Genomic DNA, 144,179 nt, shown 5'->3' with positions numbered 1-144,179 from the left:
CATTTCACACACATACGTGTTCCGTCCCCACAAAAAAAAGGAAAATAAAATACTGGGGCAGCAAAATGACCTGTGCGATAATATTTAAAATAGACAAAACAGCAAGCAGCCCGGGTCTTGATGCATTGGTGAGCAAATAAACCAAATGGTTTCACGCAACACAATACCACTCGTCATTAAGAAGAAACAAGCTCCAGACCCAAGAAATGACATGCTTCAGTCTCAAAAACATGAAGCTCCTGAAAGAAGCCTTCTGCAATGGAATGCATGCGTTATGAAGTCAGAACCGCAGTGGTCTGTGCGGGAGCGTGGCTGGGAGCCGACCGGCAAGACGCATGAAGGAATCGTCCATGGTGATAGTAATGTTCTGTATCTTGGTAACCGTTTGCACTGAATAAGCACATGTATTTGTCAAATCCCCGTGAATTTCAGTGTATGTAAAGTCTGGCTCAAACATTTTTTTAAAATACTATAAGCGAATGCTACCCTCTAGTCAGCGATGAGGCAATGCTAAACTGCGTGGAGGAAGTGTGCCGACATCTTCCATTGACTTTGACACACACTGAAAAGTAGGATGAACTAGTGTACTAGATGGACAGAGGGACGTGACCACAGGGTGAGTAACAAGGCTACAAAATGTTCATGGTAGAATCCAGGTGGTGGGGAGATGGGCGTTCACTGTAAAATAATCTCGACACTGCCCAGGCTTGGAAATCTTTTTAATAAAATGTTCAGAACAGTGTAAAGAAATTCAAACAGTGATAAAGGAAGAGTAGACCCATGGCGTGCTTAAATTTATTTATGTTTCATATTAATCTAGACATAAATAGAAAATAAGACCAACAGAGCAGAGTAGAATATTTCTGTACAGAAAGAGAACCTCCAAAACATGAAGATTTAGTGCTGTCCAAGGGGTATAAAGTTTCAGTTACACATGATGGATAGGTTCAAGAGCTCTGTTGGAAAACACTGTGCCTATTGTTCACAACACTGCACTGCGCACTGAAAAATGTGTAAGAGGGGGAGTCTGGGTGGGTCCGTCGATGAAACATCTGCCTTTAGCTAAGGTCATGATCCTGGGGTCCTGGGATTGAGGCCTGTGTCCTGTCAGGCTCCCTGCTCAGCAGGAAGTCTGCTTCTCCCTCTCCCTCTCCCCCTCCCACTGCTTATCCTCTCTCTCTCTCTCTCACATAAATAAAATCTTTTTGAAAGTGTGTCCAGAGGGTAGATCTCATGTTAGGTGTTTTACACAATCAAAAAATCATGGAAATGTGGTATATGTTACAGGTGTCAACTCCAATCAGACAGGAACAGAGGGATTATTTAATAAACAGCATTGAGACAAATGGGTTGCCTTCTGGAATAATGTATTTGGATCTATGCCTCACACCTTGTGCCAGGATAACTTCCAAACAGATCAAATACTTAAATATATATAAAATGTAGAATGTAGTAATAAACTGAAAAAAAAATTCTTCTTTAACACCAGGGGGGAAGTCATTTCCAACCATGACCAAATCCCAAAAGTCATAACAATACTAACGAATTCAACTACATATAAGTCAGCACTCTCAGAGCAAAACTATAATAAACTCAAACACAAATGACAAACTGGGGAGAAATTGCAGTATTTCACACAGTTAATTTCTCCAATAAGTAAGCAGCTCATAGATATAATGTCAGCAACACAATAGGAAAAACAAACAAACAAACAAAAAAAACACAGGGAAATGGATATGAACAGAGAATTCATAGAAAAGGAAAGACAAATGGTGTTTAATCCTATGAAAATATCCTCAACTTCAAACACAGTAATTGAAAAAAATGTATCTTTGTGTAGCTTTAATTTGCATTTCTATCAGAAGTGGAAAAAAAAGAATGCTGTAGAGTGTATAATTCACTTTCAAAAGGAGAGAAGGAGCAGGCACACACACATATACATAACAACACATATAAAAATGTGTTTGTACATACTTTTTAAAGCTCTAGAAAGAAAACAAGGAATAATACCATGGATTGCTTGTTCAGAATGACAGGAAGATTTTTTTCACAGTATACTGTTGTATACTTTTTGATTTTTTAATCATGTTGTTAAACGACCTACTAAAGAATCAGACTTAAAACAGTAAAAAGAATTCCACTGCAAGCAGAGGTAGCAGAGTGGGAGATAGCCAGAGTTCCAGGCACACTCTGCTACTAATTAACAGTGTGAACTTGGGCCAGCCCCTTAGAATCCGTGATGTTTCTGGCTGCAGAGAAAGTCAGAAAGATTCTCATCCCTCCTCTTGTCCCACAGAATAGGAAACAGAAACATAAAATCAATTAAATGGCTCAGCAACATCACATGGGGTCCATTTACGGGCAGCGCCCCAAATGCTGCCGATGTGTCCATTTCTTCTTGTTTGGGATGGGAGTCCTCCCATCAAGACATGAAAAGACAAGCCATGGATTCGGGGGGACAGTGTCTGTCAATTCCACAAGTGAGGAGGACGTGGATGTGGAGCCCATGCAGAACTCTCCCATTGGACAACAAGAAAACAAGCCCCTGAAAAGATGCTCAGCGTCTTTAGCCATCAGGGAAGGGAAATGAAAAACCACACCAAGATACCTCTGAGCATCTTTAGAATGGCTACAACTTTGAAAAAAAAAAAATGAGAACACCAGATAGCGGAGAAAATATGGCACCATTTGCATCCTTATGCACTGTCGGTATACAAAATGCACAAGCGTGCAATCCTTCCGAAAAGTCTGGCCGGGGCCCCTGGGTGGCTCAGTCTACCAAGCACCGACTCTTGGTTTCAGCTCACGTCACGATTTCAGGGTCGTGAGACCGAACCGCATTTCAGGCTCCCCACTCAGCAGGCAGTCTGCTTGAGATCCTCTCTCCTCTCCCTCGGCCCCTCCCCCTCACTTTCTCTCTCTCTTTCTCTCTCTCTTTCTCTAAAATAGGTAAATAAATAAAATCTTTTTTTAAAACTTTGGCAGCTTCTTATAAAGTTAAACATTTACTTACTAGATAACTCAAAAACCTGTACACAAATGCGTACAGCAGTTTTTTTCAGAATCACCAAAAAGCTACGGAAACAAACCCAACTCCCTTCCAGCTGCCGCACGTCGCAACAACAGAACGCTGTGTGGGCCTACAGGGACAAGCCACTGATGCAACCAACGGTCTGGATGGACCTCAACGCGGGAATGTGGAGTGAGAGCTGCCAATCTCAAAAGGCTCCATAAGGCAGGATCCCATCCACGAGCCTTTCCGGGAAAGGCAAAATTGGAGGAATGGAGAAGATGTCAGTGGTTGCTAGGAGTTCTGGCAGGAGAGACTTGACAAAAAGGGGAGGCAGGAGGAAATCTGGGGTGCAGTAGGATTGCTCTGTTTCGTGACTGAAGTGGTAGCTGTCCAGCCCTATGCATCTGAACCCACAGAACTGTATACTACAAAGAGCAGATAGTACTCTGCACAAAGTAAACGTGAATTTTTTTAAATGGAGTCCTGATTCACCGGATCTCTATGGCTCCTTCCATCTCTAAAAATAAAAAGATTCTTTCGTTTTCAGAGGATAACAATTCACTCCCAAAGACTAGTAAGGATTTGTATTATACGTGACCAAAAAAAAATTTTTATCATTTTTCTTTTGAAAAAAAGAAAGAGAGAAAGAAAACTGTAATAACTCTGAAATTCAGAGAGCAATGACAATGTGGAGAAAAGCCTGAAAACGATGTCAAAATAACAGTTCAGAATTTCATTTTATCTCAAAGTGCTACACAAACAGAAAAGCAGACCCGGTCCCAAATTCCACTGTTTAAGGTTTTTTATGTAAAGGTGGAATCATGGGTTGGACAGAGTCTGGATCTCTCTGTACATGTCCTCTTGCCTCCTGAAACCATGTTCTTTTGACACTGGATTGTTTAGAGACACCCTCCTTCCATTCATTTCTTGGTTAGTTCTGCTTTTTTGTTCTATCAACATCACGTAAAAGACCTCTTATACGGTGTTTCATACCATTTTAGAGTTATGTACCCCTTGGAGATTTAAGCTCTGATTATATTTTCCAGAACTTTAAAAAACCAAATCCAGGGGCACCTGGTTGGCTCAATCAGTTAAGTGTCTGCCTATAGCTCAGGTCATGATCTCCAGTCCCATGTCAGGCCCCCCGCTCAGCTGGGAGCCTGCTTCTCCCTCTTCCTCTGTCTCTCCCCTTGCTTGTTCATTCTCTCTCTCTCTCTCTCTCAAATAAATAAATAAATAACTTTTAAAACAATCCACAAACACCCCTCCACACACAATTATGATTACAATGTCAGGGGCTAAAGGATTCTGTGTGTCCTGTGGACTCCACGATCCCAGGCATATGGAATACAGCCTCCTGTGGGGAATCCTGACTGTGTAATTAAGGAAGGCACATTCCCAAGAGGCTAGTAAGGCTGTGGCCACGGAGTGGCTACAAGGAGTGGCCTTCAGCCCCCCTCATGGTTCAACATCTCATCTCCATCACTCAGAGAGCTCTGGAAACCTCAGCCCATTGCATAAATGTAAGGTATCATTTTCATGGCATTACACTGTGTCCCTGCTACTCCTGGTGATAAGCCAAACCTTTTTATTGCTGAGAAATAAAAAAAAAAAAAATGCCAGGGAAAAATAGAAAGTCATTTATTTATATTATTGTAAGCTTTTAAAAATGATTTCCCCTGAATAGCCTATTTTCTTCTCTTCTGTCTGGCTATTACCATGTTTATCTCCTGGTTGTAAAATATATGTTTGCCATTTGTCTGAAGAACAACGTAACCGTCTCCAACCCATCACACAGCCCTACTCCCACCAACCCTCACGACTCCGCAGGAAAACAATTGCCTGATTAAACAAGCACATCCAGGATCTAGCATCCAGACGATGTGCAGGGAGCTCTCAGCCCCGAGTGCACCTCCCACGAAATGCACTAAGCTTCATCTGACACACAGGGCAGAGACCGAGATGAAACAGCAGTTTTCAAAGGAGAATCACCTACTTCATGACCAGCAGCTTTTGTGAATGTTATTTTCCAAACAATTACGTAAACGAATTTCTGGAAGATGATTTGATTCTTTCAGCTTGATGACTGGGTGAAATGAAGACCAGAAAGAGAGAGACACAGAGAGGAAAGGGGAATCATCAGGTGATTGCTCTCCTGCCCACAAGTCAGCCTACGTAATCTGCCAGCTCCACTGAAGCACTTATTGTGGGTGAAGTGCCCGCTGATCATTTATTTTAAAATATTCGTGGTCAGATCGGCAAAACTGCAGCCCACAGCTTCGCAAGTCCTGGGACCCAGATTGCAACACGAGAAGCGGAGTGGAGTTAAATCCTATCAGCTACAGAGAAAACATCCACAGCCTCGACACACTGACTTGAGTCACCCACCATCTCAAACTCAGTTTGTTCCTCTGTAAAGTGGGAAAACATAGAAACTGCCTTATCTGGTTTTTACTGTACATATAATATGTAATTAAAATACATATTTTTAGTTGTTTCAGAGAAAAGGTCAATATCAATTGCTAAAGCCATAATTACAGAGAACAAGAACATGGTAACCACTATTTCTTCACAGATGTTTGCTTCGTGATAAATTGTTGAACTAAATATTTGCTTTTATGTACTTTTCTGTATGTATTTGTTTTACAATAAGATGTTTTAAAATAGTTTTAAAAATACATATTTTTACTATATGTTATATATATTATACATACACACACATATATACACATACACATACTTAGATATACCTGAATGCACATGCAAGTATATAGACACACATATATAGAAAGATAGCAAAATAAACTTTTTAAACTCCTTTCTACTCATTCCTTAGCCATAGTGTGATTGCCCGGGCTTATAAGGCTTGATCTAATCACTACCCGCGGTTGCGCTGTTTGTGGATTTTAGGAGTTATGTCAGTTAGCTTCTAAGACACCACAACTGCCAAGTCCAGCTTTAATGATATCCAACGCTTGCTCCTCCAAGAGGCAGGGACGGCAGCTCTCATTGCATGGCTGAGTCTGTACCGCACTAGGGTCGGAAGTTTGGTGACTGAGCCCAGGTCCACACAACTCCAGAGTTGCTGAGCCGCCAGTCACACTTCAAGCAAAGTCCATATTCTTTCTGTCTGCTACACTTCCCCATCATCATGAACACGAAGCAAGAAGTTCCCGTGGATTCATCCAAGGAGAAGGTTTAAACCACCCCGACCTTGAAGACAGGTAGCATGCCCCTCAGGCTGTCTTGTTCCAATACTGCCTCACCCAGGCACTAGACAGAAACTAAACTGCAGCCAGGGTCAGGCACTTCAGCCTACTACTACTCACCCAAGACCGCACTCACTCAAACCAACACTGGAATGAACATCGCAAAGCCCATCCAGTGACCTTGGCCAACAGAGAAACCCTACCAGAGACCCAGAACAGGGTCCTGGGTGTTAGTGATTATTTCCAGAGCCAAAATTCCAAGCTGCCAATTCTCTGCACTGACCATCCACTCCCCCCCTGAACCCCTCCAATCTAAAGTCACCAAATTACCCCTCAAAAGAATCCTGTTGTTGTTCATTTTGTACAGAACCACTCACGGCTTTGTCATTAACTGACTTTCTCTCTCTCGTCTCAGCTTTTATGATCCTGTTCTATGCTTCTCTAGCATTCTCCTTCCCAGGTCTCTAAACTCTAGGACAGCAGTGTCTACAATTACTCCTAGCCCTTCTGAAAAGCCTTACTTTTCCCTCCACATTTACTTCTTGGAAAAACTGTCCTTTGTCATGACCAAATCTCCTCTTTGGTCTCTCAAATTTCTGCTTCAATACTTTCATGATCCCAAAAGCTCATGCCCACATATCCCAACTATCTCATTACCTCAAACTCAACATCTCAAAGCCAAACCTTCCACAGTCCTCCCAAAACGTTTTCTCAATACCCCCTTTTGTTAACAAGGACAAACTTCTTTCAACTTCAGAATTTTTAAGTTTCCCTGTCTTTTTCCCTCATATTTAATCAACTCTATGTTTCATCAATTGCTTTTTTGACATGTTTTTCCCCCTCATTCTGTCTTCTTCTGGAACTCTAAATTCGTTTATGATATTACCATTTTCACACGTCTTCCCTGTCCTTCCATCTATTTTCCATATATTTAAAGTCTAAGCTTCCCTGAGTGATTTCTGAAAGCTGTGCCTTCCAACTCACTCCTTCTCTTTTCAGCTATATCTAATCTAGCTACTCAACTTTTGATGTTTTTACTTTTAGTTGTTTTATTTCATTTCTAGTATATATACTTCATTACCTCTAATATCTGCAAAGGCAGTTAAGTTCATTGTCCCTTCTTACCAATTCCTTTTTCTACTGATTAAGTTCACTAAACTTATAGTCTGATTATTCCTATAGTAAAGACGTCCTGGGTCTGACTCTACCATTCAAGACTCTTGCTAACTCTCACTCAGGGCAGCTTACTATGAGTTTCTGTCCAGTGTCTTTAAACCCAAACAGTCTCCAGATATTGCCAAGTAACTACTGAGAGATAAAACAGCTTCTGATTGAGAACTTCTGTGTGAGACAAATGTGTACACACTTTGAAAAATCCCCTGGAAATGCCTCTACTCTGTCCTTGATAACCCTGACCCACATTTGTTTCTCCACCACTATGTAAATGACATGTAATATCATATTCTAATCTGAGAGGTCAAATTGTGCAAATTAGAACAGTGAAAATTACCATCCTATTCCACACTTAAGAAAACCACTTCCAAATTATTTCATTTTTCATCTTACCCAGTGTAGCACTGGGTACAGGCAGAAGCTCCAAAAACATTTCTCTGATGTGACCAAAGGGAAAATTTCAATTCAATGCTTTTAAAAATTTTGGTCAGGGTGCCTGGGTGGCTCAGTGGGTTAAGCCGCTGCCTTCGGCTCAGGTCATGATCTCAGGGTCCTGGGATCGAGTCCCGCATCGGGCTCTCTGCTCAGCAGGGAGACTGCTTCCTTCTCTCTCTCTCTGCCTGCCTCTCAGTGTACTTGTAATTTCTCTCTGTCAAGTAAATAAATAAAATCTTAAAAAAAAAAATAAATAAATAAATAAATAAATAAATAAATAAAGATTTTTGGTTAAAATGACCAGCGCATGTCCACTGACTGAGATGACTCAGCAAGTGGGGCTTGGGATATGAAAAAAATCAAGTTAGTTCTTTGCTTTGATTAAGTCTATTAAGTACATCATACAGTCAGCCTTAAATACCCAAATTTTAATAATTTCACTGATAATTCTACAAATGCGAATTAATATGATATTTGAGCTACTTAAATTTTATGTGTTATTTGGCCAGCCTTTAAACTTGAATCAAATTTTAAATAGCCTTCAAAAGTGTTAGGAATACTTTTTTCTTGCAAAGAAGACAAACTGCCTGATGAAAAATCAGTGGCTTTAGGTCACTCAGCAGTAATTAATCAAGAGATATTTGAATAGAAGTCATTAAATGGCTTATCACACCAGGCATGATTAAGACATAATGATAATCAGTGAGCATAAATGTGAATAAATCGTCTAAAAATGTCAGTGACATTCAGTTAAATTCTAGGAAAAACCCTCAGATACATTTCCCATCTGTATCTATATTTATACTGGCAATATAAATTTATATTTATATAGAAAACCATGCTGATATTTAAATAGAGAATTATGCTTATTTATATGCTTTCAGTTAAATCAGACTTTCCAAAGCATATTTGATCATGCTTCTCTTTCAACTTTTGTTACAGAGAAAATGGTTCCCTAACACTAGACTTGAAGTATTTGTGTTAGTCACAAACATTTCCAGTAGTTTTCAGTTTTTTCAGAATGTTATGTCCTCCGCTCTGAGTTCTCAAGTGTCAGCAGGTATTTGCAGTTTCTGAGTTGGAGGAGTTTACATTTTAGTACACATCCGTCATGGCTTAATTCTTTAGTCACATAACACCCAACCTTCTAATGATCATTTCCACATATCCATATGTTTGGTGTCATAGACAAAACAAGTCAAATGTTTGACTTGTTTTTTCTTTCTTTTCTCTGATGTTCCAGTATCATACTCACACAGCAAAGGAAAAGGATGGCATTGCAAGAGAGGGAAGAAAAATGAGGATCGTCTCTGTTGAAACATGTCATGGTTGCATTAGAACCAAAGGATAGGAGACATCCAAAATTGCATACAATTCTACCACCAACTAAAGAATTTAAGCTGAAATTTCCTTATTTGCATTCTGTGGCCATTTCATTCACAGACCACTCTTAAACTGGGTCACGACCATGCTCTGATAAATTGTCTGCACAGGGTTATGGCCTCTCTAGATTTGACATTCTCTGTCTCTCCGTGACTGTACTTGAGTCACTGTACTTGAGTTCTTGAACACTAATCAGCCCCATGCTGACTGGATCTATCCAGGCTGCCCTTCCTGAAGCGGAGAGTCAGGAGCATCTCCAGGCCTGTGTATGTCCTGATTCCCATAGACTGCCACTTCAGCTAGTGCACGAGAAGCAACACTGAGGTTAATGTTCTGTGAGCCCATCCATGTTAGTCTTATTTCACTTATCATATCTGCACTAGAAGACGACCCAGGAATCCTTTAGCTTGGTGGAGATGCCTGCATGTTTGCCCCCGCATGTCTATTTCCTACGCCTCACCTGCCTGCTTCAGTCAGACCGGATATGGGTTCATGATCATTCTTCTCCTTCCAAATTTTTGGGGAATTTCATAAATCTTACTACAGAAGCTCAAGAAAAGGCAAGTCAATTATACTGCTACCTTATCTTGAAAACTGTGACTCATTTGTAGAACGTGGTTTCTGCCATGTTCATTGGTTAAACCAAATCATAAATCCCAATGTCCTAGTTCATCCTTTTGTTCTCAGACATTATTTTAAATACCAGACACTATTTTAGTTCATATATTTGTCTACCATTTTCTCCAGGGGCTGCTGTCCAGTCTGAGCCAGGCAAGAACTGAGGACCACAATCTGTCCCTAAGCCCACCCCAACTGTGTTTCCTGCCAGCCAAGACTTTTCTCTCTCCCTATGTCTAGGAAACCTGGGTTTAGATCCTGGCTCTATCATTTTCTAGATTATCTGGCAATCTACTTAACTTCTTTTTTTTTAATTTTTTATTTTTTATAAACATATATTTTTATCCCCAGGGGTACAGGTTTGTGAATCGCCAGGTTTACACACTTCACAGCACTCACCAAAGCACATACCCTCCCCAATGTCTATAACCCCACCCCCCTTCTCCCAACCCCCTCCCCCCAGCAACCCTCAGTTTGTTTTGTGAGATTAAGAGTCATTTATGGCTTGTCTCCCTCCCAATCCCGTCTTGTTTCATTGATTCTTTTCCTACCCACTTAAGCCCCCATGTTGCATCACCACTTCCTCATATCAGGGAGATCATATGATAGTTGTCTTTCTCTGCTTGACTTATTTCGCTAAGCGTGATACGCTCTAGTTCCATCCATGTTGTCGCAAATGGCAAGATTTCATTTCTTTTGATGGCTGCATAGTATTCCATTGTGTATATATACCACATCTTCTTGATCCTTCATCTGTTGATGGACATCTAGGTTCTTTCCATAGTTTGGCTATTGTGGACATTGCTGCTATAAACATTCGGGTGCCCCTTTGGATCACCACGTTTGTATCTTTAGGGTAAATACCCAGTAGTGCAATTGCTGGGTCATAGGGCAGTTCTATTTTCAACATTTAATGCAATTCCTATCAAAGTACCATCCATCTTTTTCAAAGAAATGGAAAAAATAATTCTAAAATTTATATGGAACCAGAAAAGACCTCGAATAGCCAAAGGGATATTGAAAAAGAAAGCCAAAGTTGGTGGCATCACAATTCCGGACTTCAAGCTCTATTACAAAGCTGTCATCATCAAGACAGCATGGTACTGGCACAAAAACAGACACATAGATCAATGGAACAGAATAGAGAGCCCAGAAATAGACCCTCAACTCTATGGTCAACTAATTTTCAACAAAGCAGGAAAGAATGTCCAATGGAAAAAAGACAGCCTCTTCAATAAATGGTGTTGGGAAAATTGGACAGCCACATGCAGAAAAATGAAATTGGACCATTTCCTTACACCACACACGAAAATAGACTCAAAATGGATGAAGGACCTCAATGTGAGAAAGGAATCCATCAAAACCGTTGAGGAGAACACAGGCAGCAACCTCTTTGACCTCAGCCTCAGCAACATCTTCCTAGGAACATCGCCAAAGGCAAGGGAAGCAAGGGCAAAAATGAACTATTGGGATTTCATTAAGATCAAAAGCTTTTGCACAGCAAACGAAACAGTTAACAAAATCAAAAGACAACTGACAGAATGGGAGAAGATATTTGCAAACGACATATCAGATAAAGGACTAGTGTCCAAAATCTATAAAGAACTTAGCAAACTCAACACCCAAAGAACAAATAATCCAATCAAGAAATGGGCAGAGGACATGAACAGACATTTCTGCAAAGAAGACATCCAGATGGCCAACAGACACATGAAAAAGTGCTCCATATCACTCGGCATCAGGGAAATACAAATCAAAACTACAATGAGATATCACCTCATACCAGTCAGAAAGGCTAAAATCAACAAGTCAGGAAATGACAGATGCTGGCGAGGAAGCAGAGAAAGGGGAACCCTCCTACACTGTTAGTGGGAATGCAAGCTGGTGCAACCACTCTGGAATACAGCATGGAGGCTCCTCAAAATGTTGAAAATAGATCTACTTAACTTCTTGAATGCAGACTCCTCATATGTGTAATATTAATAACCATTCTGACAACATGGTCTTATTTCTAAAATCATATGTCAAATAACATATTTGAAATGCACAGTTCAAGACCTAGCACATCACTGGAGTTGAATAAATGGTATTTTTATATTCCTGGCTAAATGTACCTATATGAATATGAGAGCACTTTCTAAAGGACCAGTGTATACTCCTACTCAAGGTTTCTCAAACTTTAATGTGTGAAAGGACTGATTATGGAGCTTGTTAAATTGCAGGTTCCTGCCTGTAGTAGGAATTTCATCTGGTAATGCTACACAGAACCCAGGGACCTGCACTTTAGACCACCAGCTCCAGGTCCTTTCGATGTGTGTGGCCATAGTGTGGACTCAAGAGGTCTGAGTGGGGCAATTTCCTGCCTCACCAAGAAATGCGAGGGCCTAAAAAGGCAGTGATGTTCACAGATATTGGCAGTGGCTTTTATACGTTCACCCTTTCGGTACTTCCTCAAATCAACACCCTCCTCCCCACCCATACTCTTGTGCCGCGCTATGCTTATTGCTCTTAGCACTGAACACCTGGAACTGGCTGGAATCTCCCATTTCCTGCTGCATGACCCACATTTGTGGGACCCCGCTGCTTGCCCACCCCAGAGCACGGTCCTGCCTCATGGGCAGCTCCTGGTCCCTCCTGGCTCCTCACCTCCCAGAAGCAGGTCGCATGCCTGCACACCTCGTGCACATCTGGGCCACATTAATTGAATCCTTAGTGATGTGACCATATGTGCCTCTGTGAATTCACATTAGAGAAAACAGCTCAGGCGCACGTGTCCGGTATTTTATACAACTTCCAAGACAAGTTAAGTGGAGCCCTTGCCCATCTGCTCTATGCCACAAAAATCAATCGGTCTTATTGATGTGGGTTCCATTTATAGCTACCTCTTTTCTCTCACTGGGTTTGAATGGCTATTGAAACCTGTTACTGAGCTTCTTACCCATTCCTATGATGTCCTGTCCCTCTGTCAGATGCCAGCTCTGGGCACTCCTCAGCCAACATCGTCCTGTCCAGAGTCAGCCAATCTACATTCTCGCCAGAGCTCCAGTCCTTTTCATTTCTGTGACCTTGAAGAAACTCTTTACCTGCCCAGAAAGTGTGTGTTCTCATATATAAATAGAAATACTGTATCATCCACTTGTCATAAGGATTAAATAGAGACGTAAAGTAGTCACGGGTGCTTGGAATATAGTAAGTGCTTAATGAAAGCTCTTTCCTCCTTCCTCTCCACCGGGTAAGAACCAGACCATACACTGCCTTTATTTCCCTCCTTCCACACGTTCCGTATCCTCTCAGATTATCAAGGAAAGACATCTTCCCAATTAAAAGGAGAGCCAGAGTGCCTTGAAAAAGTAACTCAATCTGTCCGAGCTCTCCTGTTCCTGGGCACACTGGCAGGAAGAGCACCGCGGAGGGACTGCTGGGAAGCAGGTGGCCTCACAGGGCCTGTTGGGAAAATCCAGCTGATTAAGCTCTTGTGAAGAGCGTAACCAAGTATCAGGTCAAGTAGGTGTTCAATCCATCTTAACTCGTTCCCTGATCCCCTGAGACCAGAGCTCTAACTCTATCTACATTCCCACCATGATGTCCCAAGCTTCAGAATTACTCCCCTTCCCAACCAAGAAAATTAAGTTTCCCTTCTTTAACTGCAGCAGCTGAAGAAGGTATCAAAAGAAAAGCAATCTGGTGAAACAGATGTGTAGCTTGTTATCAGTCAAGTTCTTTTAACCTCCCAGGGGTGCAAGCGTTGTAAGAGACCAATTTGTTTGCCCAAAAAAAGCCACCATGGGAGACACTGCCAGGAACACACAGGAGGACTCTCTTGGCAGTTCCCTCCACACGTTCTCCTTCCTCCTCACCATCTCCCGCTTACATCGCGTGCTCCAGGGACAGGACTCGGCTCTGCTCTAGGCAAGCCCACTCTCAACCAAACTTTGTTCTAGTTTCCTCAGTTCTAACAAACAAAGCTACTCTCAATTTCTGCTCTCCTGGGCAGCTGCTGAATAAACAAAACAAAATAAATTTAAAAAAATAAAAACAAAAACAAAAAACCCCAAAACCTAGTAAGGTCAATTTCTTGCCTGAGGGTCAACGGAAAGCAGGGTGGGGCGTTACATCTCCGTGAGGCTGAAGTTTGAAAACACAGTACCCAACTCTCCCACTGATACTCCTCTGACTCACCAGATACTTATTACAGTTTATGAGAAAACCCTCGTGTACATGGTTCAGGCAAACATGAGTGCCTGCTCAGCTGTATGAGGAAAAGAACACGTGAGTGAACAGCTGATAAACATGTGTCGTCTGTTTCTGTGCAGCACAAGCAAGCCTATAGAGCTCGTACAAGGAAAACACCGTTAAGTGGACCTTTCTGCAGTTTGACTCAAATTGATTTTAATTTGAGAGAGAACACTAGAGTTCCTTGCAAGATTTCATCTATATATGGATAGATGATATGCAGATAGATCGGGGATATACACAGAGATAGAAACAGAGAGATCTGCAGAGACAGAGATAGAGAGAAATTGGCAGACTTCAGTCCAAACCACTGTGTTCCCCCTGATGTTGTTCAGCTTGCCGGAAATGCCCTCCCTCCTCACTCCCACATGCTCACTGCCTGGTTATCATTCGAATCCCGGAGGGACAAGTAGCGGAGATGAACTCTGTGCCAACTTGGAAATAAGATGATGTTTCAGCACTTCTTCTCAATTTCATAACTTCACTAATTAAATTCCTGCCTCTCCCTGCTCTATGTTAAGATGCCATCACTGCAAGCTCTCCATGACCCAGCCCACGGCACCACAGCCCGCCTTCCATCCCAGCCCCTCTTCCAGACTATCCTTCCCAGCAGGGGCAAGGATCTGATACCACACCTGCCACCCTCACCTGCACGGTGGTGGAGCCCACAAAGGTATCACTGGGTAGCCACGAGGGTAATGAAAGAACACAGTTCTGAAGTCATGGCAACGTAATTGTGGACACTGGCTTCTTTGTTTATAAGCTGAGGACCCTGGGACACATTATTTAATCTCCCTGAGTCTAAGGTTCCTTCAATGTAAAATATGGACAGAAACAATAACCCGTTATGAGACTTGAATGACATCATTTCCTTGAACACAGAGCTTAAAAGTATCCAAAACTGTGAAGGGTTTGAAATTTTACCTTCTTACAAGCAAACAGGTGTACCTGCCACAGGTTCAACGATGCTGGCATAAGATACAAAACTGCTGGGTCAGAGACCAAGGACTCGCTTACTCACCAGCAATGACAGCCAGAGTGACACTGATTGAGCCCATTCCCCATGCCCCAACTTGCACCAGATGATGCAAAGGGCTGAGGCTACCTGTCCACACAGTGAGCTGCATTACAGGAGGGGAACCCAGAGCTCAGGGAACCTGAATCTTTTTTAATGGGCAGAATCCCTCATGATCTTTGCCCTGGAGGGAGACATTAAGTTTGTAACAGTGGAGGGTAAGCTAACCTGTTTTCTGCCCCAGAAGGAGATGCTATTTCTGTCTTCCAAGCTGTTCCCTACACCAACACCCTTGAAAAGACAGAGTGTGTGGGATTACAAGAGCAACCCATGCCTCACTCGGAGGACGTGCAGAACTACAACTGACCCTGCACAGTTGCTTCCCAATGACACATACCTTGTCAATCCCCACTCACATCCCTTCCTGTTCTCTTGCTATTTGTCCTGCCTGGGATTTTCCTCTTCTCCCTTCCAGAGACCCAAAGATTTTGCTTCATCCAAAGCACAAGTTAAATAACTCCTTCCTTGAAGTGCTTTTGCCAAACACTCCAGCATTGTAAGTTCCTTCTCAGAATCCCTTCTTCCCTTTGTGGTCTGTCTCATAAAAGCAAGTGATTCTTTAGTTTTCTAATTGCTTCCATAAAATTCAATGCTCATACCACATATTTTTTTCTTAACTCCAACTTAAGGAATCGACCGTAGGGGGTTTCAGTGGATGCTGGTGGGGCCCCACGTGTAGACCCCTGAGCCTTCTGGGAACTATCAGCCTGGCTGCTCAGCTCCTGAGGATCCCCCCTAGTGACTGGAGTGTGCATCTGCAGGCCTGAAGTACGAGAGAGAATATTGTTGCACCCCCCGCAGCCCAGCACCAATCAGGAATGCAAGGTGGTGTATAAATATCCCAGTTCCCTTGCTCTTCAGGCGGGCTCATGTCTTACACTGCTTCCTGGAACTCCTATGGGGCATTAAGTTACCCTCTGTGCAACCTGGCTTAATGACATACCATTTTGTAGATGCGCCCCCCCCATCTTGCTTCTTCATGCCCTTCCAGTGTTTCCTAAGAGGACCAGCTCCCCAGTAGCCTACATGCACTAAATCTTCATCTCAGAGTCCTTTTCCAAAGGAACACAAACTAAAAGGGCACCGACGAATGTCCATAAGTCACACCTTGAAAATATTAAATATTCACTGACATAGAGTTTTCAGTCAAAACCACTGTCCTATTTATTATGAAGTATCAACTTCAAAAATATCATAAGTATTTTTAAAATCATCCTTATGTTTCTAAAGAGTAAAATAACCATGTCGCAATTATGGTATCAGTAGAGCGAAGTTTAGAACCACAGGAATCTATATGTGAAAGTGGCAAAAATGTCACTAGTCAAGGAGATGCATTTGGTCCCAGAGTATGTCTGAAATGCTTCCAAGTGTCTGGCAATGACTTAGAGATGCCCTTGCAGAAGCCCTCTGTGGAATGTGATGTGACTGGAGACACTTCAAAAATACTCTTCGGGGAAGTCAAGTGGCACAGGGCAGGTTCACAAGGTCACTTGGCTCCTTCCCAGGGACTTCTCTTGCTTCCTGTGTATCTTCACACACACCCTGGGCTTTCGATGACATCAAATTCAGACTGAGAAAATGTCCCCCATCCCCAACCATTATGGCATGAGGGGCTGACTTATTTCTCTGATGGTCAAAGTGTATGGGTGGCCGGCTTCTTACGATTAACAGGGCTGGGTTCAGTGGTTTGTGACTGTCTCCTAGTAGGGTTTGAGACAAGTTACGGTCCTTTGGGCATTTAGGACAGAGCGACTCTAGTGAATAGAGTCCAGCAGCCCTGGAGTGAAGGACAGCATGAAATATCTAAAAGCATGAGGATGAGGCAACAGAAGTACCTACCGTTACTCTAAGCACAGAGCTCTTTCCTTCGCCATCACACCTAGACTGGCACCAGTTCAAAAGGCTGTTTCCACCACCTAATGCCACATGGAGTTAATCTCCGGATAGGACGTGAATATAACGCATGGATCCTTCCCTCGTAGCTGGGACCTGCCAGGAGCTCGCGCCCCTTGACCTCATCACCTGCTGAAGAACAGCTATGGAAGGGACCTTGACCAAGAACCCAGGTATTCTACCCTGTTGACTGATGCCGCACACTAAAAACACTCTGGGTGTAATTAGTCCCAAAGGAAAAACGAAAGGGGAAGTCTTCCTTGCTAACCAGGACCCTAGAGATCAAGTAACAAGTGCCAGGTAATCCAGAAAGACACAGAAAGCAGGAGGAAAATAAACCAGTGCCCTGCACACTAGGGCTGTTACAGTATGGAAGTTACATTTAAGAACAGGTCCGTTGAAGTGTGACTCCATGAATCAGGGTTCACAGTGTGTGGAGCCAAAAATCCTTCCCACTGCGGGTACTGCTCCAGACCCACATGCATCCTGAGCACCACAAGAGAACCAGGGATAGTGAGTTCTGCAACCACATAGGACCTGTGGGAGCTACAAAGAAAGAGACCACGCTGGGTGTTAGGCTTGTTGGAGAAAATTATCAGTGCGTTTAACAGAATGTGGGTGTACTCTGCAAATAGTTCCTATTTTGAGGAATTTGAAAGGTAAAGGGTAATTAAGTCTCAGCGTGAATCTCACGTCTGAGCTCAACGAAGGGAAAAAAATCTCCCACAATCTCAGAGCAGGATTGTCTGTGAGTGGGTTACAAGCCCCAACTGCAGAAAAAATGTTCTCTGGGGCCAGCACCAGCCCCACGGGTGCAAGGGCCTCAGTCTGAGTTTGGAAGTCCTCATTTCCAACCTTGGGCCTCCTATGATGGCCGTGCCCTGGCCCTTCCGTCTCCTAAGGTGGGTGGGGGGAGGGGGTGACAGATGGAGGAGTTGTGGCCCAGGCAACACTACCCAACGCCTCCCAGATACCAGAAGAACGTTTTCGCTGGACTCCCCTCTGCCCACTGTGACCTTTACAGCTTCCATCATTTGCAGCTTCCATGCCAGCTTTAGGGCAGCTCAAACGATGCCTTTGGCCAACCCATCCACGTGTTCCCCTGCACTCTGAAGCTGTCACTGGTGAGTTCTTAGACTTGGTGATGTAGGAGAGTTCCTAGCAAGATGCTTCCACTGTGCCTCCCATGTGCATTTTTGGGGTCTCTGACTGCTTGTTCCCTAAAGCTATTCACTCTTCTCTCTGCAAGATACAGTCAGACTACATTTTCCAGCCTCTCTTACAGTTGCATGTGGCTAAGACAGAAGAACAACAGTCATACAAAAGAAGGGTCAGTGTGCATAGAGAAAAGTGGGTAGTTAGATGACTGCTAGCAACTACTTGATTTCACAGCAGACCTTCAACTTCCACTTCTCTCCCAAAATACATCCAGCTACATCACCTCGTGTTCTGATCAACTGCCCTGAAAGAGAAGAAAAGGAAGAAGCTGGCACCCCACTTAGGGACAGGAAAGCAGGGGCAGTAAAATCACCAACTGACCCAGAATTACGAAACAGCACAGGCAAAGCTGCTGCAGAAGTCAGCAACCCTGACAAGAGATTTTTCTTTCTTACTCCGTTCATTATGCTATATTCAGTGTCTGCCAGAAAGTGCTTGTTATTGGTCAGCTTTATTAAATTAGTTCTTAAATTGCAATAATGTGGGACACCGCATCTCATTTTATTCTAGCTGTAATTCCATAGAATGACACAAAGGAAAAGAAGGCTTATGCTCCCAAAAATACGTACCTAGGAGGTTTGGGGGGGAACCCAATTTTAATCCTTTTAGACAGAGCTTCCTTTATGAAAGAGCTCCAGATGGAGGCGCGGTGAGGGCTGTTTGAGCAGCGTGTGACTCAGGTCCCAGCCCACAGTGTCTTTTCACCTGCCAAGCCACTCGCCCCGTCACGGCGGTACACCAAAACAGACACTTGACTGGATCTCCCCTCCCACTCAGTCCCCTGTCTCGTAGGCTCAACCCAGGGCGTGCCTCAGGAGGCTCTGGGCGCCGAGCATGGGAAGCCCACAGAGCCGTCCTCTGCCGCTGCCGACGGGGGTGTGAAGAGATGCGGTGGCTGTGGAAGACAGTCTGGCAGCCCCTCAATCGACCTGGTGTCACCGTGCCCCCCCAGCTCTTCCATCCCTAGCTATGTCCCCGGGAGAAAGGAAAACACGTCCGCACCAGAGCCTGAGCGCAAACGTCCGTGGCTGCGACATGCACGGGAGCCACACAGTGGACACAACCTGAGCAGCCGTCCAGTGACGGATGCGTGAACCAAACGTGGTCTCTGCCTACGAAGGACGCCGTTCGTTCCCGAAGAGGAGGGAGGCACTGCCGGGCCACAACACGGGTGCACCTCGGAAACGTGACGCTGCATGAAGGAAGCCAGGACACCAAGGATCACATAGTCGAGGACTCCGGAGAAAGGAAATGTGCAGAGCAGGCAAAGCCACAGGGACAGAAGACAGTTTCGTGGTTGCCAGGGGCATGGAGGGGTGGGCCGGGGGGTGATGGTGAAGGGGTACAGGGTTCCTCTTAGGGATGATAAAATTGTTCTAAAACTCGATGACGGTGATGGCTGTACACCCCTATAAATAATGAACGTCACTTGCTTACAGTAATTCATGGCACATGATCGGTGTTATAAAGGTTATTAAAATAACAATGTTATCAAACCTGATAATACTTCAATAATTGCTACTCATACAATTAATATTATTATTATAAATACTACCATGAATAATCATGCCACAGCCTCCACGCATGCTTCCCTTTGGTGCAGATCCACGAAGTAGGGCCCACAGACCAAACACGACCAAGGGTGAGCACAACTTACTCTCCTGATCCAAGTGCACAGTCAGAGTTTAAGAAAAACTATGCTGCTTAAGAAGTGAGATTTGCCTCACAACACTATCTGTGGCTCTTTGATAATAACCCAGAACATGACTTTGACTACTCTGGAAATGAAATCGATGTAACACAGGGCTGCCCACACCCCAAGCACCAACCTACCTGACCACTGAGAAGCCCCATGGCAGCACCTCCTTCCAAAACAGGTTTTAATCCATCACACATCTTCTACCACGGGAGAACACTCTTAATCTACTAAAATAATATGGGAATTGACACCTGCATTTTTAAAGTGGACTGGGATGTTTTAATACCACCAAAAATAATAATAATAATAAATAAAGGCGGAGGGGTGGGGAGAGACAAAGGAGAGCAGGACGTAGGAAGGGATGGACAGAGAGAGACATCAAACCCGTGGAGAAAGAATTCTTATGGGGCCAATTTCTTTCACACATCTATTAATTCCCCTCACCCATGGGGCTCCCACCACCTTCAAAGTGAGCTTTCCCCACGCTGCGTGGAGGAGATCAGCATTAAGACAACTGCATGTAAACTTTCCAAAAGAAAAGAAAAACAGGCATAGAAGAACATAAGCCTTTTTTGCCTTTTCCAAGGAATCAAACGATGACTCAAAAACAGCGCATCCAAATCAAAGATGACAGCAGCTTCAAAGCTGTGCCAGAAGATCAAAGGCAGAGCAAGGGAAAAGAAGACAGAATCTGAGACAGTGCGGAGAAGGGTCCTCACAGCCAGTATGAAGCCATAATAACCATTATCTCCAATAAGTTAACTTGGCCTTTTAAAATCAGCTCTCGGATTCTTACGAGGATCTGTGTGGGAAAATATTTAACAGAAATAAAAATGAGGCATTTTCGCAAAAATACTAAATCCAATTCTCATGGCAGAAAGCTTCTAGAACATCACCTTGCCCTATCTCCCCAAAAGAACTGTCTTGCTGGACCTCACATATTTTAAACTGAATTTTAGTAGAGTGACCCAGAGCCCAGTAATCATTTTAGTTAGATCACACAGGAATTGTTTTCAGCTCAATGTATTTACCCTCGCGGCATTTCAAAATGTGACTTTCCTACAACCTCCCCCATGTGCTGGAAAGAAGCACAAATGCTAGCAAAATGCTTGTTAAGTTCTCGGAATCTGGTGACTGATCTCTGCATAAAGCGTCAGAAACCACTCTACCTCATTCTACTGCCATTATAAAACACTTCTGTGTTTAACACACGCTTTCCAGAATCGCGAGCTGTAGAACCCTGGAAGGTGGCAGTGGAGTGGATTTCCACGTAATTAGTCAGCCGTCACTGAGCATAAGGTCTGGTGATGGAGAAAGGTCCCTGGGCCTCTCACATGGGAACATCTCAAGAGCAATGCTGTGTTGTTCCCAATACTTGTGCAAAGCACTGCCTGTGGGAGTATCTCCTTTCTCGCTTTGGAAGCATCACCTCTAAGTACTATCTGAGGGAGTACTTCCTCTAACTACTTCCGCAGTTTTCTTCCCAGAATATTCTCCCGGCTCCTCAATTCTGAGGGGTTAGGAAGGAGCAGATCAACAGCAGTCAAGAATTTACTATTGTCCCTGCCACATAATAGGTGTCCAGGAAAAAGCAGTTTCACAATCGTTTTCAGAAAACTTGCTGACACTATTCTCTCAGAGAGAAAACGCAAGACACGCACACTTCTAATCTCACCGTGTCCTCACCTCCACCTTTCCTGAGTGTGAGCAGAGGTTTCCCACTGCCTTAGGGACAATCACATGTTTCTGGAAACAGCTCCAGGCACCCGAATGGCAGTTTCCACCTACACAGCAACCTTCATTACTAAGCTCCAGACCCAGAGTACGCAAGCCTAGAACAACACACACACACACACACGCACACGCGTGCGCACACTCAAGTCAACAAATACACAAATGGCAACCTTCCAAGTCTTCTACGTCACCGTACCTGAAAATCACCTGCGTGTATCTTTTGCCTTATTCAAAAAGGTTATACGGACCATCTGCAAATCTGTAAATGAGCAAAGGAGGGTATATTTACTTCACTGTGTGATTCCTACTTTATCTTGTGTTCTTACACTCAAGCTATTTCTGTCAAGTGCATCCAACTTTGCCAAACCTAAAGCATTAACTTCTCAGCTATGTTTTCCCTAAATGTTTTAGTCTCATATTTGTTCCTCTGAAACAGGTTAAAGAGTTTAAAAAAAAAAAAAAAAACTGGGTGATTCATAATGCAACCAGCTTTACAAAAACAGATGGTGTATGACCTGGTTAATTAGATAACACAGGGAGAATCTCATTCCCTAAATAAAACTGCCTTTTGAGTAAACCTTCCACATATCACTTAAACCAGCCATAAAAATGAGTCTGCCGGGAAGGGTTTTTCCCACTCACGTCATCCATCATGTCATTTCCCTTCTTTCTGTCTTCCCCCTTCTGCCCTCACGTCGTTTCTTCCCGTGTTTATCTACCTTGAGAAATACGAGCAAAGACAGAAGACTCAGAAGAGAGGCCATTACTCTTCCCTAAGCACAGGAACATCTGAACACTGAGAACTTTTCCAAATGAGTATTTTTCACTGCCACGCAAGTCCATGGGATATATTTGTGCCGAACGTTGTAGTCTTGTGTAGCCGGGAGAAGGGACCCTGAGCACGCATGCCGACCGATCACACGAGAGAATCTCGGCGTGCCTGGGTGGCTCAGTTGGTTACGTACCTGTCTGCCTTCCACTGAGGTCATGAGCCCAGGGTCCTGGGATCAAGTCCGCATAAGGCTCCCTGCTGAGCAGAGGGCTTCTCCCTCTCGCTCTACCTGCTGCTCCCCCTGCTTGTGCTCTCTCCCTCCCTCTCTTTCGGAAATCCACAGTCTCCCCATCACTGTGGGGCATGGCCAGGGCAACTTCTTTCCCCAGATCTTCCTGTGGAGAATTAATGGACCACAGTACCGAATGCCACCTCCCAAAATACACCCACCCATGAACACTAGCCTCGTCCATGTTCTGAAATGGGGTCTAAGCCAACAGTGAGAGGCAGAATCATTTCCGGTGGCTGTTCCGTAGATGACAGTGCTTAGCTCTTTCCTCCTCTGCCTCTCTGAGCTGCCTACCGATTACAAGTGTGGTCTACTTCTGAGCCACAAGTCCCTTAAACCCTCCCCCTTTAATCACACAAAGAGAAACACTGGAAAATCCAGCTCTAGTACGGATTTAATTAAATTCCTATCACAGGGCTCTGGGTCCTTTTCTTTCTTTTTTTTTTTTTTCCCCTGTTGTTTTTCTCTGTTTCAGTCTGGAGAAAAGGAATAAATAGTTCCTTCCATTGCTCAACAGTGATGAATCCTCCTGACCAAATTCTGTTCTCTCTTCAGACTGACAGAGCATAGAAGGCACAAACCTTAAGGCCTTCCTCCATTCCTCTCTGGCTTCCAGGACAGGGCTAAGCACAGAGTTTGTGCTGGTTTCTTTCTGTGAGTGTGGCGTTTGTTGGTCAGCCAAAGGCCCCCCATGCCTGACCTGTGCCCCTCTCTCCCACTCACTGACACAACCACTGAGATCACCGCCTGCTCTAGCTGTCCCTGCCTTGCCCGTGTTCAGGGCTTGACTTCACTAGACTGTAACAATGGATCACAACACCTGCCTGCGGACGCGCTCTGAACTCATTGTGGCAAGGCTCTACAATGGACTGTGTTTTATTAAATTCATGCACGGTCACCTCTTTAATAATCTCCCCATCAGATGTGAGGAAGCAGCAGCCACAGCAGTGGCATAATTACTGATTATCCGCAAATCTGTGCATAAAAGTAGACAGAACAACCAGATAGTAAAACCATGAATGCACACACCGAATTCACAACAAACTCCAGTGACACCATAGATCCATGCACCCCCAAACCAAAAGGCTTGAGAATCAGTGTCTCCATGGGGCCAAGGACAACATCAGGGATTCTGGTAAACTTATAAAAAAAAGAACTCCAAAAGAGCCAGTAGATTTTCACTAGCAAGCACAGTAGACCATTTGAGAAAAACAGCTGGAATTAGTAAGAGTTTTGTAGCTCAGTAGCAACTGACTGCAAGATTTCCATGCAAGTCCAAAGGGCCTGGGGCAGTGTGGCCTACACATACTCCTGCAACTGTCCCACCAGGATTCATTCCATTCAGGCCAGGGCCCCCACATGGGGAGTAGAATCCAAATTCAGCAGGACAGTGACAAGAGAGACAAGAAAGAAAGTGGCTAATGAACTCATAATTTTATTTAATTGACATGAAAACCACAGAACAGGGAGATCTATGAAGTTACAAAGCTATTCTGAACACAGCTATTTCTAAAAGTTGAGAAAGACTAATTTCATGAGAAAATGAATAATAAAAAAGATCATAATTAAATATGATTTAAATTTATTATAAGAAAAGAGAGAATAGGGACAGAATAACATTCCCACAGACAAACAAAGCATGAAAGAAAATACATCCATATAAATCACTGTAAAACTACAATTTGCTATTTCAAAAAGAGCTAGAAGACACTAATAAAAATGACACAAAACATGAAAGTACAACATAAATCAGAAACAAAAGCTCTCAAAAACAGAATTCAAGACAACTACAAATAAGAAAAATTTTTTCAGAATAAAAAACACAAGATAATAAACAAATAATGACTTGTGAGAAATGAAAGATAAAAAGGAAATTTTCAAACCCAAAATAATTGAAGAGATAAAAGGGTCAGACAAAATGTGACAAATATTAAAAAGCAAAGAAGATCCAACGTGTTGACAATAGGAATACCTGAAGAAGAAAACCAAAACAAGGCAACAAATACTAAAAATCATAATTCAAGGAAGTTTTTCACTATAAAGATTTGAAATGACACACTGAAACAGCAAGTAACACCCCAGAAAATATGGACTCTGAACATCCAACTCAAGATATTGTTCTAGAAAATGTTCTTTCACCATTCTGCAATCTTCAATGAACTAACAGACCCAGCAGTTAATAGCTGTTCTATCACAAAATACAAAAACAAAGCACCGAAGTCCGATATTACTGTGGCTCTGCAGGACAGAATTCAATAGCACATGCAGTCTTGCCAACAGCTTGAACATGGGTCTGATCAAGTCTGTATATCCAGCCACAGGAAATACAAAGAATGGACCACAAGTAAGCTACTGGCAATGTCCAGACTTCGGGAAACACAGCCAGTCCAACAATCTGGGTTCCTGGACAGATAAAGCATAAGGAACGACAGTGAAAAAAAGGAATGGAGGAGAAAATTGTAGATTACAAGTGATTTAAAAGACATCAAATTATAAAAGTACACAAAACCTATCATGCCTAGGGATGCATATCTGGGGACAGAACTCTACAGAAGTGGAAGGAAGTAATTACTAGAGAAGTCAGCAGAGTGCATACTTGGAGGTGGAGGGCAGAACGGGTGTGATTGGAAAGGACGCACACAATGGAGCTGTTGGTGTCCCATGATAATCTGTGATACGGGCTGTCTTTAGAAGGGTGCTTGTCACATAATCTCGTATGCACTTTTTGCCTGGTTTCTATACGTATACCTCATTTTACAGGGAAAGGCTTAGCTAAAAAGAATAAAAAATGATGATGATGTTTATAACACCCCAAATTATCAAGGAAAAGGAGCAACCGTATAAAAGTCAGAATCCAACAGAATTCCTGAAGATCTGGAGAAACGCAGATGCTGAAGACACGAAGCTCCTGCCTCCGGAAGCTAGGGGCTTATGAGTAGGGCTGTCCGGTCTAGTCGGAAACCCCAAACCCCGAGGCAGGCGTTCTGGGCTAAGAGGGAGCAGGCAGTACCCGCATGAGACGTAAGGGAAGACAGCCCCTAATTCAGCTCCCTGGGGACAGAGCCAGAGCTACAAATCACCAGCTGAAGGAAGACAACATGGAGAAAAATAACACAGCAGAAGGTCTGAAATATATGGCCCCAACCCATCCCTGCTGCACCAGGATTTATGTGATAGGGATAGGCCGTAAATATGAAAGCCATTTTAAAAAGAAACGAATTCTTCAGAAAATAAGGTATTTTTAAAAAGAACCATGATTGTTTTTCCCTGAAGTACATGTTTGCGAAAACCTTCCTGGAGGGATCCAAGATCAACATCGTTTATTACAGACCTGCCCTAACATATCTAATATCTTCTTCCCCTTCCTCTTCCTGACACAAATGCACGCCTGTGTATCGGCTCAGGTCCTCTTGGCCTCATCTGTCCTTGAGGCTGTCAACCATTTACTGGCTTAGGCACCGCTGTGGTGACCAGTATGAGGGTCGGGGGAGAGCCCTAGGGTCACTTCCTGTGAGCAAGGTTTGCCTTGCCTCATGCTGCATTCCTTAATTTCCCTTTACCACGAAAGACAAACATAGTCACAATTTCAGGACATCTTTGGGGAGGCCACTATTCTGCTCCCACATTCCACTTTCCGTTGTCTCTGGGGCCCTAGGATTTCTCTCCTAACAAACTATTTCTCCCAAGCTATTTGCTCCATCTCTGCTTCTGAGAGAATCTGGCCGATGATGTTTGGTACCCGAAGTGAGCCCAGAAAGCAGACCATCGGGACGGTGTGACAGAAATAGGGGCCTGATCACTGGTCATTCCTAGGATAGTGCTGGTTCCTGGCACAGGTGGGTGTCCCAGCTACTCACGCTGCACTTGTGGTTAATGGAGAGGCGGCACAGGTGGAAGGTGAGGGTCGGAGACGTGACAACAATGGTGACAAGGATTAACTGCAGGTGGAATTCTCTGGATGGTAATAGAAGCTTTGAAAAAAAATATGTTCCGGGTAGCTATCCACCAATTTCGGACACATCTACAGCAACCGCAGCGCAGACTCTACTGAAAACAAGGCCCAAGTTTGCATTTTTCGAATGGCAGGCATGCAAAAGCCACTGGACTTACACTGTGACTTCTAAGTCACGGTCAGAGCTTTAATGAGGAAAGACTGGGGCTCTGACACAGAGAAGGGGGATACTGACCTGGACCAGCCTGAACATCTTAAATCCCCAAATTCCTCTAGCACTGTGGGATCCCAGAAGCTGCCCAGAACCCTGCCTGGAGACCCCACAACAGCACACCTGAAGGAGATGTTTTCCCAGATGTTCTTCTTCTTGATGCTGGCGGGTCACCAAAGTTTCTACAGAGCCTTCCAAGGTTCCCCCCACCGGCGTCCCCACTCAGCCATCTGGAGTCTGGGCGGTCAGGGACGGGCCCCTCCTGAAAAGCACTTCTATGCCCACCTCTTTTTCTCCACCTCCTGGGGCCCCAGCAAATATGTTCTAGTTTCTTGGAAGAACTGTGTCTCCTCAACCCACAAAACTTCCCAAATTTTCTGTCTAGAAAGAGTCCTCTATTTTTGTGAGGATGTTTGGCTCCTGGAAACCAAAGCCAAGAAGAAACCTTCCAGCTATTTTCCACGTTGTGCACTGAGGCAAGGAGCCCACAGGCACCTCCAACTCTAACAGGACAAGGGACAGGCAAGGGAACCATCAGGAGGGAGACATACAATTTCAAAGAATATGGACACATCTCGGTAAAAATAAGTCTAAACAGTGATATGGGAGGGAACAGAAGTGAGAGAGGCACACAGGAGTCCAGGAGGCGAGCATGACTCCCTGGCAGAGCTACATTCTAAACGAGGACATCTAATCTGAAGTACTGACGGGATCGCCCATCAGTGTTTGCCACCTATTTAAAATAGGATGTCATAAGAGCAAACCTGAAAACGATAGAACTGACTCAAGCAATTCATCACGACCTTGACTCCTTCCTGGTCATTTCTAAAAGGCTTGTTCAAATAACACCAGCCCGAATTCCTCTAATTATCACCTGGTTCCATGGAATGATGTGGGCTCAAACATCTTTCAGGTCAATTTTCTGACCATCCTGTTTCAAAAGGACATCAAAAGGCACTGCTGGGAGACGTTGATAATCATCAAGCAAGCCACCTACCTCTGAACAGAAACAAAAACACGTCTATTGGCAATGGTTTTCAGAGGCCCCATGTAAATGCACATCTTTAGCCTGAACATCTAAATCCTTGTCACACAGCCATTCTGCATTTACACTGTCATCCCAGAACAACACTATTCCACGGAGGTATACACAAGCCTAAAACTTACACACCAGCGTGAACATCTATCTAACATCAGGCCTGTTATAGGAGTGTCCCAAAATCCAAGCTGCAAATATAAATCACATTTTTGATGCATTAATTTGTTCACAGCCAAAAAGCAACTCTCCATTAGCTATCAATTTAAAGAGATTTTAGGACAATCCGAATGCCCTCAACCACCCGTTGCGGCCGCTAAGAGTTGCAGTAAATTAGTTTATCTTCAGTCCAAAGTCTCATCTCATCCATGAAATAATACATGTTGATCCCTTAAACAATAAAATAAAATAAAATAGAAGTTGGAGGCTTCCCAAAAGCCTTCATGAATGTGGACTGGAGAGCTCGCCATCTGGAGGATTATTTTTCCACGCTCTCTACCACTTTAATCATCCTGCTTTATAAACAAGCATGATTGATCAGAGCCAAAGGACAGAGCGGGCCCTGCAGGGGGGACCCAAAGTACTCACCTCCAGAGGACGTGCCTGAGATGAGGGAGAAGGCATGAGTCCTTTGAGAGGCAAACAAAGATGAACTTCACAACCCTCATAAAATGGAAAATTGGCACATTTTAAACATAACTATCAGCATACATTCAACTCTTGCTTAAAGAGAAGAAATTAAATTGTGTTTATCGGTCACACTTAACAATCATCTGGAACTACTCCAGAAGCAGCAAATCTCAGCCAAAGCCTCCTGTATTCACCAAACAATAGGAACTTCAGCCAAAAACAAGCAAACAGACCAACAAACAGCCACTGTATTTGGGGTAACTGAAACACAGACTTTCTGCCTGCCAAAATATCTTCTCTATTTCATTACAGATGAAGGATTATCTTATATAGTCCTTTAGTGTTTATCTGGAATAAACTAAAGAATGGGTTTAAGTGTATTATATTTAATTCATATAAAGGAAAAATAAATCTGTATTTTTTTAAGCTTTTATTTATTTAGGGCACCTGGGTGGCTCAGATGGTTAAGAGTCTGCCTTTGGTTAATGTCATGATCACAGGGTCCTGGGATCAAGGCCCGTGTAGGGCTCCCAAGTCAGTGGGAAGCCTCTTTCTCCCTCTGCCCCCCACCCGGCTCATGCTCTCTCTCACTCTCTCTCTAAGTAAATAATATCTTTTAATAAAATAAAATAAAGGTGATTTATTTGAGAGAGAGAGAGAGAGCAGGAGAACAAGCAGGGAGAGGGAGAGGGGAGAGAGAGAATCCAAGAACACGCCATGCCCAGCAGAGCCTGATGCGGGAGCAACCTCATGACTATGAGATCACGACCTGCACGGAAATCAAGAGCCACGCACTCAACTGACTGAGCCACCCAGGTGCCCCCATATATGACAGGTGGATATACTATTCACATAGATAAAAAGAGATAGACAAAGACAGAGACAAGGAAAAATCTCATTTTGAAATTTCCAAACCTGACTTATTTTATTGCTTCTTTTAAAATTGTTTATCCATATATCACCTATTTATCTGAGAACAGTGTAAATGTAGGTTATAGGCACCAAATAAATATTAAAAGAACCGAAATTTCCATTCTGTACAAACAGAGGCCAGAAATCATTTTTAATAAATTACAATGCAAGGAACAAAGAGCCTTTCCATTTCCACAAGTAGAAATGTGCACACATTAGCCCTTTCCCACCCGAGACCAGAAGTTCTCCTGCCTTCTCATACACCTCTACAGACATGTGAGAGGCAGCATCAGCTGGAAAGCCAAGAAATGCAACTCCATGGGGTTTGGCCAAGGAAAACCAGCAAGCTGTGAAATACAAAGTCAGAGCCTCCACAAGCAACATCATCTAAACGCAGGGGACACCGTCCGACACAACGCTGAACAGCCACATGAAACAAATGGGTTTGGTAAAGACCTTTTGCCACTACAGAAGGTTTCCAATTCTGAACCCTACATCTGTTTCTTCGGAGCTAGCCTTCTGACAGCCTTGCTTCCTCTTAGCGTGTGTTGCCCAACGAGGCTGAATGTTTTGCCCTGCCTATCCATCCCCTTTGCATATGCCAAGGGATTTTGGTCTTCTGATGTTCTCTCTTTGCCAACATCCCGTTTGGATTATTGATAGAGAGGCTGGATCTCTGGAAAGCTCTCATCTTTGAAAGAGTTGTCGGGCTGCAGTTTTGCAAACTGCAGAGCACAAACAGTTCAATATTTATGCTCCTTCTATCGACACTGAGTAAATTAGACTCTGGAATACCTGCATTACCCAAACCATCTGCTTCACTGCATTTTTTTAAATGAGTAGGTGGGGGAAATTTATGAGCATTTTCTCTTATCTCTTGTTGCTAAGGAAACTACTTTTTTTTTGGTAGGGATAATCCTAGAATCTCCAAAGAGCCAGGATGCAACCTTCCTTTCCCTCTGTCTTCAAATGAAATCTGTGTTCCCCTGGAGAGAGAGCTTTTCCACTGGCCACTCGGTCTCCAAGGACATTATAACATTCCGAGCTAGTCCAAAATACGCAGGGCTGGATTTTTGCTTTGCATTTTCACAGTGAACCCGTGCCAAACGGAGGGGTCCACAGAGTTTATCTCAAAAAAACAAAAGGACTGTTTCATCCGGGGTTATTTTGTCATTCAGGCCCATAAAACTCAAGGGGGGCAAAAAGATCCACTCTGTCGCATCAGACTAGAAGTCGTTTTACTGAAAGAACCCCTTGTGTGATGAAGACAAAATAAAAAATAATTATGAACAGGTCCATAGGGCTTTCCGCCTGAAAACATAAAAGAGAATGTGTAAGCAGAGTGGGAAAGTGCCCACAGTTTTCATACCCTCAGGGGTCTTGGAAAACATCACTCCTCCGTGTGCACAGCCCACATCCTTCCATGGGAGAGAACACACTAAAAAGAACTTTTGGAATATGGTATTTGCAGATCACGGGTTTGCTTAAGGAGGTGCAGCCTAAGTCACCAATAGCACATTTTGTACTAGGAAGGCCATGGTGCCCAGAACAGAAAATGACTGTGCACAAACAAGGAATTGGCATTCTGCTTTTGGAGACAATCGGACTCCACCCCCAAAATCCACATCATTTTTGCATAATTCATTTATGAAATACCGTTTTTCATTCTCTTGAGCCCGCAGCTGCTGCTAGGGGAACCGGTGTCGTCCACACCCAGCTTCAAACGCGCTCCTGCATAATCCCCAAGTAGAGGGTCTGCACATGCAGTTAAGCAAGCAGGCCCAGTTGCTCAACAGGGGAGACCTTAAAGGACTTTTTGCCTTCCTCTCAGTGGGACATCCAAGAAAGCATTTCAAAGAAATGGCTAAGAACTCCAATCCATGATGGCAAAAAAGTAATCATTCATTTGGAGGGTGGGGGGAGAAACAATTGAGAAAAAGCTTTACCTTGACCCTCTCTCTTCATGGTAAACCGGATAATGGGTGCAAAAGAGACCTGAAAGTTTAGCTTCAATTTTTAATTTTAATTTAAATAAAAGTAAACTGTACATTAACATGCTCTCTTCCACCATAAATGCCATCTAACGACCAGGGAGGTGGCCGTCCTTTGCATGGGGCTTACTAACTTGTTTCCCTTCGTTAATCACGCACAGCAGTTAGATGAGTGTGTAAAAACGACTCCCATAAATCAGAAGACACAGTTGTGTCTATCAGAGCAATGCAACGGGCCAGGTGCAGCCACCCAAGCTGGAAGGTTGCAAGGAATGCATATGCAGGTCCCACACCACAGACCTAAAGGGTCAGAATCGATGGGGGGGGGGGGGTGTTGACCAGGCATCTGGCTGAGGCTTTTTTTTTGTTTGTTTTGATTTAAATTCAAGTAAGTTAACATATAGTGCAACACTGGTTTCAGCAGCAGAACGCACTGACTCATCCCCCACATCACCCGATGCTCATTTCATCAAGGGCCCTCCTAATGCCCGTCGCCCAGCTACCCCAGCCCCCCACCCTCTGGCCACCCTCCCCTCTAGACACCCTCATTTTGTTCTCGATATTTACAAGTCTCTTACGGTTTGGCTCCCTCTTTGTTTTCATCTTATTTTTCCTTCCCTCCCCCTACTTTCATCTGTTTTGCTTCTTAGGTTCCACATGTGAGTGAAATCATATGATATTTGTCTTTCTCTGACTTACTTCGCTCAGCATAATAGACTCTAGTTCCATCCACGTCGTCGCAAATGGCAAGATTTCATTCTTTCTGATGACGAATACTCCATTCTCTGTATGTACCACATCTTCTTCATGCACTCATCTGCTAGTGGACATGTGGGCTCTTTCCATGGTTTGGCTACTGCGGGTAATGCCCAGGCATCTGTCTTCACAAACTTTCCCGGTGAGGCCAGGGCACATGTCTGAGAACCACTGGTCTGCGCTGGTTGGGCTCTACACTAAAAAACCCACCATGTCTGCATTCATGTTACTAACTAGCTAACTTTGGTTTCTAGTTCCATGTACAATGCATACAGATCACAGAAGCAGACAATATTATCCAAGATCCTATTTAAATGCATTAATTTCGTAGGCCATACTTTACTAAATCCTTGAGGCAGACCAAAAAGAAGGAAATATTAAGGGGAAAAGTAGAAGAAATTATTTAGGAAATTATGCTGCCATTAAGTATGGGATTTGAGAGAATATGTAAAAAATGGAGAAATGCATTTTATGAAGTACCGGATACAGAATTATATATTTCCTGTCATGACAATCTTAGATTACAGATTTTAAAAAAGACTGGAAAGAGGGTCACTTAAATGTCAGCAGTCAAGGTCTTTGAGGACCAGTACCAACAATAAATGATGGTGTTACCCCCTCGTTTTACTGTCTTTTTTTTTTTTTTTTTCACATCATTTTGACCGTAACAATGAGGTATTGCTCCTTTAATAGACAACAGACTTTAAATACACTAAGGCAGGACCAGTCTTTCCTGGTGCCTCCTGGATTTGCTACGAACAGATAGACAGATAGACAGACAGTGATACTATTTCACTAGGGCATCTTGTAGAGCACATCACACACATCAGGAAATGATCCTGACAGACTAGAATTACTCCGGAAAAATACATACAGCATAAAGGGTGGCTTGGAAATCACACAGGTGTCCAAATGAGTCTCTTTATAAAAGGGAGGACCTCTTCCGGTTAAGACATCCATACATCATTCACGCCTTCCTGTCCTCCGCTCTAGGCCTCTTCCACTACCTAAAAGTGAAACAGTTGAGGAAAGCCCAGAAACACAAGTGCTATGACTTCTTGCCCAGTTACCTAGCTAGCTACAGATGGGCTTTCAGCTTAAAACCACCCCAGCTGCCTCTACCCTTCAAATCTTCCAGAAAGGCAGATATCAAATGGACAGTCAGAAAGATGGGAAAAGTAATTCTGGACAATGTCGTCCTAATCCCAAAAATGTCTTTCTGGCTTCCTCAAAAGATCAGAACTGGCCTAAAGTTTGGGATCTACTTACTCTGGGTCAACTCTTGCTTACATGTCACCCATTAACTATACCTTCCCTCTTTGTAAAATAAGTATGACCCCTGCCTTACAAGGTCCTTTTGAGTACAAAGAATGCAGCGTGTGCCCCAAGCAGTGGATATGGCTGGGGGAAGGGGAACGCAAGCAGTAGTGGTGAGTATTACCTGCCTGAGGAGAGGAGTCCACCTTGCTAATAATAAGCCTGTAAAGTGGCGTCAGGTTTTAGGAAAACAATCTGGTGCCATCATTCAACCCGCTATTCCACGCTGGACCGCGATCCAACAGTAGCTTTGCACACGTGTGCTATGTTCGAGACTGAGACTATATCCCCAGCAGCACTGTTTATAAAAGCAAAGGTCTAAAAACTCTGATGCCCTAAGACAGGAGAATGGATAAATCATCTCGGCATAGCTCCCCAGTGCAGTATCTTAGGGGAGTCAAACTGAACGAACTACAGGAACTAGAAAAACCTTAGAAATAAAAGCTATGTCACTGCCCAAAACAATAAAGGATTGTGCCAGTATAGCAATAATCTGTGCATTCTACCCCACACCCGTGAAGTGCTTTCATTGGTGAGTTCACTGAAGTCTTGCTACACAGGGGCAGAGACTCTCAGCATCTCCTTATGCTGCACATGCGGAAGGGAAGACATAGACTCCATCTTTTCGAAGATGGCCTGTCTGCTGTCTGGCTGAGTGATCTGCGGCTCCAGCCCATTTCCTTATCTGCCCCACAGCAACTGGAACAGGGAGAAGGGGGTCCCCACTCCACCCAACTCCCTAGCGATATGCCAGGCAATGCAAGCAGCAGCACCCTGGAGCTTCCCTGGGGCCTAGCTTCTCTTCCTGACTCAGAGGTAGCCGGGAACCCAAACCTGAAGGAAACAGTAAATACAATTCCCCCCATCACCTCTCTGCGAAATCATGCCTGTCTCTCATCCCTGGCATTACAGATGTGCATCCCACAGCTTTAGCTAATGTTGAGTTCTCCATAAAAAAGAAATGCCCAAACAGTACATGTTCAAGGTTGTAAGACTCCAATTAACTCCAGCACTGACTGCTTTGTCATTCGAGTCAAGGGAGTCACTTCTTTTAATCAAGGACGTGAGAATCACAAAGATGAAGGGCAGTTTGCTGAGGTCCTGAGAAGCCACGGATGACTGTAATTCTCCTACAAAGGGAGAATTCCAGACTGTTAGGATCCTGGTGGGCAGGGTAAAAATACAGATGCCTATGCCACATCCCAGACCATAACATCATGATCTCTGGGCAGGGAGGGACAGGGACCAGGCTGCCCAAAATGACTCCAGGCTACCATCGCCCAGAAACCTGGGGAGAAGGAAATAAATACAGAGATAATAACTGGAAAAGAGCTGGCACATTTTCAGATGGTTTTCCTTTTCTGTGAAGTTAGGAGGACAAAATCAATCACCTCTACGTCTGATACTAAAAGTTTTATATTTTGGACATAGGATCACATGCAAATAGTATTTAATAAAAATAGAGTTTTCATCCAGTTTATGACGCTTTTACCTCTCTTTAAGTTTTGTTACTCAGCCAAGAGCCAAGATTTCCACAAGGGCTTTCTGCCCTTTGTTATTTGTACAAAGGCACCACTGAGCATCAGGAAGGGGACGTCAGTCAGATAGAGGCCCCTCCCAGGCCACCTCTGACACCTCGTGGGAGGCTGTTTTTATCTGTGCAACTGGCTTGTTTCGAACCTTATATTTCCTTTGGGTGACTGTGTTATCTCTACTAATTTTCCAAAGAGAACAGAGAGCCCCTGTAAAAATTGTTTAGGTTCCTAGAAAAGAAAAATAACCATTTTCCCCAAAATTTACATTACAAATTACATTTCATACCCTATGGGAAAGTCTGTTTATTTTTTAGTCAAATTACATCAACTCCTTCCCAGAAATAAATTAAATTCCTCTTCCCTGCTCAGCTTTAAAAAAAATCTTTCCAAAACAAACCAAGGAGACCCTTCTCATAAATATAACCTCATTCTGTATCTACTCCATCCTCCTGTATTTAATAAAAATATATTTTGAGATGCATTTACACACTGTATATGGTATTTCTATGTATCTGGTTAAAACTGATACATCACAAATAACATGTAATTATCTGGATGTAACTGGACAACATGCATATGTAATTATATGTAATATTTTATATATGTATGTGTATGTATTGATATATGTATATATACATATAATATATTAAGAGTATTTTTTTTATCTTTTGTGTTTTTAATATATCCTCATATAGATAGGTTTATGTGTGCACATCAATACACATTTCACATGTTCAAACTGATTCCAAGCAGTGAAACTGAAAATAGAAACCCAGAAAATTACTTCTGGAGCAGGGAGAAAGGTAACTGAACTTTAATTCGATCTGGTTACTTCAAGATGATGACAGAACGTTCTACTCAGTACAAAACAAGTCACCACAAAGTATGTAAGAAAGCTCAATTCTGCAAAGTTTATTTATTCTGCAAATTCTGCAAAGGTTTATTTATTGAACCTGCTTATTCAAGTGCTTCTAAATCCCATCTGGAGGAGGTTCTAGATGTTTGAAAACATATGTCTTAGACAAGGAAGGTCTGCGGGGTCAGGATAATGAGCGCTCCCAGAGGACCCAGGGACCATCTCCACCAGCAGACAACAGCACAGAGCGGAGAAATAGATCTCACACCAGGCTGTGTCTGTTTCATTGGTCATTTAATGCTGCCTGGATTCATTCAGTCACGCTAATTCACTTCACAAGTTACGTTTGCAGTAGGCTGAGGAATTATCTTCCATTTGAAGTCAGCGGGGTAGAAATTAGAGAGCTTCTCCAGTGCCTTCTAGACATTTCCACACCATCCTATTTTTCCTCTGTGGTTGAACTAGTTGTTGGCCTACCTGAGGACGCTCAGATACCCCCAGATGTTTACTGATGCCAGTACTGATTACTCAGGCCAACTAGTAAGGGCCTCTCTCATAAGCCTCCCACCACCACTGGCCCTTTGTCTAAAACCGCAACACAGCCCAGCCGCTACACGCAGGCACGCACTCCTTGCCCACGTTACTTTTTTCTTGCCTCTCTTTACTACCTGACATGCCTTGCACTTTACTTATTGTTATTTGTAAAAAGGCACACGTCATATAATAATACCTTCTGGATTTTTCTGATTTCCCTGCTAGACTATAAGCTCTGTCAGGACAAGAATTTGAACTGTTGTTCCTGGAAAAACTGCAAGTACTGGGAGCAGTGCTTGACAAATGGGGGTGATCAATAAATATCTTGATCACATGAGTAAACCACAGTGCAAACAGATCGATCAAGATAAAAAGGCAGGAGTGTTAGAGGAAAAGGAAAGAAAAACGGATCTTTGACATCCTAATGGTTTAGCACTCAGGCCGACTTGTTTTCAGGGTGAAACTGAGCATCCATTTTCCTTTCAAATATGTGGGCCGTTCTTTTATCATCTCCACAGAGTCTTCCGGAAGAAGCATGCCCATGTGATGAGATAATACGTCCAATGGCCCCAATTACTCTGAATTCCTGCCAGAAGGAGAGAAATAGGGTTTTGTTTGTTTTCTTCTGTATATTTGAATTGGCACTCGTAGATGTAAACGTTGAAACTGCTTTTATTTTAAACGTAGCCCCACTTCCCAACTTCCTGCCAATCTTTTTATCATCAGATACCTGCCAGGCTTCGCACGCCACACTTGCCGTGGAGTCTGCTTTTGTTCTGCTTATCTTTCAGATTTGCAGAATGCGTGGTTCTACTTAGTTTACAAGTTGCATATGTTTTTGTTCCACTTACTGTACCCCATGATCTAAAGCAGAGGTTAGCAAAGTCATTCTGGAAAAGGGCAGACACTAACTATTTTAGGCTCTGCAGGTTACACTGTTCCTGTAGCAACGACTCACCCCGCGGCTGCTCTTCCAACACAGCCATGGACAATATATATAAACAAGAGGGTGTGGCTGGGTGCCAATTAAATTTTATTTTTGGACAATAAAATCTCACTTTTATATAATTTTCTCATATGATTTTTATATAGTATTTTCCTTTAATATTTTCAACCATTTCAAAATGTGAAATCCATTCTTGGGCCGTGGGCCACACCAGAGAAGAAGAAGGGCTACAGTCTGCCAGCCCCTGGCCTAAGGCATTAAAGGGTTTCTTCAAGTGGTTCTTAAGCTGGGAAAGGTGACTCCCCGGCCTGTCCTTCAGTCCCTACCCCCTAAAGGCACATTACCACGGAAAGTTCTCCACAAGCCCAAAGATCAAAGCTGCTTAATGAACTCGGGGCACAGGAACCAGACTCTCCCCAGCGGCCTTGAGTTTCCCTTGTTGACTGCTTTCTGCTCTTCGGGGCTGTAGAGCCAACACCCGTGCACACGTCCCATTGTGAAACAGCAGCAGGCGGCCAAAGAGATTCGAAACAGAGCACCTGCCCTGCACCTTCCAAAGGGGTTCAGCGTTCCTTCCCCTCCCCTCCCTCAGCCCAGGGTCCTCTGCCCAGGGTCCTCGTCCCATGTAGAGCCGGCCCCCAGAGGACAGAGGTCCCTGCCACCCTGGTCTTCTGCTCAGCATCTGAGATGCCCAGTGCGCGCTCACTGAACGCTGTGCCCTCACGTTAGGGGAACCTGACAGAGTACTGACCAGTGCGGAAAGAAGGGAGCTTTCTGAGAACAGATACAAATGAATATGACCGCGTGGGAGGGTCTCTGGGAGTTGTGCCCTTTGGATTAGGGAAAATAAAGCTTTTGTACATCACTGCCAACTCAGACAATGGATTCACTGACTGGACGAAATAGGAAGCTACTACCAAAGATGAAATTCACACTGGCCTTATAAAACGACTCTACTTTCCATGTCGCTCTTCTGGGTCTCCATGGCCTCCCATCACACCACTTTCAAAGGGGTCCCAAGCCCAGCTGTTAGCGACGGTGACAAGTCTCAGTCCAGACAATCAAGTATCTGATTAGTTGCTACAGGTCACACTATCACCTGCGGCTAGACCCTGACATCATCTCAAGGGAGTGGACATCTACACCCAGGGGCTGGTGCAGAGTAATAGAGTGACTGGCAGAGCACTGTGGCTTGGCCCGTGAAGTGCATATAGGGTTAAAGCCACTGTTGGCTCAAGAACAGTATATACAGTTAGAGCAGAACTCCTGTGGTCTTCCATTCTGGAAAGTGCTGCCTGTCGTGGCCTGCTCTGCTTCCAAGGGGAGAAGACAGAATTCCAAGAGAGCCCCCAAGGTTCCCACGACCCTCTGGTACAGCCCTATATAATCCCCTCCCCCTGATATCACCATAGGACATCACGCCCACGATTATGTTATGTAATACAGCAAAGAGGAAGGGAAATTTCAAGATTAAAAAGTCCTTAATCTTTTGACATTGAGTTAATAAAAAGGGAGATAAAATGATCAAGCCATGAAAAGATATGGAGGAATCATAAATGCACATTACTAGGTGAAAGGAGCCAATCTAAAAAGGCTATGTACTATATGATCCCAACTATATGGCATTCTAGAAAAGACAAAATAAAGGAGTCATATAAAGACCAGTGATTGCAAGGGCATGGGGAGAGGGAAAGTTGAAGAGACGAGCACAGAGGATTTGTAGGGTAGTGTTTGTAGAGTAGTGAAACTCTCCTCCATGATACTTAATGGCGGGTACATGTCATTACACGCTGTCAGGATCCACAGAATGCACAAGAGCAAACTCTAACGTAAACTATGGACTTTGGGTGATAATGACATGTCAGGGTAGGCTCATCAATCGTAACAAAAGCACCATTCTGCTGTGGGATGTTGGCAAAACTAACATGGGAGAGGCTATGCTTGTGTGCAGACAGTGGGCACACAGAAAATCTCTGTACCTTCCCACTCATTTTTGTTACGTACTTCCCTATGACACTGCAATTGCACTACTGGGTATTTACCCCAAAAATACAGATGTCATGAAAAGAAGGGCCATCTCTACCCCAATGTTCGCAGCAATGGTCATGGTTGCCAAACTGTGGAAAGAACCAAGATGCCCTTCAATGGACGAATGGATAAGGAAGATGTGGTCCATATACACTATGGAGTATGATGCCTCCATCAGAAAGGATGAATCCCCAACTTTTGTAGCAGCATGGATGGGACTAGAGGAGATTATGCTGAGTGAAATAAGTCAAGCAGAGAGAGTCAATTATCATATGGTTTCACTTATTTGTGGAGCATAACAAATAGCATGGAGGACAAGGGGAGATGGAGAAGGGAGTTGAGGGAAATTGGAAGGGGAGGTGAACCATGAGAGACTATGGGCTCTGAAAAACAACCTGAGGGTTTTGAAGAGGCGGGGGATGGGAGGTTGGGGGAACAAGGTGGTGGGTATTAGGGAGGGCACGTATTGCATGGAGCACTGGGTGTGGTGCAAAAAGAATGAATACTGTTACACTGAAAAGAAATTTTTTTAAATCTCTCTAAAAATGAAGTCTACTTAAAAGGGGGGGGGCAGTAATCATTGGTGGGCCTCACCTAATCTGGTGAGACCCGTAAAGAAGTCTATAACTTCCCCTAAAAGCAGAGACTTGTAGCTACAGGGATGCTCTTTTGCTAACCTTAAAGAAACAAGATGTTATGAATATCTCATTAATTCTACAAAGAAAAGAATTCTACCAAAATCTTGAGAGTGTGGAGAAAGTTCCTTCCATAGTCCAGACTCCAGATGAAAACACAACACAGCTAACCCCCTGACCGGAAAGTGAGACCCTATCAGACCCTCAGCAGAGAACCTAGATAAGCCTTTCCCAGGCTTGTGACCCACAGAACATAGGAAATAATAAATGGATGTTGGTTTAAGCTGCAAGATTGTACTAATATGTTATGCAACACAGACGACTACCACACCAACTGCAGCAAGTACCCAATAACTATGACAATGACAACGGTGATGATAATGATAATATATATTGTACTGCAGGGTCTAGAAAATACATAAACACATCTCGGTTTCTTCACTGGCTCACAATTCCAATCTCATGTGGTTGCTGATGAAATTTTAGCAAACTGACTTTGAATCAAGCTTTGCCTGCTTTTTGCTGTGAATCCTTTGGCAATCTTAGCCCTATGAACTCTAGACAACAGAAATAAGAATACCTTCCTGGTAACACCGGTTCTTAAATTTGGTGGCCCACGGTAGGCAGCTGTGAGGCTTTCTGGATGCTGATTTCCAGCCCCTGACCTAGTTTTGATGTAGCAGTGAGGAGTGGTACATGGACACTGGGACATTCGTCAGCTCCCCCGTGGCTTCTCATGGGCAGCAGCAGAAGACTGGCTGCCTTGCAGAGCTCTAGTGACAGGTAAAGTTGACAGTGAGGACTTCTGATGGTGAATGCTCATGGAAAGTCACTTTTTTGCCCTTGTTTTTGGTGGTATAGAAGCTCAAGACCAGAGAAGTGAATGACCTGAGCTCACACACGTACACAGGAGCTCTAGTATGCAATGTAGCTCGTCCTATCACACCTGAACCAAAAGACCACCAAGTCCTCCCTCTAGGTCTCTGTTCCTTAATTTTTTTGGTCCAATCTCAGGTTCCTGGGAAGTAACTAGTAGAACATGGGTAAATAAACTGGAGCCTGTGGCCCAAATCCTGCCACCACCTACTTCGGCTAAAAAAAGAAAAAACGGAATCAAGTTGCACTGGAAGTGGCCCTTTCAGTTGCAGCTTTTGTGCTGCAACAGCAGAGTTGAGTCGTGACCACACAGCCAGAACTGACTCCATCTCCGGCCCTATTTGGAAATGCTGGCCTGACCCCTGCAATGAACAACAACCAAGATGCTGCTTCATCACTGTTGATGGCCTCACCGGTCTCCACGGAGTCAGTGCTGAGTTTCCCAGAAGATTAAAAACAGGATATACCTGAATAGTTAAAATGATTAACTTCACAAGAAAAGACACAGAGGCCAAGGGAAGTGTTGGACTAGCTGAAGCCATAAGACCCCCTGGGAGCCAGGGCATAAATACAATCCAGATTTTCTACCTTCTCTACAGTGCGGCTTGCAACCCACTGCAATGTAACCTACATAAAGCCACTATTCGAAGGAGAGGTTTGAATGCGGTTGGGGAGGTAATTCCATTTTGTTTTCCATTTGTTTTAATATTGCAAAGCCAAAAATAATTTCAATGGATTGGATAAAACCTGTGGAGGTTTTAGGAACAAGATTGTCCCTCTAGAGTGAGCTCCTAATTCTATGGAATAATGTAAAAAAACGCCTTCTGTTGTTTTGAAAGGGTCAAACAAAACTCAAGAATATACAAAAAAAGCACCGTTTTGAAAAGCTTTACAGGACTGCACTTCTTTCTATTAAACTCCAAATAGGTGGAAATTCAGCCCCCAGTGAGCTCTGTTTTAAATTAAAAGATTTCTCCTTGTGTTCTTTACCCCACTGTTCCAAGTGGCCCAGCCTTCCCTGTGCATGGATAAGTGCCCAGCCGACTAAAGAATCTGACATAATAAGGAAGACATCAGCTCCGGGGCTGCTTGTATTTCACCGAAGCCTCTTGGCTGCTGCTCATCACACTGCAGATACTTCCTGGGGCCGAAAATTACTGAATTTCAAAAAGATTTTTTAAATCATTATTCTTCTCAGTTGTGGCATTCCTAGGTTCTCTAGACACATTTAATTTTTAAAAGTGAGTTTCAATAAGCCATTTATTTATTTAAAAAAAGAAGAACACTTTCTGACTTTCCACATGAGAGAAATGAACTGGGTGATCTCTTCAGCCCCTTCCATTTCAAACCAGGTGCGGTGATGTGCTCTCACTGAACACATGCACCGAGATAAACCAAAGCAAGAGTGAGCACTGCTGCAGGTAAGGAATCAAGGTGGTACAGTCATGTGCACATGCTACACACACTATTTTACCATGTTGTAGGAGCTCAGTTGTTTGCGAATCGTGGTATGTCATACAGGCAAGACGGACAGCTGGTCCTCGTCCCTAAGGAGTGAACAGTCGGTCTGGGAAAGATAACACGGAAATGCACCAAAGCAAGGATACAGAACGTACATGGAAAAGGAATTCTCAGCCACTTAGATTTATTGGTTCTGCTACCAAGAAGTGCTCCATAAAAAAGAATTTCATCTGGTCCAAAAGAAAGAAACACTGCAAGTTCAAAGCTTTCAAGAGTTGTTTTTTATGCTGAAAGTACACGCAGCATGATGATGTTCTATTCCGGATGCTGGCCAATGAGCGTTTTTGCTTACCCAAGTGTGCGCCCAACCCAACCAAGAGGAAGAGACCGGGGGACTACTCTGCTCCATCTACTGAAGCAGCAGGCATCTGGGGCTTGGTGGGTGAAGCAAAGTATGTCCACACTGTAGTTCTTTTCTACTGCAGTGTAACAAGGTACTGCAAAGTGACTCAAAGCAACATAAGCTCATTATCTTACAATTTCCATGGATCAGGAGTATAGACACAGCTGACCTGAGTCCCGGGCTCAGGGTTTTACCAGGCCTCATCCACGGTGTGAGCTGGACTGTGGTCTCCTCCGAGGCTCAGACTGCTGGCAGGATTCAGTTCCTTGTGGTGGCAGGGCTGAGGTTCCAGTCTCGTGCTGGCTGTCATCGAGTGGCCACTCAAAGATCCTCGAAACTGCCAACAGTTTCTTGCTACATGGCCCTCCACAAGCCCCACCTCACGCCTCCAATCATTCTGATTTCACCCAGGGCTCAATTCCATGTAAGTTATCATCAGATTAGGTCAGGCCCACCATGACAGTCTCCATTAACTCAGTGTCAACAGATTAATAGCCAAATTGTACAAGAGAGATCCCATCATACCCATGGTTCTGCTCACACTCAAACAGAGGCTATCACATGGTGGTTGCACACCACAGAAGCAGAATATTGGAGAATTCTGCCTACCATACATGTAGGGGACCTGGGCAAGGGGAACACAAGGACAAGGAAGAATTATATGCATAGGTCCATTTCTGCTCAGAAGAGAGTAAAACAGCTCCCTTTCTTAATAGGAAGTGAGTAATGAGGACAAGTTTATATAAAAGAGGTGGGATCAACTTTTGGACAAACTTGAAGCCAGGCAGGAAGTGGATGTAATCCTGTGAGCCTCAGGAACCCAACCACCAGCCTGGTGCTACTCAAAGTAGGGCCCATCAGCTGGCCCGATAGTACCACCTAAGAGTTGACAAATTCTCAGCCCCCCTCGCCCCAGACCTACTAAACTAGACTTTCTGGGGGTAGGGCTCAACAATCTGTTTTAACAAGTTTTCTGGGTAACTCAGATGTCCATTCAAGTTCATGAAACACACTGTTAGCCAACTTACATGTCTGGGTTTTTCCCTACAAAAATGAAGAGTCTAGAAAGTACTCCCAGTGATTTGACTGTGTGAAAAGAGTTCTGTGACATCTAAAGGAGATCAATACTTTCCAAACACACAAAGATCAGAAAGTCAAGGGAACAGATGAGTGGACCCCTAAACAAATATGGTCAGACCCAAGGGGGAGGGGTTGTGGTTTAGCTTTCTGAGCAGCTGAATGTTCCAACACATATCAACAGGAGGTCCATGACTAAGAAGGAACTCTCAAGGAAGCCATATAGAAATTCTTTTCTGAGCATCAGCACCGCAAATGGAGAAAGGAAACTCTTGGTCATTCTGATGATTTTAAAAACAGAAGGTCAAACTGTACGTCAGTGTATCCTGATGTTGATCCCAAAGCACCATTCACCTGGCAACTCCCTGATGCTCGGATGGCACTGACACACAACAGTCCTGTGAAGGTCTCATGGGAGCCCAAGTCAGAAGCAGTTGACTGGTGGCTCACGGCTGAGGTGCTGGCAGCTCACAAGCCTGGATTGGCATCCCAGCTCTGCCAGCAGTCACCCTCTGTAAGTCTCCGTTCTTCTCTTCTACACAAAGGGGACAACACCAGCACCATCCCTAGCGAGGATCAAATAACAGAAGCACCACTCAGCAACAGTAGAACGACCCAACTACAGATATGTCCAAGGAGCTGAATGAACACCTCTCCAGCGAAGATACACACACACACCTGGGAGGGGGCTCGCCATCATTAGTCACGGGGGAACTACAAACCAAAACCACTTTGAGCCTGCGTTTCACACCTACTGGAATGGCTACAATTAAACTACAGAAGAAAACGAGTGTGGGTGAAGATGTGGAGAAACTGGAGCCAAAATGGGAACCATTGACAGTTCACAAAGGGTTAAGCAGAACACCACATTCTATTACAGATTAAGGCAGACGCTCAAGGAAATGGAAAAGAAATGTCTACACAAATCTGCGTGCGGATGTTCACAGAAGCGTTATTAGTAATGGCCAAAACATGGAAACCCCGATGTCCATGAGCTAGCTGATAAGCAGATGAACAAAATGAGGTCTGTTCACGCGAGGGAACAGAATTCAACTACAAAAAAGAACCATGTAGTGGTGCTTACTACAACACGGACAAAGCCTGGAGACAGAACAGTCAGGAAAGACCACATACTCCATACTTCCATTGTATAAAGGTCCAGAACAGGCAAATCCATAGAGACAGTCCACTAGTGACTGCCAGGGACTGAGGGGAAAGAGGAGTGAAAGTGACTTAAAATGGTAATATTCTAGAATTAGATTGTCATAGCTGTTGAAAAACCTTTTGAATATACTAAAACCCAATGAATTATACCTTTTAAATGTTTTTTTCTTAAGATTTTTTTTATTTATGAGAGAGAGAGAGAGAGCATGAGACAGGGGAGAGGTCAGTAGGAGAAGCAGACTCCCCGCCGAGCAGGGAGCCTGATGTGGGACTCAATCCAGGCACTTCAGGATCACAGCCTGAGCCGAAGGCAGCCGGTCAACCAACTGAGCCACCCAGGCGCCCCGGAATTATACCTTTTAAAGAACCAAATTTTATGGTATATAAATTGTATCTCAATTTTTTAAATAAAAAAATTTAAAAATTACACCTTTTAAAGAACCAAATCTTATGGTATATAAATTGTATCTCAATTTTTTAAATAATAAAATTAAAAAATTATACCTTTTAAAGAACTGAATCTTGTGGTATATAAATTGTATCTCAATATTTTAAATTAAAAAATCAACAAAGGCAGACCTTATCAGTGTCACAAGCACACAGACAATGAATACAAGATATCTTAGCAAAATAACAAGACTGTTACGTAAGAATGTAGAATGATGCAGCTACTGTGAAAAGTAGTATGGGGGCTCCTCAAAAAACTAAACATAGAAATAACACATGACCCAGCAACAGCACTTCTGGGTACATCCCCAAATGAATTAAAATCAGGGTCTCGGGTGCCTGGGTGGCTCAGTGGGTTAAGCGTCTGCCTTCAGCTCAGATCATGATCTCAGGGTCCTGAGATTGAGCCCCACATCGGGCTCTCTGCTCAGCAGGGAGCCTGCTTCTTCCTCTTTCTCTCTGTCTGCCTCTCTGCCTCCTTGTGATCTCGGTCTGTCAAATAAATAAATAAATCTAAAAAAAAAAATCAGGGTCTCACACAGACATATGTAGAGTGAAACAGTGGACGCAACACAAATGTCCGTCAATAGATGAGCAGACACACACAGTCCGTCCGCTCAGGGGAATATGGTCAGCCTTAGCAAGGAAGGAAAGGCTGACACAGGCTACAACATGGATGAAGCTTGGGAACATGATGCTGAGTGACCGGAGTTAGTCACAGAAGGACAAGTACTGTATGATTCCACTTACTGGAGCACCTAAGTAGCCAAATTCAGAGACAGAAAGTTGTGACACTGGTATCTGGCTGCCAGAGCTAGGGGATGGGAATGGGGAGTTTTTAAGGGGAACAGTTTCTCCACATGGGAGGATGAAAAAGTTCTGGAGATGATGGTGATGACAGCGGCACCCAATGTGAATGTATTTAATGCCACAGAACTGCACACTTCCAAATGGCTAAAACTGTCCATTTATGTTATATGTAGTTAATTCCCAGTTTTTAAAATTAAAAATAGAGGTAAATAGATGGGAGTATCATGGAATAATGTCTTCTGCAAATTCTCAATACCGAAGTAATAGTAAAATACCATTCTGTTTGGTTTTTTTAATTATTATTAACATATAATGTATTGTTTCAGGGGTACAGGTCTGTGATTCATCAGTCACATTTGTCATCTAAAAAAAATAATCAGAAATGACCCATCCTGTCCCTGCAGTGGGCCCAGGACCGTAACGGCCTCACATAAACACCACTTGGGCTGCGGGACTGGGGAGACACAGGGAACCTTTTCAGGAGTCACTGATGATCTCTGCTTGTTGGGGGGCAAGTCATGTGCTATCTTAGTGCCGACATGTTTGCACACCAGCCTTTCCAAAGCACCATGTACACTGTGTTCCCTGAGGAGATGTCACAGGTATCTTTGGAGCTGAATGAATCAAGCTAAACCCAGAAGCAATCATCACACAGGGGAGGCTTTTCAGAGAACAAGTGGCCACCTGTAAGCCAGATCCCACATTCTGAAATGTTAGAAAGAGCGTCCAATTTGGGGTTAACGAAGTCTTTGAAAAGATATCTATACATTGTCAAGACGCTAGGTCTTTTCATCATAAGCTAGCCTACAATGACATGTTTATCTGGTTGTCCTGTTAACAGTTTTTATTCTTCGTCAAAGAATTTCAAAAACTGCTATGCATACAGAACATAATAATAATCATTTAAAATATTCAGAAAAATCCTAATATCCCCAAGAGAAAATATAATTACATGAATTCTGCTCTACGATTGTTTACTTTTATTTCACCACACACATAATACCTCTTCAGTGTGATTTAATACCTCATCTCATACCCCAAGAGAAATCTGTGTAGGAAAGTAAATCTCATGATACGTACCTGCTGTTTATTATTACAATTTCTCAAAAAGTTGTAGTGTTTGCACTATTAGCTTCACAAATGGAGTGAAAAGACCCATAAATGTTGAATATGTCTCTAGAGAAGTGAAAAATCACTTTTTAAATCATCTTATCTACTTCACACCCAAAATATGTTTCAAATTTTTCCCATTAAGTAAAATTTCTGCATCAAATGGATTCAGTCCAATAAAATATGACTTAACTTCCAGTTAAATATTTAAAATTCAACCCGTGCATTTACATCTGTCCTTTCCGAAAACTTATTAAAATGAAAATAAAGAAAAAAAATAGAATACTTTTAAAAATAATAAAGAAACTTAAAATCACAGTATGATTTCATGCCTATGTGGAATTTAGGAAACAAAACAAATGAACAAATGGAAAAAAATAGACAAACCAAGAACCAGACTCTCGAGTCTAGAGAACAGACTGATGGTGACCAGAGGAGATGGGATGGGGAGGACAGATGACGGGCATGAAGGCCGGCACTTGTGACGAGGACCCAGCGATGGATGGGAGTGCTGCATCGCTGTCCTGTAGACCTGAAACTAATACGGCACTGTATGTTAACTCTAATGGAATTTAAATTGAAAATATTCAAAAAAGAAATAAAGCATGAGTCGCAAGGATTTACAGAAGAGATAACAGCAAAGAACAGATGCCAACAAGCGTTTCTGAAGTTGGAGCACAGACACAAGCTGTCAACGGGGCTGACTAAGGGGGTGACAGAGCTGGGGAAGAGCAGGGCCAGGAATGATCAAACCAGTGCCTACATCACAATCCCAGAAAGGTCCAGAGATGAGAGGTGCCAGATATGAGAAGGGAGGTGTGGGGCAGAAACCCGGGGGTGAGTTGTAGGTCAGTCTAGAAAGATGAGCCTCAGGGTGCCTGGGTGGCTCAGTCAGTCAAGCATCTGACTCATAATCTCAGCTTGGATCTTGATCTCAGGGCCATGAGTTCAAGCCCTGCATTAGGCTCCATGCACAGTGTGGGGGTAAAAAAAAAAAGGTAGAAAGATGCACCTACACATCATCTCCAAGTCAGAATGTTCAAAACTATAACCCACTTTCTCCACACCAGTCTGTTATCCACCACAGCTCTGTTCTTCTGGCCAGGCTCCAATATCTTGAGTTATCTGAGGTATATTCCTCTTCACTGGCCAAGTCCACAGAGCCATAGTCCTGCTGACTTTTTCCATGAAATGTTTCCAAAACTGTGGCAGCCAGTTGCTAAAATTGTCCCCACGAGTCTTCCTGGTAGTCACACCCCAATGCCTCCCCTTCCCACATTAAGTTGCATCTGACTTGACTGATTAGCTCAGCAGTGCAGAACTGCTCCAGAGCCAGCTCAGATGTCACTGTGATCTCTTGAACTGCCTTTTCTGTTGGTAGCCATTCACACGTCAGGAGGACACCCTCAAGTGTCCACAAGGAGATCATAGCTTAGAAAGGTACCAACAAGGTGCCTCGTTAGCGCAGTAGGTAGCACGTCGGTCTCATAGAAAGGAACCAACGTGCCAGCAACAAGCTGTGAGTGCATCATCTTGGAAGCGAATTTCGCAGCCCAGCTGAGCGTCTGGATGATGGCAGCCCCAGGTAACATCGGTCACGACCCTCTCCCTCGGTCTCTGTCCTGGCTCTCAATATCCTACTAGACCAGCATCAGCTAGGAATTGGCTAAGTTTTGTTCTGTTTTTCTTTCTTCTTTTAACTGGCCATTTTGATATAATGATACAATCACAGAAAGTTACAGAACAGTTGATAGACTCCTCTGTACACTTCAGCCACCCGCCCCCAGAGGTGACATCTGACATACCTGGAGTGTCATATCAAAACATGACATGAAGAAAACAAAAGGGAAAACTATCTCTTTTTACCTGAGCCTGACTTCATGCCTACTGCCACTGTTGGCAAGTTTCCTGCTAACTCAGAAACTCAGTTTCTCATCTATAAAATGGGTATAATAGCTCCTGCTTCATAGCTCTATGGAAGAACTGAGCCATCATCCTAAGACATCTAGAGCAGTACTGGTTTGGCACAGGGAATTCAATAAACGGCAGCTGTTGTGATTATTCTGTAGGTCTCAAAATAAAAATAAATAGTTCTCGACTCATACATACTCATTGTCACTTTCTCTATGAGATCAGTAGAAATAACAGTGGATTTTTCTCTAAAAAGTTTCACAAGACTTGACATCATTGAGACCTCAAGGATCAAGAAAACATACTTCAGACACACAGAAAGAAAAGATAAATAACCTACCAAATAGAAAAAAAAAATCATACATTTCCCTGAAAGCCAGACAATAATGGAGCAATGACGAGAATGTTCTGAAGGAAAGAATGTGAGACCCCCAGAAAATCTAGTCACGATACCACTCCAGCAAAGAGGTAACAGAGATGTTCTCCAGCATAAAAGAGCTCAGACAACACAGAACCCTGGAGCCCTTTTGATAAAACTGCTTGAAGATGAAATCCAGACAAATAAAGAGACAAAATTGAAGCCTGGGGAATGGAGGATTCTGGCCAAACAATGGGCGATGAGCATAGGATCCATTTAAATAGCACTGATACCAAGCAATCGTGAGACGCACTGGTCACAGAGCAAAATGTCACTGTTATATAAACAGCATGAAAATAATATAATAATGAAGAAAATCAGATGGGAAAATGGGAGGAAATGTGAAATTACCAATGCCCTTAAATTTCATAGCACGGAGATAATCAAAATTATCTAACACTAGAAGCTGTAATTCAAAGGCAATAATGTCTCCAACGGCTTAATGTTATTCATAATCTACTTCCTTAACCTCAGATCCATCTTTTAGGATCTAATCTCTCTCTCAAGGATAGAAAAAGAAAGAAAAAAAAAATCTATTTGAAGTTCAGCACTTCCCCTCGTTTCAAATCAGTTTCACTTCTCCTTGTTAAATCAAGGGAAATTAATACTTTCACAAAATTGCATGAATAGCACAGATGAAAATGAAAACACATTTTGACTTAACGATCTGTCCGTCTTCCTGGAGATGTGCAAAATGACAGCTACCCAAGGGGAATGATGTTTACTTCTAGCTGGTGGAGCTTCTGGGTAGATCTTTATTTTCGTCTTTATTTACTTTAGTCTAGTTTGTCTGTTTCTGTACTAATCTTTGTAACAAGGATGTATCTTTTTAATATAAGGAATAAAGTCATGACTTGGCCTCTCTTGCAGCTTTCTCTATTTTTATTCCAAGGACTGGTCAAATGACATTGAGTCAAAAGAAGAGTTGGCTTTTATAGGATTTACTCGTGCTGTCCATCAACGGAAACCCACTTCAGCCAGTAAATGTCTAGCCAACGTGCCTCCTGCTGCATACAAACATGGCCACAGATGCTGAAGCACAATCCTACTGGCCCGCAGAAGGGAAAGCCCTCGGCGACTGGTCTGAGGGAGGGTTTTGTTTTCACTGACCGAAAGCCTTCTTCGGGGAACCTATGAGCACGTTTGTTTCTACAAATACTGGAACTGCACCGCAGAGAAGGTTAATGCTGAGATTCTGGATGAATCTCTTCTCCTGACTTTTTGGCTTCTAAGCAAAAATTCTATTCTCTCTGAAACTTACAGCAAATAAGTAGTTTTTTTCTGATGAACTCGTGGTTAATTTGCATATGAACAACAACAGATCTCTACTTTTGGCAGCTCCTGCAAGATGCCCAGCGCTTGTCCACAAAATTCCAGTCCAATTCGTATCTGTCATCAACAAAACGGGGATTTTCCCTCTGTGTGGCAGAAAGGGTGCACTTCTCACAAGCTGCTGAGTCCTGGGTTCTATTTCCATCAGGGCAAGCGATCCGGAATCGAGCCAAGAATGCTGACCGCTCGGAAGGCGGTAAGGACGGCCGAGCAGCTGACGGATTCAAACCGCTGTGCAGCACCTGGAGGGTCAGCCGGGGTGGTTCTGAGAGGACACCGAGCTAAAAGAAACTCTGAACCAGCGTTAATAACGGAAGTCTACATGTTTCGGGCAATTCCGAATCCAACCATGGGTGAACACCCTCAGAAACTTGCTAAGAAGAGAGAGAAACTCAAACGCCTCTGCAGCGAGTAGCTTAGCAAGAGCGTCCGCCGACGGGACGGGAGCCGTGCTTGCCGACGCGACACCATAACCCGGCGGGCCCCCATGACTAGAGTCACCGCTTCCCAGGGCCCTCCAAATCTGTGGGGCTGCAGGGTCACGGAGTCCTCACCAGGGAAACGCGCTCGGCACGGCCCAGTAAAGCCACTCTCTGTAAGACACGGAGCCTCGGGGCTGCTGCCTCGGCGCTGCGTCTGGCTACGACTGTGGCTCCTCGTGTGGCAGTGACAGTCACGGGCGCATATGGCGCTGTGTGTGCCCGTGTGTGTGCACGCATGTGTGGACATGTTCTTGTGTGATGTATCTAGGCCCCTTTTCTGATAACAGTTGCTAAAATATTTGTTTGAGCAAAAAATTCAGGTTATTGTGAATGCTTCACGAATGCCTCAAAAAGAATCTGATTATGAATGTTAAAAGAAACACTTCATTATAAGGCAACCCATGCCCAGGGCCCCCTCCAAAAACCCAGGGTGGACCATGTTAAGTCACACTTAATGTATTTCAGCGGGGTGTGGGGGAGAGGCTTTTGTCTTATCGAGACTCAAAATACATCTCTGGCCGGCGAGTATGTGAACGTACAGCCTTGCTCGTAAATGTGTGTGTCTCGGGTACATCAGCCCTTGGGTGCACCTGAGGAGCAAGCAGAATTTATCTGTCTCTTTTTCATGTCCTCCCCTAGTTCCAGGGACCCACTTCCCATTGCCTTCAGGAATTCACGTCTTCAGGCTCTCTTCCTCCCCAGCGGAAACCTCACCTCAGGGGAGGATCTGAGAACTGCATTCACAACCAAGCTCCGAATGCCCGTGAACTAAGTATTTCCGGGAACACACATGCATTGTCTCTATTAAAGCCAGGAGATTTTAAGTGCCCACGAGAGGCTTCTGCACTGAGCAAACTGCTCAGAACAGGGTGGTGGAATGAGAACAGAATTCCCTCCTCCAAGGAGTACTCACATTTTAGCAGAGACTGAAGCCTCGAGCTTGGGGAATGAAACCCTAATGGAGGAACATCAACCGGCAGGCAGAGGAAGCACTACTGAGGCCTTTTAGAAAGTGGATTTTTTGTCGTTCTCCAAAAACGCTCCCCAGGTGGCCCCCTTCCTCCTGGGGCTGTCCACACATGTCCATCAGCCCAAGCTGCAAGCAATCCAGTCTAGCCTTGACCCAGAGCAGTGATGCTCTAAATTCATGTGCTCTGCGGGTGCCAATGGGCTTACCCGGATAGAGAGAGCCGTGGTCACATAATTTTGGCAGACGGAAACAAAATTAAGTAGGGGTCTCTACTAATGGCTTTCTGAGTGTTAAACAGGTTCAGGTGCATTTCAGAGCTTCAAGACAAAAGAGTGTTCCGTGAAGCTTCTCGAAATTCATCTCTCAGCTCTAAGCTCTGCAACACAGATCTTAGGCAATAGTTCTACACTCAAACACCCAGTGGACACAGGAGTGGTCTCGGGGGCCGTGGCAGACACGGAGGTCACAGGGCTCATCTCCCTTCCAGAGACGCTGCCGCTGGGGGCACAGGTGAGTGGGATCACCCAGATGCGGTGCTGGATTCAGTGAAAGAGCACGCGACCAAGTGCTACGGGCTGTGCGGCTTACAACCGACAGACAGTGATGGTCACAGCTCCAGAGACTGAAAAGTCTACGCTGAAGGCATCAGCGGGGGCATCTGATGGGAGCCGCTTCCTGGAGAATTCTTCCTGGGATCCCCCACTGTGGAAGTGATGACGCAGCCATGCGGTGAGGACACTAATGTCCTTCCTGACGGGCGCTACTCTCATGGCATAACCACCTGCCAGAGGCCCCACATCCTAACAGCAAACCAGTGGGGATTCATTTCAACCTGGCGATTTTGAAGGACTCCCAACAGTCTGGTTGCATTTTTTTTTTTTTTTTTTTCAGATCAGGGTGCCTGGGTGGCTCAGTCAATCAGTCAGTGAAGTGTCTGCCCTCAGCTCAGGTCATGACTCTGGGGTCCTGGGATCCAGTCCCACGGTGGGCTCGCTGCTCAGCAGGGAATCTGCTTCTCTCACTCCCTCCCCCTCTGCCCCACCACCACTCATGTTCTCATGCTTTCTGCTCTCTCTCAAATAAACAAAAAATCTAACAAAACATTTTCTTTCTTAGATCAACAGTGAGCTGAAGCTCTTCTTACACCATCCTTTTTTCTCTACCACAAGAGTCACACCGGCATCTAAAGCCTCCCCCTCTCTCTGCTAGTCTGTCCCTTTCTCCTCCACTAACATTACGGATCCCAAGAGACATGTCCACCAAGAATCTGTGAATGTGACTTTATCTGGAAAAAAAGGGGTCTTTGCAGACGTTATGAAGGATCTTGAGATGAGATGCTCCTAGATTCGGGATGACTGGGTTCCCTATAAGAGAGGCAGAGCACAGAGAGACACGGAGGGTGCGTGTGCATGCGAAGACAGAGGCGGAGACTGCAAGGATGCTGTCCGGGCTGGACCCGCCTGTGGATGGGAGGAGCAAGGAAGGAGACTTCCCTTAGAGCTTGTGGAGGAAGCACAACCTGCTGCCCTCAGGTCCCAGGCTTATGCTCTTCAGAACTGAGAGAAAAAATTTACATTGGCTAAACCACAAGTTTGCCAACATTTGTTACGGTAATCCTAGGAAATGAACACAGATATGCCCTCCAGTAACAACATGCATAACCCACCTACTTCGGTACCTGTTTCTTGAAGAACCGCCACTGACACAGGAACTTCTTAAAATTCAGAGTCGGGGCACCTGGGGGACTCAGTCCATTGAGCTTCTGAGTCTCGATTCCGGCTCAGGTTGTGACCTCAGAGTCATGAGATCAAGGTGCACATCAAGGGCCGAGCTCAGCACTGAGTCTGATCAACACTCTCTCTCCCTCTGCCCCTCCCCACCACTCTCTCAAATAAAGAGACCCTTTTTAAAAAATGCAGTCTGGGGCCTTGGTCCCCTGCACTTGCATTAAGATTCTGATATATCGGGTGCCTAGGTGGCTCAGTTGATTACGCGTTTAACTCTTGGTTGGAGCTCAGGTCATGATCTCAGGGTCGTGGGATGGAGTCCCACATCAGACTCCCTGCCCAGTGAGGAGTCTGCTTGAGATTCTCTCTCCTTCTCCCGCTGCCCCTCCCCCTGGCTTGCGCGCCCTCTCTCTGAAATAAACAAATAAAATCTTCAATTAAAAAGAAAAGAAAAAAGAGATTCTGCTTTCCCTGGTCAGCTCTCCACAACAGAGTTGCACAGGGTCTGGCTGCACATATGATTGTCTGGGGAAAGGTTCTAAGTGTCCCTCACCGTACAGATGAGCAAACTGCAACCCAGAGAGGTCGAGCGCCAACCTTCCCTCTGCATTACCATATCCTACCCCCCACATAGATTAAACATTCACATGACCTCAAAATTCCCAGGTTGAAGCTTAATCCACAATGTGAGGGTATTAGGAGGTTGGACCCTCGGGAAGACACAGCAAGGAGACAAGCATCTATGAAGCAAGAAGTAGGACTTGTCCAAACACAGAGTCTGCCATCACCCTGACTGACCCTGGGCTTCCAGCCTCCAGGACCGTGAGAGATAAGTGTCTGTTGCTTAGAAGCCACACAGGCTAGAGTGTTCTGTTACAGCAGCCTGAACGAAATAAAACACCGTCCACCCCCTCAAATTGATCCAGACCATGGATCTGGGTTTTGAGCCAGAGCTGCCTGATTAACTGCCATCAAGCCCGCCCACAGAGGTTGTTCGACTTTCTGGTTTCTTCTACACACAGCCCTACAAAATACAGTGGGGTCAACTGCCAGCACAAAACCCTCAGAACGCGCAGTGATGCAAAGCTACGAGTCCAGTCTCCAACCACAAGCGGTGCCAAGGGCCTGTCGTGCAGAGTAGCAAGCGTGGAGGCGAGGGAATAGGTTGCCACTGCTGAGGACTGTTCCGTTTCACTTAAAATGGAACTTGCCACCCTCCAGCTCAGTTCTCTGCCACCCTAATACATTAACTGCAAACATCAAACAGAGATTTCTTACCTTATTTTAACACAGATTGTTTTAAAGGGCAAAGAAATTGTCCAAGGTCTAAGAGATACCGTGAATAAGTGAAGACAAGACATAATAAATTCCTGTTCCTCTGAGGTCCTGGCAGTGGAAATCCTTTAATTCTGAGCAATTTTTACTCAGAAACACAACCGTAATGACTCTGCCTCTGTGTACTGGTCCTAAAGGTCCTGCAACTTTGTCAGTAAACACATCAGTCTTGAGTTTCAGTTGGTACCAGTGGTGCGGCAGCTTCCTCGGCCCCACGCTGAAACACATCTCTAACGTGGGCGTGATTTTTGGGGGAGGAACAGGGGAGAGCCTGTAGAGCACTGCTGAATCTACAAAATCAGGGGAAAAAATCTGCCTGGCTTTCAAATTGGACCTCCAGGCATGTTAGCATCATCTCTATTATTCCTCTTAAACTAACGACATGTGAGGACACGTGCAGGGAGAACAAGACCCAGGAAGCACCCAGCGTCAACTTCCCTGACAGCAGGTCTCATGACCAGCTCAGGAACCTCACCCTACAGAGTCCCGGAGCTTGGGAGGTGAAGGAAGCAAGCTGTTTTGTTTCACAAGGAACCACATGAAGGACCGAGGAAAGCAAAGAGCTCTTTTATCATGTATCATAAATCCTCATGACTAATTTACTAGCGTCGTCATCTCCAAGGAGCAAATATGTGTACTTGGTGAAATCTGTTACCATCAAAACCGCCACAAATCAGCCACTGATGGGTGTTTCTGTAATGGGAGAGAAGCAGCTATGGGACGCGATTTCCACACGTCCTGCAAAAACGGAACGAATGACTGAACACTCTGTCAGAGCCCTGCCCTTTGGATATCTGTACGGTTTCCTCTTGGGCAGAGCCGGCTGTGACAATGTCTAGATATTCTGAGCGGTTCTTCCGGATTTCCCCAGGAACTTTCCCGGGGCAAAGTGGGCAGAGTATGTCCGGGGATCTGTAAGAAGTCAGCAAGCACTCACACAGGCCCATTTTCTCACAAACAAAAGGGACAGGAATGAATGTCCTGGGCAGAAAGGTGGCAACCCAGAACCAGTTCACCTGAGGAGGCAGGGAGGCAGACGGGGAAGGGTAATAACCACGACGGGGCCCGCGTAGGAAGCCAGACCGCACGCGAAGCACCTCCGCCGAACTCTCATGGATCCCTCCAATGACCCTATAACTTGCAGCCTACCGTGATTCTCGTGTTTCAGATGAGAAAATTAATGCACAAAGAAATTAAACGGTTTGCCCTAGGCCACACGGACTGCTGGTACATTGTAGAATCCAAATGAATATTCCATTTGATCTGATTCCACAATCCACAGCCTTGACGACAAGAGACCACAGCCAGCTCTCCTCCACCCCACTCTCGCCCTTATTCCCAAAAGGATTCAAGGCCACTCTTTAATGAAACTGTTTAAAGAAACACAATTTTTTTTTTTAAATTCCAGGGGGAAGAAAAAAGTAAAGTGAGGAAAATGGAGAAAAGAGATAATCAAATGTGTATTTGTACCCATGGCAGGGAACCTATACCCCTGCATTTGGGATCTCTCTGCAATCTTATTCTCAAGGTTAAACATTTGTTTAAATAATGTCTAGACTGCAAGTAGCTGGAAGATGGAAGTACTTCGTGTGTCGTGAAATGAACCACATGCAATTCATTTCCACTGGTAAGATGCAAAACATAGTTCCATTTAATGGGCATTAATATTTGAAATAAAGGCAGACACCTTAAAAAAAAAAAGGCAATTACCTTTGGGAATCAAAGCAGAAAAATTATATTTCTTAATCTCTCTTCCTGGCTTCACATACTGTAGATGGTCTTTAGCCAAGGACAGAGGTAAAGACTTTCCACAGAAAGCTGGCCTCTATTTTCCTACAAAACACCGTCCTGAAAATGTATACCAAAGGTCGATAAGCCAAAAGGGAACTAGTGAACCACAGTCATACACAGCATATACAAGACAGCCTCCGTTGAATTTATAAAGTACTGTTAAACTCTATCCTTGTAACAGAATCTTCCGCAATATATTTTCGGTATGTTGTATGTGTTCATTAAATTGATTTTCTTTCGTAATTGATCATATATTCCATCAGCCTGGAGCTGACGAGCGTCTGATTGGGGTTAAAGATCTGCTCCCTCTGACATGCCTAATTACTCTCATTTTCACTGCAATGTTGATGCTTATGCGTCCTGCTCATGAAACCTATGTGTCTTACCACAGTACTACAACTTCCTTTTTTTCTTTTCCATTTCCATTTCCATTTACAGAGAAAAACAGAAGAATGCAATAAAAAAGAAGAAGAAGAAGAATGCAATAAAACAGGAAAGCAAACACACCAATACACACTTGTACACCAAGACAGCCAACGTGCTGAAAAGGAACCAGCAGCAGCGAGGAGCTAGAACTCCCCATTACAACTAGAAACATCCATCCCTCCGCTGATGTGAACAAAATGCCGTATCTAAAACACAGTTTTAGACTGTCACAGTATCATTAGCAAGAACACATGCTAATGATGTTAGGAATACCAGATCTATGAAAGTTAAGGACTGCTTATAATAATTAAAACATCGACAGAACAAGCATTATTTTCCTGATGCTATAAGAAAGGAAATGATGTAAAGAAAAGAAAACCAAGATTCAGACCCATGAATGGAGAAAGCATCCCCTGGAAGCAACTGCATTCGACAAATGAGTTGATTTGTACTACTGACATTTGGGGCAGATATTCTTTGCTGTGGGGTCTGCTGTCTTCAGCAACATCCCCAGTGTCCACCCCGGTGTCTAGATGCCAGTGGCAACCCCCTACCCAAGTTGTGACATCCAAAATCCCCAGACACAGCTAAATGTTCTCTGTGGGGAGGAGGGTAAGCGAGGAGGCAAAGTCATCTGGCTCACCCCAGTGAGAGTCACACACTTGGATGATCAGGGTCTTTCAAATCCAGAAAGAGGCTGCATATACATGGGTTTATTGGAAGGATTCAAGCACAAAGAACTGTGGCCCACTTTGCTTCCTTGTCTGTGCCTTGTACAAATAAGCCAGTATTCATGGACACCATAAGCCTACTCAAGCCATCTCTCTAGCCTTGCTGGAATAAGAACTAAATCTACTAACCCCAGATGCCCCTGTTAATCATATGTGTCAAACTGTCAGTCTCTATCAGTGATTCATGAAATTGGAATTGTGTCAGAAGTTAAAAACAACAATCCCCAAGTTTTGCTTAGTCATTTAGCAAATTAAACGTTCTTTTAAAGTCTTTAAGATGCGTTTACAAAAATTAGAAATCACCTAAATGGCGGGTAACTAAAATGTGGTAATCCTTAAAGCAGAATCGTATATCACCATTAGTTATCATATTTTTTTAAGATTGTATTTATTTATTTGACAGAGAGAGACACAGTGAATGAGGGAACACAAGCAGGGGGAGTGGGTGAGGGAGAAGCAGGCTTCCCGCCTGAGCCGAAGGCAGACACTCTGTGACTGAGCCACCCAGGCGCCCCTAATTATTGTATTTTTTAAAAGTATATGATTACACAGGAAAATGCTGAGGACACACTGATGAACAAATTAGTATTTATAATTATATAAAATATACACATACATCAGTTATGTTCAAAAATTACGAGCATAATGTTATCAGTCGTTATCTCCAGGCCCTTCACATGCTCTACCCCCAATCGTGCCAAGAATGGTTATTGTCCTTCAGGTAATAAGATTTGGGTTTTCATTTTCCTCCTTCTGTCTTTATTTTTTTAATGTTCTTCATTAAACAGTTAACTATTTTACAATTTAAAAGATCCAAACATTCTTAATTTACCCAAAATAAAAATCAAGTTAATTTTACAGGTGCCCCTTCTCTATAAAAACCATCATGAATGTTAAATTTTTCAAATTATGATTCTGGTCAGAAAAAGTGACGGCCAACTATGGCCACCATCACGACTCCACTTGCATATCAGAACGAATTTCTCCTTTCATTCATACCAATGGAAAACCACAAGGCAACACTCTTCACCACAGGTATGGTATCCATTCCCAATTGTCCTCTCTTTGGCCACAGGGTGACGAACCCTGGTACTGCTTCATACATCTCCAATATTAGTATCAAAGGACCAAAATCACCACTCCAAAGTGGACTCATGAGTCAGAAAGGGTCCAAGACATGAGGAGCACTTTTAAAAGACACTGAGGTATGTGCCTGAGAGTGGAAGGCCCCGAGGACTAGAGAGTGGAAACCTGGTGAGATACCGGGGCCTGAAGAGATGAACGCTGCTGAATGCGGCCACATCCCTCCTCACCATCTGACCTCCAGGTAGCAGAGGGCATCTCACTGAAGGTCAACTCTGAACAAGGATAGAGGTGTATCAGGGGGTTCCAGCAGATGGCAGTAAAAGCTAAATCAGGCATGCAAATGAGCTCGGGTCCACCAGGCCAAGGGCATGAAAGGAAGGTGAACCTTCTCTTCACCGTTTTCCAAGTCTCACCTGTACAGGCATCCATGTATCTAAACCAGAAAGACCGAAACGATCCGGAGTATGTGAGCGGCAGCCAGAAATGAATGCGACTGCCATGGGCAACAGCGGGAGCTGTAGGAGTCCTTCTAAAAGGGGTAAGTTTGTAAGAAGTCAGTGGTAACTACTGGTCCTTTCACTGTCATTTGGGAGTCAAGAAAAAGGTCGCAAAGGACAGTTTAGGACACTTTGTGCAACTTGTCTCTAATGCAGACACAAGAATGAGTGAACGTGGGTCACCACCTGAAGAATTTCAGAACAAAAATTTCCTGAGATTGGAGGTAACAAACCCAGAAACGTTTGCAAAAGGGCTGAACATCTCCCTCTGAAGCATGGTGTACTGCAAAACCTAGCAGTCGGGAGGTTTCCACCGTGGGCAACACACTGGATGTTCTGGTCAAACACTCAACTTCTCTCGGTCATCAAGAGAAGAAAGTCTCAGGCAAGATAAATTTTAAGGTTCTCTCCAGTGCGGAGATTCCAGGATCCCAAAAACTCTTTACTGCATTGGCTACATCTCTATCCGCAACTAACTAAACACTGTGCCCATGTTGAGTGTCACTCTCTTAGAGTAGCAATGGAGCTGCTATTTTCTCAAGTGGCTTCCAGCACCAGAACTCTGACATTTTCCATTCATCAGTATGGCCCAGTGTAAGAGGGTGACTCACTGACCACTCCTTGGGATCTTGCCTTGGACTCAGCCAACCAAGTTGCCTGACCTGTTTTGCCTCTTCTGGGGATAGTGTTGTTTGATGAGATGGACATGCTCTGCAAAGATTCCGTACAAGGACACAGCAACAAATGATCAGTTTTCCTACCTTGTTTTTCCACATCCGCATCTAAGTCAGTAAGAAACAAGCATGGCACTCAATGATTCTTGGCTTGGGTACCAATGGTCTCTAGGAAATGCATTCTCAGGGCCAGCGGGGGCTTGGTTTCACTCCTTCCCCCATAAGCAAGGAATGGGGGAGGGGTATCTTTGGCTTCAGAATCCTGTTTGGCTGGTTGAGAATTCTACTTTGATCATTTTTATTCATTCCGCAATGTTATTTCTTAACAGTGATGCTCTTTGCATCTCATTTTGGGACTCCGCTCACACTGATCAAGATAATGACATTCTCAGCAAGCAAAAGATACCATTTCTGAGCTTAGTATTTTTCTAGGACAATTTGTTAAAGCAGATTTTAGGGGAGGCTAGGAAGTGGGGGAAGCACTCCAACTCGTGTTGCTGTAGCAACTTCTACAAAAGCTAACGGTACACTTGCTCTGCTTCTTAGTGCAGTTTTACTTCTTAAAATATCGATTTTTGTGGTACAGAGATTTAATTAGCCAGGTCTGTAGAGGGGGAGGATTTTTTTTTCCTTTCTCTCTCTTGTAGGTGCTGGAAGGTCAGACTGAGACAAAGCCTCTTCACAGACACAGTAACTGGCGTCTCAACAGCCGTTCCAGGCGCACCTGGATGGAGCCAGGTGTGACCTGTATGAAGGCCTCCTACCTACCCCAGAGATCAGCACCGTGAGCCCTTTGCTAAGAGTAGTGAAGACAATCATTTGGGGACTAGCGGGGGTCGAAATCATGATGCAGTTCTCAGCACACAAGCTAAGAAGTTACCTGGCACACTTGCTCTGTACCACTTTGCATGGTTCATTTCTTTCGTGGAACCCTTTTAAACTGGCTGCACAGGTCATGAAGCGTTGCAGGACCAGTCTGGGACAACTGTCCAATGTAAGCAGGCACAGAGCAATCACTCTCTGCAGGGCAGTGGGAAATGCCCTCCAGGTGGCTGAAGGCAGGTGCTGCCAGCAGAAGGCATGGGAGTCGCAATGCAAGCCCTCAAGAGCTTTGCACAAATGGAAGCAAAGTGTCAACCAAGGACAACATGCCCCATGAAAATATACATCCAGCTCCTCCCCATCCACTGTATCCGTCACATCACTGCCAAGGAGATCTTCAAAACTGGGGTTCCCGGTCCTCAACAATCAGCAGAAGACTCCCACCGCCTGTAGAATAAAGCTGCATTCTGCATAAAACTCGCAGCCTTCCTCCACGAGGTCCAACCACGTCACCACCGGTTCTCTTGCACAATCCTCCCCCAACATACACACACACCACGCCCGGTCTCCAAAGCCATCTGGCCATCATCGGGCCTCCAACTCTTGCCATAGTTCGCACATCTGCCTCCACCGTGTTATTTCTAGGTTGGCCTTCCGTGTTGCCCAGAGACCTCTCCAAACTGGCAAATGCATCTCAGCCTTCACAGACAGCTTGGGACCCCACTTCTTCCAAGAAGCTGATCTTGATCCTTCCTTCCTTTGGCCCCTTTTACCTCTCTTTTAGTATCCGTCATCTACTTGTGCGCTGGCCCTTTTGCCTTCCAGCTACTATGAATTCCCCAAAGGTGGAGACGGAGCCTTTTCTACTCCACGTTCTCCCAAACCCTACATGTGGTCTGCACAAAGTAACCCTCTAGAAGTACCCGCTGGGTGCACACACCTACACACACAACTCACAGATGTGGGCGTGTGTGGGTGTGTGTTGCATGAGTGCCTAACTCTAAGACCCAGGTAGGCTTTGGCCATTGTGGGAGAGACTGGACTAGGTTTGGAGCCAGGTGGAACTCAGCTAGGAAGACTGCGTGAAGAAGGGATTTTGAGCAGATTTCCTTGTTTTATAGGAAATAATCTGTTCTTCAAGAAAAAAAATAAAATAAAATAAATAAAGCCCATTCCAAACCCAGAGGAGCTAGCATGTGTATAGGCTAGAGGGCAAGAATCGAGGAGTCATGTGAAAGCTGGTCTGCCGGAATGCCAATTGTTCCCTGAGATGTTAAACACATTTGAGGAGAATGAAAGAAGATTTTTAAAACATCCTCTTCTCTTTACCTTTCTTTTCCCCATGAAGGCAGCGTAACAGAAGGAATCAGGGTTTGGGAGCTGAGTGACCTATTCATAAAGCCCACTGTAACTGTTCACAGGTGTGACACAACTTGTTTAATTTCTGCAAGCCTCAGTTTTCTTATGTGCCAAATGGGAGCAATACCTTAGAGTGTGGATTCAATGATGCAGAGAACTGCCTCGAACGCTACACACGGGCAGACAACACTTACCTACATGTTACTCTACTGTGTCATAACTTAAACACAAGGAAGAATTTTACTCCAGGGGTGCCTTGAAGGCTCAGCTGGTTAGCAACCAACTCTTTGCAGATCACGGTTGTGGTCTCAGGGCTGTGAGATGGAGCCCCATGCTGGGCACCACACTGGGCTGCAGCCTCCTTAAGATTCTCTCTCTCTCTCTCTCTCTCTGTCCCTCCCGTCTCCCCTCTCTCTTCTTCTCTTAAAAAAAATAAATTTAGGGGTGCCTGGGTGGCTCAGTGGGTTAAGGCCTCTGCCTTCGGCTCAGGTCATGATCTCAGGGTCCTGGGATCGAGCCCCACATCAGGCGCTCTGCTCAGCAGGGAGCCTGCTTCCTCCTCTCTCTCTGCATGTCTCTCTGTCTCCTTGTGATCTCTGTCTGTCAAATAAATAAAATCTTTTAAAAAAATAATAAAATAAATTTAACTCCAACTCAAAGCAAATCTCAACAATACCTGTACTTATTAAAGGAAACTCCTTTACTATCTTAAATGTCTCTCTCCTTTCATGAACTCTGTTTCCCAAAGTGGTGGCTATGATGGGTGCATTAGGGGGGCTTAGTTGGTAGAGTGTCTGACTCTTAATTTTGGCTCTGGTCATAATGTCAGGGTCCTGGGATGAAGCTCCACATTGGGCCCGGCGCTTGGCTCAAAGTCCACTTGAGAATCTCTCCCTCTGCCCTTCCCCCAAGTCGCGCCTGGGTGTGTGCTCACTCACTCTCTCTCTCTCTAAAATAAGTAAAAACCTTTTGGGGTGCCGGGTGGCTCAGCCGTTTAAGCATCTGCCTTCAGCTCATGATCCCAGTAGCCTGGCATCAAGCCCTATGTCGGGCTCCCTGCTCAGCTGTAAGCCTCCTTCCCTCCCCTTCCCCCTCCGCCTAGCTCGTGCTCTCTTTCACTCCCTCTCTCAAATAAATAAACAAAATCTTTAATAAATAAATAATATTTTTAAAAAGTGGTGGCTATGAGCTTCAAGGACTGTGAGCCCAGCTTGTAATTTATAGGTGTTAACTCAGGCTGACCTTGAGGCAAAAAAAAATTTTTTTTAATTAGTGGTCTGGGTGCCTGGGTGGCTCAGTGGGTTAAAGCATCTGCCTTCAGCTCAGGTCATGTCCCAAGGTGTTGGGATCGAGCCCCGTATCGGGCTCTCTGCTCAGCAGGGAGCCTGCTTCCTCCTCTCTCTCTGCCTGTTTCTCTGCCTACTTGTGATCTCCATCTGTCAAATAAATAAAATCTTTTAAAATAAAATAAAAGTAGTGGTCACAGTGGGCCTAGTGACTCAAATGCAAAGAACAGAGCATGGGAAGGGAAGACACTGTAACTTTATGGTGCAGAAGGCTGGCAAGTACCGTCCTCAACCAGTGAACGAGGCCAGCATCAGTCATGATGGTGCAATGCGGACATCGTGGACCTCCGAGGGTTCCCCGCCCCTCCCATATTGGGATGGGAACAGCCCTTCTCTGCGGTGTAAAGGCAGGAGAGCTAAAGAAATACAGAACACCAGGCTTCAAATGGTTCATGTGTGAACAAATGAAGTGATCATTTGGACAGTGGTAGAGTTAACCTCTACCTTCTGACCAGACATGGTGCAGAGAAACAGTCCAGACAAGGCTGTTTGGGGCCCTTACAGAGAACATCTGCATAGGCAGGAGGGCTGTCCTATCCCCTGGAGGATACTGAGCAGCATCTCCACCCACGAGATGCCAACAGCAACCCCACAGCATGAGACAACCAAAAATGCAGACACTGCCAAACGTCCCCTGGGGTAGGAGGAAGGGGCACATCTGTCTCTGTGCCTCACACTTTTTACCTGGTTAAGAAACCCTCATAAGAAAACTGACCTGCCCAACCATCAAAGTCAACGTCATGGAAAACAGACAACTAAAAACAAGATGGAGGTGGGGAGACCAGTGTAGATAACACGAAAACCAAACGCATTCCGGACACATGACGAGCCATCACTTCCTCAGTGTAAAACAGATTTCTCTCACAGATGTTCTACTCTGGTAACAGCTCATTAGAGCAGCTCCTACGTTTTCAGGGATATACCAATCCCTGAAGTTACCCCGAAGATGCAGCTTCTGAATCTGCAGGTCTGGGTGGGGCCTGAGTATTCACACTGCTAATGGGATCTGCCTCCTCAAACCACACGTGGCCCGCACCTAGAGTAGGGCTCACTGGAGGAAGCAAAGTCTACTGATAGAGGAACAGAGAATCAGAATTCTCTTCTTCATAAAATGGTGCTTATCAACTGGCTTTTATTCGCTTAACATACATAAGTTCAATGGTTGCTGATCCATCTGCTGTGGGTTTATTATTTAAAAATATACATATTTAAGGGCACCAAGGTGACTCAGCCATTTAAGTGTCTGCCTTCAGCTCAGGTCATGGCAGAGTGCTGGGCTCTGGTCCCGCTTAGGGCTCCCTGCTCAGCGGGAAGCCTGCTTCTCCGTCTCCCGCTCCCCCTGCGTGTGCTCTCTAACTCTCCGTCAAATAAATGAAATCTTTTTTTAAAAAACAAATTAACAGGGGCGCCTGGGTGGCTCAGTGGGTTAAGCCGCTGCCTTCGGCTCAGGTCATGATCTCAGGGTCCTGGGATCGAGTCCCACATCGGGCTCTCTGCTCGGCGGGGAGCCTGCTTCTCTCTCTCTCTCTCTCTGCCTGCCTCTCCATCTACTTGTGATTTCTCTCTGTCAAATAAATAAATAAAATTTAAAAAAATTAAAAAAATAAATTAATAAATTAACAGGGGCGCCTGGGTGGCTCAGTGGGTTAAGTCGCTGCCTTCGGCTCAGGTCATGATCTCAGGGTCCTGGGATCGAGTCCCACATCAGGCTCTCTGCTCAGCGGGGAGCCTGCTTCTCTCTCTCTCTCTCTCTCTCTCTCTGCCAGCCTCTCTACCTACCTGTAATCTCTGTGAAATAAATAAATAAAATCTTTAAATTAATTAATTAATTAACGAATAAATCAAAGTTAAAATAAATAAATAAATACTTGAGACTAGAAGTGCCTGACTGTTCATCTACCATGACTGATGCTTCTTTCTTTCTTTTTAAGGAAATGAGAATAGCACACTTATTACCTACAGCAAGTAAGCACCGATCTTTAAATTCAACATAATCAACTGCATCAGTATTTAAAGTTAAAATACTTGGGAGCGCTTGGGTGGCTCAGTGGGTTAAAGCCTCTGCCATCGGCTCAGGTCATGATCCCAGGGTCCTGGGATCAAGTCCCACATCAGGCTCCCTTGGGAGCCTGCTTCCTCCCCTCTCTCTGCCTGCCTCTCTGCCTATTTGTGATCTCTGTCAAATAAGTAAATAAAATCTTTAAAAATAAATAAGTTAAAATATTTGGAAAGTGTGATGAAAGTATCAAAATAGTTTCCACAAAACACCAAAGTTTTCTAAGTTCTTTCTTTTCAAATATCTTCTGCATTAAAGAAAATGTGGCGGAAACGCAAAATAAAATGAAGGCACAGCACAATCGTTTAAACTGACCTACTACTGACCTTTTTAAATATTTTATTCCAGACCTTTTCCACCTGCAGAAGGTGGTTGTTTCTGCCATATAAAGTGGGGTATCCTTTTTCCCTGACCTACTAGCGGGAGTCCTGCTCTACCATATCGGAAACATCACAAACATGTCAACAACCCGACGACGGTCCATAATCACATGTAGCATGCCACCCTCCGACACGCGAGGGCGCGGACACGGAGCACTCCTCAAACACTGCCCACAGACAACGTGATCAGCCACACCCCTCTTCGGTGTGTTGATCACAGCTTCACGAAACTCTGAAATGACTGGAATGCGTTCCTCCTCCTCACCCCGAATGATCTGGCCTGGAGCACCTGGAGTGGTTCTAGCTGTCAACATGCTGACGGGCCTGCCATGTTCACGATGCCCATCCGCTATGCAGACGAGCGAGGTGCACCCTGTCCATAAGGGAATGGGCCAGTCAGTCCTTGTCTGCACTCTGGCTCTCTGTGGTCAGTCGTGGGTTTGCTGCCCCCTCTGACTCTCAAAGTTGGGAGGGATCTCCATACCCAGCCAGCAGAAGTATGTGTAGTGCCCATAATTTAACTGAGTAGTTTCCTCACCACATACCACTTTTGATACAGCATCTTTGGGTTTTTCCCTCAATCTCCTCCTCACCCCCTACCACCAGACAGTCTGCTCTCTGTGAATCCCCCAGATGTTCATCTTCACACCAATGCCTGAAACTAGGTTCTCCAAGACAATGCAGTTTTGTTAATAAGCAGCATATTTTAAAAACAAAACAAAGCAACAACCAAAAAAAAAAAAAAATCAGCAGTGAAACAGAAAACTGAACCAGCTCTGACATTCAGACCGTGCTGCTGACTCTAGGCCAGGGCTAGTGGAGGAAAAGGGAAGAAAAGCACTTTCTGCACTCAACAGATTTTCAAGACCAAAACCCATACCCTGAAGCGAACCATGCAAGTGTATGTGAAGAAGGACCTGCTTACAGGACTTGACAGAGAGCCATGGGGGTCATTTGTTCCTTTACTTACTTTGAGGAACACTGCACAAAATACCAGGGCAGACTTCAGAAAGGTTGATTCTAAGTTTGGGTGTTTAAAAAGGATAGGATTTGGGTAGCCCAAGGAGAAAGAGGGGAACATTCAGGAAATAATAAATCCTCACCTTTCATTTCTGTTCCTTGCCTGAATTATCTGGAATTGGACCACACTGGGTGGTTCTACCTACCTGATATAAAATGTACCTATGAGTCAAATACAAATAAATGCACAGATACCCATCACTCCACTGCTTTTCTTTTCTGAATGAATCGGTTTTCTTCATTTTTAAAACTGATGGAAATGAATTTCCACATAAAGAGGGCAATCCCAGGTCTCCTGGACAAGGGTGTCCAAAGTGCCAATAATCAAGCCTGTTTCTCAATGGCCCAGGGAAGGAGGGACCACCTGCCCCAGGATCACCTGGGGAGCTTGTTATGCGTGTGGATTCCTGGATGCCATCCCAGACCTGGTGAATATGAATCTTGGGCAGGGGCCAGAGAATATGCATGTTTAACGAGCTCCCTTGGGGATTCTTGTGCTGAAGGGAAGGACTACAGGTTTCAGTGTCTGGAGATGAGATCAACAACTATGGTGCCGGGTGTCATAAAATGCACCTCAAGGTTCCAGAGCAAGCAGAAATTGCCCGTGGGTCTTTAAAGAAAGCCTTGAGTTAAAGGAGTATTTGGAAGATCTCTACTAGGGCCCGCAAACAGTGTATCTGCTGTTTGACAGATGCAATAATCCCTTTTTGATGTGCTGACTACGTCATAAGAAAAGGCTGAGGGAAGGGAAACGGGGCATGGGGAGGCCAGAACGGCACTCAAGCCAGCCATCTGCAGAGAATACAATAAGGAGTTTTCCACTGCCATCTTCACAGCTTGGTCCTGCCGGGAAAGTCCTCTGCTGAGTGCTCCACTGTCCTTGGGCTGGTGACAAGAGACATGCTGGTGGGATGGCCTGCTCATTAGCAGGCTGTTTCCTAGGAGGAGAACCCCAGTGAAGTAGCTGAGAGGACTTTTTTTTTTTTTTTTTTTTTGAGAAATTATGTATTTGTCAGAGACAGCCAGAGAAGGAACATAAGCAGGGGGAGTGGGTGAGAGAGAAGCAGGATTCCCACTGAGCAGGAAGCCCAATGCGGGGCTCAATCTCAGGACTCTGGGATCATGACCCGAGCCAAAGGCAGACGTTTAACAACTGAGCCACCCAGGAGCCCCAAGAGCACTGTCTTACAGCAATCCCATGAAGCAGTCCGTGAAGGTGCTGAGATGAGAAACCCAGCCTGGTGGCTTCTTTGTGGGAGGCAGAAGGTGCCGATGCTGAAAGGCTACATCAGAAGTATCGGGCTTCTTTGCTCTCCTCCGGAAAGGAGCTTCTCAGAGGAATTACATTAGGAACATACGTTGCAAGATAACTTCCACTTGCGGGGTCTGTTTCTGAAGACCATTCTGTGGAAGGTGTAGAAAAATTCAAAAGGAGCCCCTGTTCATTTTCTCACAGGTCAAACTGTTAAAGAGCGGTGACATCCCATGGTCTCCTCTGCCGCTGCCTGTCCTTCTCCGCCTGTTGTAAGGACACTCTCCCTGGGTGTAAGGCCTGCCCTTATCCTGCATGATTTCACCTGGATCTTGACCTTAATACCTGAAAGTACATTTGCAAAGAGACTGTTTCCAGATAAAGTCACATTCTGAGGTTCCAAGTGGACATGAATTTGGGGGGGGTGGGTCACTATTCAACCACTACAGAAGGGATGGGTGTTTGTGAAATAATTCACTACATATAAGGAAAACTTCCTGAGTTTAGGTATGACCGGTTTCTTCTTTAAATGTTTGGAAGAATTCACCAGCACACTTACCCGGCTCTGGAGTTTTCTTTGCGCGAACATTTTTAGTTATGGATTTCATCTCTTTAAAACACAGTACAATTCAAATTTCCTATTTCCATGTTTTCTCAGAAATTCATCCTTTCCATCTAAATATGGACATACATTGGCAAAAGGTGGTTTTCTTTTTAATGCCCAGCATGGGTGGAGTTCTCTCCTCTTTTCCATCGCTGAACTTGGTTTCTGTTATCTCCTTTTCTTTTCCTGATCAGTCTTTCCAGGGATCTATAAATCTTAGGAGTGCTTTCAAAGAGCAAGCTTCCAGCTCTTGGATCCTGCTTGTCCCTGCCCCGTGGCACGTCTGACTCATACCTGAGACTTCCCTTGTCCCCACACAACTTACCTTCCCTCTTAGATTCTGGAGAGAACCCCTGAGTGAGCATTTTCTTTCCAGATGCTTCTTCAGCAGAGGTGGACAGTTTGGAACTTTGTTGTAGCATTTTATGTATTTATTTAGTTATAAAAACTTAAATGTATATAAACTAATGATAAATATATGACATTTACTTTAGATCTTTCTTCATATAATTAATTAAAATCAAAACTAAAAATTATATTATATAAATCACATTACATATATATCACATATGTATATGTAAATATATATATTATGCATACAATATTATTATAAATCTATCTGTAAATCTTACTATAACATAATCATATAATTATTTAAAATATAAAAATCATGTTAATTTAAATTATATATAAATTTGCATACATATTTTATATTTATTACTATTTAGCATATGAATTATTCATATAAATTTATGTATTGTGCAAATTTACATGTCTGTATTAATTTAAATATATTGATTTTTATACTGTTGTGATCCTTTATATAAAGATTAACATAACCTATGCTGGATTACTGTCATGCCTTTTCTGCTGGTTTTAAAAAAATAAAACATTTTTTCATGGGCTATAGGCACTAGGCTTCCCATACTGGGAAGTCTGTGCCACCTCCCAAGAGTGTTAGGAAAGTATGACACTGTGTTTCCAGGAGGTGCAATAAGTGGTTATTCTGCCGTTGAGGAGAGGAGGCATCATAAACTCAGCAGCACAGCGTGCGAGGCCCTGTGGGAGCTCGGTAAATGTTTAATGATGATCCCTGATGTTATTTATCTCCATGCACTTTTATGTGGCTCACTTTGAGATGCATTATATTCCCAAATCCAAGGAAATTAACAGAATTTCTGTAAGAGTTCAGGTACACATATCACCAACAGGTAAGTGGAGGAAAACCCCAGGGAATTCTGTCCTCCTCTGCCACAGGAAAGTGCAGATGGTGCAGCTTGGCTTTGCCTCGCCAGCAATCACCCGCCCCCTAGGAGCTCCTGACACTATGGGCTCAGGACTCTCTCTGCACCGTCTACACTCAGGAGCAAACCTGGGCGATTTTACTCTTGTATTTCTGTACTGATGTATGGAATCCAATAAAAAATGTGAAATGGTGTGAAAAAAGTCCTCAATGGATGATTACGTTCATTGCAAATGATTTATCACTGGCTAGAAACTGACTGATCTTCATCAGATGGGAACATAGTATTTGCAAGGCACTTTCTTACAGAGAAAGGTAAGGAAATACAGGGGCAAGGGTGGGCTCTGAAATGAACATGAAGTCCTTCTACCACAAATATCTGTCCTTCATGTAGGTTTGGGAGAATAATTTCATATGATCGAAAAGAGAGAGAGAGAGAAAAGACCATGTCTTGGTTTTATGACAGAGTTGTTTTTTTTATTCTCCCAAATAGAAAATACTCAAATTTTTTAGGAGAGCTAGCACATTTGAAACAAGAAAGAAGAAGGCTGGACTGAAGTGGCAGATTCCTAATATCCCTAATTATAGATGGGAGGAAGAGTAGTTGTTCACTTACCTGAATAAAACCGGCAACAACAATAAAACCACAATGAGCCTACACTATTCTCGCCATTACCTGCTCTTCATTTCAAATGAGAAAATGACAGAATTTTCCATTAAAAGTCACGGTTTTGCAGCATCATTCCTCATAGAGTACGATGCCCATTGGTGGAAGATTTTGGAACTGTCGTTATAACCTGACCTGTAATTTCTTTGTTCATCGTTAACTACAATGTTGTCAGCCCCCGTGCTGACTTATCCTGGGACAGAAAAAGTTACTCTTGGCTTCCATGATGGTTTATTTCTCACTCATAAAATGTTCTAGAAGCAGTCTTGTCCAGATGACTTGGGCCGCCTACCAATCTATGGCTTGGCCTTCTTCAGCACATGACTTCTGGAGTTGCCATGCTTATCAAGACCAAACAAGCAGGCAAAGTCATAGGAGATCTTCACGGGTGGGTCCCATGTACAAGACTTCTACTCACATTCCAATGACTGGTCCTCAGTTATGTGATCACAGCCAACTGCAAGGGAGGCTGGGAAACGGAGTTCCCAGAAAGAACACGACAGTGATCAGCTAGCTAGTTGTTGCTACACCCAAGGTTGACTGGCAATATGCCTTCTAAGCAAGAGGAAATAACAAAAAACAACACACTAAGTGGATCTTCTACCATGCATTTGGAAAAAAAAAAATATTTAGCTCTCCTCTGTCCATGTCACTGGTAAATTACAGTTCTTTGTGGTGACCATTTGAGCAATCATGAGGTCTACTTTAGACTCATTTCTCAAATGAGTCAAACAGAGGAGAGATCATCAGAAATACGTAGAAAGCATAAATCAACATAGAGCTCACTTTGAAATTTTCAAAACAAAAATTCAAACTCTGCAAACAAATAATGCAACTGCATATTTCTATGAAGAAGGAAAAAATCCTGAATCTGACTTCACAACAAACTCACAAGTTAACACAAAATGCACTGCAAAGGAAAGAGCTAAAACTATTCAATTTCTAGAACAGAGAAGAAAAAAAATCTTTGGGAAACTGAATAAGGTGAGGATTTCTAAAGACAATGAAAGGCAAAATTATTTTCTAAAATTTTAAAATTGACAGTGTCGAGGTTAAATTTTTTTTGCTCTTTGAAAAACACAGGTAAGGGGCCCCAGGGTGGCTCAGTTAGTTCAACCTCTGACTCTTGGTTTCAGCTCAGGTCATGACCTCAGGGTTGTGATATCGAGCCCTACATCGGGGGGGCGAGGAGCTGGGCATGGGGCATACTTAAGATTCTCTCCCTCCCTCCCCTGCCGCTGCTCTCCCGAACTCATGCTTGCTCTCTCCCTCTCAGAAAACAAAACAAAATAAGAAGTGAAAGACACAGTTAAGAAAATGAAAAGGAAATTTTAGACTAAGAAGTTCTTTGCAAAACATATCTGACTTACATCCAGAATATAAATGTAACTCTTACACTCAATAATGGGAAGACAATCCCATTTTTAATGGGCAAAATATTGGAATAGGTATCTCAAAAGACAAGGTATAAAAACAAGCAATATGAATATGAAAAGATGCTCAAAATCATGACTCATCAGGACAATCCACATTAGAAGTTCTTACATACTTACTGGGATTGCTAAAGTTACAGACTGCCAATAACATGTACTGAGCAAATGCAGAGCAAGGGGACCTCTCCTACACTACTGGCAGAAATGCAACGTGGCTCTTACAAAGTTAAATACACAGTTATCACATGACCCAGTAATTGTACTGCTAGTTATTTAAACAAAGTAAAAGACCTGAATGGGAATTATCATAGTGGTTTTATCCGCAATCTCTAAAACATCAAAACAAACCAAATTATTATTCAACAGGTAGATAAACAAATGGTGACACACATCTGTAAAACTGAATGCTTTTCAGGTATGAAAAGGAAAGGACCACTGACACGTGAAAAAATATGAGCATTATGCTAAGTGAAAAAGCCAGATGCAAAAGCCTCATACTATGTCCTTCCAACTACATGACATTTTAGAAAAGGCCAAACTGTGCACAGAAGGCCTCCACAAGTGGTTTAATGCTCTGCTGTGGCTATCTTTAAGCTCTGGAAAAAAGGGCTCCACATTATCACTGTGCACTGCACCGCGCAAGTGATGTAACTGGTCCTGCTTGGCTTGGCCAATGCAGTGTTTTTTTAAAATACGAGCAAATATAGATAGTTCTCACACATAGGTATTTCCAACGGGCCTGAGCATTCCCAATTTTTTTTTTAAAGATTTTATTTATTTATTTGACAGAGATCACAAGTAGGCAGAGAGGCAGGCAGAGAGAGAGAGAGAGGAGGAAGCAGGCTCCCTGCTGAGCAGAGAGCCCAATGCGGGGCTCTATCCCAGGACCTTGGGATCATGACCTGAGCTGAAGGCAGAGGCTTTAACCCACTGAGCCACCCAGGTGCCCCTCCCAATTTTTTTACACCCAGAGCTACTTGAAACATTAACATCAATTACTGCCTGACCCCAGAAGACATTTGAGTTTTCCAAACTTGCAAAAGCATGTTGGCCAGCGGCTCTCAGAAACCACTAAAAACAAAAACAAAAAATAAAGACATACATGTAAGGAAGAATGGGTTAGCCAAATTTACACTCACTCCCCTTCACTCTCTATTTCAGTGGGTTGAACTAGAACCACATGTGCCAAGGCTTCCGGGAGATGTGAAAAGCTCAGCTTGTCATCCCCCAGGATAAGTCCAAGTGTTCCAAAGACCCACTGAAATTTTTGCTTTCTGTCTGGAGTTGCGTTGGCACTCACCCACAAAGGCCCCGGTGTGGTATGCTGAGAGAGAAAAATGTAGTCTCCTATGCGGGAGAATCTTATGGCTGTTGGCTTCCGAAAATGTGTCTTGTGGTAAATGGCTTCTTCATACCCCCACTAAGTCTCTGGCTCCCTTTTCTGGACATTTTATATATAAGGTGACCACCAGTCCCAATACCTCTAGAATCCCTGCAGTCAGCACAGGTTCGTGAAATAAAAAGAAACCATGTTGTTAATTCCAAAGAACAATCAACACCTGGAAGAAACAAATCATTCTCAGTGCTGGGAAAAAATGCCTTCGCTATATTTGACAACAAAATGGAAGGGTTCATATTCAAATTGGCAGAGCTAACTTCCTGCTGAAAGCCACAGAGTGATCCCCAGAGTGACATACATTCCTGTCAGTGAGAAGCGCCACCGACAATGGTATAAATGAGTTTCCATTAGAGCCAATGATGGAAGCCATCAGGAAGTAGAACTGCACTGCCAATTGCTTAAACACAGCTCCAAAGGCAATTTTTAGTGCTTGAGGAGAGGAGTGCTTTTTCATCAGGTGAGCGTTTTTGAACTGATGCCAAGATTGATGCAGCAATTTCAGTGGTAAATTCTGATAGCATTTCCAAATTACCTGATGTTGTTAGCCATTCATTCTCTGCAGCCCTGCCCCTCCGCATCAGAAGGCACTTCACAAGCACAAACTCATTACTCCACCCCACACGACTGGGAGGTAGGTGGGTGGGAAGTTGTTATTTTCCTTGTTTCACAGATTTCTAAAGAATGTGAGGGTGCAACGGGTTGACATGTGTTTTATTTTTGAAATCACAGAGTTGCTATAGTGCCATCTCCACGGATGGGGGGAGAGGAGTTATAACTGAACATATTTCCATTCAAGGCTCATCTCCTCATTCTTCGGATTCACGGCAATTCAAGTCACACAGACAGCATTTTATAGTCCCCAGAAGATGGGTGAGCAGACCTGTCGGCCTCTGAAGACTGGCACCAGCAGACCTCGAAACCACGGCAAGGGCAAAAATTATACGTATTCTTTATGCCTTTAAGGAAAAATGTGTGTGAGAAATGGACAGAAATAAAGATTTCCCTATGTTCCAGTTGGTATAGAGCAAACCTGGAATAATCTAAGAAGGTTAGACAGCACTGCATTATACAGCAGAAGGCAGATGGTAAGGTCCAAGTCTATTATTAGAATGAGTGTGTATTCATATATGTGCACGCTCATGTCCGTGTGCGTGTGAGTGCACATGCGCACACGTCCTGGCAGCCATTTAAACTTACTCTGTTATGGACTATCGAACTGATCCTTATTTCCCAAAACATCTTCTTCCAAATCATTAATTGGTATGATAAATGATTTTTCCTCAAAAGCATTCTTTTCACTAAATAAGTCATATCCTGTGTTCCAGTTACTCTGGTAGCATAAAAAACCATCCCAAATTTGTTCACCATCTGCAGTTTGAACAGGGGCTGGTGGAAACAGCTCATTTCTGCTCCTCCTGGTCTTCCGGGGGGGGGGGGGGGCAAAGGCTGAAGGCTGGCATCCTCTGAACGCTTACTCGTTTGTTTGCAGGGGCATGCTGACTACCGACAGAGACCTCAGCTAGGACTCTTGGTTGCACAACTTAGCCATGACCTCTTCGTGTGGTGTGCGCTTCCTCACAATGTGGTGGCTGAGTTCTAAGAGTAACAGAAACAGAAATGGAACAGAGATGGCAGCCATGCTGGATGTTATGGGCTAGCCTAGAAAGTCACACGACAACATTTCTATCCCAGTCTATCTTTTTGAGGTGACTAGGTTCGGGGGAGAGGGAACAGATGCCACCTCCTGCTGAGGGACGAGAGTTCAGAAACAGAAACCTGGCTAGAATCCATGGTCTCCACCATGCTCACAGCGTGGTTATCTGAATGCAACATTCTATTGCATTTCCAAGATGCAAGTAGTTGGAGACAATTGTGGAGCCACCAAAAGAGAGAAACATCACCCAGAGCTCCCTCAGGACCCACACATCGTAAGACTAAAGCAGCCACACGTGGGGGAAAAAATGTTATTTTCTCTACAGCCACCCTCAGCATTAGTATAAGGCAGTGCAATCTCAAATTCACCAGAAAACTAAGCATGAACACAGATATTATCGTCTCACAGTACACATCCAATGTCTTTGTCCAAAGAAATTAAAATGAGACACTGCAGTTGATTTTACAAACCAGTATTTCCTTTCCTGCATGCTGGCACTAAAGCAGCGGAGAATGATTTTTGATTTGTTATGTGCTAAATATTTTAATTACATTTTGAAGCAAGCAACATCCCAGAAAAGACAAATAGTCAAAGACAAAGGTAATTAATTCATGAAGGTAACCATACTAATATATGCATTTTTCATAGTGGAAATTAATTATTCTCAAGACAACTGTCTTTTCCCTTGTAAATTAGGACATTTCTCCCCTAATTAGTTGAAATTGCCTGTAGGAGATTATCACCACTGAGCTATGGAATTTCCTTCAGCAGGTAATTCCAGTTATCAGAATGAGTTTAAAATAGAAAGCAGAGTCTTGGCTAGGTTTGTTTCTGCTCAGTGGGGTGTAGAATAAGAAATATAACTGTCTATGATTAGGTAGGGATTTGTACCCTGCAGTCATGTGTTCAGTGGAAGCATTCACTAGAATATCCTGGACAAGACAGCAATAGAAATGTGCTTTTCTCATCATACTACCACTCGTTACCATGCCAAAACAGTTTAGGCTAAGATTGAAGGGTCTCTTTTCTTGTGTGCTGATATCGCAGGAAAGAATGAGCCATGTGTTCATTTGGCATGTTGCTCAGATAACATTTAATCTAGAGCTATCTACCAGGTCTTCCCTCTGCTCCTGAAGGCAAAGCATCACTTATCCTCCTTAAAAACCCCAGTAAGAGCAAAAGAATGAGTGAGATAGCTTCAGTCCATTTGTAGAAACCAAACAGCTCTTGGTCAGCATTTTCTCAGCACTAATCATCACCTGTGGTGGACTCTGAAGCCCAGTGAGTTGCTAGTCAATTCAGACTTGGTTGATACAAGAAAAGGAGAAGGAAAAAATAAGGAAATGAGGGAAGCCAAGCCAGTTCATTAGCATCATACAACATCTGAGGGCAGGAACCACAAAGCCTTATGAAAGCAGATAGTAAGCAAAAAGTATGTTAGGATGAGTGTACATTCATATATACGTGCATGCATGCTTGCGTAGTCATGTATGTGTGTGCATGCAATACTAAAATTGGGCTACACCCAGCCCAATTCTCAGTGCATTACATCATAATAATAAATAAATATCCCAAGAATTAACAAATAGTGAATTAATGTGTGTCACTTTTGTCTGATTTTTTTAGCAACTGTTTTGGAGTTTAATTATCCACTCATTCACCAACTATATACTAGGTGATTACAGACAGTCTCCAACTTACGATGGCTTGACATACCAATTTTTCTACTTCACAACAGTGCAAAAGAGATCCACATTCTGTAGAAACCATACTTAGAATTTTGAATTTGGATCTTTCCCCAAGCAAGCAATATGTGACACAATCCTCTCTTATAATGCTGGGTGGTGGCAGTGAGTTACAGCTCCAGTCAACCATGAGATCACAAGGGTAAACAACCAATACACCCACATACACTCTGTCTCCACACAGTCATTCTGTTTTTCACTTTCTGGACAGTATTCAATAAATTACCTGAAACAGTCAACACTTTATTATAAAATAGGCTTTGTGTTAGAAAACTTTGCTCAACTATAGCATAATGTAAATCTTCTGAGCATGTTTAAGGTAGGCTAGGCTAAGCTATGATGTTCAGTAGGTGAGGCATATTACCATTTTCAACTTATAATATTTTCAGCTCACAATGTGTTTATCAGGACATAACCCCATTGCAAGTTGAGGAAGATCTGTATACAATGATGAAGAGAGTGGGCATCATCCCTGCCTCATGGAACATAGATTTCAGCAGAATTACGTAGCTTCTACTCAAAGTTATTTATAGAAACAGAGATCAAGTGTATGAATATTTATTTCAAACCAATTGGCTGTAACTTGTGTTCAAGTTGCTTGGCAGAATTTTCTCTCAAGTTGGTTTCAATGTAAAGACCTAGAGACTGCTGGAGTCAGTTCCAGTTTTAAAAATCTTTTATAGAATATCTATTTTTTTTTAACAAGACATAATCTCTTACAAAGCAAAGAGCAGAATGCTGTAACACCTGCAGGCTGTCTTCCTACATCAATCCTGCTGCAGGATAATGGAAGAAAATGAGGCTTTCAGATCCAAGGCTTTCCTTGCTGGAGCTGTATGAGGTTAAATGAATGTGGATAAAACCACAAGAAAAACTGTGTGCTGCAAGATTCTGTTTATGTGGTTCAAGAACAGGTAACACTAACCAATGGTAATAGAAATCAGAACAATAGTTACCTGATGTTAGGGACATGACTGAGAAAAGGGCATGGAGGAATGTTCCAGGGTGCTGGAAATATTCCATAACATCATCTCAGGGGTGTTTACACAGATATAGACATAGGAAAAGCCACCTGGATAGTATACTTACAATCTGCATGTAAGTTACATCGTAGTGGAAAAAATAAAGCATATGGAATGAAGACAGACTCTATGCATTGACATCTCCAGGATATGCTACTGTTCCATGATAAAGCAAAGTGCAAAGTTATACGTATAGTATGTTATCCTTCATGTCTGAGACAAGGGGATTAAGAATATATTCACATATTTGTTCTTGGATGCAAAAGAACCATAGGTTAGATAAACAGAAATTAATGTGACTGGCTACCCACAGGGGGTTGGGGGGCATGGAAAAGGATGGGTGAGAGGAAATGGGGTAGAATGGATAGGGGGAAGCAACACCTCTCTGTATAGATCTTTTTATATAGTTTTGACTTTTAGAACTAGTTTAATGTTTCACATACTCAAAAAATTAATAAATAACTAAAATCAATCATGATAGTGGTGGTATTGGGGAAAGGAATCCAAAGTGGATGAAGCAGTACCAAATGAGCTTAACTGTATCACAAATAACATAGCACACTGAAAAACGGAAAGAACGACTTCAGTAAACTTGGAAAACAGTAGTGTGACTAAATGCTAGAAGACTGAAAAGACAAAAAGAAAGGTGCAGTTCAGTGCGACTAAATACCTGGTCTGACTCAGTTCAAGCCCAAGGCAGCCCCAGACTGGCCCAGTAACATCAGGGACCAAACCATACACATAAGACACAAAGAGAGCCATTACAGATGACTAGACTGAAGGCAAATGCTACTCAGCCACAGCAGTAGAGTGCATGCAACACATATAGAAGATACCTCTGAAGTGACAGGTTCTGCTAAACAGGGGACATTGCACTGCAGGGCACTATAGGACCTCTTCTTTAAAAGGCCACTACTATCAAGAACAGGACAGAGAGCTGACATTCCTAACAGAAAAACAGACATAGAGAGTTAGATAAAACAAGGAGACAAAGGAATATGTCCCAACTGAAAGAAGAGGCCAAAATCACACAAAGAGAGCTGAACAAAAGGGCGATAAGTAATATGTCTAATAGAGAATTTAAAGTAATGGTCCTAAAGATACTCACCGGACTTGAGAAAAGAGTGGAGGACACCAGTAAGATCTTCAACTAAGAGGCAGAAAACATAAAAGAGAACCAATCAGAGATGAAGAACTCAACTGAAATTTAAAATACACTAGATGGAATAAAGAGTAAACTGGAGGAAGCAGAACATATCGGCAACCTGGAGTACAGAATAATGGAAAGCAATTGAGCAGAACAGGAAAAGGAAAAAATAATAATAAAAAAATGGAACTGGACTTAGAGAACTCAATGACACCATCAAGTGTAATGACATTCACATGATAAGGACCCCAGAAGGAGAAGAGAGGAGAAGGAGGCAGAAATTTTATTTGAAGAAGTAATAGCTGAAAAGATCCTGAATCTGGGGAAGAAAACAGAAATTCAGATATAAGAGGCACAGAGAGCCCCCAACAAAATCAACCCAAGGAGTTACACAGCAAGACACACAGTAATTAATGGGGAAAAGTAGTGATAGAGAACTTTTAAAACAGCATGAGGGGCACCTGTGTGGCTCAGTCGGTTAAGTGTCCAACTCTTGCTTTTGAATCAGGATCACAACCTTAGGCTTGTGAAATTGAGCCCCGAGTTGGACACTGCACTCAGCAAAAGCTGTGCTAAGAGGGAAGGTTACAGCAACACAGGTCTACCTCAAGATTTCGAGATGTACTATAAGGCTAGAGTCAATAATATAGTAAGGTACTAGCACAAAAACAGACACACAAATCAATGGAACAGAATAGGAAATCCAGAAATAAACCCATGATTATATGCTCAATCAGTCTCCAATAAAGGAGGCAAAAATATGCAATGGGAAAAAGATAATCTGTTCAACAAATGGTTTTCGGAAAACCACATGCAAAAGCTACATGCAAAAGAATGAAACTGGGGTGCCTGGGTGGCTCAGTGGGTTAAGCTTCTGCCTTTAGCTCAGGTCATGGTCCCAGGGTCCTGGGATCGATTCCCGCATTGGGCTCTCTGCTTGGTGGGGAGCCTGCTCCCCCCTCTCTTCTCTGTCTGTCTCTCTCCCTACCTGTGATCTCTCTGTCAAATACATAAATAAAATCTTAAAAAAAAAAAAAGAATGAAACTGGATCTCTCTCTCACATCATACACAAATATAAACTCAAATTATTCTTAAAGCCCTAACTGTGAGACCTGGAACCATTAAATCCTGGAAGAGAGCACAGGAAGTAATTTTTCTGTCATAGGCGTAGCAACAATTTTCTGGATATGTCTCCTGTGGCAAGGGCAAGAGAAGCAAAAATAAACTACTGGGACTACATCAAGATAAACAGCTTCTGCGCAAAGAAACAAGTAGCAAAACTGAAAGAAAACCTAGTCAGATGGGACAAGATATTTGCAAATGACATAACCAATAAAGGGCTAATATCCAAAATATATAAGGAACTGACACAACTCAACACCAAAAAACCCCACAAATAATCCAATTAAAAATGGGCAAGAAACATGAATATTTTTCCCAAGAAGACATACAGATGACTAAGGGACACATGAAAAGATGCTTAACATCACTGAGATACCACCTTATACCTGTCAGAAGAGCTAAAATAAAAAATAAGAGAAACAACAAGTATTGGTGAGGATACGGAGAAGGGGAACACCCATGCGCTGCTGGTGGGAATGCAAACTGGTACAGCCACTCTGGTAAACACTAAGGAATTTCCTCAAAAACTTAAAAATAGAATTATCATACGATCCAGCAATTGCACTACTAAGTACTGATCCAAAGAAAACAAAACAAAACAAAACAAAAAACCCTATGTTTCCTGCAGCATTATTTACAATAGCCAAGTTACAGAAACAGCCCAAGTGTTCATCAAGAGATGAATGGGTCAAGAAGATGTGGCGTGTGTGTGTGTGTGTGTGTGTGTACAATTGAATATTACTCAGCCACAAAAATGAATGAAATCTTGTTATATGTAATAATATATGAACCTAGGAAACATAATGCTAAGTAAAACAAGTCAGAGAAACAAATACCATGATTTTACTTATATGTGGAATTTAAGAAATAATGACAACAAAAAAACAGAACAAAAAAAAAAAAGAGAGAGAGAGAGAGAGTGAGAGAGGAACCAAAAAACCAGCCTCTTAACTACAGAGAACAAAACCAGAGGGGAGGTGGGTAGGAAGGTGTAGAGTATATTTATTTCAATGAGCACTGAGGAATGTACAGAATTCTTGGATCACTACAGTATACATGTGGAACTAACATAACACTGTATGTTAACTATACTGGAATTTCATTTTTAAGTTGTGGAGGCATGTCACACAGACACAGGAGCCTAGTTAAAAGATTTCCCAATGACCAAATGTGGGACAATTTCTGCAACAGCAACAGCCAAAAATACGGATAGTAATAAGTTAAAACTCACAGAATGAAATTATTATTTTTTTTAAAGATTTTATTTATTTATTTGTCAGAGAGAGAGGGAGAGAGAGCAAGCACAGGCAGACAGAATGGCAGGCAGAGACAGAGGGAGAAGCAGGCTCCCTGCTGAGCAAGGAGCTCGATGCGGGACTCGATCCCAGGACGCCGGGATCATGACCTGAGCCGAAAGCAGCTGCTTAACCAACTGAGCCACCCAGGCGTCCCTCACAGAATGAAATTATTAACCATGAATGCATTACTAATAGACCAAAGGGGGGGAAAACTATAGCTCTTCCTTATCAGAGTCCCAATTTAATAAATGAAGAAGGAATGAGGGAAATAGAAAATCACTATTTGCTTATACCATAGTAATACCTGTTCCAGAAGGAATAATCGATGAATGCTAAAATTAGTGGATTTTTTAAAATATAAGAAATAAGATATCTCACAGTGTGTGGGCAGCTCAGTTAGTTAAGCCTCTGCCTTCAGCTCAGGTAATGATCTCAGGGTCCTGGGAACAAGCCCCACGCCGGGCTCTACTCAGCGGGGAGTCTACTTCTCCCTCTCCCTCTGCTTCTCCCCCAGCTCCTGCTCGCTCTCTCTCTAATAAATAAAATATTTTTTTGAAGATTTTATTTATTTATTTGACAGAGATCGCTTCTTGGCCTTTTGGCTAAGATCAAGTGTATTTATTTGACAGAGAGAGAGCACAAGCATGGGAAGTGTGGCAGGCAAAGGGATCCAGCAATGTCCCACAAAAGGACATAAGTGGGAAAATTACTGAAATCTGAATAAACCCTGCGGGCTAGTTAACAGTAGTATACCATATGTAAACTCCTCCGTTTTCATTATGGTGCTATGGCTATGTAAGATACCAACATTTCATAAAGCTAGGTGAAGGGATACGGGAACATATTATACTAGTACTGAAACACTAATACAACTCTCAAATTATATGAAAATGAGAAGATAAAAAAATAATTTTTCTCTAATGTACATGGTTAACAGTCTCTGGAGAGGCAAGTGCAATATTGGAAAGGCACTTGCATTCAGATCCTGGATCTGGTATTTATCTAGCCGTGTGACTTCAAGGTAGTCGCGTACAGTGACTAACCCTGATTTAGATCTCCAGCTGTTGGGTATTCACCAGGATCTGCATTTTACATATGGTTCAGCTGAGGCAGTGTATATACAGTGTTCACCACCCAATACATGGAATTATTACTACAAAGGATTGAGGAATGCGGTTATACAAGCGAACTCATAATTTACATTATTTTTGCAATAATTTCAATTATTTTATTAAGAACTTCCACACCCTCTGAGAATCCAGGGAAGAGCCAGGGATGCAATGAGTGGAGAAGAAAAGGAAGATGACATACAGGGGAAGGTAGAAGGTCTTAAGAGAAAGAAGTAGGAGCTTAAAGAAGGATTTTCTCTTCACTGCAATAAAAGTTAATTTTCATTATCATAAACAATAAGCCACTGAACAAAAAATAATGGAAGAACTACGTTCCTTTTTTTTTTTTCCTTTTCAAACTGGGATTTTTCAAAAAAAATATATCTTCACACAATGCAGTTAACAGAGTAATGGTTAATGTAAAAATTGGATTCTGCATGACATTTAATTACTATTTCATCATTTCTAATCAATCACAGTAACTGATAATGATAAGGATAAATCAATGTCCCTGTAGAGGTCACCCAAAATGTAACCTCTTACCTGGTACTATTTGTAGAAACAAGAGTCATCCTGACCAGGGTAGAACTTAACTATCTGGAAGCAATTTTAGACCAACAGGTGACAGATGGCTAGGTAAGTGGCAGATGGATGGATGCATGGATGGACAGACAGACAGATAGATCACCATTGCATGTATGTGTGCGTATTAAAGTAAGAGTCATATAAAATTCTTGGGTAGAGTCATACCCAACGAATAAAAGTCTGACCTATCACCCTGATCAAAATTACTATATCAGAAACATTCATGCATTCATTCATGTAGTTACAAAGCATATCTTCATGTAAACACTCAGTGTGCACAGGTCTAAGAACTAGGAGCAAAACTAATTCCTGTTCCATCAAGGTTCCATTCTAGTGGAGAAGACCGAGAAAGAGATTAAAAATACACATTATAGCAAGTTGAAATGAGCACTATGAAAGAAAAGGAAGCACAGTAAAGGGAGAGAGCCTGCAGAGAGAAGCTACCTGAGCTACAGTGGTCAGGAAAGTCCTCTTGGGAGAATAAAGGGCTGTGTGACTATCTGGGGGAAAGCGTTCCAAGTCAAGGGCAAAGGCTGGAGGAGTAGACTAAGCGTAGTGAGCCTGACCAACAAAGAGAAAGGCATGTTGCTTGCTCGCGTTGAGAGAAGAGTAGATGAGATAGTCAGTGGTCCCACCACTCTTCTAGCAAGCCAAGGGACGCCATGTACATCACCAGGGGATGTGCACATGCATATCGTCACTGAAAGACTCAGATTAAATTCCTGGGTAGGCTTGCTCAGGAGAACCTGAACAAACCCATAGGAAGCCAGACTCCTCTGTTTTCTCTCTGGAGTCCACAGTTTCCTGAACCCCAAGGTAGCCCGGAAACAGGGGTGCACAGGGCTTAAGGAAGGAGAAGCTCTTGGTTTACTGAGACTCTCCAAGTGTAGCTTTTTTTTTTTTGCTTGCTCTGTATTTCTGGCTTTTTACATTTGACTTTCTTATGGTATTTTCAGACAACACAGCTCTGTTTGTGGAAAAGGTTCAGGGCCAGATAGAATGGAAAAATGTAGCTTGCTCTGTTTATTTATAGGCCCAGCTCTTTTAAGGCACTGATGCTCACAGATCTCCATCGTTACCTGCAAGTGGCAAAGGGAAATGAGGTTGGAGCCAGGCCTACCTCCCGAAGCGTCCAAAATGTACTTAAAGCTATTTTAGAGCCAAGGACATTTTCCTGAATTCGTTCCAAGCTAGAATGAAGATGCTGGCACATGATATTTTTGCAAAATATGCAGGTTCAGAAACGGACAGACTTTACACGGACGTCACTTATAAAGAGCCACTTGGTGAATCTTTGTTGCACAAAGCCGCCACCTACAAGCCAAAAACAATAGCGTAAAGAGTAATAATGAAACAAAGCTGGCGTGGAAGCTCTCTTGAAGAAGGCCAATTTTTAGTTCGATAGCAGTGACTCTTGGAACTCAAAAGGAAAAATAAATTCCTACCCACACAATCTGCATTGTTCCTCGCCTCCTCATGCTAATTTTATCTCACACTTCAAATACATAGTCATTTTTTTCCCTATCACAAGTGCAAGGTGTTCATTCTAAAAATAAGTTGTCTGCATTTGATTCCACAGTTTCTTCTTAATGATTGTTATTTTTTAAGACTATTGGTTTACCTGAAGCTATCGTAAAGAATTAGAAATATTTACTTCCAAAATTCTCTTGAGATGTGTGTGTTGTGTATGTACACACATTTGCTGTCCACTAGCTCTGTTCAAATATGTGATCAAATATTTCTAGGAAGAAAAAATAATAATCAGACTTATCTGCTACATGCAGATCTAGAGCTAGAAAGTTCTTTTTTTACCCCCTATCAAGGGCCATGCATAACTAAGAACCTCATCAGACCCAAATGCCACTCAATCAGCCAGTCTTTTTCTAAAAACTGGGCTGTACAATAAACTCTCCTGATTATTCACTGCACAACACACACAAAAAAAAAAGTTCAGGCGGGGCACCTGGGTGGTTCAGTGGGTTAAAGCCTCTGCGTTCAGCTCGGGTGATGAGCCCAGGGTCCTGGGATCGAGCCCCGCATCAGGCTCTCTGCTCAGCAGGGAGCCTGCTCCCCCCTCTCTCTCTGCCTGCCTCTCTGCCTACTTGTGATCTCTGTCTGTCAAATAAATAAATAAAATCTTCAAAAAAAAAAAATTCAGGCATATAAGTATCTTTGGAATGTTTTGGTTCCACTGGGTGACAAGTCACGTGGAAGCAGCAGCAGAGTAAGACGTAGAAAATACCGGAGGGAAAAGAAGGGAAGGAGAGAGAGGAAAGAACAGGGGTTAAGCCCCAGCTCGCACCAGAAGCCCCTGCAGGGTGTTTTACCACACGGAGTACTGGGCCCACAGCCACAGTTCAGATTCCGGGGCTGAAACCGGAGACTGCGTTTCTAACAAGCTCCCAAAGGATACTGGTGCTGACCTGCTGACCCAGCTCTGACTTGTAATGAGAAAGACGAGAGGGATGAAAACAGGAGGGAGGAAAGAAGGAAGGGGAACTGAGGAGGGCAATGCAGGGTGACGCAGGGGACAGCGTGGGAATCTGTCACCACCCTGGTGCGCTGAGAGGGCCAGAGCAGATACAACAATGCACTCGAGCAGACCTCGTGATTTGGGGATCCTGCCCCTTCAGCATCCTGGGCTCGGCAAGTCACTCAGCCCTGGCCAGTAAGAAGGCCATGGGACATACGAGGCTTCTAGGAAAGCTGCCCACTAAGCCCTCTGTCCCTTTCTCCTTCTTCCTGCCCAAAGACCTGAGCCAGGAGGTGTTGCTGCCGTTCTGTCGACAAAGGCATCCTCCGGTGCCAGGTGGTACAAAAGATGGCCCTGATGGCATCATGGAGCCACAGTCCCAGCAGGCCGTCAACATGTCCTCTCTCCAGCATCATGGTGCGCAAGAACCACCCCTCTACTCAAACATCTCACCAGTGGGTTTCCCACACCCTTCAGCGAGAGGATGCCAGCTAATACAAAACTGGCCAGCTGCTTAGTAGGTGCCTGCCACTGTGTGCCTACTTTACAAGGATTCTCTTAAATCATCATGATTTAGTTTGCACAAAACCTGGGAGTTCTCTGTGATGGTCCATCTAGAAATGTGCTAAGCTACTACCTGATTCCAGACAAAGCAGCACAGGACCCCAAGGTACAGGACCCACAGGCAATTACTGTAGCACAGTGGCCTGTACGAGAAGTAAGAACAGCTTGTGGTGGAGGACCCAAAGCAGCCTCTAAACAAAACCAGGTGGTTGGAAGGACCAGGAACGTTTTCTGGAGACAGAGGCCTCTGAGCTCAATATTAAAGGATGAATAAGAACTGAACATATCCTGGGGGCCCTGGGTTAAAGTCTCTGCCTTCGGCTCAGGTCACGATCCCAGGGTCCCAGGATCGAGCCCCACATCGGGCTCTCTGCTTGGTGGGGATCCTGCTTCTCCCCACCCCCACCCCTCTGCCTGCCTCTCTGCCTATTTGTGATCTCTGTCAAATAAATGAATAAAATCTTAAATAAATAAATAAAAGAACTGAACATATCCTGAATGCTTTTAATGATTGCTCTTTGAATGGGATGGCAACCCCAAGTGAAGAGGAGAGAGGGGAGAACGTTCTCTGGACGAAGGCAACAACAGAACGAGACGGGCCAACTACATGAACCACCAACAGAACGAGACGCACCAACTACATGAACCACCAACAGAACGAGACGCGCACCAACTACATGAACCACCAACAGAATGAGACGCGCACCAACTACATGAACCACCAACAGAACGAGACGCGCACCAACTACATGAACCACCAACAGAATGAGACGCGCCAACTACATGAACCACCAACAGAACGAGACGCGCACCAACTACATGAACCACCAACAGAACGAGACGCGCACCAACTACATGAACCACCAACAGAACGAGACGCGCACCAACTACATGAACCACCAACAGAACGAGACGCGCACCAACTACATGAACCACCAACAGAACGAGACGCGCCAACTACATGAACCACCAACAGAACGAGACGCGCACCAACTACATGAACCACCAACAGAACGAGACGCGCACCAACTACATGAACCACCAACGGAACGAGACGGGGCCAAGTAAGTGCACACATAAGCAGATGATGGGTAGATGGTGCTGAGGAACAATGTGTCTTGTCGGCAATGGCAAGTCAACCACAGTGAGCAAATCCCTGCCTCCCAAACTCGTGACCACACTGGGCTACAATGAGACAGTCCTCGTGGGAAAAATGACCCTGAGGCCACCCTTCTGCCAGTAAGAAGCTGTTAATTTGACCCTCCTGTCATGACTTCTGAGAGCAGGAAGAGATTCCCACAGGCAGGAAACCCCTGCAAACAAGCTAGGGGGTTAGTTGATATGTTCACTTCAAAAGTCCTTGGGTTGAAACTGTCCTAAAAGAGTGGTGATCACCGACAAGGAAGGCTGGAGGAGAGAGATGCAAAGCTCCCTGGTCAACGCAGAAAGGAGTTCAGTCAGTCCCATCTAGGGCACCAAGAACATCTGTTGCAGGGTTTCCCTGCCTATAGTTCCCCCAGTTCTTGGTCACGCTGCTATGAAGAATGACGAGGTAGACCAGACGGAGTGGTGAGCAGGCAAGCAAAGTCTACTGGGTTACAGTATAAAGCTCCGGGAGAGGTAGGGGGTTCCAAGAGGGCTGTCCTTGGAGTTTCTAAGTTTAGGGGGTCTTATGAGCTCTGTTGCAGAACTATCTTAAGCAATCAGGGTGTGCTGAGTCGTGCCAATCGGGGCTTTGGTCACCTGTCTACTTATTAGACTAACGTCCATGTGCTGATGGTCTTTCTTTTCGGCTGACACTTAGGAGCTTATGTCTTAACTGCCCCTTGCCCATGATAACTGACAAATGCTTTGGGATTAGTTGCCTTATTTTAGGATGGCTTCACAGAAGTCATTTCTGCAAAAGCGGTAAAGCAGAATGTTTTAGTACGGTCCTGTCTAAACTACAAAACAGTGTCAAGGAAAGAGAACACAAGCAGGGGGAGCGGCAGGGAAAGGGAGAAGCGGGCTCTCCGCTGGGCAAGGAGCCCCACGCAGGACTCGATCCTAGGATCATGACCTGAGCCGAGGGCAGACATTTAATGGAATGAGCCACCCAGGCTCACCGAAACCATTTTAATGTGGATGGCTACAAACAGAATGAGCCTTCAGATGGAAAGTCAAAGAATGTATCCTACAAGAGACAAAGCAACTTCCAGCCCTAATTGGGGCCCAGGGCTCACAGTGCCATAAATCTTTAGCTCTGCGCCTGCTGCTTTTATGCTGTTACTATTTTGTTAACTACATTTTTCAAATTAATTGCTTTTCTTAAACACAAGTGAAACGGATGCATGCCAATGAAAGAGTAACAGTTGAGGAAAAGGTTGAAGATTTTGAATGTCTTCTATGCAAAAAAATAGGACTGAATTTGTGCATCAGCTGGGAGACAGTAACTCTTATTTGTAAATAATACCAAAATATTTCTTTCTAACATAAAGTTGAGAAAACCGTGCAAATCTCTGTCCTGTGATAGGTGGTTGTTGTTGTTGTTGTTAAGATTTTATTTATTTATTTATTTATTTGGGGAAAAGAGAGAGCAAAAGCAGGGAGAGCAGCAGGGGGAGAGGAAGAAGCAGGCTCCCTACTAAACAGGGAGCCCAACTCAGGGCTTGATCCCAAGACCCAGGGATCACAGCCTGAGCCAAAAGCAGACACTTAACTGACTGAACCACCCAGGTGTCCAGTCCTGACCTTTTGAAAGCAAAGGTCTTACACCCACAACAGAGACTTAGCTATAGACTTTAGTAACTGTCTGAGCATCATGTTTTGGTCTTGTACCTTAAAAATAAAAGAAACAATTTAGAGACTTATGTTGCATTTGATCCCCAAAATTATGTTACTAGGTTGCATCAAATTGCGGGTAAAATATATCCCCTTCCTGTACACTAGCACACAGTAAAACAAACAAAGGACTTTGAAAACTGTTAGAAAATTTTTCTAGATAAACTAGAATTCCTTATCTGGCACTGTATTCAAATCAGGTGACAAAACTTTGTTCCTGCTCTGAGGACCTGATCTCCAATATTTATTACTGGCTATCTGTTGCCCTGAGGAGTGGGGGCAGCTTGGGTTATTTATTTGCCTGTCTATCGGAGGACCCACAGACAAGTTCTAAGAACAACGAGATCCTGGAAAATAAGGAAGTAGGCTTTAATATTTCATATTTAAATTTTAAAATTCTAAATAATTTAACGTAATTATTTTCTACCATTGACATCATTCACAATACGCTGGGAACCAAGATAAATGCTTTACACATATTATGATTTTCAATCCTTAGAAACCTGGTAAAGTCAGCACTGTTGCCCCTGTCTTTAAAGATGAACAAACTCAAAAGACACCGAGAGGTTCATTCCTTGCCCAAGATCACAGAGTCAATAATGGAAAAATGAGAATGCAAACTCAGCTGTGTTTGATTCTAAAGTTCTGGCTCTTAACTGACATTTTATAGTTTCTGAACATTTTCACCTTGGGTCCGCAAACTCCTGCCCAGGGGCCAAAGACAGTGCACACAACATAAGGGGAGGTGTTGGGAGGGGGAGAGAGATTACTCTGATTTTTCTTACAGAGCCTTATCAGCCACAGCGAGTTAACTAAAGGCTCAATTACCCACCCCTCAAACTGTGTAAAGGAGCAGAAAGATCTATTATATGCAGAAAATCTTCATCCTAATGAAATCATTAGCTTCAAGAGGAAAAGGAGTTGTAATTTAAACTTCGAGAGCCAGGAGTATCTGATGGCTTATGGCATTACATAAGCCTATTCTAATCTATTCTGCTTCTGAGAGGAAAAAAAAATTCTGTTATCCTGTTTTAAGTGTCAGATGAAAACTGTGTCACCCAACACAGCCTGACTTACATTCTAGAAATTAATACGGGGGGGGGGGGGGGGTTGGGGGGGAGGGGTTTGTTCAACCTACTTTGTAATGTACGCCTTGCCAAGTGAGCTTTCTCTCTTCAGTAATATTCAAAGCCCAAGTAAGCAACAGGACAGAGACAGCCCGGCATGTTTGACCACTGAGAGAAGAAGGAAAAACATAAGAATATTTCGTGCCACAAAATTAAGTTGTGAAAGATCCCAATGTAACACATCAGGAGACTCTTAGTTGTCGGTGGAATTACAAACAAAACAAAACAAAGAGATCGATTCCTGCTTCTGCTTCCACAGCCATTCAGTTGTTCTCCTGTAAAAGGTATCGATCTGGGCTCCTAGCTACAGCAATCACTCGTCCATTACAGCCAGCATTTATGGCTGAAAGTTCTGCTGCATCTTTCCCAAACCCCGCTCCCCAAAAAGTGCAGTATAAAATAACCCTGGTGTCAGGAGGGCACAAGTAGCTTTCCTGATCAAAGGTGAAATGGCTCTCCCATTTCCCCTCACGGACGGTGCTGTGCACGTGCAACATTCCTTGCAGACAGCTCCCGAACTCCCCACCTTTTCTGGCCCCCGACCCCTTTCTTGGGTCATTAGAGAGTCACAGCTCCACGTCCTGTCTCACAAGGACCAAATCCCAAATGTGGCCTAACTGGGCCTGCCCAAGGAATCGCATGCCTGAAGTTAAACAGGGGTCATCGCTCATGGAAACATCTTCGGTACATTTCATTTATTTTTTTAAACATCTTCTTTATTTTTTTGAGAGAGAGAGAGAGAGAGCAATGAGGGCTGGGGGAGAGGCACCCCTCGGTCCATTTTAAAGAAACAGTCCACTTGGCACTTGCAGTCTTGTAACATAGCATATAGCTTACTTCTTTGTTTTTGCCATCCATTGTCTCTCTTCCCCTGCCAGCACCCAGAGCCACGATCCTTGAGAGTCTCTGTATCCTTTCCGCACTGACAAATCCATCCCAAGGGACAGCACCCGGCCTGCGAATTCCCGGCAATAGGTGCTCCGTAAACATGTGTTGAATCAATGTGTGTTAAATGTGTGGCGACTTCCCATTCGTAGTGTAGGTATTTTCAGCAGTGCCGCGTATAATCAGAATACGTACTTGTGCCTCTCTGGGGAATGATGACAGCTAAGACTGCAAAAAGGAAATAGGAGAAACAAAGGGCCCGCTGCTAATATCAAGAAAATACGTCATCCTCCATCCACACAGCAGGACAACAGATGACTAAGTGAAAATGGCCAAGGTCAGGTCTCGAGGACAAATGCTGGGATTTTCAGGCCCAGTGCTATATTCATGCAGGCAATATCTGGGGTCAGTGGAATGTTTGATCGGTCCCACAGAGGCAGCAACTCCTGGTATCATCGCTCATTTCTGTAGAGTTTACAGAGTGGAACTCTCCATATTGTTTGGGTTTTGAGACCTTCACTTTCGTTACTTAATAGGATGCTGCACATAGCGCGGCATTGTCAAGAACATACTAGCAAAACGGGTTAAATGGTAGGGGACAGTCCTGTTTGTGTTTCTGGGTCTAATAACGGCATCCTCATCTTCACATCCTTAATGATTCCTCATGGACCGCAGGATAAGAGCTGATTTCTTTGTGTGGCAACCTGTCTCAGTTCTCTAAAACATTCTGTGGCCATCTATCTCCGTATCTGAGTTTTCAGACCCTACCCCCTTCCAACTTCCTTTTCCCGTGGATCTTTAAATATGGGGCTCCATCCCCATCTTCATGAAAAACTGAAAGAAAAGCACATTCAATAGGTCAGATTTTCATGAACCCTAAGGTCAGGGACTCTGACCAATAATGACTGATTTTTTTTAAAAATGAGCAAGACCTTCATACCTGGCACTGAGTTTAAAAAGAAAAAGAAAAAAGGTAAGAAGGAGAGAAAAGCTTTTATTTGAGTTATTTCACTTTATTTTTATTGTTTTTGTTTGTTTTTTTGTTTTTAAGTAGGCTCCATGCTGGGCCTGAAACCCAACATGGGGCTTAAACTCACCAACCTGAGATCAAGACCTGAGCTTAGACAGAGAGTCAGTCCCTTAACCCACTGAGTCACCCAGGTGCTCTAAATTGTTTTATTTTAATATTCAAAAATTCCATCACCATGAATATAAAGCAACAATCACTCAGTAAGTACAAGTGCACCTCACCAAAGAGCAGACAAGGATGGCAAATAAACACACGGAAAGACCACCAGCATCTTTAGCCATTAGGGAAGTACAAATTAAAATCCCAATGAAATACACTATTAAATGGGTAATTTTTTAAAAGATTTTATTTATTTATTTGAGAGCAAGAACATGACCGGGGGGAGGGATGGAGGGAGAAACAGGAGAGAGAGAGAAAGAGAAATAGACTCCCCGCTGAGCAGGAAGCCCTACAGAGACCCGATGATCATGACCTGAGTTGAAGGCAGACACTTAACCCACTGAGCCACCCAGGCTGTCCTAAATGGGTAAATTCCTTTTAAATGATAATACCCACTGCTAAGGGCAAATTGTGAACCAACTAGGACTGTATCACTGGTAGTAACATAAACAACACAGCGACTCCACAAACCAGTCAGGCAGTTTTTTACAAAGCAGAACATGCAGTACGTACATGACGTAGGGGTCACTCCCCTACATACGTGTGCAAGAGGAATGAACACGCTGGTCCACACAGAGACACAGTTACGAATGTGTACAGGGACATGATTCATGATCAGCAAGCCTGGAAGCAATCCCGAGTTCCTCCACCGGCGGGTGGATACACGAGCTACGGTAAAGACATCCACTGCGGGATAACACTATCCAGCCATACACACAAAAGGGCTCTGAGGCACGCGAAGGAGAACCAGAGGAGCCGTGAAAGCACTGTGCTCAGGGAAAGAAGTCAAGCAGCAAAGCCTCAAAATCTATTCACTTGTATGAGACTTTAGAAAGGCAAAGCAATGCAGAGATCAGACCAGCGGTTGCCAGACACTGGGACAGGGAGAGGCCTGAGTGTAAGGGCAAGACAGCACTTGGGCAGGATTGGGATGGTGACCCCACAGCTACTCGCCACTGTCAATACTCACCAAACCATACCCTTAAAATGGGTGCATTTTACTGGAGGTAACTTACACATCAGTAAAGCTTGGCATAAAAAATACTTCATCCATCCATAGAAAAAAACACAAGAACCTTGTTATCGAATCATCAAGCCAGAGCTTGTACTTACCATGTATGTTTATTTGTCTATTTACAAATGATCTACCAGTACCCATATCAGTAAGTGATGTCTCACAGCAGAGATACGGACTTGGGAAAACATCTGTTATTAATGAACTTGGACATAAAATCATATTTCCCATAGTTTTCTTGGTAATTTGAATTTTTTTCCTTTTCTTTCTTTTTTGCTCAGCTTCTTGGCCGATGGGGACAATGCTGTGATGTCACAGTATGACAAAGAACAAATACAACCTGACCATTTCATGGGGTTCACTTGTATATGAAGGAGTACTCTTTACTCCAGTAGGTTCTGTCTCTTCAGACAGCTTTTTAAGCTACTCAAAAATGTTTCAGTGTTAGTTTTACATAAACTCGATGTTGCCTCTAGATTCACTTACCTGCCTGCGGGTAAGGTATAGTACATGCCAGTATGTTGGGTATTTTCCCCGCAAATTACCTCCCATCTTCCTTCTGACTTGGGATAGCTATCACGCAGCGTGAAAGTGAGCACTAGTATTGATCTGTATGGCTGTTAATAATGCAGACTTTCTGATATCAACATTTACTTTTGATTCTTAAAAAATGTTCTAATATTTTCCTCCCGTGTGCAACAAATTGCTATAAACATCCTCTCTGGAGGTTTATATTCACCCACTTTACAGAGCCCTACTCTGGTTGGCTTCTTCTGAATGTACCTCAAGATCTTCCACAAACTCAATTTCTTTGCCAAGTCTTATATATCTTCCCGGACCCATCCAATCTGACATGCATTAGTCATGCCTCTGACTACCCTTTTCCCACGTATCTTTCCATTTATTGAAAGCCATTTTTTCCCCCCGTCTATTATCAGTCTAGGACATTTCTTAAGAACATTTAAAGAAAATTCTACCGTATTTTTTCAGGGATTTCCAGAAATGAGTGCAAATAGTCTGCTAGCCTCTTCTGGGTAATTAATGGCCTTAGTCCCACTTTTCCAGGCTAGGAGTTTTTTCGGTTTCCTTTCCTGTCACTTAATGGAGTGTCAGGATTATTATGCCCCCCCGCTTTGTTTGATGACCTTCATTGTGTGGAGCTCATTAAAACTTAGGGATTCCCCATAGTCAGCTCCTGACAGGACCTATTTGCCACTTCCCATTGCTGTGTTTAATCTTTAAGTTTTCTGTTTAATTTCTAAGATGTTTTGCTGTAAGTCTGAATCTGTAAGTATAAACCAGGGTTTTTCAACTCATTGCTATCAATATTTGGGGCCAAATACTTTTGTATTGTCAAGAGCCGTCTTGTGTATTGCAGACTGCTGGGCAGCACCCCTGGCCTCTGCCTACGAGACATCAGTAGCTCCCCCCACCCACCCCTGCAGCTGTACCAACCAAAAAACGTCTCAGACATTGCGGAGCATCTTCTGGGAGCTGTGATCACCGTGTCGCATTGAGAACTGCTACTATGAAGTGACCCTCTCCATTTAAAAAAACCCTGGCACCAAAAGCCTGGCTGCTATCACCAATGAGAATAATGACGCTGTTAAATTTGTCAGCAGGTTGCAAGTAATAGTCAGAATACAAAAAATTTCTTGGGAAAAAGGAAATACTCCTTTTCCTAGGGAAGGCTAAGAAAGTCTTTCTTCCCACCAAGAAGATGTGGTAGGACACTGTTTCAGGCATTTACTCCACTTCTCCAGAAAAGTGTCTCCTAAAGAAGAGCCATCCCTCCCAGAAACGAGCTCACCTTCCCCTCCACCTGGGGGGAAAGGGGCAGGCCGCACCAAAACCCTTCATGTTTCCATCATTTGAACAGTGGGCGGAACAATGCCACTGCCCATCTCGCAGAAGCGGTAAGAGGATTACAGGAGTTAAGGTAGGCAGAGCATCCGAAACATACTATGTCGTAGTAACAGCTTCTATAAGGAATAGCTCTTAACATCATTACAGCCAGAAACTACCACTACTCATTCACTTTCTCGTGGTCTCATTTCATATTGGTTAGTACTCACAGACATTCCCTCCAGACATTCTGCTAGAGCAATGTCACTGTTACCAAGGTTAGAGGCTGTAAGGAGCCGATGAGGATAATGAAAGTGCAAATAAGATGACAAGGCACCAGAAGGGGGCACCCAAGTGTGCCTAGAGGAATCCAGGAGGGCTTCTTGGAGGAAGTGATAATTCAGCTGAGACCTACACAACAACAGGGTATTTTCTAGGGGGCAAGAAGAATGGAAGGCATTTCACTAGGAGATAAGACAAAGACTAAGACCGAAAGTCCTAGGGCACAAGGCAATGTGACATTTTTAGGAAGTCACTGTCAGTGAAAAGAAAATGAGGGAATTTGTGGAAAATGAGACTGAAGAGCAAGCTAGGGCCAACTCACGCCAAGCCTTGCATGGAAAGTGTAGCCTTACCCAGAATGCACGGAGAGCACAAATGTCATGGGATGTTAACAGCTGATGTGTGGGAGGGGCAGGGTCAACCAAGACCATGGGAAATACTAGGTCAAACCTAAATGAGTTCTTGACTTCAGGATTTCCTGAAACATTTAAAATGCCAAAGGTGGTTATGAGTTTCCAGAAAGAAAAATTCTAAGCAGCAATTCCCAAACAGAACAGAGCTCTGAAAGGGATCCAGACTCTGAAATATCGCCGTGCAAATGAGAAGACATTAGAGACTGTTTAGATAAAGGAATTTCATTGTCAGATCTCCACATGAGACATGTCACTCTAACCCGACCACGGATGGATTAAATGGAACGGGAGTAAGCGGGGAAGCAGGAGAGAAACAGGGAGAGAGACCCCTGTCAAGGCTGTGGGCAGCGGACGTGGAGAGGGCAGAATGCCCTGGAGTGGTCTTAGGAGGCGGGAATGATGTGTGGTGGGTAATGACTGGGTTGTGAGACAGAGGGGGAGGTACAGGCAGATCACCAAATCTCCACTGGAAGCAGCAGGTGACACGGTGGAACCGTCACCAAGACAGAAATGACAGGAAGAAGGACCTGGTTGGGGGAGGAAGTGAGCGAGCGGGGTTCCAGCACATGGAGACTGGGGCAGTCTGCCCCTCAGGCTGCAGACGGGAAGCCAGGAGCCATCCACAGAGAAGCCCGCCGCAACCCCTGGCATGCACAGGGCTGGCTGGGAGAGCGCTGCCCAGAACGAGGAGGGGGTGATGCAGCCCACACATGCAGGACAACACCATTTCCACGACAGAGAGAAGGAGGAGCCTGCGAAGCATGTCAGCGACGAAGTGACATGAGAAAGCAGAGCGTGCTGCCATGCGCCCCCATAGTTACAAAGACAGGAACGGCTTCAGAGAGGGGAAGCTCGGAAGAACAGCAGACGTCCCGTACCAGACGCTCTGACAACACCCCTCCCGGGGAACAAGTGTGGGAGCCTTGTTCAGTGGCTCTCAAAGCTGAATGTGTCTCAGAATCCCCTGGAGGCTTCTGCAAACCCATACTTGGGGAGCCCACCCCCAGAATGTCTGATTCACTAGGTCCTAGCTGATGCCAATGCTGCCGGAGAACACACCTCGAAGAAAAGGAACCCTAAACTTCCTTTAGAAAATGAGGGCTGAGGAAAACAAAAATGTTTCATCGTTTGCTCTCTCAGGCCCTCTGATTCCAGAGGATGGAAGTAATTCATTTTATTGCATTCTTATTCCAATTTCACGAGCCCAAATCTACCACATTTCACCAAACATAGCGGGGTTGACAAAACGTGAGACACATTGTTTATTTAGGTAATGCTAAGAAGGAGAAAAGGATACCAATAATTATGAGATGTGGTTGACTGTAAGCAGCACGCTGATTTTAGAAATATGAAATCTTGCCAATATGTACACTTCAGAATTGGTAAAACGTGGCCAACCTTCTCTTCTGGGGCCATCTTGGAAAAGTCTAATTAGAAGCCTGTGCCCCAGCAGGAAATACAATTCTATGCCTCCCCTGCTTTTCATCTGGTGGTTTACACAACATATCAACATAGACCTCCCAGATCCAAGGGCTTTGCTCCTCGTAAGTAACTGGGTTCTTCACCTGTACCCCTCACAAGCATCTAATGCCACACTGCCCCGGTTCTTCAGCAGCTCTCAATACGCACATGCCAGTGTGCAGGGACATTTCATAATGAGTCCTGCATTTCCCACATTTACCAAGGAGTATCAGTAGCTATACCCAGAATGTTCCAGCCCAGACAGCCTAGTACAGAGAAGATCCATTCAAAACACGCCATTGCCAGAATCAGCAAAAGCTCAAAGAAAAAGAACACCTTCACACTTTTTTTTTTCTCCTCATCACCAGGAGAAATCCGCCTAAGTGTATATATGATTAATTCATTATCTCTTATAAATAATCATTACCATTTATTAGAAACGAACTGCATGACAGATGTTTCTACCTGTATGTACTTTCTCAAAAGAACCACTCAAGGTAGATCCTTTAATTGAATATAAGTCTCAGATGGTAGTAGACCCAACATTCAACAAACAATAAAGCATTAATTTCCAGAACATAAAATTTCTGTACACGAGCTATTTGAATACTCCCTTAGCCAGATCCTGGCCAGTCCACAGACAAAATACCTCAGCAAACCCAAAAGCACAAGTGACCCTTTCACCTTCTGTGGTACCTAAAAAAAAAATGTCTCTCATTCCAGGGTACGAGAAACACCATAGGAAGTCAGAGTAAAACCGCTATCTCTATTCTTTCAGGGGTCCCACACTGCGACAATTCTCCTTACCCCTTTGGTACCCCTTGGCTCTCAGACATGCAAGTTGATCTGTCGACTTCAAAGGGATACCCCAAAGCCAGGTATTTCTGGTGACATTATGCTAGAATAAATAACCACATTTTATCTCCAACATGCCCTTGTACGATGGAACAATTTATATATGTTCTAAAAAGCTTAAAAATGGGTCCATGGAGGTAAGGTGATCAGAAACAGAGCTGGCCATAAGTCTATCTGTGGAGACCCTTCTAGGGTCTAACCTTGAAGCCATACTTCCTCCCAGGAGACCCACACCTAGAAGGAGCCACAGCTAGAATGTTCTTACCCAGGGAGCTCCTTCCAGAGAGGGCCAATCCGTGACACACCATTAACACAGCAGACAAAGGTCAACCAAAGAAATCCCTTATACAAACAGTCGCCAACATGAAGCCTTTTTCCTGAGGAGGGTGCTTTGAAACGACAGGCGGGCAACCTGATCCCTACCTGAATGACTCAGGGGAGAGTCCAGTAGTAGCAAATCTTCCAAGAGGGTCAAAATTGCCTGTTATTTTTAAAACCTGAACCTTAAAATAATTCCAGACCCCTCAGCCCCATGTTGCATTGCCAGATAAGTTATACACATGGAATTGATTCCAACAATCTGCCAAAGAAAGGGCGGGGGGGGGGGGGTGTCCTCTCAAATTTGGCAATGTCAATTTCCATATGGAAAGAGTTACTGGAACTCAGCAGAGATGGAGGGAGGGCGAGGGGGGGAGGCGTCCCCTGAGCGGAGCCCTCCTGTGCTCTCAGGCACGCAGCACCCAATGCTGCCCGAGCAGGAATCCCTTCCTGCGGGGGAAGGCAGACTCTGGCAAAAGCTTATTTCATCCTTTCAAGGTGGCGTCCCACGTTCGGGGTTTTTGAGGTTGTGCTTGCACTGGCTCTTGTTCCGTATATAAGAGCTTCTTCTAAATCTGAGAGTCATGAGTCTTTCGTATTAGAGCTCTGGTATTTGGCAAGTCATCATCAGTAATCGTTTGAGCCTGAGCTACCTGCAGGATTTCAGTGCTCCCACATGTGGGAAAATGCTGACCCAACATCTGTTTTCCAGTAAGAGCGTGTTTTGACAAAATTTGAAAGTACATCTGCGTTGCCCCCAGGTGCTGGAAGGTCAAGCGACAGATCCCAGGTCATGCAGAAAATGCGGCTCCCTTTTAATTAGCTGCATTCTTCCTGGAAGGTTTCAAACGTAACTGGGCTCCAGGAAACCAGAGAAGAATGAAGTCACTACGAGAATACCCACGTTTCTCGGGTCTGGCTGGCTGGAAGACATTTCTAAAAAAGTATCATTCCTACAGTCTGCTTCTGCGTTTAGATACGGCTTTCAGGTTTCCTCTGAAATTCAGTAAAACCGCGCAGCTCACTGAAATCATCCTCAGCCTTCCCCAGTTCACTGCAATTGCCAAATGTATTTACAAAAAGCTGATCCTATCCAAATCCTCAATACTGGACACTGTGGCCTAAAGACGAGCAGCAGCTCCTGGGAGCTTGTTAGAAATGCAAAATCTCTCTCCCCTACCTCTGAAAACCTTCCACTGCATTTTAACAAGTTCCCCAGGTGATGTGTATGCACCGATGAAGCCAGTGGACAGCAGACTATGGGTGTGCAAACCAAACTGGTACTGTCTATTTCTGTAAACAAAGTCCTAATATCGTGTTTATTTATTTGAGAGAGTGAGCAAGAGAAAGAGCACAAGTAGGGGTATGAGCAGGGGGAGAGAGAGAAGCAGACTCCCTGCTGAGCAGGAAGCCCGCCGTGGCAGTCAATTCTAGGACCCCAAGATCAAGACCCGAGACGAAGGCAGATGCTTCACCGACTGAGCCGCCCGGGCGCCCCGCAAACCAAGTTTTAGTGAGACAGAGCCAAGCCAAGGCCGTCCATTTGTCTACGCTTGCTCTCACACTATAATGGCAGATTGAGAAGCTGCAGATACGTACCCCCTGGTGCTTCACAGAAAATGCTTACCCACTCTTGATCTACACCTTTATTGTTGGGGGAAAGGGCGATGAAGCTAGACTCCTCAAACGTTGAGACCATAGCAGGAAGGCACCATGATGATAAGGGAGGCAGTCTTTCCTTTTGATAAGATATCTGCTTGACTCATGACATAATGAAAATCATCAGGGAAATGTCTAGCCTCCTTCAAGTTAACTTCCCCAATGTCCAGCACCATTTTTTGCCCCCATGAACTGCCAAAGAAATAGTGCCTGTCCTTACGAAATTTACAGGCAGAGAAGACGTAGTCAGTGAACTTAACATGGCATCACCTGTACAACTAATGAATGCATTAGAAGGACACAATTTTTTAATACACAGTCCTGCTTACTTAAGGTATATGTGATAGGGTTAAAGAGAAACCCCTAGAGAAATAGCAGGTGGGAAGCTTTTAACAGAAGCCACCACCGACCGCCCCTATAGGAAGGGCTGACGGACAGACTCCATCTCTCCACACTTCCTTCTTTTCACCTCCCTCTGCCTTTGCCCAACACTTGATTTTGAAGTCTACCCCTCAAGACATCTGATGAGATGCCCCCTATAGTTCTGGAAGACATGAGAAGACTTTCAAAAGGAGCTCCACCTCTGGGGACCGCCCCACATCACTCTCACTGAAGGAACCTGGCCAACACTATACATGCAGGGTCCTGCTTAGGACAGCAGCTGAGGGGCACCTGGGTGGCTCAGTCAGTTAAGCATCTGTCTGCCTTTGGCTGAGATCATGATCTTAGGGTCCAAGGGTCGAGCCCCACGTCAAGCTCCCCGCTAAGTGGGAAGTCTGCTTCTCCCTCTCCCTCTGCCCCTTCCCTGCTTGTGTTCTCTCTCTCCCCCTCTCCAATAAACAATAAAATCTTTAAAAGAAGAAAAAGAAGAAGGTGGAGGAGGATAAGGTGGAGGAAGAAGGGGGAAGGGGAGTGGGCGGAGGAACTGTAGCTGAGGGAAAGGGGCAAGTCCTAAGGAGGAGATCCCAGTGACGTTTGCATATCCACAGGCATGGTGCCTTCTGGGCACCTCCCCATGCAACACCACAGCCCACACTTAGCCTGCAGAGCTCGGTGTCTCTGCTTAGATGCTAATGGTCTGTGGGGAGGTTAGCCTGTAGCAAACTGTAGATGATCCATCCTGATGCGCAGTTTTGGTTATTCTCAAATAATCGCTGCCTTAGAAAAATAATGAGTACTAAAAAATTTTTTTAATTGAAAAGTCTAAAACTTTCAGGTAAGAGCCGCAGAAGTCACACCACAACTTGGATGGGCAGTAAAAGCACCTGGTGGTAATCCATAAGTAATCATACCTCCCTCCCCCGATGCGCTCTCTCCTCGGACCCCCACTAAATGGGCAAGGAAAGAAGTCACCCTTGTGTCCAACCCAGAGCAAAGCAGAGTCTCATCTAATAATCCACGCTAGGGGTTCCCAAGGTGTGGTTCCCAGCACCCCCTGGAAGCATGTGGGAAATGCAGAATCTCAGCCCCACCCCACACCTGCTGAATCAGAAACCCCAAGGGAGGGGCCCTACAGTCTGAGTTTCACAAGGCCTCCGGATGATTCCGATGCACACTCAAGTTTGAGAATCACTGATGAGAAAATCCCTTCAAGTAAGCAAAGGCACATTACATTCTAATAGATAGCATGTTCCTCTCTTTGATTTTCTCTCCCGTGTGTGTGTGTGTGTGTGTGTGTGTGTGTGTGTGTGTGTGTGTGTAAAAGTCTGGAGGCACTGGGGACCTTTTATCAGCAAATGAAGGGGGAGATCCACAGGTGTCTGTCCTCTGCCCTCCACTGTCCCAGGTGGTATCCCTCGTCCACCTGGTGTTGCTTTCTCAGCAGACATGGGAAGCTGAACTATTACTCAGAGCATCAGTTGGCAAACTTTGTCAGCAAAGGGTCAGAGTGAACGCTGTCAGCTTTCACAGGCGTATAGCCGTGGTCACAACAACTCAACTCTGCTGGTGCTGTCCAAAAGGAGCCACAGACATAATGAATGGATGAGAATGGCTGCGCTCCAACAAAACTCTATTTATAGAAACAGGTCACACACTGAACCTGTTTGCTGAACCCCGAGTTAGCTGCTGTAACCCTGTGAGCTGCTGTAACAAACAAGCCCATCCATCTTGACAGCTTCTTGGAAGTTTGGTCTTGTTCCTGTTAACAATCCAGGGCAGTCCAGTATTCCGAGTGGTCAGAAGAGTTTCCTCCAAGGATAATCTGGACCCCTGGGATCCGGCTCCCTTCTTGTTCCACTCTCCCTGACCTCTTCCCAAAGGGACACTTACACCCCATCTGCAGGGATGAGTCACTACACCCCACCTAAAGGCAAACTAGTCTGAAGATGGACACCCACTTCCCAGCAACATCTCCACACTCCCGAGGGGAAAACACGGATTTTGGTGAATATTTATTCATTCTTTTCCCAAAGAGTAAAACGGGGTGGTGGCTGGAGAAAGATAAGATGTTAAGGAAGAGCTTATATTTTATAAGATAAATGCGATGTGCATGTTTCTATAGGTGAAAGCGAACCAAGTTACAGGGACAAGGTGAGTAAGTATAGAACCAGAGAGGAAAAACCACCACTTGGAGCCTTCAGTTCTTACTGATACATAGGCAAGAGGGCTGAGGTAAAGAAGCAGAGGACTCAGAGAGTGCTCAGAGAGTAAGATGCAGGAATCTGCAATGTCCCTTCCATTAACATTAAGCCTGAGTTGCTGTGGTACTCAGATGAAGTGGAGAAGACCAAAAAATGGGAGGTCAAGTTACCAGAGGTTGAGACTAGACGGGTACTGCCTTTCTGAGCAAGCCTGTGATAAAATCCCATTTAACCAATGAAGTAGGTTGTCCAGTCTTAGCCATGCTACAGCATCTTACCACTCGCCAAGAACAGCCTCAAGGGGACCAGACAGGTCCACCATACCCAACACATCCAATCCCACTGACCAATTCATAAATTCTCTGAGATTGTCATTCCTTAACATTGGAATAGCCGCACAGTTAAACTCTCCATCTTTTGGAAGATAACAAAATACATCAAGGTTACATGACCCAACAGTTGTGAGCTTGGTATTTTCTCAAATGAGCGGAAGACAAAGCCATGCGCACAATGCTTATAGCAGCTTTCTTCGTAACTGCCAAAACTTGAGAGCAACCAAGGTATCCTTCGGTAGATGAGTGGGTAAATAAACTGTGGTACGCTCAGATGATGGAAACTCAGTCCCCAAAACGAATGAGCTATGACGTCACGAAAAGACATGGCGGATCCTTAAATGCGTATTACGAAGGCGAAAGAAGACAAGCTGAAAAGGCAACATATATACTGCACAATTCCAATGCGATGACATTCTGAAAAGGAAAAACGAGGGAGTCAGTAAGAAGACCAGTGGTTACGGCAAAGGGTTGGACACGACAGGGAGGAATGAACAGGCAAAGTACAGAGGACTTTCAGGGCCACACAGGAGAGTCTTAGTGGAAATCCTCTGTAGGAGACAATAATATGCTTATGTGTCAGTACACAGTTGTGCGAACCCATAGAAGGTACATCAGGAGAGAACCCTAATGTGAACACTTTGGACTTTGGGTGACTACGACTGTCAGCGCAGACGCACTGACTGTAACAGATGTTCTACCCTGGGGATACTGGTGATGGGGGAGGTTAAGAATGAGTGCAGGCAGGGCGTGTGCGAGAAACATCTGTACCTTCTGCTCAACGGTGTTATCAAGATAAGACTGCTCTAAAAAATAAAGTCTATTAAATATGTGTGTATCAGTCTTTTCCTTCATTTATCAACATGCACATAATTTTTTTTATCTGTCAGGTGGAGCGGTCGCTGGAAGGCACTGTGGCCTGAGGGAAGGAAGGTGAAGGGTCACTCTGAGAGGAGGGGAGCCGGGGAGCACTAAGATGCACCCCTTAGCCTCCATCGCTGCCCGAAGTGAAACATGCACCAGATAGTGCCATCGACGCACCGATTGGTTTCATAGGAAGCTGGATTCGGCGTCTGTAAAGAAAAGAGGTGAAGTCTTCACGGCCTGTAAACAGACCTTCCCATGTCCCGTCTGGGATCTGGGTACAGTTCTACTTACCAAAGGCCCTCGCCAACTGACACTGCGGATGCATGACAAGCTGTACTTTGAAAAAAATCATATTTGAATTGCACAACTTCGAATAAACTAGTAATAAACCAAATAGCCTGTCTCTTGGAGAGGCGGAGAGACAGAAGGGTCAGGAAGGGAAATCATAAAATAAACAAATCACCGCTATGAAAATTTATACGGCTCACTCCACCTCTGAAATGAGAGTTCAAAATAGAAATACCCACTCCTTAACACTGGTTATGAAAACAAGATGTGTCTAATCCGTGAGTTTACTGGATACCATTATCCAACCACGCTGTGTATTTTTCCATGATAGATCACGGTTTCATTTGTTGCCTCCTCCTACACAACACATATGTGAGAGAAAATCTCATTTAGATGATGTTTTGTCTAGAGCGGCTTCCTAATAAGGCAGATGCAGAGGCTGCAGATTCAAAGGCTCACATCCAAAAGCCCAGGGCTCATTACCTGTACCTGGGGGAGCACGACACAGATGTATCCCATGGGATACACCACCCAGGCATCCCAATTCAGTACACTTTAAAACCGTGTTTAAAAGAGAAAAGGAGGGAGGGCGCCTGGGTGGCTCAGTGGGTTCAGCCTCTGCCTTTGGCTCAGGTCATGATCTCAGGGTCCTGGGATCGAGTCCCACATCGGGCTCTCTGCTCAGCAGGGAGCCTGCTTCCTCCTCTCTCTCTCTCTCTCTCTCTGCCTGCCTGTCTGCCTACTCATAAAATAAATAAAATATTTTAAAAAAGAAAAGAGAAAAGGGGGCCCAAATGGATTTTGGCTTATGTAAATTCTGACTTCTCTGAAAAGTAAGTCACTGCAATTTGGACAGGGTAGTTTCTCACTGTAAAACACAATCCCATTTTGCTGACTTACATGAATATTTTCAAATTTATAAAGGTTATATGTACATAGAAAGGAGAGGGCCAGCCAGCTGGCTTCAGTCGGCAGCGTGTGTAACTCTTGATCTCAGGATTTTAAGTCCAGGGGGTGTGAGGATTACTTAAAAATAAAAAATAGAAAAGAAACAAAAGAAAAGGGAAGGGAAGGGAGGGGAAAGGGGAGAGAAGAGAGAAAGGAGGAAGGAAGGGAGAACATTATTACATACTATCAAAATTGATGCCTGCAGTGCCTGGCTCTACTGGTAGGGCACAGAACTCCTGATCTCAGCGTTCAGTTCAAGATCCACATCAGGCATACAGCTTACTTTGGGAAAAAAAAAAATCCTTAGAATGAAGGAATCTTCCTGCCTAGTCAAGTTTTTTCAAGGTGCTTCCTAATTTTGCTTCTCCTTCCCTGGCTGTAAAACTTGAAGCCAACAGAAACTAATTCTAGAAGAAAATTCTAGGTGAAATTTAAAGCAAAATAACATGAAATAACAAAATAGTATTCATTAGCTAATAACATAGAAATGGACAAAAAATAAATAACACGTGGAAGAAAACCATAAATCAGGAAGAATGCTTCCTTCTCTTACAAAGGAATCACATTCTTAAAAATATTTATCAACAATGCCACCACATTATTCCTCATTTTAAACCTAAGTACTCAACGCCACTGCCATTGTATTAGTTTCCCAGGACTTCCGTTACAAAGTAGCACAAAACAGATGGCTTAAAAAAAGAGAAAAAAAAAAAAAAACAGAAATTTACTCTTTCCCATTTCTGAAGGTGAGAAGTCCAAGATCAAGGTGTTGGCAAGGTTGGCTCCTGCACCGAGTCCCAGCCTCATCATAAGGCTCCCCCGCCAACAGCCTTGGCTCTGCTAGATCACCCCACCCCTTTCTACCCCAAACCCACCTCTGCACTTCCACTGCACTGAGCTACTCCTCGACTTGAAATTCTTGATTCCTCTTCACCTGTTAAAATCCTTCAAGGGTCAGTTCAAAGATCTGTCCTCTGAGGAGACCTTTTCCACCCACCTCCCCGCCGTTTCAGCTCTCTGCCTCCTGACCGCCCTGCAGCACTGAATGACTTGGGTTGTGGCTACCATCTGTCTTCCTGACCACAACGGAAGTTCCCTCAGGCCACAGCTCTGTAACCCCATAAAACTGAGCTCACAGTGAACACTCCAGAGAATACCTACTGGCTGACTGAAGGAAGCAACGGATGAATGTGGCTGAGAGGAGTCTAATGCAGTTACGAAGTTCACTCAAATAATGACACTTTCTAAGAAAAACATCTATGATTTCTTTCCCTCAGTTCTTGGTCTTTGCACTGCGGAAGAACTCAGCAGGACAAATCAGCAGATTAATAAAAATAGCCCTATTTGGATATCCAAATGGAAAGGGACCGCACCCCTTACAACGATGACTATGGACCTGAAACCATGAGTTTTTAGGATAGCTGTATTCTCCAGTGAGTGTTACCAACAGGTGTTTCCATGACAATACAAGCTCACATGACAACAACATGAGCATAATTGGAGGAAAAATGTCAAAGCGAGACAGGATACACCTAGGATTCCTTTGATACTAAAGAGGTCTTAGCAAGTTCTTGGAATTTATAGGTATCACCGATCTTTGAAGTGCTGGGTGGGAAGACAGTCATGCCACACTTTTCCTGCTTCTCTCTGCCTGCAGTGCCCTCCCTTGTCTTGCCTGTCTTGCAAAATCTGCAGTGTTTCAAACTGCACCTTGTATCCTATGCCATCCAGCCTGGAGGGTCACCTGCCCTGCCCAAAACAACTTCCTGGTGCTTAAAAGCTATTCCCCTAATTCACTGCTTCGAATTCTCAGATGCGTGGTTCATGCATTTCTGTTGCAAATGCCTCACCTTGACTGCATGCTCCTTGTAGAAGAGAGACTACATCATGGGTCTCCGTATCTGTGTAGGAGCTGTCATGCATCTGTATCTCCTTACTCTGAAATGTTTGCAACTTCAGCTAAAAGTAAACAGCAGAAGCCTGAAGTTTTAACCATTCAACTCTCTCCCTGCACCCCACAGGCTTAAAGGACTGCTGAGCAAATCAGACTGTAAATTTGAGACAGCAAGCCATCTCTCCACTGCCTAGCAGACCTAGCTAGGCCAAGTCAACAGCAATGAAGACAAAAAAAGAAAAAAGAAAAAAAACACCATGATAAACACCATTAAATGTGAAGGCTGAAATTTTCCACTAAGGCAAAGCAAAGCTTTTCCATGACAAAGTTACTTTAAAATCCTGTTTTTATTTCTGACACATAATTATTATTACATAAGCTGGGCTGAGTGAATTTATACTTTTTTTGAAATATAGTCAAGAAAAATTATAACTGTAATAGTAAGTGTAAATATTTAGAAGGATTAGGATGTCAAGCATTCTACTCTAGTACAATGTGCTGAAAAATTGGTTATAATACTGCACTCAAATGTGAAGACATTTATTATTCATTTGTGGATATATATGTATATATCTTTACATATGTATTACCAAGCATACGTATACATACGTATACTTATATACGAATATACATGTATATACATGTACCACAAACACAAACATATGCTTCGGTTGTTCTGCTTACTTATTTAAGATCAGTTTATTCCTTGGATTATCAGAGTTTGGCCAGTGGCTTCACTTCCCACCTTTATAAAATCCCACCTTTATAAAAGCCGTAAGTCTTTGAGAAATTCCAGCTACGCTTTCCATAGTTGAATCTCTTACTCCCGCAGTTTTATAAAGTGTTTTGGGTGGGGGTTTTTTTTGTTTTTAATATTTGAAGTTGTCTCTGTCCTCATGTTCTTTCTATGGGATCCAGTTCCCCCTCCCCCACCACCTTACAAAGTTAGTGTCCAAGCCAGTCAGGGTTTAACCATCCTTGTTGCTTGGGTTCATGGCCTTCTGGAAGAGTTGGCCATGTTATTTAGAGTTTGAGCCATAAGACAGATGAAAAATACAACTGATGACTGGTGACAATATCAGATTTATATCAAGAAGCCCACAGTGTCTTTCATTGGTATGACAAGGTAAAGTTAAGAACAACAAAGAATACCACAAAGCAATGCAACAGACAGCTATGAACTCATTAAGGGGGCAAGAAATGAAGAAGTCCTCCGAAGCAGAAGGACCATGTCTGATGAAGGAGGAGGTTATGTTTAGGCACGCAACCTTGAAATTAAGAGAGCCAACCATGGGGTGCCTGGGTGGCTCAGTGGATTGAGCCTCTGCCTTCGGCTCAGGTCATGATCTCAGGATCCTGGGATCGAGCCCCGCATCGGGCTCTCTGCTCAGTGGGGAGCCTGCTTCCCCCTATCTCTTGCCTACCTCTGTGCCTACTTGTGATCTCTGTCAAATAAATAAATAAAATCTTAAAAAAGAGAGAGAGAGAGAGAGCGCCAATCTTGTACCCTTCCTACACATAATGTAACCTTTCCTAGCATCAATAGGAACTTAAATCATCCTTGATTTTTATTGTAACCATCACTCCTGACTTCAAAGCTCTCCATTACAGAAGTATGGTGACCCCAAGTTATAAAATCAAGAAAATCAAGAATGCATCTTGCTTTATACGGCTTCCCCAGGTCTCTCTAGACTGGAGACATGCAATGCTTAATATGGTACGCAAATATCTTGATGTGGCTTCTTCCCCAGAGGCACAGTCAACCTTCCTTTTTAGTCAAATCTCCCCTGAAGGCTTCTGTGCCATAAGCGAGCATTTTCCATTGCTCTGGGTGTTCAGCAGCCCAGCTCCTCTCCCGGGGCCTCCCACCAAGGAAAACGCAGCAGCCAGGAAGCAGAGCCAGCTTCTTTGCAGGACCTCCGCATGCAAGCTCAGCCTCCTGTCCCACCAGTGTCAAGTTCCCTGGTTCTCTGACTCATCCGGGCTCCACGTTTTCATCTCCCCCCAAATCACTTCCTGTGCCATTTGCTGACAAGCCATTCTGGACCAATCTCGGCACATCCTGGCAGAAGTTTGGCATCTGCCCCGCTCCCACCCACCCAAGCATTGCCTGTCACCACAGCAGCTGAGGGGCACTTCCTGTCCTGCAGCCCAGCCCAACAAGCCCTGCCTCATGGGGCCAATTCCAGGACAGAGGGGAAGAGACGCTGTGCAGCTGCCCAAGGAGAAACCATCACAGCTTTCAGCACGGAGCGATCGGCAACTGGCATGCTCATGCTTTCAGACTTTAGCTTCGGTATGCTCTGATGATCTCTTACTACAGAAAAGCCCTGTGGTTTGGAGGAAAACAGTATGACGGCCACACACATGCACGCACACACACACACATACACACACACTTCTCTTTCCAACTTATTTCCAGGAAAGTCTGAAAGCCCTCTGGGTCCCAGAAAGGATGAATGTATACTTATGTTCCATTTCAGTAGGTTGACCTTCCATGTGATTCTGACTTCTAATACCGTTAGGATAATAGGGAGAATTTCCAAACTCTGTCCTTTGCAGGAAGGCAGACAGCTCCACTCTCGGGCACAGAGGTTTGTCTCTGAAGCCTGGTGCATCTTCAAAGAGATCCTGAGAAGAAATCACTCTTGATCCCCTGTGACCTGACACTACACATGGCTGTGCTGGCAGTTCCCTTTGTTCCTAGAAACCCCAGGGTTCCTGAATAAACAGCGAAAGAGCTTCTCTCACAGTAGATCATTTATCATTTGTAACAATTTAGAATCCCTAAAGTCAGCTTTAGAAAATAACTTTGTTTCATTTTTGAATTTGAATATCAGAGTGGCAAACCTTTGAGGAAACCCCTTCCAATCACTCACTTCAAAATCATCTTGTATCTTTCAGGAAGAATCACGCCCTGAACTACACACACACACAGGCAGGGCTCACACAGATGTTGATGGCAGCATGATTCACAAGAGCCAGAAGGTGGGCACAACCCAAATGTCGATAAAGCATGAGTGGATACACAAACCGCACTGGATATCTTCCACGCACTGTTACCCAGCCCCAGAAACGAACAAAATATCGATACGTGCTACCGTGTGGGCAAACCTGGATACTCAGGGAGAGACGCTCAGTGACAGGGACCAGACACACAAGGATAAATACTGTGTGCTCCCACTGACAGGCAAGACCCAGAAGATGCCAGCCCACGGAGACAAAAAGGAGGCTGGTAGTTGCCACAGCTGGGGAGAGGGGAAAAGATGGAGTCATAGCATCTAATGTTGGAGTGATGAAATGTTCTGGAACTAGACAAAGAAGGTAGTTGTCCAACCTGCTGAATATACTACACCCCAATGAACTGTTTATGTGAATTTTACCTCACTTTTTTTTAGTTCATGATTTAAAAGGTATGACACAGGTTTTGCTACATTCTCTGTCCTAAGAGAATTTATGTTTTCTGGGGGTTTTTTAAGATTTTTTAAAATTTATTTATCTGACAGAGATCACAGGTAGGCAGAGAGGCAGCCAGAGAGAGAGGAAGGGAAACAGGCTCTCTGCTGAGCAGAGAGCCCGATGCGGGGCTCGATCCCAGGACCCTGGGATCATGACCTGAGCCAAAGGCAGAGGCTTTAATCCACTGAGCCACCCAGGCGCCCCTTATGTTTTCTTTTTTGGGAGAAACCATTCAGCCCACACTGTGTCACCTTCTTAAAAGCCTCTCAAAGGATTCTAAGAGTAAGTGGTTTTAAGGGGGGGAAGATTCCCTACCCTATGGACCTAACACCCGAAAGCAAAAATAGTTGCAATTTATCTACCCCAAATCAAATAAAGGGAACAGAAATTAAGATGCACTGGTGGACCATTATAGGTGGATTAAAGCACAGGGATTTGAAATTTTACCAGGTAAAGAAAATGATATGAAGATACAGTCCCAGGCTACTGAAAATACAGCCTGTGGAGACCAGTAGCATCTGCATCACCCGAGAACTTCTTAGAAATGCAGGATCTCAGCCCCACCCAGAACTAGAGGATCAAAATCTGCCTTTTAGCATAATCTCCATGCATCCCCACTGTCCATAAGCAGTCCACAGCCCCTCTCCTTGACATTGTGCTATTTTTTTTTTTTTACTATGTTTTCATTTTAATTGCAGTGCAGTAAACATAAAGTGTTGTATTAGTTTCAGGTGTACAACACAGTGATTCAACACTTCCATATGACACCTGGGGTTCATCCCTGTCACCTATTTGCACCCATCCCCACACCCACCTCCCCTTGGGTGACCTTCAGTGCATTAAGAGTCTATTTCTTGGTTGTCTCTTTCTCTCTTTTTCCCCCTTTTTTCATTTGGTTCTTAAATTCCACATGTAAGTGAAATAATATGGTATTGTTCTTTCTCACTGACTTATTTCCCTTAGCATTAAACCCTTGAGATCCACCCATGTTGTTACAGATGGCAAGATTTCATTGTTTTTTGATACCCAAATGATGGAAGCAGCCCAAGTGTCCCTGGACTGATGAATGAATAAAGAAGATGTGGTATAGATATGCAATGGAATATTATTCAAAAGTTGTATTATTTTTTTGCATTCAACAAAAAGGTCGCTATGTCCTCCAAAAGATGTCTTCACGAACCTGGCAGCACCCGGCTCCTACCCTCCCTCCACGCCACCTAAGACCGTTCTGTGCTGCACACCACCCTCTCACCGGACCCTACAGAGGGCAAGACTCTGTCAAGCAGAGCTACACAACCTAGGGACCTGCACAGGATTTTCTAAACTCATCTTGACCAACCAACCAAGAGTTTCTTCTCCCTGGAAGTGGTTCTTTCTCCTTCCTCTGCCTTGCCCACTGATACACAGACCGGTCAGTGCTACTTCAGGCCATCTCTTACTCACAGTTCTCACAGGCAGAGTTAATGGATTGGGGCAGGCTGAAGAGAAAGACAAACAGAAGGTTTCGGAGCCCTCGCTAGCAGAAGGATGGCATTTCCGTGCTGACATGGAAAAAGCAGTAAGAAAGGCAAGTCTGGTAGAGAACCCAGAACATGAAGCAATGCTACAATTAGGTATGAGTGCTGCCCTGTAGGAGTTTCCGCTCATGGTAATTACCCTATGCCCTTCTCCCGGGAGGCTCTGCGCGTTCTGACAAGCGGATCACAGCACTGTTACGTGTGCAGATGCAAACCCAGAAATGTGGGAGTGTGCGACTGGATTATTGCACTAAATGACCCTTGGGGCTACTTTTGATGGCAGAGACTCTGAATGCTTTGTGCGGAGTGTCAGGTGCATAGAGTGAGACACATGCTTAGCTGCTCTCCAATTGCGTGATCTGACACTCAAGATTACCCACAATCTGATGTTCCTTATATCAGGAAGTAAGTAAATCAACTGGCATCTGGGAAAAACAAAGAGCTACATCTGGAGAAAAAAACAAAACAAAACTCAGTGCCTGCTTCAGGAGAACAGATGCAATAATCATGTGTATGTCTATATGTATACATACATTATGAAATTATATGTATACGTATCTATATTATGAAATTATATTACATATGATTATGTAACATTATATAATATTTACATACAAATTATAAATCTAAGCTCACATTTGTTAAAATTCTACAATTATAACAATAATATGACTATTTTACTGCATGTAACAAATATAGAATTCTATTAATATTAATTTTAACATAAAAATATGTTAACGATCATCCCTTTATACATATTCTATAATATACATTACATATTATAGAATATAATTATACTTTATGTGGTATAAATTATATCTATATTTTATGTAACATTTGTTATATTTGACAACTATATGTAATATATATTACAGAATACATCTACAATCTGTACGTCACTAATATATTTTACTAGTACATAACATAGCCTTAAAAATTACCGAATCATAGCAACGCGTCTATATGTCCCAAATTAATTCCTGACCCATCACAGGCAGCCTACCCACCCTCTTAAGCCCCAGGCTAACACGGAGCTATCCTTAGGGTACATTACGAACTCATTCTTGAACAAGCTCACATTCTTCACCTGCCCGCACCATTCCCTTTAGCTCACAGAAACATGTATCCACCATCCACTTTTACATGTTTAAACATAATTTTTCCACTATAGTCATCCATTAACTTGAAACCTCAAAGAGACGCAGACTCTTCATCTGAACACCATGAATGGCTCTCGAAGACTGAACCCAGTGTAGAAGAGAGATGATCAACTAGCAGATGAGAACTGGGGCACAGCCCTCTACATGTGCTGGCTCAGGAAGGTCCTAGACGGCGACCATGAGGAATGAGCCAGAGGGTGGAGTGAGGCCATGATTTTGGATGACCAGACACATACAAGACCAAGTACACGTGAATGGTCATTAAAACAGGAATGGTTTCTCCATGGGCACCATTTTGTCACGTTATATCCTATCTTCACAAGCCCAACATGTGTTCATCTGGGTGGTCTGGGGCTATAAAGAACTCACCTTCCAGATACACCAAGGGAAAAAGAGAGGGCATGGAGCCTTGCACATGAAGGGGTTGGGGGCTAGGACTGCAGGTGACGTATGCCACTGCAGCCACATCCCACCAGGCAGAAGTCAGGCACATGGCCATTCCAGGCGCATGCCAGGGAAACTAGGAAATGTGTTCTAGCGGAGCGCTCAGGAGGAAAACAGGTACAGCGAGCCTCTGCCACAGACTACCAGCTAGGGACCACAAAGACAGGTAGATCGTGTAGAAAACGCTCATGGAGTAAAGACCTTTTATGAAATGGTTTGACCCAGTTAAGGAATATCTTTAGAACTACCACCATCCTCTCAACTCTGGGCTTGAGTTGTAACACTAATCAGGTTGGGGGGATAAACTAAAACCAGTGAAAGGCACACTAGGAAATATATGATGAGTTGGAATTAACTACTCTACAGATGCAGTGTCAGCTGCCAATGCCATCAATGACAAAAAGAGAAAACTTTAGCTCTGAGTGCCCAGGCAAGTATGCCTGATTTGATCTCGATTCAGACCCACTTTGTCTTTTAATGTCCTGCTTCTCCCAGCATAGTCCTTAATGCTAGGGGTTAGCGAACTACAGCCCACAGAAACATCCTGTTAACTACCTGGGCTGGTGTGGTCCAAAAGCTAAAAATGGCTTTTACATTTTCAAATGGCTGAACAAAATCAAAAGAACCATAAAACATCAAGTCCCATTAAAATTAAATGAAATGGAAATTTCACTGTCCATCCATGGAGTTGTACAGGAACACAGCCACGTTCATCTGTTTAGATGTCGTTGATAGCTGCTTTCATACTACAACAGCAGAGTTGAAACCTTACAACAGACTGTATGGCTCACAAAGCTGAAAATATTTACTATCTGGCCCTTTACAGTAAAAGTTTACCAACCCCTGGTCGAAGCCAAGCTGGCTACTTTCTGCTGTCAAAAACTGTTGTCAAATACACAATGTTTTCACTTCGCAGGATGCAGTATGTTCCGTCCAAGCTTTTCAGTGTATCTGCCGAAACCAAGTAACAGGTTGGCAATTCTTCCTCTACTTCCCTTGCTTTTGCTGTTCTTATCATCAATCTGGACTACACAGGAAGCTCGGAATACAGAGCAGACACACTGCACAGGGAGGGCAGGAAGCCACCTCTGCTTTTTGACGCATGAACTGGAAAAGAGTTTGCTAAGCCTCCAAAGGTTTAAGCAGAAAAAGAAATGCTCAGGCCAGTGAATGATCTGGAAGATTTCCCACCATTTCTTCCAAGTGCTGTCCTCCATGACTATTTTCTACATTTTATTTATAAACACCACTGGTCCCAACTATAGCAGCTGGGATTCAAAACGACTTCCTTTGCCGGTAATTTACCTCACTATTTTATACACACCCTACATAAGCTTCCTAGGGCTGCCATAACAAAGTGAAAGCCAGCATTACTCAAGTCCGTCTGAATTCAAAGCCCGAAATAATCCCCACTAGTTGCCCATCTTTCCAGCACTTTCTCTACCCTAGGATAAAAGGCCATGAATCCACTTATTTCCCCCTCCTTCCCCACCACTATACAGAGACCTACTGGTTCTATCCGACATTTTCTGATCGGTGGGTGCTTTCCCTCCAACCCAAACAAACTATCTACTCTCCTCTTCAATGTTCCTCACATCCAGACTCTAATTCCTAAACTCAACTTTGTTTCTCATTTACTCTTATGTATGATTGACATAACCAAACTGAGCAATAGTGCAACTAATAAAGACTATACAGACACACTTACATCTGCTAAAGTTCCGTAATTTATCACATTTTTCCTTCCTGCGTCTAACCAACAGCCTGCCCAGCAGACCCCTCCGAGCTGGCCAGACCCCCGGGCTTGCTTCTGCAGCAGCTCCGTTACCGCCCCCGCAGGCGCGCTACAGTGTCCCCAGCCTGCTTGGCAACTCAACTTCCCCAGCGAATTAGTCAGATTACCATGGTTTAGACAACTTTTGTTGTTCTTGGTAAGCGGCTATAACTGGATGAGGCCACATACTTTTCATGAACAGTTAGGTCATTTTTGATCCTCTGGCCACTATTTACAAGAGGTCTACCAAAGACTAATCTCTCAGTTTTGCAAGTTTCCACAATGCCTACATCAATGGGCAATCACTTGATATAAACAGCAAATAAAATCCTCAAAGCTTCAAGGTGCCCCCCAAATTTATTATTATTAAGTAAATACACTATTACAACTCATCCCCTGTAAAGTCATGAGCCAACTCCTATTAAGTAGTTATAAATTCTGTTATAAAGTGATTACTCCTTTCAAGAAGGAAGAGGAAAAAAAGGCAACATTTGCTGCTAAAATTCAGAAACTGGAAGTAATGCCAACAGCTACCAAATGGTAGGCAGGTAAAACAAAGATCAAACATTTTGTAATTTAGCCAAGACCCTAATCCAAGTTAACTCATAACAATGAATTAATGGGCACAGAAGGTTGTCATGGTGACCTCATTTGGGGTTTACAGCGTCTAGATGTCAGATGACGCATACGAGACGTGACACTGGAATATTGCTGAAATAATGAACAGCGGGCATGTCTGAGATTCCTGGCATCTCTGACCTTCTTAAATTTAAATTACCGTTTAAATCCACCTGAAAATATTCAAGATAGCACTCAGTCCTCTTGATTTATGCTAACAATTTGATTATCTTTCCCTACTCTTCCCAAAGCTAACCATATTTGAATATACTGAACAGCTTAACCACCTCAACAGATTTCTGATCAAAGCAAGTGTGAAATAATTTTCCCAGCTTTGTACAGCAGAATTCTTTATGCAGTAAGTCAACAATACGGAGAGGAGATAATGCAATTCAAAGGGCGTGAAGACAGGGCTTATAGAAGAGGCATTTGCTAATATTATCATGTGAAATTGTTTCTTTTGTTTTCTTAAGTCTCAGCTGGGAGGCAGCAGCAACTGAAACAATGTTCTCCCAGTGTAGCAGGGTATTTAAAATGCTTTAGAGAATGAAATTATTTTCTAATCATGAAATCCACTAGACTGTGGAACAGCGTAAGAGAACTCACAGAATGTCAGCAGCTTTGGGTCATGCTGAACTCAACACACCGGGGAGTATGAGGTGCCCTGCATTAAATCACCTGAGGCCACTGCTGTAACTAAAGCAAGCCAACAGCCCTGGGATGAGAGAGGGAGCACAGCAGCCCCATTTCTGGCCTCCTGGTTGTGCAGCTAATGCAAACAGAACAGCTGAGGAGCTTACCAAATGGGGTAGTGGGGGGGCAGGCAGGGAGGTGACACATGCTGGAGAAGAGTAGGAATGTCTAGTTTATAGTAGAATTAAAAATGTTCACCTGCAAAATCTTCTAAGTCTGGACTCTCAAAACAAGGTGCTGATCATGAATAATTATAATCCCGACTTGACCTGCAGTAAACTGCAAGACTTTTACCCTGACAGTGGAGACGTGACACACTGAGCATCAAATGAACGGGCAATCCAGACACTCTACTGCACGTCCTTCACTCAAGTGTGGGTACGTACGTTCTTCCTCTTGCTCAGCTCTGTGGTCCCAGAATGGGATCCCAGCCTGGGAGGAGAGAAAGAGGCCTCAGGTCTGCAAGGTGCGCAGCATTCCCCTTTTTTAAAGGCCAGAGAGAGAGAAAGGACAGAGGTAGAAGAAGGGAGGGAGAGAGAGAGAAAGGAGAGAAAGACAGAAAGAATGAGGCAAGAAAGAAAGAAGAGAGAAAGAAAAAGGAAAGGAAAGGAAGCAAAGGAAAAAGAGAACAGTATCTTAAAGCATCAGCTGGCCTTTCTTTACAGACCACACAGACGGTGGTGGTGTGGAGCCGGTATGTTTTGCCCCATGCACGAATGTGTTGCTGTTCCCACCATCTGAACAGCAGTCCGAGACCTGAGGACCTGGAGACACAGCGGCCCAGGAGCACCTCCATGCTAGAAGCGGCTGCCCTTCCCAGAAGCCTGGAACAGGCTTCTGTGGCTACTCTTCCCAGGAGCCCTGGACATCTGTTAGCTCAGCCCTACTCCCTGCTCGCCAGGCAACAGACACCTCCCACCCAGAGCAGGAACAGGAGTGCTCTCAGGATTGCTACTCCTGTTCTATAGAGTTAGGTTCAAATAACGTCTCCTCCACAACCAGTATGCTCCTCTGGACCCATTAACTGTGAAGCGGCAATCTGGCAATCTCGGATCTGGAGACTCAAAATCCTTTCTGGTTACATAGAAACATTATAGCGAAAAGCGCCACAGTAGGAAAAGAAACAAAAACCAAAGCACAAGAGAGATTACCACAGATTATGTATCGTGACTAAACATAATCACACAAACACAGATCCACGCACACTTGTGTGCACGCACATGCATACACATCACCATGAGTATGCATATACATGTGTGCTGCACAGCTATGTACATGCATGCGATCTCACAAGTACACACACACATGCACACACGTACACACACACAGGGGCCCACTCATATACGTGTGGGCTGCACAGCTATGTACATACATGCGATCACTCAAGTACACACACATGCACGCACGTACACACACACAGGGGCCCACTCATATACATGTGTGCTGCACAGCTATATACACGCATGCGATCACACAAGTAGACACACATGCACGCACATACACACACACGGGCCAACTCATATACGTGTGTCCTGCACAGCTATGTACACGCATGCGATCATACAAGTACACCCATGCACACACAGGCACCTGCGCGAACACACATGGGCCCACTGTTAAATTAAACAACGAAACTATTAGACTGCGGTGGCTCAGATGGCTTTACAGCCTGAATAAGCGAAACAAAATCTCAGCCTACAAATACCTCAATTACAAAAATCAAAACCAAGAACAACCAATTGCAAGCAGCCAACGAGGCTTGAAACAGGAGCCAATCAATAGTTTCCTTGTTTTGCTCTTGCCTCTTCTTCAAAAAAGTGTCTCCTTGAGTGCCTGTCAGGGGAGCTCTCCCAACTATTTCCAGCTTGGCTATGCCTGATTTTACACAAATAAAGCCTTAAAATTTTTAACATCTCGCAGTTTATCTTTTAAGCACACACGTGTACACACATATCCACACCACATGTATACATACAGCCACACATATTAATGTGGCAAACTCTTCCTCAGCAACTAAGAAACTGAATGAGCGGCAGATGTCAAAGGCTTCTTGCAAAGCAGAGGTCACTCTTTAAAATAACGAGCTCAGGCAGTAACATTCTAAAGACAGAGACTGTGAACTCGGTTCTCCAGGATCCTCCTGTCACTGATGGCTGCCCTGCAATGAGCTATTGTGTGTGGGGGGGACGCCCGTCATATGTTCTCCATCCCAGTGACAGCCTGGCTTTCTCAAGATCTTAAAAAGCACAAGGAAGGGGCGCCTGGGTGGCTCAGTGGGTTAAAGCCTCTGCTTTCGGCTCAGGTCATGGTCCCAGGGTCCTGGGATCAAGCCCCTCTCAAGCCCCTCATCGGGCTCTCTGCTCAGCAGGGAGCCTGCTTCCTCCTCTCTCTCTCTGCCTGCCTCTCTGCCTGCTTATGATCTCTATCAAATAAATAAATAAAATCTTTAAAAAAAAAAAAAATGGACCACTCCTGCGCTCCCTGAGCAACAAAGAAACAAAATTAGATCAGCTCAGGAGCAGTGAACAGGGACGCCTTTCTCTTTCCCTCTTCTCTTTACCCCAGGAACCAGTTCCTTCTGCAGGCAGGCAGGTGCCCAGGTGCTGCCCAGGTGTGGAGAAGAGTGGGAAGGCCGAGGAGAGTACATTCTATTACCTTATTCCCCATCTGCAGACCAGAGTCCGAGCCCCTGGAGGTAAGCAAAGAATTCATCCTTAAAAGGCTGCGGGATGCCCAAGGAGATCAAAACCCTGGTAAGCACACTGCCTTGCTCCTCCCCCTTCAAGTCTTTCCTCTTATGTAAATGTATTCCCAAAACAAAGGCCGCTGTGCTTTCCCTGAAAGAACACCAAGGGAACCTGCTAGCAGTCTTCTGGGTACTTCCGCAAACATCTGGAACATCCCTATTAAAACCCGTATCTGCAGGGCCCCAACAGGAGGCTGGGAGTGAGGCCGGATCCCCTGGGAGACCCTGAGCAGGGCCTTCAGCAGGCTTCTCTTCCTGATTTCTGTCAAACCGTTTTAGGGAATCAGACAGATCATCTTGTAAACAAAACCTAATTTTCAGAGTCAAAAGGTGAAAGTGAGAGAGTTTTCATTTTGTTGACTGGTATGGTTTTAAGCAATGAGACAAGGAGAAAGCTATGTCCATGTAGTTCTGGTGCCCAACATCCAGCGTTCTGTGACGTTTCCTGTGATTTTAACACCATTTTTTAATAAAAATATTTTATTTATTTACTTGACAGAGATCACAAGTAGGCAGAGAGGCAGGCAGAGAGAGGGGGAGAAGCAGGCTCCCTGCTGAGCAGAGAGCCAAGACCCTGGGATCCTGACCTGAGCCCAAGGCAGAGGCTTTAACCCAACTGAGCCACCCCGGTGCCCCAACACCATTCTTGTTCTGCATCTTCAAAAGTTAAGAAAATGAATCTTGGTTCATGACGGGCTAACGTGAAACCACAGCTATCCATCAACAGAAAGGGGAAAAGAAGCCGACGAACAGAAGCACTGCCTTTTCAAAACCGTGCGCGCACACGCATGCACGTGTATGTACGTGTGAAACCCTTTGGGGCAACACACCGTTTCTACACTTTCTCATTTCAGAGATGATGGGAAAGGTTTTATTTCACTTTCCTCCAACAGTTCACGATATTTTAATAATAATCGATAATCACGACGAAGAGATAGTTCGTACTCACTGTACAAGGTAAAAACCTGGAGTGACATTGGTGTAGGAAAGGACCTCGTTTTTGTTTTAACCGCGTTCCATGAATGCGCCGGCTGAGCCATGGTGACTGGATTCAGTTAGATGCCAGTCCAGGCTCATCAGGCTCGGTGCCTAGTTGCAACGCACCGGGTGCTCTTTGACCGACCCCTTACAACCACATTCGGTTTCAATAATGCGGTGATTTAATGCAATGCAACCAAGAGATCACAATGAGGACAAAAACAGAACAGAATGGAGGAGGCATCACGACTCCCTGCTATCTCCCACCTCACACAGGTGCACACACCTGCAGGTCAGTAAATGCCCAGGGCCCCAGCCAGCCCCCAGGTGGAGGCTTCCCTACTCCACCTGCCCCGCCCATATGTCTATTACCTGCCAATCTCTCACTCCAGCCCATGAAAAAGACACAATGTCTCATGTAACTGCCTGTATCTCTGCATTTCTGGCTCCTGGGCAGGGTTTCAACAATGTATCTTTGCCACTATAAAGGAAACACGTGTCCCCGTTGATCCAGCACAGGGAGGGGGAAATGAAGCTGGAGGAAACCAGAGAGGGAGACAAACCATTAGAGACCTACTGTCAGGAAACAAACGGAAGGTCGCTAGAAGGGAGGGGCGTGAGAGCGATGGGGCCGCTGGGGGATGGGCATGTGGGAGGGTATGTCCTATGATGAGAAATAGATAAATAAATACCCCCCTCCCATAAAAACAGTTACAGCACCACGAAGGAGACTGAATAGTCCATTCCACCAGTGTCCGTGTCTGCGCAGACACAGCGGCCCACCGCACCCTTCCAGAGTGTCCGATCACGTCGGTGGGGAAAACGTGTGGGTCCTAGGGCTAACTTTCACTTTTTTTCTTTTTTTTTTTAATTCGGATGTACGTTTTTTGTCACTTGCATCTTAAAGCATTGCTGGAGCGTTTCTGAGCTCTCCCGCCACTCTGAGGCTTCCGAATCAGAAAGCACTGAAAAGTACTCAGGGACACAAGACATACGGAGAAGTACTTACTCAGGTGTCAGATGGGAAGGACCCCGTCAGAGCGCTTTCTCGGAGCACGGACATCGTCACAGCCCGGCCATAGGGCGGGAGGCTCTGCAGGCACCCGCGGTGGCCACGGCTGGGTCCCCAAGCATCAAGGACCCGTTTCTGCTTCTGTGTAACCCGCGGCAAGAAAACTCGGTGCAAAGCGACAACGTGACCATCAGGCGCCACACTTTCTGCGGCCCAGCGATTTGGGAACGGCCGGCCTGGGTCGCTGTGGCTCAGGGATCCCCGAGAGGTGGCCTTGCAGAGGTGCAGCGGGGCTGCGGTTATCTGAAGGCCTGATCGGGGACGGGGCTGGGGCGGGAAGAGCCAAGCGCGACACGCGGGGTGGACAGAGCTGGCCAGTCCGAGACGGCCGAGGTCCAGCGGCCGCGGCTGTGCAGCGGAAAGACGTCTTCGCGAGGCTGCTTCCGTGGGTTCACGACGCGGGACAACTGTCCTCCGCCGCGCGAGGGACCCCAGGGAGAGCAGCCCCGCCCGTGTAGGACCCGGCCTCCACAGGACCACGATCCCACCGCGGTTTCCAGCCTAGGCGGCCCGCCCTCAGTGCGTCGTGGTCAGGGGTCAGTGGTCAGCCACGTGCAGAAAGCTGCCCAGGACGCGAGGGATGACCGGGCGCCGTCCTGGAGGGCGCGCGTCCCACGGCTTCCCGGGAAACAGCTAGAGAACGGCCAGAAGCCCACGGTCGGTGGGGCGGGCTCCTGGATGGAAGACGGAGCGTCGCGCCCGAGGGTCGGGCTCAGAAACGGGCTCGCGGTGACGCAGGGCGGCCACCCGCGCCCACGTGAGCTCCCGCGGCTGCATCCAGCGACGGCGGCATGTGACGCGACCACGACGATGGGGCACATCAGAAGCCACGCGAGCCTTCGGCCGCCGATCGCCGGGAAGGACTCGGTCTGGGCGCGGGGCGCACCCGGCAGCCGCCGCAGCGGAGCGGACGTGCAGCGTCCCCTCAGGCGGGCAGCATCCGTTCAGGCGCACAGTGTCCCCTCAGGCGGGCAGCGTCCCCTCAGGCGGGCAGTGTCCCCTCAGGCGGGCAGTGTCCCCTCAGGCGCGCAGTGTCCCCTCAGGCGGGCAGCGTCCTCCCAGGCACGCAGTGTCCCCTCAGGCGGGCAGCGTCCCTTCAGGCGCACAGTGTCCCCTCAGGCGCGCAGCGTCCCCTCAGGCGCATAGTGTCCCCTCAGGCGCCGCTGCTCAGGCCCTCGCGCCCGAGGCGGCAGCTCGCCCAGAAGCGCCCGGCTCTGCGCGTGTCTTCCACGCGGCGCCTCTGCAGCCTCCGGTCTCCGACGCGGTCTGGAAAGGGACGGCGCGCCCTGGGAGGCGGCAGCCCTCAGCCCCTCAGGGGGCTGCACCGCGGTGGAGGGTGCGGCCACCCGGAGGCCCCTCCTTCCGGGCCAGTGTCCCCGCAGGGGCGTCCAGGGGCGTCGGGGGACGCGGTTCTCCCTGGTGACGGGGCTGCCGTGAGGGCTGGGGTCGGCGGGCAAGCCCCAGGCGCCGCGTCGCCTTCTGAGGCGCACGCAGTGAGGGAGCGGGGAAGCAACCCGCGGCGCTGAGGCTGCTGAGAGATGAGGCGGGCTCGCTCTGCCGCTGAGGCTGCCGGGAGGTGAGGCGGACCCGCCCTGCCGCTGAGGCTGCGGGGAGTCAAGGTGGGCGGGGCCCAGCCACCACCACCTGCTGGTTCCTGACCGCACCTGGAGCGCGAGGCTTGCCACCTGGGCCGATGGAGACTTACTGTTTCTCGGGTCCCCACCAGGCTGCGGTTCACCGACGCAGTGCTGGTTCTGGAATTCCCCGGGGACTTGCACTGGTCTGGGCCACACGGTCGCTGTCACTTACGGCATGGTATCTGTGTCCGAGGTAGAAGGAAGAAGTTAGGGTGCACGTCCGCTATCCCTTGCATCGAGAAATCAAAAAGTCCCCTGCAAGCCCCTAGAACATGTCCATGCATGGCTGATTGCCCAAACAGAGGGGAGACCAACCTCAGCGACAAGGGAGGCGGACAGGAGAGAAAAAGGGCAAAGGCGACATCACGATTCGCCCTCATTCCTCTCGGTTTTAGGACATGTGGCTTTCTCACCATGACACGTCAATACAACTTCCCCAAAGCTTCTTTTCCAGAACGAAGGTTCTTAAGTTCCATCATGGCGGGGGGGGGGGGGGGGGGGGATGAAGATTTTATGGGGGGAAAAGGAGATTAGTATTTCCACCATTTGACATGGACAAAGCAAAATGCTAAAAATAAAAAATAAAAAAATTTTAAAAGGCTCTAAGAAAACTTTGGAGTCCATGTGGCACCTACTGAACATTCCAGATTCCATCTCTCTCATTCTTAGGAAGAGAAGAATGATTTAATTTACCACGACAATGTGCTCTATTAAAACATCCATTTTTTTTTAAAGATTTTTATTTATTTATCAGAGAGAGTGGGGGGGGGGAGAGTGACCACAGGCAGACAGAATGGCAGGCAGAGGCAGGCGGAGAAGCAGGCTCCCTGCTGAGCAAGGAGCCCGATGTGGGACTCGATCCCAGGACGCTGGGATCATGACCTGAGCCGAAGGCAGCTGCTTAACCAACTGAGCCACCCAGGCGTCCCTAAAACATCCATTTTTCCAGAAGCCGCAGAGAGCCTTGGGACATCATTCCAGCTAATGAAACCAAAGTAGGAGACTCCTAGAGACTGTGGGGAAACTCCTGCCTCCTGCCATCCCTCTTTCCCTGCATCCTTCCTAACCCCTTTCCATTCATCCCTCCGTTCCTCCTGCACTCCATTCCTCCTTTCTTCTCTGAACCTAAAACACACACATTCAGGGATGCCATCTTGCAAGTAGGAGGCAATAAGCATGAGAATTAAAAGGACAAGCTCAAGAAACAAGAGGAAGAAGACAGTCTGGGACGCTGGGGAGAGTGTGAAGTCATGGCAGCAGCCTTGGACTGTGTCTGGATCTTTTGTAATGTGAGAAGAAATTAATTCCTGCTTGGTTAAAACTGTGAGCCCATTTTGTCACACGTAGCCAAATCCCACCATAACTGATAGGATTAGCCCAGTATTGCCCAAACTCATCGGGACACAGAAACTCTTTTACCCTGTAGAATCATTAACCACATCCCACAGAATTGTTGTTCTGTTGAGCATATTTTAGGAAAGACTGACCTGGTAGCATCTGAACAGATTTAAGTGGGAGAAGGAGAGCAGCTCCCCTACCACGATGTTTTAAGGGCCCATGTGCTACTCCTTGGGTGGGTGGGTGGAGGGGGTGCCGGGGAGAAGGGAAGGACTTTTAATGGAAAATAACTCAAAGAATGAGAATCAGAAATCCTGGAAGCATTACGTCAAAAGCGTATTAGTCACCTTTATCTTCAGAACACAAATATGTTCAATGTTATGCCCCACTGTGAAATTTATAATGTACTTTTCATTACTAATTTGCCTTACTTGGACAAGACTGAGAATTTTTAAAACATCTTTCACGAATGACATATACTTCCCAGCTGGTTGCTACTCCTGCCTTCTTCCACCTACAATAATTCAAAATAAGCACCAGCTCTTTATGATTATTATTTTGTGAATACCAATAGCATGTAAGTCAGGGAGACAGGGTGCATGTGCTGAAAGAAAGATGAGGGCTTCGGTGCTGTCCTGGAGCTGTACTGTCCAAGAGGGCAGCCACTGGCCACACGCAGCGACTGAGTACTTGAAACATCGCTGGCCTGAATTGAGAGATGCAAGCAGTGTAAAATCCACGCAGGATTTGGAAGATCTGGAATGAAAAAAAGAATGCAAAATACCCATTAGTAACTTATTTATTTATTATGGGCTGAAATGCTATGATTTTTGATATATTGGATCAGTTACATATATTATTAAAATTCGTTTCATCTGTTTTTTTATCACATTACTTTTCTTAATGACCCTGCTAGAATATTTAAAATTACCACTATGGCTGGCATGGAGGCCAGCATTCTATTACTACTAGACGTGTTCTACTAGAACTCTGTCCAGGCGCTCTTTTCCCATTACTGGAAATGGGAGGGAGGGAGGCTTTGGAGTTCAGTTTTCCCCACCCAAAACCTGGGGGGTGGGGGGTGATTGCTCCCAGTTTCAGATCCATGAACTGTCATAAAAGTTACGCATTTCCTCTTTCCCTCTTTTGTGTCTTAAGAAAAACAGTCTCTTGACTATTTTCCTGGGGAGAACACTGAACTTGGAGTCCGAAAGCCTGATTTGAGTCCTGTTTCTGCCACTCCCTGGCCAGGGAGTTGCTAATTTTTTAGTATCAGTTTCATATGGGAAGAGTCCATATTTGAAGTGTGTTAAAGAAAACCCTACCTGAATGTGAAGCCGGCTCTCAGTACACACAAGGTGCACTTGAAAGTGAGGGGGTTTAGGGGTGCCTGGGTGGCTCATGTGGGTTAAGCCTCTGCCTTTGGCTCGGGTCATGATTGCAGGGTCCTGGGATTGGGCCCTGCATCGGGCTCTCTGCTCAGCAGGGAGCCTGCTTCCCCCTGTCCTCTCTCTGCCTGCCTCTCTGCCTACTGGTGAACTCTGTCAAATAAATGAATAAAATCTTTAAAAAAAAAGCAAGAAAGAAAGAAAGAAAGAAAGAAAGAAAGAAAGAGAGAGGGTTTATTTACAGATGCAGAAAACAGTATATGGGAAGATTATTTTAAATAATGGAGGAGAATTTTCCCAGCAGCTTGCAGCCCACAGCCTAAAGTATAGAGGCACATAATATGCCTCCCACAATGTCCACATTACTTATTTTCAATCATTGCGCTAAAGGCTGAAGCGATTAGCACTTAGGTTCCCAGCAGGAAAGGAATCTCAGTAAGAAAACAAATACCAGCCAGGTGCTGTTTAGGAACTGAGAATACAGCTGGAAAAGAAAGAAAGAAAAAAAATCAAACGTGACTCCTTCCCCTCGTGGTGCTTCTTTTTCTGCAACTCCAGAACTTCCAGCATCGTACAGATCTGTGCCATAGCAATTAGGAACAAAAGCAGTGAATGGTAGGTACACAGGTGTCAAAGTTTCCGTAAACACAACAGAAAGTTCCTCTCTGTGAAAGACAGAACTTTGGAGAAATTAAATGCAAAATGTCTAAGAATTCTGCAGTGAGCTTAAGTCCTGTGATCTAAGTAAGTGGCAAGTCTTAATGACTAAGAAGACAAAAGAGGTCAAATTAGAACAGATACTCAGAGCAAGGCTAGAAGCCAAATGAGAGGAAAGTCTAGGGAACCCGAAGCAGAGAGCATAGGTAGGGACTGTGGCAATGTCCCAAACTCGGGCTTTACCGTGTTTTCAGACCTTGCACAGCACTGTGCCCAGCATCCAAATTTGCAGGTTCGGCTCAGGAACCAACAGGTCACATCCAAAGCCACTGTCTAGCCATAACTGGATAGTCTTCCTAAAATCCTTTATACATTGCTACTTTATTTATTATTAAGCCACTGGCCCTCTATGTACTGTCACCATTCATGTCACTCAAGGAATCACCCTCTTGTGTCGATAAAGAATCAAGTTACAATCACTGACACCTGTGTTTTACAGACTACTGACTCCTGGGACGGCTGGCATCAGAAACACGCAGTGTCCCGACCACTTGGAAGGAGCATGGGGCCCAGACCAGCCCCTTCCCCATCTCCCTTCTTCATTCATTCAATACATATGTATCGCATGTCTCTGTTATGGGTTGGATTGCATTTCCCCAGAATTCATATGTTGAAATCCTAACCCCCAGGACCTGAGAATGTGACTCTGTTTGGAACTAGGTCCATTTCAGATGGAATTAATTAAGGGAGGATGAGAACAGAGTCTTCCCTGGAGCATTTAGAGAGAGCCTGGCCCTGCCAACACCTTGATCTCAGACTTCCAGCCTCCAGGACTGTGAGATAATCGGTTTCTGTTGTCTAACCCGCCCAGTGCGGGGAGCTCTGTGCAGCGGCCCTCGCCGACTAACACAGCCGGCTGCGTGCCAGCTCTGACTGCCGAACCCGCCCCACTGGGTCCTTGCTTAACTTCTGGACAGCCGAGATGGGCGTGACTAAGATGACTTCAGATGGTGACCAAGGACAGCTCTTACCCACGCCGCATTAGAGATTCTTCTTTATTTCGCCGCTCACAAAACTGTGAGCAGGTAAAGACAAATCAAACGTGAACGGCTGCGGTGCTAGTATGCATTCCATTCCAGGAATGAACGGCCGACGGGCATTCCGCTTCTCCCATGACAGAGCCTCAAACTGACAAGTCAGCCCTACTTCCATTTTTCTTCCTCGATGCACGTGGTCACTGTCCAGGATGATGCCTTTTCATCGGCAATACTTCTCCAGTATTCCTTCTATGTAATATAAAGTTAGATCTTTGCGGTGCAAGCCCATAAAACCACACCTGACATATAACCTACTGAGGCAGGTGGCGAAAGATAATTCTTTTCGTTGTATATTGTTGGGCATTTTTTGGAAACTTTAACAAGAGTAGAGAATGATATGAATGAAAAGTAAAAGTAGAAAGTTGGGATGCTTTATGGGCTGACAATCCCAAAAGGAATGTACTAAGGTACATGTTTTTATTTTGTTTTAAGATTTTATTTATTTATTTGACAGAGATCATAAGTAGGCAGAGAAGCAGGCAGAGGGTTGAGGGGGCAGGGAAGCAGGCTCCCTGCTGAGCAGAGAGCCCCATGCGGGGCTCCATCCCAGGACCCTGAGATCATGACCTGAGCCGAAGGCAGAGGTTTAAGCCACTGAACCACCCAGGCGTCCCAGTACATGTTATACAGATTAATAAATGGATAAAAGATATTATTGTAGAAGTACACAACTGCTTGCCTGGGTAAAGATGCTGGGGGGAGTCTTTTATGGCTTAATCTGAGTACAAAACTTTAGAATGTATAATATAGTCAATGTCAAACTAAAATGATTTTTTTTGATAATACACTTTGACCATTCATATTTTCCCATTGCCTCAAATACTTCTCTACCAGAAAAATAACTTTTCTGTGTATGTAGTTGGATACCAAAGAAATGATAAACAGATAGATGATAGACAGGTAGATAGATAGATAGATAGATAGATGTAGAGAGAAACACACAACTGTATCATAGGAAATAAGGTAGAGAAACCTTCTAGATTACATAGTCAGTTAGGGTTTGTTTTTTGTTTTTACAGTTAGTTTTTCAAACTGTCTTCCCCAAGTCATAACGTGCCTCTTTTTTCTGGTGGGGCACCTGTCACTCTGTCAGGACAAGTCCTCCTCGTTCTTCATGGGACAGCGCTGCCCCAGCACGGCAAGGGTTTGGCATTCCTGGACCCTGCCCACTGCACTTTCCAAGCCTCCATCGTTGGGATGACACAAACGCCTCCTGCACACTTCTGAGCTCTCATCTTGATCAGTAGTTGCTACCAAGCTAACCAGCAGGTTTTTCCAGTCTGCCCAGTGGTGTCCAGCTCAGGTGTCACAGAAAAATCCAGATTGGGTGGCATTGCATAAAAATGCATTGTTTGGGGGGTACTTAGATGACCCGGTCCGTTGAGTGCACAACTCTTGGTTTCGGCTCAAGTCATGATCTCAGGGTTGTGGAAATCGAGCCCATGTCTGGCTCTGTGCTCAGCCCAGATAGAGTCTGTTTCACACTCTCTCTCCCTCTACCCTTCCCCCAGCTCATGATCTAAACAAATAAATAAATAAATCCTTTTTTTTTAGGAGAAAAATGCATAAGTCTCCCACCAGCATTGCACCGAAATGCCTGGCTCTCTTGAATAACCAGAGCATTTGCTAGCAACGGGGCACACATTCGCACACGGCCACTGCCTGGGGGACGGCCAGCTCCCCTCCACTTCACCTGGCCTGCTTTCCCTCTTTAGGGTACCTTTGGGGCCCGTAGCACATCTAATTTGACACCTAATTGTCGGATTCTGCCTTTAGAGCCCAAATTGATCACGGATGCCTGGGTCCCCAGAGATGTGATGGACTTCTGTGGGATGAGGCCTGGGCAGCAGGCCTTTTTAAAGCACTCCAGGGGATGAGAAGGCGCAACCAGGACTGAGAGCCCTGCTGAAACTCTGCGTTAATCCAAGGGTCCACTGACAGACAACACCAGCATCCCCCAGACCTGCTGGAAGTGCAGAGCCTCAGGTCCTGGCCTGGATCATGAGAGCCCCCAGTGATCAGTAAACATGTTATAACACCACTGATGGAAGCTGATTCTTCCCGCCACTTGAAGCAGCACCTCCAGGGGGATGACTCTCAGGCAAACCTTCCCTGATAGGGCACACTGTGTTTCCACTGGGATTACATAAAACTGCGGTGACTTTCCATCCAGGCTTCCTGCCGGCTCTTGACTGGAGGAAATGTGCTCACAGTTTTGAGTCTGCAGGTTTTCTCCATTTCCTACATTCACGGAAAATGTGTCTTGTAGGACGCTGTTGTCTTCCTCAGGGTGCCTAAGTTTTCTAGGAGACAATTCAGAACGAAGCTGCCACCATGTTCCTACAGAAACGAAAATCCACTTTTTGGACTTTAAAAAAAATTATGATGTATTACCTCTGTTTCCTGTTTCGTTTTGTCTCGTTTTTCCTCTTTCTGGAGCTCCTACTGTTTACATATTGGACATTGTCGAGCGGCCTTTCTCGTTTTCTGATCCTTCCTGTTCTCCATTTCCTTGTCTTTTTTCTCTACTTTCTGGAGAGTTCCTTAATTTCATTTTCAGTAGTAAGTTCTTTCCGTGCTTACGCATATCCCCTTGGCACATACATTTTCACGTCTCCAACGCGGTCTTCCAACTGCCAACACCCAGCAACTGTCAGGCCTGGGGACTTCTATGGTGACAGTCTTCTACTGGGCTTTTCAGAGCAGCAAGCTATAAACACCAAGGAACTATTCTGCCTTGGGAACAGCCTCCAACTAATAACTGAGTGACTCTTTCCACTCGGCACACTCCTTGGACATCCAAGTTGCTGTATCGATAGTCTGTTCCTTCTCATTTCTTAGCTTATTCCATGAAACGGATGGATCACAGTTGGCTTAACCATTCGCCTGGAGAAGGACACCAGACGTTGCTTCTTTCCACTCTGGAGATATTACAAGTAAAGCGTCCATGAATATTCATAGATGGATCTATGTGCGGACATAAATTTCATCTGTCTGGGACAAAAGCCCACATGGGCGATTACGGGATCATGTGGGATTTGCATGTTTCGTGGTGCCTGGTTTGGGAGCTAGAGGGCTTTGGACTTCAGCCAAGAGCAATGGAAACGATTCGCCAACTTTGAGACAGATAGGACGCAATCAGCCTATTACTAGATGAAAAGTAACAATTTCACGTAATATAAAAACTAAACTGGACATGAAGAGTTCAAGCAACACTGCGATCATGAGTAGAAGGAGAAAGGAAGTGACCAGAAGAGAGTCGCTGGGAGTAGACAGGAGACGTGGATCCAGGGAGCAAAGTTCTTTGGAGTCTTACAGGGTTAAGCCCGTAGTTGGAAAAGGATACCCTTGCAAAATATGACCCTTTGGACTTCTTCAATCCCCAGGAGGATATTTGAGGAGAAATATAAACAAAGCAAAGCAGAAAAGTAACTTGTGCTTAAATTTATTTTTAATTAATGTGTCCATTTAACATTAAAAACGATTCCCATAAACAAAACGATGGCTTAAATAATAGCTGAGAGAAAAAAATCTCCACCTCATTTTTTTCTCTGTCTGCAGCCTCTGTGTACTGCTTTTAATAAAATAAAACATGATGTGCTCCTGTGGGTAAATTATGATTTTTCTCCTAATATATTCTAATTCAAACTATTTTCAGAGCGCCCAATCTGAAAATTGCTCCCATATCTATAAAAAGCACATGTATTTTGAGAAATAAAAGATGAGAAACAAGAAGAAAAAGATACTTTAAAAAAAAAATCTGCAGCCTGTCTGGTTACAGCTCGAGCCAAGAATCTGATGTCCTGAGAAAATAATTCTTTCCGACAGTTTTAGAAAAGGAAGAACCCAGATAAAAATAAGCCTCTAGCAAATGGAGCCTGGACAAGAATGCCTCCCCCCCCCCAAAAAAAATCCAATTAAAAATATATATTATCTCACTTGCATATCTTATTTTGGGGCACCTTAAAGACAAATTATTATTAAATCCTTTCCAAGAATTGTCCAACTTTATCATAACCCCTATATCTCCTTGCAGTTTCTCTTTTTTTTTTTTTTTTTTTTAGATTTTATTTATTTCAGAGAGAGAGCATGAGAGGGGGAAGGGTCTAAGGGAGAAGCAGACTCCCTGCTAAGCAGGGAGCCTGATGCAGGACTCGATCCTGGGCTCCGAAGGCAGTCGCTTAACCAGCTGAGCCACCCGGGTGCCCTCCTTGCAGTTTCTTACTGCCGAGGTCAAGTTTGTGGTAGGTAGTGGCGTATTTTTGTTTTGTTCCATTTTGTTTCTTCACAACAAATCCTGAGAGGTGGTCAGGAGCCCCACCATTCCATTTTTCAAACTTGGGTGTTCAGGAAAGCCAGTTTCAATAAAGAAAAAGAAAAGGAAAAAAAAAAGGCAAGCAAAACCAACAAGGAAACAGAAAACCTGTAAAGATACATTGTCACTCCATTTTGCAAAGGCAGTAACACCCTGGATGAAAACTGGTGACGTAAAACAGCTATGAGTGGCCCCGGTCTTAGACACTGTGGACCCCTGAATCTGGGTATTGCTTTCCCTGTCTGAATCTTTGTCTCCAATTGCCTCTTTCTCCAGTCTGTTCCTCTGTTCTGCTACACAAGGAACGCAGGGCTCTGTTCCAAGGATGACTTTAACGAGACATGAGGCCAAGCTTCATGGGGTAAAGCCATCTCAAAACTCGGAAGCCACTTCTCATGAGGCTATATCAGGTGCGTCTCCTAATACCCCAGAGCAGGCATTGTGGGGTTTTCTGCCATATTTAAAGACCTCAACATACTCCTTTCAAGACTCCCAATGGTGGAGAGACTTTGTGGAATCAGATACACATTAGAGTCCTCTAACTCGCTTATAAATCCCAAATTTCCCAGACTCCTCTCCATATGAACACATTCATTATTGAACCATAGCACATACACATGTACTCTGTTTCTAATGACCTGTGCCCTTGAATTACCATTACAGGTGTTAAGGTCCTTACGTATGCATAACCTCCAGCCAAGCAAAGGAGAAAAAGAACAATTCCAAGCTTAAGAATGACTGCATACATGAAAGCTTTTAAATCTTTATCCGTTAAAAAAAAAAAAAAAAAGTATCTTTAAAACTGATCTTTTGGGGGCACCTGGATTAAGCCTCTGCCTTCCGCTCAGGTCATGGTCTCAGGGTCCTGGGATCACGCCCCGCATCGGGCTCTCTGCTCAGCGGGGAGCCTGCTTCCTTTCTTCTCTCTCTCTGCCTGCCTGTCTGCCTACTTGTGATCTCTGTCAGTCAAATAAATAAATAAAATAAAATAAAATAAAAATAAAAAATAAACTGATCTTTTGTTCAAAAGCAGACCACATCCATGGTTGTCAGATTTGTTGTATTTGAACTCATCTCTTTGAACCTTGCATCATTTTTGTCTTTATATTTAAGTAGATCATGTCCAGTCCTGGTGTTGTACTAAACACATCCTCAGATGTTGGTTAAAACATATAAGTATGTGCACCATGGTAGCCAGCCTCCACAACGGCCCCCAGTGATGCTCACCAACTGGGATTCATACCCTTGCATAACCCGCTCCCACGCTGAACCAGGACTGGCCCTGCACCAAGAGAATACAGTGCAAATGAGAGTGTGTGATCTCTAAGCTTCCACTCTGGGCTTTTGCATCACCCACTCTGTGAAATGTCATCCGCCAGGCTGGGAGAATCCTTACGCACCATGTGAAAAGGCCAGACAGAAAGGGATGAAGGTGTCAGGCAAGTGAGGGAGCTGCCTTGGAAGCAGATCCCAGCCCCAGTTAAGCCTTCGGATGATGGCAGCCCGTCAACAAGGGACAGCAGACTCCTGAGAGACCCAGAGCCACAGCCACTCAGCTAAGCCACTCCCAAGTTCCCGAGCCATAGAAACCCAAGAGAGGAGAAACTAATACCATTGTCTTAAGCCTGCTACCTTCTGGGGGTAATTTGTTACATTCAAAACCATACTAATTTGAACATACGTATGTATATACATAAAGAGCACAGATTCCCCAGAAAAGGACTCAACTCCAACCAGAAACAATTTTTTCAAGGCGTCTACCCTTCCAGCAGATGTCAACCCTTCCAGCAGATCAGATAAAATATTTTTTTTTTACTGTTAGTCTTAAAAATATCAAGAACCAAATATGGATATTTTGCACATCAATTAAATATTTACTTCTGAGAACCACTGTCCCTCTTCCTGCAAAGTTCCTTCTTCTGATTAGGCTCTGATAAAGGGGGTAGAGATGGTCTCTATGGCTCTCCAGAATTTTCCATGAACGTCTACATCACTTGCCAGCAACCCATGTGAGTTGCGAAATTATATTTTTAAATAATCTAAGTGATAAAAAATATTAATCAAACTGATACTACACTGAGGATGATTTAATTTTTTTCTGCAAAAGAATGCTTGATAACTTAATTGAGTTCAAGAGAAAATATTGAGATAAAACTGTAAATGCTCTACCAAATATTTGCATTGGAGAAGGGTTAAACTCACGTCTTCTCTTTACTCTGTGCATGTAATGGACTGAATATTAAAAGGCACATGATGAATTTAAGACTATACTGAATATGCCAACAGACAAACATATTTGTTTAAGAAACAAATGATTTCTCTCTTTACAGAGTCCTACCAACCAAACTTGCTATACCTTGCTACATGTTTCCAATCTTGCTAAGTCTATGCCAAGATGAAATTCTACGTTTTAGCCAAACGTATCAAATTATATTCATGGAATCAAATATATGAGAACTCACAGATAGGCGAATAACTCAGTTCATGAAATTATATGGGCAAATCCAATATTCAGATGGCGTCTAACGGGAACACAGCCTGTTATGCACAATAAAATTTAAAACAAAAATTAAGAAGGTTCTCCCACTGTAGTAGGGAGTTTCCCAAGCATGGAAAACTGCCTTCTGTATTCTGGGTAATTACCCAAAATATGAAATGTCTATTTAATAGTTCTTTCCTCAGCCAGACATTTCTCTACCCACAGCCACCACGTTCTCATTCCCAAGTCTACTCTCTAATTTTATAAGGAAATATCCTGGGTGAGGGCGGGGGGAGGAGGAGAGAAAGAAAATTTAGTCAGTAGCTATCCTGCTTTCTTGTTTTTCCAGATTTTATTCTTTACGTCACAGGAAAAGAAGTGGCTTTTTGTTTTTCCTTTTTCTTAAGTTTACTGAGCACTTTTTTAAAAAAAAATATTTATTTATTTATTTGAGAGAGAGAGAGCATGAGTGGGACAGGCAGAGGGAGAAGGAGAGAGAATCCCAAGCAGACTCTGTGCCGAGCTCAGCGTGCAGCTCAATCTCATGACCCTGAAATCACGACCGGAGTCGAAACCGAGAGCTGGACGCTTAACCTAAGGTTCCGCGCAGAAGCCCCTACTGAACACCTTCTCTGACGGCTGCCGATCTGAGTGTTCAACTATTCCGTTACTACTCCTCGTTAACTCCCCAGTAACCGTGTGGGTGGTCCCACCTTGCACAATGAGATAACTGAGCCTGAGAGAGAATAAAGAAAGGCTGCCCCAGCCATACAGGTAGTCTGAGGCGGGACAGGGATCAAGACCGTGACGTCTGACACCAGAGGCGATAGCCTCCAACACTGCTTTCGAGCCATGTTCATTCTCGTGAATAAAACCAGCCATCAAAGGCATCTGTTCTCAGGGGCTTTATGAGAAGCTGTTTTATCATCTATTCGATGGGGTAGAACAGAATGGAATTCATAAGGAACATGGGAGTTCCCTGCACAGGTGTTCTGTACGTTACACAGAGTCCCTCAGACCTTCCAGAAACGTAACAGAGACGGCAGGGACACCACTGTGTGTGATTAATATGCAAGGAAGTACAACAAAAGGGGGTTTTCTTGACTTACAAGACTAATTGAAACCCCACGTGCTTGTCTAATTCGACTCCGGCAAGAGATTTTCAAAGCAGAGCGCCTTTTAAGGAAATGTGTGTAGTCACAGATTCGGACCGATGGGCTGGTGTCAAATCAAGCATCATCAGGACAGGCTTAGTGCTTTTAGTCCCATATTCTGCAGCATTACGTATTCCACTGTCCATGGTCTTCACCGGTTTTCAGACAAAAGACACGCAGTGGCCAATCAATTCCTAAAATATCAATCAGTCATGCAACTTGGTAGCAAATACATAACTAGGGAAAACTTAGCAATTTGTACCTTGGAAAAGGAAGCTTGCTCTGCTCATGGCAATCTGTCTGCTCGAAACTCATACGGTTGTGGAAGCGTCAACAATAAATTCATTTCTTTTTATGCCAGGGGCTCCGCTATTCATTACTAGAAAGATTTATAAAAACTCACAGAGAAAGGGATTCTAATGAATGTCAAGAGTTAACGTGATTGCTGAGGAATGATAAAATCATCATTCTGCTGTATGCATGAGGGAGTCTGAAACAGATCACTACACCTACGCAAGGTCCTACCTTTATTGTGTTCGTGTCTTTGTGGAATCACTCAGCGAGTGCAACCCAAGCCAGCAATCACGCTGTGCGGCCGCGTTACTCAGCCCGTGCAGGTGATAGCAGTGTTAGACCATGGCAAAGCCATATCAGAACCAGGTCTCCTGACTTCAAGTCAAAGACGTCCCGAACAACCGGAAAGGTACCTATGTCCACGAGAGCAGGTGCGCAGCGGAGCCTGCCTTTATCCCTGATGGCAGTGTCCACGGCCAAAGCACCATCGCCACAGCCACATCATGGAGGCCTCATTCGTTCCAACAGCCACTGGGAAGTCCAGTAACTTCAAAACCACCTAACAGGGAGTTCTGGAAAGGTAAAAGATATGCCTCGCTTTCTTCCAACTGATAGCAGGTGGCACAGGAGTCAGTGACGGAGACCAGAGTCCGGGCTCCGTGGGGATGGACTGAAGGAGCCAAGAAGGTTGTGTTAGAAGGTTTCTGTTGCGACGTTTTACCGTTCGGCAGACACTCTCCTCCTCACCCTTTTGACAAGGACCATAGGAAAGAGAGAGGAGAAATGAGAGTAATCGTGGCAAAAGCTGAGGTAAAAATGGCCCACGTTCGGAGATCGACCGGCACGGGCACGCGGAACGCAGATTCTAAAACTACTGGTTCCCCGCTGGGACTCAGAGCATCCTGACTCGTGATTGGCAACCATGTTAAAGTCAAATAGGAAGACAAGAGGCTAAAAATAGCACCGCAACAACTCAACAGCACATTGGATGCATGTAATGTTGCTGCTCTTCGTGAGGAGTCAGCCCTCCGTTTCTCCCCAGCTGCTTTCCTTAGCCTGCCTTCTCCGCGAGTCTGTGTGCGTCTCTCTCCGTTGGTGAGCTCCGAGGGTGCAGCCATCAGCCATACCGATGAATGGAAGCGCGTGTTGGGAGTAAAGAAAAATAACAGGTGGGTAGGAAAATTAATTTAGACATCTTGGGGATTTAAAAAAAAAAAAAGTCCCCCCCTCCAAAAAAAAGAATTGAAATTCAAAGACAGAAACTGCTCTCAGCGGAACCCAGCCAACAAGAGAAATTGCAGTTAGACGGTTGCATCAGGGAATCTATCTGAACAAGGAAGCAAGAAGTTAAAAATTAGTTTAAGCAAAGCAATATCGAGAGGGTCCCACACGTATCAAGCTGGAATTCTAACAGAAGGAGAAGGAAATGAAGACGTGAAGACAGTGTTTCACAGCCCAGATCCTTCCTGAATCATCCTGGAAACCTTTCACAGCTCAACGAGTTGCTTAAAGCGAATCAATGGGAGTTTGTAAGTGCGGGTTTCCATGATTCTCTGCGCTTTTCCTAAATGACTAACCTCTACCTAACTCTTCAGACTTTGCAAAGGTTTCTTCACTTATGGTTTCACTTAATGCTCTCAACAGCCTTGCGACACGGGTATCATTAGACCCATTTCTCATATGAGAAAACTAAAACTCAAGAGGGAAGTATGGAACCTTTCCCACAATCCCACAGTTATAAAAGAGCCTGGGTGCATGCAACAGCGTTAAAAATTTTTTGGGTATTTCTTCCTTCAAACGGTGGAGCCCAGTTCCCGTCCCCGGAGTGTGTGATTTTGCTTCCAACAAATAGACTAAATGTGAGATGAACATATCTGATTTTTAAGACAAAGTCATAGAAGGCAAGATGGCGTCCATCTTGCTCACTCTTGCATCACTTACTCTAAGGGAAGGCAACTACCATGTTGTGAAGATACTCCAGCAGCCTGTTAAATGAGTCCACTTGGTGAGGAAGAGGCTTTCTGCCGAAATGCTGAAAAAAAAACATTCGCCTTCTACCAAAAGCCATGGGAGTGAGCCACCGTCCAGCCTCAATTAAGGCTTCGGATGACTTCAGCCAAGGTTGGAATCTTCACCACAATCTCATGAGACACCTTCAGTCAGAACCACCCAGCTAAGTGGCTCCCAAATTCCTATCCCCCAAAACTATGAGATAATAAGCACTTGTTTTAAGCTAGTAGGGAGTGATTTGTTCCATAGCCATGGACAACTGCATACACCAGGAGACACACCCAAAGGTCTTGACCCTGAAGCCTGTGTCCTTTTACTTCCCACCACTACTTTTTCCATGACTTTTTGTACAAAATCAACATATTTTGGCTCACTCAATGTACATTGTCTTGTCCCTTCAATCTTTGCCAATTATGTCTCCTCTTCCTGTGCCTTTTATAGGATTTCCTATATTCTTTTTTTCTTTTTTTAAGATTTTATTTATTTATTTGATAGCTAGAGATCACAAGTAGGCAGAGAGGCAGGCAGGGGCAGGGGTGGGGGGTGAGAAGCAGGCTCCCTGCTGAGCAGAGAGCCCGATGGGGGGCTTGATGTCAGGACCCTGAGATCATGACCTGAGCCGAAGGCAGAGGTTTAACCCACTGAGCCACCCAGACGCTCCTTTTTTCAAAGATTTTACTTATTTATTTGACACAGAGAGAAAGAGACAGCAAGAGAGGGAATGCAAGCAGGGGGAGAGGGAGAAGCAGACTTCCCACTGAGCAGGGAGCCCGATATGAGGCTCAATCCCAGGACCCTGGGATCATGACCTGAGCCGAAGGCAGGTGCTTAATGACCGAGCCCCCCAGGCGCCCCAGTTCCTATATCCTTGAGGCACCGGCCCCCCTTTATAGACAATGAGTCCCACACAAACAGGAGACAGACCAGTTTTAGTCACCAGTGCATCCCCAGGACCAAACTGAGTGTGTAGTAAGCAGCAATACTCAATATATATTTTTGAATGCATAAATATCCAAAGCACACATGATACAACAAATCTGCCGGTGGAACATTACTCTCATTTTATCTTGAACGAGAGAGAAATGAATACATCTTATATCAGAAGGAAGAGGGCATTCTGCTAGAGTTATCTTTTAATTTTTTTTATTGATCCAAGCTCCCCGTTTGAAGTGTGTTTTATTCTGATAAAGGAAATACTTTGAAGAACAGGATATATGACTATTTTCCAACGACATCCGAAAATCCCCAGGGCACGTAAAAATAAGAATATTTTCCTAATCAAAAGCGTCTGGTTCAATCCTCCATGAGTTTTCTTCACTTCCTTTCCAGACCGACTGGAGGGTTCGGGCAGCAGGCCCTCAGACGGGAGTGGCCGCGCCTGCTGCTGACCTCACCCCAACCCCCGGCTGCAGAGCGGGGCTGGAAGCACAGGCTGCCGACAACATTTGTACGGGCAAGTTAGTTATTTGTTCACACATGAACAGTAAATCAACATGTAGCCGTAAGTTGCAACGGCTTTTGATTCTGTGGGAAATGGCCAACCACCCAGATTTTGCTTCACAGCCAGGAAAAAAAAAAAATTAGTAATAATGTGTGAGAGGAACAAAATGCAGGAAACATCGATCAGACACGACTGAAAAAAGAAGTCCAAGAAAGAAATAATGGTGCTAACAGCAACGCACCTTAGATCAAAGAGCAGACGTTTTTATAGTAACCACTAAGACGGGAGGCAACATCACATGCACATTTTTAATTCAGTCCTCGCTCCTTTCTTCGGCATTTTATCATCTCAGCCACTGCGGCCTGCTAGATCTTTCTGCAAGGAGAGGAACGTCCTGTGCAATCTAACACAGGAGCCCCGGGCCACGCGTGGTTGCTGAGCGCTGAAACGTGGCTAGCTAGTAGGACTGAGAACAAAAAAAAAAAATTAATATTTATTTTTTTATTATAATAACTTTCATGAGTTTATAATCATTTTTTTTAAGATTTTACTTATTTATTTGAGAGAGAGACAGAGATAGTGACAGATAGCAAGAGAGCATGAGCAGGGAGTGGAGGGAAAAGCAGTGTCCCCGCTGAGCAGGGAGCCCAATGTGGAGCTCGATCCCAGGACCCTGGGATCATGATCAGAGCCAAAGGCAGAGGCTTCACCGGCTGAGCCACCCAGGCGCCCCAACTCTGATTAGTTTAAATTTAAACAGCCACATGTGTCTAGAAGCTACGGTATCTAACCACACAGCACCAGAACTATTTCCCACAGAGTCTTGGAATATGGGCACTCGGGCTACCAGAGGAACTTCGGTTAAGACAGGCTGAACAACATGACCATTTGCCAAGGACAGCAAGAAACTCGAAACTCAAAAAACTCAAGCTATTTTTAAAAGGTGCTCGGGAACCCTACTGTTCCACTATTTTCTGGAGTTTCTTACGATCGACTCCGCACACAAGACATGAGAGAAGAAAGAGCAAAAAAGAAAGCCCGCCCAAGTCCTGCAGCCGAAGTTCCTGTCCCAGCAGAGAAAGAGGGCTCGGTCCGTTCTACGAGAGAGACCACCGCAAGCACCTTCGGGGGGCAATGGGGCAGCAGAGTGACGCGAAGAGCTGCCTGGGACAGAGATCGTTGTCAATTCACAAGGGGGTCTAGCCGGAATGCAAGAGAGCCTCAGAGGGTGAGACAGCCTGAGGGAGATGCCCTAGGAGCACAGTGGCTCTCTCACTGTTTCCTTCTGTCTGGGGAGCAAGTCCAAACTCAGCGGCCTGTAGGGCAAGCAGCAGGCAGCCCCTGTCCCAGCCTCCCTCCCATTACGCAGAGACCTCCTCGCTCACTGCCCCCCAGGACAGATCTGACCGTTGCCTGCTGGCCATTCTGCATCTTCGGCGACGGGCTCTTCTCCGGCTTTCTGAGGGCCTCCCAGACTGCACGCGACCAAACGGTCCAGGGCCAGGCTGACGAACAGCTGGAACCTCGTCCCCTGCTGGCAGGAGTGTGACCTGACACGACCAAGCCTAAAACTGTTGCCTAGGGACCTACTAAACCAGAGCGCTCCCACTCTTGGGTAAAGGCATACCCAACGTGGACATCTTTTCACCAAAAGACATGCACTTCGATGTTCATGGTGATGTTATGCAAAGTGCCGTGAAACTGGAAACCCCGCAAATTCCAAACAGAATGCAGGGGGGGAATGCGGTATTTTTCTTTGGCAGATCATTCGTGTTCGTTGCTGTGTAGTACTCCGCCATAGAGATACACCGAGTTTACCCACTGACTCGGACAGCAGGATGGGCTGAAGCTACTAGATACAAAAGAGCATCATTGTATCGTAATGTCGGACAGAGGCTTCCTGCATTGTGCATCATTCCGCGTACAGAAAGTACAGAAATGAGCAAATTAGTTCAAGCTGTTCAGAGAGGCAGAGGTGGTCATGACTGAAAGGGATGGGGGAGGGCCCCAGAGGGACCTGAGCCTTGATCTGATGGGTGTGCTCAGTTGTAAAAAGTCAGTAAGCTGTCCGCGTAAGACACACACATACACTTTTCTGGATGTATTCTTCAATAATTTTTTTTTTTTTAAAAAGCTCTATCCATCTTCCAAGTACAACTCAGAACTCACCACTTCCATGAACCATGAAAATAACCTACAGCAATCTTTCATGTTCTCATCATTTTAAAAGAAAAAACCCTCATATTATTTCAAGCACATACATTTCAGTGTATCAATCAGAATGTAAACACTGTACTTTTTTAACCGCCCCCCCCCCAAGTGTTTGGCACAGTACTGGTCACAAAATGTGTATTTTATAAAGTCTTGTAAACCAAGCACATCTTTTCTGCTGTTATTTAAAATTGCTTAAGTGGCAAAGACAGGTATTATCTCATACTTTCTGTGAATTTTCAAACAGCTGAGTTCAGTTAAGCACACATTTCTTTGCACATATAAAAATGGAAAACATTGTAACAAGAAAGACTCTGGAATTTTCCATCCACGCAGCTGTTGCTACACAGCGTCTGTGGTATAACCTTCTCTTAATGGAACTCACTCCCCCAATCCCACACAAGAGAAATGATTTCATTCCTCTGCAGCCCCATCACGAAACTGGGCAAAGGCGTCAGAAGTAATCAAGGAAGGAAAAAAAGATTCCCTAAAAATGTGATGAAAGCCATGAAAACTATTACGGCGTACTCCATCCAGAATTTCAAAATTTATGGTAAATCCTATTTTTTTTTCCCATTTCCAAATGACAGTTGACTAATTAGTATGCTTCTTCTGTCGCTCATGAACTTTGAGCACAGAGGACAAGGAAAGTACAAATGCAGAGACAAGCCGTAAATGACAGCCGTCGTGTCTGGGCGCCCGGCGAGAGCAGAGTAGGAAGGATCCTCGCTGACGAACACCGCCAATTCGGATTAATCAGGGGGACTCTTTCCCTCACAGCTTGTTCCTCACTTCTCCTTTCCTTCCAACCAAAGGCTTGCCACACGCCAAGAGCCTGGCCTCTTGAAATGTTCTTTTTGCTTGGTTTCATCAGCCCCGCAGAAGGAGGGGGAAAGTAACCTCTGGTTTGCAGAAATGAGAGAAAGGACATTACGAATTTCCTTAGAACTTTCACCTCTGCTCTAAATAAACAGTCACAAACCATCTCCGCATTCCCGTAGTTTGGTGGGGAAGTGCGGTGCCGTCCGGAGACGGGTTAGTGTGATGTATTTACGGACAACCAGACAGAAAGCAGAACAGAACAGCCAGCCAGTACCTTCTTTAAAAAGACTCTTATCAAAGCTTCCGCAGAGCCCCACGCGCTAGATCACGAACTCAGAATCCACAAGATCCAAGAACCAATCCCGCCACAGCTGTGGGGGGGTGCCGGGTCTTAGATGACCCGTGACTTTTCACTCGGGAGCAGCTACAAAATTCCTTCTTCTTGGATTAGAGAACTTTCCAAAAATAGTCAAATGTAGCCTCTCAGTTCTGAGGAGTGAACTAAAAGCAAAAAGTCAGTCACACAGATGCCCCCGCCCACTTCCCCGACTCCTCTCTGGACCTCTGTCTCTCTCCGTGTCTCTGTCTTCCTCTCTCTCTCCACATCAGACCCCTTACTAGTTCAGGCAACCCCATAAATATTACTCTTTGGACCCCGGGGAAGAGAGACCGACTCTGCCCACTGCTTCACACCACACAGGACCCTCTCCCTTACCCAGCAGCGCTCGTCTGTGGTTCTACAAGCTCTCCAGTTCTTGGAACAGGTCTTTCTCTTTAAACAAATGCCCAATCCCAACCCACTTTCAATCTCTTGTCAGCCCAGCAATTTCTCTGCTTAGGCATCCCCCGAGAAAATGGAAAGCCTACGTCCACACGAAAACTCGTACACCGACGTTCGAAGCAGCACACTCCTGACAGCCAGAGTGTGGACACAGACCAAACGTCCCTCAAGTGATAAACGGATGGATACAATGCGGCACGCG

Source organism: Mustela nivalis (genome assembly GCF_964662115.1).
Source record: "Mustela nivalis genome assembly, chromosome: X".
Taxonomy (NCBI): Eukaryota; Metazoa; Chordata; class Mammalia; order Carnivora; family Mustelidae; genus Mustela; species Mustela nivalis.
Note: the sequence above shows the minus strand (reverse complement) of the source record.